The sequence below is a fragment of the Dufourea novaeangliae genome, unplaced genomic scaffold (genome assembly GCF_001272555.1).
Source record: "Dufourea novaeangliae isolate 0120121106 unplaced genomic scaffold, ASM127255v1 scaffold18, whole genome shotgun sequence".
Classification (NCBI taxonomy): Eukaryota; Metazoa; Arthropoda; class Insecta; order Hymenoptera; family Halictidae; genus Dufourea; species Dufourea novaeangliae.
This window is the reverse complement of record NW_015373888.1, coordinates 13286-157464: the sequence shown is the minus strand read 5'-3', so window position 1 is coordinate 157464 and position 144179 is coordinate 13286. Positions and strand designations below refer to the sequence as shown.

Genomic DNA, 144179 nt, shown 5'->3' with positions numbered 1-144179 from the left:
TTTTATGAAATCTTTCTACAGAAAAGGCTGTAAATTGCACCAAAATTGAAATGGCATGTTCAAATATTTCTTCATCGGTATGTGTGACAGCTGGTGCTAGATAGGCTTCGGATTCCTCGCAAATCTAATAAAATAAATTAATTTAAATAGTATGATTGAGTTTATATATTAGTATTGTATTATAATTTAATGTTTCTCTATAAGAAAAATTCACACATATCTCTATAGTATTTCCTCAGACTTTTTGGTGCTAACAAATTCAGGGAAGATATTTACAGTTCTACTTCCAAATGATTCATTCTGTCTACATATATGTGGGTTTATATGTAAGTTACTTACAGTATGCAATCTTTCATATGTAATATTAACTCCAAGATCATTACAGATTTCCTGTAGCCTAACTTTCAAATCAGTTATTTCACCATCTTTTTCGTCATCATCACCTAAATCACATAATTCTTTAACTTCTTCTAATGTTTCTTGAACAGAATTTAATTCAGTAGTATTCAAGCCAATTAAATGCTGTTGTATTTTAATATTACTCTGCTTTGACAACATTTCGAGTGCTTCTAAGTGAACAAGACCTTGATAATCATCAAATAGGCTTTCAAAATGTACTTTCCTCATTTTTTGTTTTTCTTCAATAGTTTTTTCAACAGTTTCTGCTTTGTCTTTAGCTTCTCTAAGAACTTGTGACAAGATTGGCTTATCCGCTTCAATCTTAAAAATAGCTCTTTTCTTCTTTAAACCAGGATCACCTTCCTGTAATACTTCCATTGTTTTCTTACCAATAGCTTCTAATGTATCTAATCCACCAGTCATAACTTTACTTCCAGTCGACTCAACTAATTTTGTTATTGAAGAGACACCTGACATAAGGTTTCCAAATCCAAAAGAATATTCCTCAACTTGTATAATAATTATAGAATTTTATTAATGTATTGATTATATATTATAGTATGTATTATTATACATGTAACTGTTTTGTATATTTGAGTGAAATAACTAATTAGTGATTCATTGTTCATAAAACATTAAATAATGATAAACAATGAAAATTTCATAAAACAAATATTTTACCACTGGATGCAGAATCATCTTTGTCACTTGTTTCATCAGATTTAGGTTCCTCAGTTGCAGCAATAGATTCTTCTAAAAGTGTAAGTCCATGCGATACGTGACTAGTTAATGTAGAAACTCCAGCAGTTGCTGTAGTGAGTAGTGAACTTACACCCCAGTTACCCCAACCCCATCCTTTAAAAGAATTTTGGTTCTCTTCTCCTGCTAATGACAATCTTTTTAGTATCGGCTGTAATTTTTCTTCAGTTAATTCTTCAGGTAACTCAATTTCATTTCCAAGACCCTCCCAACCTTCAGGTTTAAATACTTCTTTAAACTTTTTTTCTGATTTCATTTCTTCTGGCATTTCTTGTTCGGATAACTCGTGTCTTTTCAATGATTTTGTAGATACAACTTGTTCTTCTTCTGTTAATGTACTTCCTTTATTAACATCTGCTGTCATATTATTTGTATTAAGTGTAATATTATTACTTTCTGCAATATTATAATGCGTATTATGCTTACCACAAGTGCTTCCACTATCACTTTCTTTCACTTTCAAAGTGATAGTATTTGCATCTGATCCTGCACATCCTTCTGTTTGTAGATTGGAAAATGTAACCTCATTGTCAGTTCTTTCCGCATTAATTATCACTTGTTCATCTCTTTCATTATTACACACATTGTTAATACTGTCATCTTCCTTCTTCTTAAGCGTATCTTTATCAGGTCTCTTTTCATGTTTTATTGCATCCATGTCCGCGTAACATTTTTCTGTTCTTTTGTTATAAACTGTATTCGCATATGAAATTCGAGGTACATATTCCGTATCATCGTCAGATTCCGAATCTATTGTTGTTGGTGACCACACTTGTGACTGAATATTTCTTTTCGTAGATATATTATACTCTTCGTCAGCACTTTCAAAGTCATCGCTCTCAGATGTTGCCATGTTAATTTCGCGTGAACAGTAAAATTTGTATTTTGAAATTAAAAATAGCTGGCGACAACATACAGTTCCAATACAACCATCAAATTATATTGCAGTTATATCACAATCTCTCGTAAAAGAGTTATGCACTGATACAACCTTTAGTGAACACTTGTTCATACGTATCAAATTCTACGTCACATACTGTATGTATGCACAATGAGGTGTATACATATGTGACGTTCGTTCACATACCTTTCTGGACAGATATTTTAGATACTTCATAAACTATGTAAATGTCGTGAATTCGAGAGTGGATTGCGCATGCGAAAAGAAAAATTAAGCAAAATTTAAGCATTGTACTTTTTTAGTTGGTTTAAATTTCATACGGAAGTTATAAATATGTTTCACTATTTGTTCAATGTTTGCAAAAAATTATAAAAATACTAAATAAAAGCATATTTTCACTAATTATGTGAAGGAAATAATTACAACTTTAGTATGAAAAACTGACGGAATTTTTTTATCATAACATATATGTCATCCGTATTGAATAGACATAATTGAAAATAATTCAATATAAAATCAAATTTTGATTGTGCATAATTATGAATCAGTTAGATCGAAAGATAATACATAATTAACCGTTTCATTCTCGTATGTATTTATATGACTACGTATTTAAAATTACGAACGACATCGTTATTGTCATTTGATATATCGTGTCGTATAATTGTTAAAACACAATTCCTATTAATCTTATGTAGATTATTCCAGTGTGTATCTTGATGCTATTGATGCATATTTAGGAACTCTCGGTCAAGGAATGGTCTATTTATCATCTGTCATTTGTTTTCGTTACGGATCAGCGATGAGTTATTGTAAATACAGTAAGAAGTTGCAAAATTATAACTGTCAAATGGATTTACCGATCAAAGGTAGGAAACAAAATTTTTATTATATGTAATAACTTCTCAACGTAAATTATTCTACATGGTGGCATTAAAGAAATACGCAACCATATGTTAACAGTGAGAAGTAAAGGCAGTTACACAATACAAAATTGAATACTGCTTTTTACTTTTAAATGAGTAATTAAAGGTCCATGAACATAGACAAAATCATAAAATAATATAATAAGCATCAATATTCTATATGCACTAATAAGAGTAATAGAATATTATCCAGAATGTATAAAAGAAGGAAAAAATATGCATAACATTTTTTGGACAATAAAATTCGAAAGGTGCAATGTGAAATTGTTATAGAGTACACATAATGTCTTAGGTAAAGAAAAGAAATTATTTTCTAAAATTCCATTTAAAAGCCTGAACATTTATGTAACTAGATAAAGTAAATGGACACATATCTTTCATGTTGGTTTTTTTAACGAAATGTTTAGAATAAATCATATTCCATTTATGAACCAATATTTTATCTATATATTGCGGTTTATACATAAAATTCAATGGAATCCAAATTTTATGTAATTACATGGAGATCTTATTATTCCCCGATGTCGCCAAATGGATACGAATGAGAAAAGTTATTTAACGCTTTCCAAATGTCACGAGTGCTTTCACAAATCACTTATTTGACCAAGTAATATGCACAAAAATGTGAAAAGATATTTCTTCTTTTGCAGTTGTTAAATAATATGGGAATCGATGGGGATAAGATACAGAAGGAATTTCACAATTCAAATTCGGCAGCGGACAATTATCAAAGACGGAAAGAAAAGAGGAAGCAACACACGCAGTCATACTAGAGATTCGTATTCGTATGATACATTCCCGAAGGGGCACCGACGGATTACCATCAGTTTATCTATTCGTCCCGGATGTTCAACGGTCTCGAGTGCACCTGCGTTTGGAAGTTGTACGGTGGCGCCGTCAGTGCAACGTAACGGAAAATATGCGAAACCATCGAAAGAGCATCGCGTTCGTTTGTTCCCGTCGCTGTTCGTACACAGCGGTCAGAGACACGAGAGCTATTGCCGTGCGGAGGGGGCGATTCGTGAGAAAGAGGAAGGAGGGTACGAAGCTGAGAGGGGATTACGTTCGGTTCTCATCGCTGTACGCGTTGAGGCGAAGAGGAAGAGAGAGTGAGCGAGAAGCATTGCCAAGCGCACACGGTATGAACGTCCAGTGGCATGTTTCAAACACTCAAAATGCTTGTAGTTGGCGCGAGGTTGTAGTATCGTCGAAACGAGAGAGTAGCCTGTCCGTATTCTTGGCACCGACGGACTTGACATAGTGTGCAGTTTTTCAGTCAATACGGTCTACGGGGGGAACGAAGCAAAAGTGGCTTGTGGTAACCGTAACAGTGTTCTATTGTGCAAGTAAAAGCGGAGTGAAATAGTGTGCGGCGGGAACGCGAGGTAAATTCTGACATTTCTCGAAAGAAACGTCGCCGCGCTCGTTCGCGGGTGCCTGTTGCACAACCGATGGGAATTTTAGTGCGAGAAGGAAAAGGGAGCACGGTGAAATGTGTTCGACGGTACCGGCATTAGCGTGCACTTCTTAAAGCGGGTCGCAGACGGAGATATGCATTCCTCTTGCGAGAAACGACGATGTGATTCGCAGACAGACTGGAACATTCTTTCGATATCTCTTTTTGAAAAGTGTTCAATGAGATGCGACACCGGACCGTATTCACGAGTGTTGTTGCCTGTGTATGCCGGCACGGTGCTGTAAGTATTTTTTAAAACGGTATTATACCATCTATTAAATGGTGTGGAATGAACAATAAATATGTAAAAGTAGTCGATGCTGAGGAATGGTGGTAGAAACAAGTCATCGAACGTGTGATATAAAATCAAGGTCTTGAGAAACGGGAGGCAAGAATGTAAATGGAAGTGAACCAAAAGTGACACGGCAGTAGGGGTGAAAGTGTATTTCATATCGAATTCGGTTCTTTTTTTTTTAATTGTGGTGTACGGAAAGTAACGTAAAGGCTATGTTATTTGCATAATATTTTTCGTAATTGCAACAGTGATCAGTGCTAGATCAAGAAGAAAGTGTTACGATAATGTAACGGCCATCGATACGCGCTCTCGTACAAATGTGGGACCACGGTACAGTCTCAAGGCAAGATACCAACAGTGGACTTTTCTTCAACGGCCAGCTATGTTAACGGTGGAATTCCGCTCGAGAGGAATCTGAAGGCGGGGACTCTGACGTCACTCCGCTCATGATAATGAGGTATTCATGATGGCGGAGTAGCGCGCGCTCGCGCGCGTGTGTGTATGCTGTGTGTGAGACAGAAAGATAGAGAGAGAGAGAGAGAGAGAGAGAGAGAGATTTTATACGGTGAGGGACAAAATTATTCGTACAGCAAGAATGTCGGAATAAAAGTAGCTGTCTTCTATATTATGAATCATATTCAGACATGTGTACTTGTATATCATACACGTATATAAATATTTGTAATGACTAACATACGATACTATATCTTGGAATGCAGTTAAATAATACTGAAAACCCCCTTTTATCTCGAAATTCTTACTATACGAATTATTTCAGTTCTTCGCTGTACACGTACATACATAATACATACGTTGTATATATGTAATGAATAATATATATTATTTATTACGTACACTGCATGCGTATATCATATAATATGTACGTATGCCGCGTGTACGTGTATGGGTGTAATCAGTGACGTGAAATACATCCCTTCTATTTCCATTCCACTGTACACGTCAATGTGTATTGCTATTGCGTTCCTTCTCTTTCACCACTCGACCATCCTCTTTATCTCTCCCGGGACGTCTGTCTTTCTCTCTCTTCTATCAATACAGTGTGTATGCGGCACGAGTAACGTGTGTGCTCGTGCGCACAGATGTGTGCCCCGTTGACTGCTCGGTGATAGAAAATTTTGGATGGATTTAGAGCGCAGTGAAATATGCCAAGGAGACGGAATGGGGAGATACCGCTTCCGGACGGGTGGGACGTCGCGCAAGACTTCGATGGAAAAGTGTACTTCATCGATCACAATACAAGAAAAACAACGTGGATCGATCCAAGAGACAGGTATGCCACTTTAATACACGCTACCTACCGTGGTGTTTTGTTGTGCATGCGTGCACGTGCTTACCCTGAGGACTGTGCTAGCCAATGCGCGTTTTACACCGACTGACACTATCGGCCATTTAAAATATCATAGCATTTCGCGGATTAACGCGGCGGTTACCGCGATAAAATCCGTGCTGTTGGTCGACAAGGAACGTAGAAGTCGGAACGCGAAATATTTCTGACGTTACATTACCCTCGTGTGAGCGCCCCTTTAGCTCCTCGAGTGTGTATACCTACTACGTGTATGCGTATATTCATACACCGAGGACTCGCCGCGCCCGCATTCCAGTCGCCAGGGCCGCTGCGCTGTCGGTGAAAAACTCGAGATATCTGGTGATCAGGGTCGCGCGTAAACAGAATTATTATTTGTTTTAAATCTTTACTCATGCATCTTAAAAATATAGTTTTTTTTCTGTTCACGCCTTACCTAATAACGTACTACAATGAAAAAATAAATAGAATATCAAACGTCAATTGATCACTTCCTTAGAAAACCTTTCTTTTATTTCATTGATACTAAGGTGTCTAATTGATATTAAACTAACAATCTCTTTTACACATATACCATCTACAAATCTAATATATTACGATTTTAAAATTATGCATTAACGCGTGAACAAATGTACGCGTTATTATGTATTAAAAGACTGGTAGAAATTTTGGTACAGCTAGGAATTTAATTGTTAAAAAATGCAAACATTTTTAAACTAGGTACGATTGAAATTATCAAATATTTCAGCGATAAAATCTGCAGATACCGTTGAATCATCGTAATCTCGAATCAGGAGACGAAATGTAAAAGTTGCTTGCATGTTCACCGGTCCACGTGTCCATATTGTCTAGATTAGCGTCTACGTATTGGTAGTAGAGACCGTAATGTAAGTGAACCATCTTACGGGGCTAACCGGCGTACCGTAATACCGTCATACATACATGCAACCGACCGGTACCTAAAAATAGACTGTTAGAAGGGTGTTTTCGATTTTGATATCGCGTCAAGATGTATCGTTCCGTATGTTCTCCATTTCTTTTTTGCTTTTGCCATATATATTATAAACATTGGTTAGATACTTCGAAATGTAATTTTATGCTTATAAATTACATAGTAATTTTTTGCAATATATTAAATAAATTAAATATATTAAATAGATTTCTTTTGAACTTTTGTCATTCTGTCCATCCATGACAAAATGGAGACTTGTGAGGCAAGAAACATTGATTGAATTATCAGAGGGATAAATGAAGGTCACATTATGTTTCAGATTTGACTATAAATGAAGTAGGAGACTTGAGAAAAGTAACTTTGAGTACTGCTACCATTTAAATACCATTGTAATCATTTTGAACGTTTAAGGACAAATAGTGAAGGGGATTAATATGTATTCCGTTGAAACTTTCATGTACTTTAGGTGTCAGACACGTGATTGACATGCGCTCCGTTTTTATTTAAATTATTCCTCCAGTGATGCAGACACAAATTACTTCATCTGTATTTCCTTCTTTTTGTTTCTGTACAAATTTCACAAACGAGTAAGTTATTATCTGAAAATTGAAAAACTTAATTTTTTTTTGTGTTACTATCAGGGCTCTTTCATATATTAGGGAATGCAAGTAAAATATTCGAGCGGTACTCCTTTCAAACAGTTTTACTACTGCAGTTGTACGCATTGCAATGCATGGCATCTGCTCGCCATCTGTATTTAAGAAAACTCTCTCTCTTCAATCCTGCTTCATTTTTTTCTCGCTTTTTTCGTTTCGACAAATATCCAGTACATTTCTAGCTTTATATGTATAGGGTGTCCAGACTTTTTCTATCAAACGGTGACCACCGTATTGTCGAAGTGAAAGTGAAAAAAATATTATTTTCCCTTAACACATTTTTTTGGACTAATTTCGAAAGACTAGAGGTACATAGAAATTTTTAGAGTTCATTAAACTATCTAGGAATAAAATAAATGTTCATTATCAGTCTTTTTCTACTTTATTTCAATTCACTTGTAATCAAACACATGGATACTCAAACTCTTTATTTTCTATTGCACGAGAACGTCAGACCCCTACTGTTTTACTTATTAATACTATAAACTGAATTATAGAATTGAAATCGATCCGTTAACCAAAGAAGACGAGTCAGGTCGTCGTTCATATTTCACCGTATCTTCTGAGGAGTCCTTGTTTTTTTTCCGTTTACTTATTTAATAGTTACTACATGGAACTGTATAGTACTATCATTATCAGTAAAAATTCGTATAAACATGCTTGTTACGATAGCGGTCACAATCTATAGCGTGTCAGAATTGAGAAAACATCGTGGGCCAATAAAAGAACGGAAATTTCTTATTACAACCACTCGCACATCTTTATTCGATAAACAAGACTTTTAACTTTTCAGGTCTCGTTCCCGAACGAGACAATAAAAGTGTATCGGAGTCGTCGTTTCATCTTTATTTTAAAATAAAATCGTGTAAAACTTCTTGAGTTTGAAAACTGCAAAGGGTTAATTGTGATAAAATATTATGGGTCAAAATTAATTCCGTTCAGTCGATAAAAACTATGAAACTCCGTATGCGTCTTATGGGTACGGCTTTTTCTCCTTGAAGTGTTAAGCAAGGTCCACACGCGCGTACGTAATCTCGTGGCGTAACTTTATCGTGAAGAAAAAAGAACTGAACATCAGAATGTTCGCAACGCGTCTGTGTGTTCTAACTTGTGTCAATTGGTATTTTTGTCGTCATATCGAAACAACGTGACGCAGAACTCGAGCAAAGAATTGTATTTGTTCCGTTCGTTTGTTGTGATCATACGAAGTACGCAATGTTTAATTTGTGAGAAAAAAAGCTTCAAAAATTAGGCACTCAACGCTACGCGGAGACATGAATTCGGAATTGATAACGCACGTTTTTTCAGTTAAAGAAACAGAAATAAAAAATTACGTTTGTGATCCGATAGGATGAATTATAAAGAAATTATTCTGTTTGACCTTTTCACTTCAAGTGCACACAGGTCGTGGAATGTCGATCTAGGTTAGCGTATACGATATTAAAACCGTCAGTTTAAAATACTTCTGGATGTGCGACACATGAAGGTATTCGTCAGATATTCTTTTAAATTTATGTACCTATATTAGAAATTGGAAAATATTGTTTTGCACTTTACATGTATATGTGCGTCTTTACACTCTGTTATAACCGTTTAATCGTCTTGTAGGGTGCTATGGCTTCTTAATATTTCATAAAAACTGTATTACCCCATAGGCTAGGGACTATACATTAGTGGATCGGATGGAACCTTCTCACGAGCTGTAGTTTGAGAATCTTTTACTTTCTTTAACAGTATCTGAATTCTGTGATTAATGGATACATAAAAAATTTTTTCGCAAATTCACAGTTCTAGACTCGACTTTTTTTCGTCAATAAGTACTCATTTTTTATGAAGATATTTTATATTTAACTTTTATCATTTCAAAAGCTAGGGTAGCGAAGGAGGTTAAGTGCTAGGTTTTTAAACTACTGTATCGATGGTTCGAATCCTGGAAAATTAATTTTTTTTCTTTAAATATACGTTTCTTTTTTTCAATTTTGTATGGTTTGTTAAATTTTTGTCTTTTTCTATATCTTTTTAAGTTATTTATTATATTTACACATAAAATACATATAAATACTATTAGATTGCATTGAAATTGTTGCTTCAATGCGATTTTCAGGTTAGAGAATGCTATAACATCAAGCGTAATACTAAAACTGTAACGAAACTGTAGAGCCTTCTGACCGTGAGATAGAAAAACGCACTCGATGGGTAGGTCTATTCTATACTTCGTCTGTGTTTGCAGTTTGTTACACGTATCATCCATCCACTCCCCGCATTCTTCGCGAGTGGTTATGTTAAAGCTGCGTACGGCATGCCACTCGACTTGCTTCCTCGCTATGTATATAATAAAACAAATTCGAGGTAAATCCACCAGTCGATGTGAATCTTTAGATACTGCTAGGCAATCGTGGCATCTATAGGTATACAAAATTTCGTATTACTGTCGCATTGTATTTTATTGCAATATGCAGGAAATTTTTAGAAAGAAAAAAAGAAACGTGGATGAAAAAGTCGTTGACGAACTGAGGAATGAATTCGTTATAATTATGTTGGTCATAAATTATTTCGGTCGCAGTATGGCAACAGATCACTTCAAGGTACGATATTCGAGTCAGTTGAAGAGACTCTTAACCTTTTCATTACGAGAGGTTCAAATCTATCCTATGTACTCATTATAGTGAATCGCGAAAGAACAGCGACTACACTGTTAAAATGTTATGTATTATAGCCTAGAAGCAACATTCTTTTGGTTATTCTTATTCATAGTAAAAATTGTTTGTTCTTTTCTTATACTGCTTTAATGAATTATCTGTTTTGAATTCTCAACAATGGCGGCATGTCTGTCGTCACGTGATTGACCTCTTATTGGTCCATTCTGTGACGAACAGGACCGTATCTATTTACAATCAGTACGAAGCGTCTTTTCTCCATTTTTCCAAATAAAACGACATAGCCAAATGCACTTGTACCTTCGAATGTCTTCTTTCGTTTCTCGTTAATAGTACAATAATTAAAATGTTTAAAAGGCCGACTTTAATTGCGAAATGAATAGGTTATCCTTTTGCAGAGAACACGCAAATGTCGCGTTGTCCCTGAAAGTCACGTGATTTTCGTTGCGGCAGTGTCCTGTCTTTACGTTGAACAGTCAGTACGGTCACCACTTTTCCTACTAGAACGGGCGTCGAATTTTGAATATTTATAGTGGCTATGGGAATATTATTTGTAGTGACTTTTCGCAAAGTGATTGTATAAGACAAAACACCTCTATACCTATACTTTTCTACAAAGTATCTCAAGATACATCAGATGGCTACTAACGGTAAGCAGATTCGTTTGCTTACTGTGTGAAACAAACGATCAATTATTCCAGTGTTGTCATAGTGAACGATAATTATAATAATAATAGGTATACTCTGTCACGCTGAAAGGTTTATACTTGTGATTAAAATTGCCATACAAGCGTAGTATTTTTTAGTCAGCTGCGTCGTAGTTAAAGGTTAGTTAACCTTCATGCGTCAATACCTTGTGCCAATTTTGGCACACTTTTTCCTAAGAAATGATGTTATTCTGCCATGTGTAGGTAACTGTAGATTAATTTTGTTACTACTGTCAATTTGTTACCGAGAGATAAATTAAGTTGGGAAAATGGGGGACGGAAGAGAGGTTAAGTTGGCACTCGCTCCGACTTAAAATCTATGTTTTATATTATTCGTGTTTGTAACTGAAACGACGAAAAATAAGTACAAAACGAACAATTGTACCGAGTAGATCGTAGCGAGACACCTTTTAGCACGACCAAAATCCGACTCGTCGTTGATTGACCCGAGGGATACTCGTGTCGAGCGAGACATACATACACGAGCGGCAGGTGTCCACGCGCGGGGCAGTTTCGCGGTTGCGTGCTCTGTCGCAATTTTACGCGCGGTGTGGACTCACCTTTATAATACATACCGCGTGACCGGCTACGTCCATTCTTTCAACTCGGTCGACGATCCTCTCTCGCGTTATCTGTCGAAAGTAAACATTCCGAGTCACGGGTCTCGAGTGACCCGACCGTTCTCAGGAGAGGGTTAATTAAGCATTTACGAGTTTATATTTGTACGGAACGTGTGTAAAGTGTTTAAGACCTAACCTAGAGAGAATTAACATATCTACTGTGTAGGTATATAATTTTTTTCGTAAGAATATTAATAATTGTGATTAATAGATTGAAGATTAATTTCAACGTAAAACACGTAGCTGACTAGATACATTGGGAATTTTCAGTCTCTCTTCCGTGTAAATATATCTTTCCGCGAAACTTCTTTTACGAGGACACAATTTCACAGAATCGGATAGTGGTTCTTTTGAATCGATCCGAACCTGAAAATAGCATCCAAGATTACCTGGGAAGTCCAAGTCTATTGATTTGGAAGCGATTTCTCTGTATTCTGAAACGACAGTAACGAATCATGTATACCATCATTTTTGTTTCCTTAAGAATAATCAGGTTGACAATATTTGTCAGTATAAAAAGCATTCTATTTAAGAAATGAAAATGTTTTTTAGATAAACTGTTGCAACTTAAAAATGTCAATATATGGCACTAATGTTAAAATAATCCATGTAATAACTTTACTTGCTATAGAAGTTGTAATTATGAAACTAAATATTTCATAAAAATTACTGTATCTCAAAAGTATTGGTTAATGGCGCGAATTTTAAAGTAGAGTTATGAAAGATACTGATATTTCTATGTGACTTTCAGGAAATGAAAATGAAGTAGAAATTTATTTTTTCTGTTAAGGGGTTTAGCCCTTTCGATGTTTATGTCGAGTATACTTGTCATTAAACAAAAAAAGTTACATTTGCAATTTACATAAAATAAAAAAACATATTCGTAATTTGAACACATTTTAGAATACTGTAGGACAAAAAAAGAAGATAATCACTTTAAAAAAAAGAATATGCAGCAGTATATGTACGAGGGCTGTTTAATAAGACAGTGACTTTTTGTTGACAATGGATGGCATTCAAGCCGCAAGAGTAATTTTGTCATTTTGTTAGAATTTATTTCAATATTATAGCAAATGCATTTACTCTGTTTTTGTCAAGTAAACTCGTCATAGCTTCAAAATAATTAAGCACATAAGTGCACGTTTTCAAGATGAAATAAAACACTTAAAGGGTTGAGGAAGAAACCACCCTTTCTGTCCGAAGCGTCCTTTTTACACATTCGCTTGTAACTTGTGAACTTCGAAAAATATCGCAAAAGAAGTTTAGATAAATTTTATATCAGTTTGAATTGTCCATGTATAAATAAAAAGAAATTGTTAACAAAATTATTTTCAAAAAACAATTTCGAAAGAATTTGAATTAAGATAAAGGGGGTTGTTTATTTCAAGTCAGACCTTTGTTCTAATCGTCTTTTTTCTATAAAAGATGTTTCACACTATTAATGGTTAAGATGTTTGAAAAATAAAATGAAAATCATAAATCTTCTTATGTCTCGCACACTCGCGAATGCTGTGAATGTATAAAATCCGTAGTGTTCAGCGTCCAATGGTGTTAAATTATTGCCGTATAGGACACTCGTATTACATTTCATACGAGCGAGAATAATAACAATGGAGACTCGGAACGGGCGTGATACATATTGCGTGTATAGTACGCGCGCGCGATCAAACCCCGTGGCACGAATTACGAGGCATGGGTGATCCCAAACTTGGAAATTCGATGCATTCCTAGGCCGTGACACAGCCCCGTACAGAGAACGAAGGCAAACAGAGATTCCTGCGAGCCGAGCGCCATATTTTTATTCTCGGAACTTCAATCACCAGACGTGGCGAGATCTGTGGTTGTTCGGAATCTATATTTGCCGGCGATAGTTTCTATATACATTCTAGATTACGTAAAAAAACTAGGAATTGTACATAAATTTTGGTTTATTTTATTATAGGTTTTAGTCACTTTCGTTAATCCTCTGTTACGACGTTTAGCTTTGTCGCAATATATTTAGTTAAACGCATAAAATCTGTAGCCTAGCAATTACAAATTACTCTGTTTCCAATAAAATATCATCGCTGTAGGATTTACAAATAATTACGATTGTTTCTGCAGCTGATTTTCCTTTTGTAGAGCAAGAAAAGATGGACACATCCGAGGCTCCATCTTCAGATAAATGAAACATTTATTTTAATAACCAAGAACTCTGCACATTCATACCTACATAATTTTTATTAACGAAAAAATTCTATGACACAATTGAACTGACTTATGCACCGATCTAATGTTACGATTACTAGTAACCTATTTTTCATTTTCTGAACAAAATCGTAGAATTTGTAATTGTATTTTTAGCTTAACAAAGTGTATAACAGAGAAACAGCATATCTTTGCTTAACTTTGTTCGCTTATAAATTAGTCTGTAGAAATGTGAGTCTGCATAAATTCGAAGTCTATCGGTAAATCAATGAATCTCCATTATCTGCTCGATTTAGGAACGTTGTCGAGGCGGTATTATTAGCTCGTAGGATATATAGCCGCAACTTTGTTCTCTGTTTGGTGTGATATTATTGACAATTTTGAAAATTGAGTGCGTGATTTAACGACGGTGGAAAGTATGTAAAGGTTGACGATAACGATACAGCGAGGCAGTAAACCCAGCGGGGTCATAAACAGAAGCAAGTTTGAGGTTCGGTTCGAGGCGATTGACAAAGCCCGGCAGTAAAGAACTGTTACCCCGTCCACATTGTTATTTCACTTTAATATGTTACGATCAAACAAATATTACATGGTATAATCGGGCGAGAAATAGATATATCAACGGGTTCCATGCTGGACCCCTTTTACGCGAACTTTCCATTCACGCCACGTGTACCGAAAACGTGTTACACGTTGCGCAGCTTGATAAATGTGACATAATTATTCGTCTTTCAATTGGAAATTTCTGTATTACAAAAGTGGACATTCAAAGCATAAAATTGCACAGAAGAAAACGAAACAATTAAGTTTTTCGTAAAATTAAACAAATTGAACAATACCAAATATGGTATGTATAATAAAACAAAACACATCGAAGAAACTGTAGCTTATTATAAAACAAATCAAATGTACATTAAATGAAGGGGGTAGCAGTAACATCACAATGTTTTCAATCGTTGATGCGACTACGCCACATAATAGTCCAGAATCAAAAAGTATAGTAGCTCGTATGGTCAACAACAAATTTCTTCTATTCTCTAAAACACTCACATTAATTGATTATTAACCATGGAAAATTTGTACCGTACATTATTGTTCTCTTCGGACACTTTCGTATCATCGATCTCACTCAAAAATCGAAAAAAATAGTTCTAGAGTTAACAAGTGGTAACGTTTTTGAAGAGGATTCCTGGATTTCATAAAAATTTGTTCATTTATCCAATTCCAGTTACGTAAAATTTATAAGTTCCAAAACAAGTAAACGAATGAATACGTAAGTGAATAATGGGAAAACCTTGAAATGTGACTTGAAGCCAGAATGCAATATGAATCAGCTTGACAAGTATATGAAGTATTATTATATACGGTGATTTTCAGTCCTGTCAACCTCGAATAGTAGTGTTACAGCCCGGCCAGGTAAAAGTACGCGAAAACGTGAGCGATATCGGCGACGTGCACGAGTTCAGTAATGCCCATGTAATGCCCTTGGGTCAAAGCCAGGTAGTCGAAGAGGGACACCTACGCGATATGTGTGCCCACGCATAGGCGCTTGTTTGCTCTCGTAGTCGACGTTACATTCAGGGCCGTGTGTGTGTGTGTCTCATTTAGTAGTCGCGAAACAAATAATCGCACACACCTGCCTTCTACTAATCGCCCTTTCGCGGGATTGAATGATTTCCTTTTTTTTTTTCTGTGGACGCTCGTAAAATACTCGCCAGTGAATAACTATAATAACACGGTGAGATATGGAAATTATTACACTTATCGTAAGTGTATACAAGGTGGACTACAAAACAGTTTAGATTATTTTACTGCTAGCTGTTCGACCGAAAATTGTTTTGCATGCTTAAAGAGTTACATACCTTTGAGCTGTTAAATAAGAGGGAAAATAAAAAATTTTGTATATGCAGAATTATTGTTTATTAAGAATTCAACATGTACATCTTATTGTATGTTATTTGCTTAGTAATTATAACCCGTTTCATCAAAACACCATCTGCGGTACCAGATATACATATCTTTGTCAGCTTTTATCTGAAACAGAGAAAATGGAACATTACACGTATACAGGGTCCGGTCGAATAATATGCAGAAGCGGGCACCACGTGATTGCTTATGAAAAAATAAGAAAAAAATGTAGAATAAAATTTTGTCATTCTCGGCTGAGTTTTCGAAGTGTATTTGTCACATAGTAGTAAGTAGAAACGGAATATAATGACCCGACGTCCTGGCAAAGTCTTATTCAATTGCGCGCGAATCCAGCAGATATTCAAAGTCGATTTTCTCTAAAACTGAGCCGAGAATGATAAAATCTTATTCTACTTATAAATTTTTTCTATATTGGTTTATTGATCGAAGATCACAAAAATTTGGTTTTCTTATATATACAATTGCAATGGAAATTATTTCATATAACTGTGATAAAAGTAAAACAGTTATCAAATGACAACGAATAAAGAAATGGCATTAGACGGTTTCAAGATGTTAAAATGTTCTTATCAATCATTAATATGTTATGTAATATACACGAAACTATAATCAAATATTTATTTGGTAATTTTTAAGTAATTCGGAAATGAAAGGGTTAATGTTGAATAATTGTGCATTCCTAACATAATTTGAATTCTTCGTCCGCAGTTACTTTTGCATACATCTAAGAACAAATATTTTGGTATGTAATTACATGCCATTTAATGATTACAGTAGCTACAAAGCAGGATTCTTTAGTTGTTAATAGTTTCTATTTCGTAAAGTATCGTGTTTTCAATTACCTTATCCTACGTTTTGTATACGGAGAATGACAGAAGGAATCAATTTCTGTGAAAAGATCGTAGTATTCCATTTAAAAAAAAGTGCAATTGCAGTTTGCAAGTGCACCGATGCAGACGTGAAAAAAATAATACAGTCGAATGATAGAGCTTGTTAAACAATGCAAAAGTTTCCTCTACAATTTTTTTTAAACTTCATTTGAAATAGAGCTACATATAGCTCGGTCCAGTTACTAGGATCACCTTGTATATTTTCATATATGTATAAAAATTATTAGAACAAAAAATCAATTTCATTGTATCTGCGGTTTTTTCAAAATTTCCGTATAAAAATGTACAGTCTGTTCATGTTACACTCATCTGTAGATTACACACGGTTGATTGTAATTAGTAAAAATGAATAATACTTTAAAATGTTATCTCATCGTACAAAATTAGCTCTTTTTAGTTTCACTCGTTGATTCTTAATAATTTATTCATTTGTTCGCGTGATCTGAAATTATTTGTATCTCTTATGACACTATCATCAACCACAAACAGAGAGACAGAGAAAAAATGTACGTTCAGAAAAGAGAGACGACAGTTTTCACGTCGGCATCCGAAGAATGTTAAACAATATGTGCTAGAGTGTACGTTTTCAATTTCTGCAATCTCGGCTCGTTGGTATGCCGGCGCACGAAAACTGTGTTCGGTCTTTCTTGAAATATTTTCTCCTTTTTTTTCTGTTCACGGAAGACCGTGTTGTATAATACAGCGTCGGGAATTCTCTTGATCCGTTCGGGATAATGATATTTTATTGCCGTACGCTTCAGAACGAATGAATGAACGAACGGACGACGGAGTGAATGATATTCAATGAAATATATCGGTATAATTGACGTAATGGATCCATCGCGTGACCAACAACACACGCTCGTCCACCTTTATCTGACTTTCTTTTGTTTTAAAATTCTCAGCGTAACAAGAGGAATACGTCAGTTATTTTTTCATGAATGGAGAAAAGTGTGTGTGGGAATGAAAAGTTGTTTAATGGAGTCTTTAAAATTCTCGCGTTGGCGTGAAGCATAAAATTCCTTCTGTACAAGGTTGTCCAGTTACACCTTTCTTTTAATCATAATTAGATTAAAAAAAAATAGTAGAAAAAAAGGTGATTGGTTTGGAGATATTTATTTTGCTGTGAAAAAATTTGTTTCTGTAAACGTAACAGTACATTCGCCACACATATGTTTTTGTTTAAGTACACGAAAAATGTTCTTAGAGTTCAGCCTACGATTAGTGTTGTTGTATCTAATCGTAGTCGAAGGGTTGCAAGGCCATAGCAAAGGCACTACAGTCATATTTAACGTGTTTATCGCATGAAACATTACATAAAGAATTACTCAATACTGGAGGGGGTGGGTCACTAGGGCCACCATGGATTTTTTGGAAATTCAGATTTCTAAAGGTACTCAAAATATTTCAAACAACACTGAGATCTATAGTGAACATTTTATTGAGTACTTTTCCATATTATCCATCTTTTAACTCTGACACGTTGTCTTGCAATATAAATTCCGCATCGTTACTATTTACGTGGTCTGTCATTTTCATATGTGATTTCATCATCAGAATCTAATAGTTAACTGCTCTTCAGATGATTTTATTAGTTTATATTGTCCTACGTAACATCTACTAAGTTAGGTATGTAGTCCTAAGTGATCACTTGAAATTGAAAATTGAAAAGAAAATGTAATTATAAAATTAAAGCTAATCATGCTCAAATCAATTTGCCTTTTAGGAATCATTAACAATTTCTAATATATAAAAATGATGATGATGAGTACTGTGCTTAACTTGTTTATGCCTTAGTGATTCAAGTTTTGTGTGTAAAAAAAATAAAATAAGTTCGATTTAAACCGTTTCTTATATTAAAATGCCTTATGATAAAAAACCAGGACAGCACAAAGAAATGAACAAAACCACGTTTTCTCGAATATTTTAAAATACAGATTAGAACAATTGTTATAAGGATGGCAGAATAAACCCCCTTAAAAGTCCATTCAATCTTGGCGTGACTCATAGTCACATCGAAATTTGCGCGCGCGTGTGTGTTCGATTTGTCCCTTGGCTGACTCTCCTAATCAAGACCTAACCTGGACTCCCTTCCCCTTTTCCTTCCTCGTTTCTCCACCTCCTCCTCCCCCGTGCTTTTTCTCCTGGGCCCCTTCACTCTCCTGTCCGCGTTATATGCCTCCGTCATGATGTGCGTTCTTGACCCTCCTTCTTCTGCTTCCACCTTGGTATTGTAGGACTACAGCGTGTGGTAAGGCCAAGGGCACGTTAACCCTTGCGTCTTCCTACGTCTGGGTCATCGGCGACCCGTCGACGAATATATCACGGTCACCGATGAACTGTTTGCACGATGACGAATCGTCTTGGTTGTGTGTCCTCTGTGAGATTTTTTATGGGTCACGATCCACCCAGCCATTGACTTTTTAGATTAGAATTCGTGAATCTCACGTGCGGTAGAAAGGGGAAAAAAGGAATCAAATGGGTTTCGATCGTTTTGAGAAATTGGTGGTTTGTTAGATTGCTCTCTTCTTTTATTTCGATGAGTATGATACCAACAAGTATTGGATTGACTAAAACATTCCCGCGCTTTTTAAGCCGACCGCGATATATGTCCTAGTTGGTGTAAACGGTTTTCTACCCTTGATTTCGATACTTGGAGAAAATTTCGTTCTGTAACGAGGATTATTATCGATTAATCCCTTGGGTACATTTGACGATTGAGATTTATCATGCACTTGTTTTGCCTAAATGCAAGATGACGAGTCTAACTCGTCATTCGAGTTGAGACAATATTTAACAGGTACATTTTTGTCCATTTCGAAGTAGTTTGAATCAGTTGCAACAGAAAAAATATTAAATTAAATCTGTTCGATATGCAAAATTATTTTAGAATAAAGAACTATCCAAAAGGTTAAACATAGTTCACTTGGTCGTTGTGAATATCTCCAGTGACCGGCCAGAGCTTGCACCGAAAAATCCCCGGAACGAAATTTCACGAGCCACTCTTCTGGCAGCACGCGTTTCTCGGTGGCATTCCTATCTGTACACCTTGCCCAACTTTTTTACGGGGTTGCGCCACGTTTTTTCCCTTTTACTTGAAATAAAACAGCAAAATCTGCTGAAAATGTTCTCTTTGGATGTTCATCCTTAACCTTCATTCGGATAGAGGACTCTCTGAGGTCCTTTTATTATTTCGTAATGGACAATATAATGATATACATAAAAATAATTCAAAATTGCATGTTACTATTTTATTAAATAAAGAACCTGAATTAAAAGAAGCAAAATATTTTTAAAATTATTAATAACAGATTATTATAATAATTTCTCTTTCTGTTCAAATGTTTCGATTTGAAAATAAGGAAAACTTGGTGAAACTAGAAAGAATTGCATAAAGCAATTAAGGGAACTAGGGGATTGATATTCTTCTTTATACAGTATGTTCGTTGGTATTCGCATTCTTCTGCGCCGGCCACCGATTCCGTTTCACTTTCACCACGATAAACTTTAGTTAGCTGTTGGCCTCCAGAGGTCAGGTTATTTTGTATGCAAGATACAGTTCCAATTGTTATGCATACGCGTGTATGTTTCTGTATGACATAAAAATATGATCGAATTAGGTCGAATAAATTTTTTTGATTATTCGTACTATCATTATTACAGTTAATACTATTATTATTTGGAATATTAAATGCGTCTTATAGTTGGAGACAAATATTATAAAGTATTTGTAGTATTAGTATTGTACATTGCATTAAATTGATATTTATGTGTGACCAATTTCTTTAAATCTTTTAATAAATAGTAGAAGCTTATTCGATTTTTCGTACAGTTCATTAAGACTTCTTACGTGACATTGCATGCGATGTTAGACGTATCATTTTTTTTAGCAAAATTCCATGCAAATCTCTATTTTACACACGTTTTTTGTACGACTCATAGTTGAAGAGAAAATTCATTTATATAAAATTACCCTTATGTTTAATTTAATTTTTAAGTAAAACGATTGAATTACCTTTTATTAAACAAATTTCTATAAATCTGTGGCGACCATTTTAAAATGATTATTTTATTTTTCATCTTACAGGTTTACGAAACCTCAAACGTTCGCAGACTGCATCGGGAACGAGCTTCCACTTGGATGGGAGGAAGCTTATGACAAGCATGTGGGTGCATACTACATTAATCATGTCAATCGTGCGTATCATTTTCTTTTTTTACTTGCTACTATAAGTCGTAACTGTACACGCGGGAAAAATCTTAATCTTCATGTCCCTCTTGTTCTCTGTTAATAATATTCCGCCATTTAACCCTTCGAGTCTGCTTTGTCCACTTCCTTATAGCTTATTCAGTTGGTATTTACTCGAGGCAATATGAAAATCATATTTTACGCCTATATTTTCATCTTTATTCCGCGATTTTTATTAACTGTCCCTTGTACGATAACTAGATCGCGGATTTTATGCATTTATCGTAAATAGTGCAAACCACGGTACAGTAAAAATGTTCGTGAAAATTAATGTAAGTGTTCCTTAAACAAACCTTTAACACAGGAAACAGATCTCTGACATAATTTTAATTCAGTGGATAGAGCTATGAAAATTTAAATTGGCATAAAAATCGGAGGTCTAGTAAACTTTAAAACAAGAAATATATATGGGCAACAGCATAGTGAGTGAATATAGAATGAGTCCGTAGACAATCGTATGTATAAACCATCAGTTTAATTAGTTTAACTAGTCTACCTGTTAAGTAACAATCCACCGAGTAATGTCGATTTCAAATGTTGCGTAAAAACGCAGCTTCACGAGAAACATGTCACTAGGTCGAAAATATCGTATTAGAAGATATTTTCCTTCTGTGAAATGAAGGTTGATAATTTTCGACTTGTAACACTTTTCACGTGCGGTTGTGCGATCGATTCAGTACTACAAAGGTTTCCCATATAATCTGAGTTCCAAACGCAGAAAATATCATTTCCTCTCGATCGATTGTTTCAGAGACGACGCAGCTCGAAGATCCAAGACAAGAATGGCGCGCCATTCAAGAGGCCATGCTCCGAGAGTATCTGCAGACCGCACAGGACGTACTCGAGGTAAGTTTTTTTGAACACTTTTCACTTATATTCCTTATTTTTATAGAGAAACGTTAGTAGTGAATTCGGTTTCTGCCTATAAACAACCGAAGATAACCTCGCGACGTTGAGAAATATACGCGCCAAAATATTTCGAATCGGTTCGCTGTGGCACAGATGGCGCCACTTTCGAACCACGTGATTCTCATTTGAATCAAGTCTCGCTTTCCTAAGTGTTACTTAGGAAGTCGTTGAAGTGATTGTAATTGACACTACAAATATCGACAGGATAATCGATTATCGGTGTTCTGTTTTTCAACCACGTTATTTTATTTGTACCAAGAATCTGTTTTTCTGAACATTAAATCGTGCACAAATATTCGACATGTAGGTAGGAACTTGTTAGATGTCAGGAAACGCCGAGGAATTAGTTAGCTGTAATTCTCTTGGGTGATTTTTACAAACGAATCTCAACATTTTCACTGGCAATCAAGCGAAACAAAGAGAATAATATTTTGTTTCTTATGGTATTAGTTGCACGTATATTAATGTTTCTCGTCGAATGAACCCGTCGGTCGGGATTGGAACCAGTCACGCCGAGGGACTGATGAATTTTCGAGTGGGGAACGATGGGAACTTTCGACAGGAAGCTATTTCGTGAGAAGCGATGTTACTTCCGGCCACTCGGCGCGCTCCCTCGCATACACTCGTCTTCATCTTTGTCGCCGGAACGGCGATTAACACCGTGTTAACTACGGTCGAATCAAACTCAATTGGTGGTTCAAGGCCGCGTCTCTGATCGTGAATCACGCCAGACACACACGACTCTCGGTGCCATTACCCTCGGTGAACGGGGAATTTGTTGGCCGGTTTTATGCAAAGGGAAATAAAATTATCGGACGTAATCTAATCTTTTCACACTTTACTTTTTAGTAAATTACATTTTTTCAAAGTACTTCGTTTCAGACATCTTAAAAAAATCAAATGTGGGATAGATGGATGGGAAATTGGTCGATTTAATGGGATCGTATTCGATTGAAAAATCTTCGTTTTAAAATCATTTATTACGCAACAACTAAATATATTTTTGAATGTAATAATTAACGTCCTTGAATTTTCATTGATTTCAATCGCTAGCTCACGGTCGTGAGAAATCATAGAATTCCATTTAATGAAATTTTAACGACTTCTGTGCCACTTAAAAAAGGGATTTTTTATGAGTATTCTGGTATTATACTCGAGACCATAGGATACTGTTCGTTTGTTACTATGAAGTTTCAGACAGTCTTCGCGATTCTATTCTTACTGCCATTTCCTATCTTCAAACAGCTAGATGATTTTCATCCTTCCAGCTTTCAACAGTGATATTATATTTATCATAATATTGTTCATAGTTCTAACGTTATATTAATCAAACAACCACGTCACTTTATCAACGCAATTTCGATTGGTTTCATTTATAGATCTTTCATGACAGAGGCGAAATTGCGCGCTTAAATGTTTACGATACAAAGGGATTGTTATTAGAAAAAACCTTTTAACATTCAACATTAAAAACTATTGGATCATGTAATAGAGACCCTGGGAAGTATCTCTGAATTTTCTGGGCATAAAAGATCCAGGAGGGAGGGAATCTGAAGCAGTAAAAATAACGGGGGTCATGGAGGGTTAATAGTTTAAATCTTTAAAATTCTCGAATATTTACACCTAATATTTCACAGAAATCATTAAGAGCCTATATATTATCGCCCTAGAAAACCCCGTTACAATCGAAGTCAGGACTGTTGAGGTTCTTCTCTTGTCAGTGGTGTACATCTTGTTCCCGAAAGCTCGAGGCTCTTTTACCGAGGGAATCATGAATTTCTCGAATCGAGATGTTACCTGCACGATCAAAAAGAAGAGAGTCAATAGCCAGTCGTGGGATAAAATTAAAAAGAAAAACCATTTACGAGGATAATGTTTCTAACGAACCTCAGTGGACCGATGATCACGGACGGAAGTCGATGGTCCAGGCTGCTCGCGCGCACGGAAGAATGTAGGAAAGTAGGGGGAGGTGGGAGAATGTCGATGTACGGTATATTTATTTCGGTCGAAATAGCACCGGCGTGATGTCATCGGCGATTTTCGAGATTGGCTCGTTACTCGATTCTAGTTTTGAAATTGTCCGGGGAAAGAGAGAGAGAGAGAGATAGACTCATCGACGACGACAGCTGCCGCGGGAACGGCGCGCAACGGCGTGTGTATTCCGCGGGGGCGGGCCCCAAGTAATTGCCTCGCAGACTAAACAACCGTACGGTTTTATACGCGTTTTTAAGAAAGCTCCGCGATATTTCTATTTTTTCTCGTTTTCTTTCAATCGAGGGCCACACGCAATACGCGCCTGAAATTCAGGCAACAGCTTATGGTAACCGCACGGTAATATGGAACATCCGATTTTAAAAGTTTTCTGAAAATAGAAAAATTGGGGTTTTTATTTTAATGAAAAACACTAGAAAATTAATACACGATTGGTAAACTATCCGGTGACTTACGTTATTACTAATCATTCGTGGAAATTTCGACTGAAAGAGAACACATAGTGTTTTAGAAAAATATTTTTATTTAGATCGAAAGCTACGTTATAAGTAGACCGTGGACGTTTATGCAAATTTACAATTTCGGGTACTAATACCCTAAAAATTAACATGAAGTAGAATTTCGAATTCTGTACCAGATTCTTTACTACGTTAGTAGTAAGACATAGATAGCGTTAAATTTCATTAACATTTTTATTTTATTACATTTTCCAAGTTAAGAGATGCTATAAATGCATAAACATCCACAGTCGAGTTATGTGTATGTATGCTAGCCAGACTTGCAAATAATGAACAATCTGTGACAGTAATTATTCAGCATTGACGGCAACGTGCCGATTTCTGAGAATCGCGAATTCAAGGTTGTAATTTTTACAATAGGTTAGCAATCTACAGTTAATAGATAGTCGTATGTACAATAAATAATTAAATGTGTAAAAGTTTAAATTTGTTGAAGTTATGGTAGAAAAAATGAAAAAAAAAAAAAAAAAACTTGTCAGAATCGGCAATTCGAAGAAAATGGTACCTAAAATGGAACACTTAGGGAATTCATACAGGTAACTCTAAAAACACTATCTTTTTATAACCGTTTAATTTTGTTCCCATTATATTATAGGGGACACAGAGACGAATTCAACCGGTACAAAATATGACACTTTTATTCATGGAATACTAAATTTACAACAGTGAACGAGGAAAACGTACGATAGCTCGGCGAATCGGTAGAAACGTAGCGCACGCTTCGACTCTGTGCTTCTTTTCGTTCTACGCTGCTTCCACCGCTGTAAATTTAATATTAAGTGAATGAAACTGTCATATTTCGTGCTGGTAGACTTTGTCTCGATGTTCCCAACAATATAATAGAACGAAATTGTCCGGTTCCGTTTAAAAAAACTCAAGGTGACCATGCATTCATTATGAACAAACATGTATTCTCGAAATGTTTGTGATCGTTATACGTTCTCCACTTAAGACAAATGAGTTTTAGTTAATAACTTCTACAACCGACTAAAAAATGGTAGATACTTTGGCTTTTCCAGCGGTACGCACTGTTGCTTTCTTGAAAACGTTATAACCTTTATCACTTCATAGAATTCAGGCGTAACCGTTTCAGATAGGGCACATTTTTGAAATCTTATACTTTAAGAAAATGCAATAAAACAAAATGAATCTGTTTGATCCCTCCAAATAGGGGGGGAGGGGATACACCCTTTAATTCATTGTCGAAGAGACACATGGGGGCTGCCTCGAGATAGCTCGCCGCAAGGAAACGCGTGTGTTAGCTTCTTTCCTTGGAAGTTTCACGCGTAGGTTACATTACAAACAGGAGGAAGAGGAGGATGGATGGGGGGAAGGGGTACATGCACGCGCGGCTCGCAAGCGCACAGCACTGGCTCGGCCCGGGGCTTGCATTCCGATGCAAATGCACTCTCCTCGCCCCTGAGGCCCCTCGCCACTCTGTGTCCTCCACTGGGCCCCCTCCCCCTCCCCCACCTTGTATCCCCCTCCCGGGGCCCCCGTTCCGTATCGAGTAATGGATAATTCGTAACCAATCGCGCGCCTCATCATTGCTCCGCGCGCTGATACAAGAATCATGAAAACACGCATTGGCCCAGAATCGAAATTTTCGTAGCTCGTACGTTTGTTTGACTCCGACGATGAAAAATTTACATTAAACTGAGCTAACTGGGGGATGTATCGCGAAGCGATACATGCTGATTTTTTTGTAACCTTCGCTCGGTTGTTTCTGGGACCAATCTGAGAATTATGTCGTACTTGGTTGGTGCTAACTTGTAGATTTTGACCCCTTCGATGTTTATGTCGAGTATACTCGTCATAGCTTAAAAGTAATTAAGTACACAATGCACGTTTTCAAAGTGAAATAATACACTTAAAGGGTTAAGGGAAAAACCACCATTTTTGTCCGAAGCGTTCTTTTTTGCTTATTCGCTTGTAACTTGTGAACTATAAAAGATATCGAAAAAAAGTTTACATAAATTTTTTATCGTTTTTAGTTGTCCAAGCATAGATAAGAAAAAATTTGTAACAAAGTTCTTAACAACAAAATGTCGAAAAAAACTATTTTTTTATTATTTAGAATAAACAAATGTCCTACCGATGTAGGTCCGGTAATTAACCTTGGAGAAGGATATATTAAGATAAAGGGGGGTTTGTTTCAAATCAGACTTTTGTACTAGTCTTTTTTTTTTTAATGAAAGTTTTTTCACAGCTCTAAGTTAATGTAAAGTGTCTGTATATCATCTTTGGCACCAGAACTACCAATTAATTTATACCTATTTCTACCAGAGTTGCGAAAGTGATAGATCCACGAAAAAAATGGGTATTAGTGAATCCAAAAATGTATTCATTTAGATAATGAATAATGAATACTAATATTGGGTGAAATCTATACTGAGTTCAGATTAAAACGATGCCGCAACACTGATTTTAATAACCTTTTTACATGTGAATTCGGCTGGATGTTAATTAATGTCTGAGCAAAGGGGAGTTTTTTGATATTATCCTTTGATCGTTAAAATGAAATACTTCTTATAATTACAAGAGGAGGACAATCAGATTTTTTCGACGGCTCGCTGTGTTCTCACACATTGAAAATAATTTGTCTTCCCCTCATTTTATAATGTTCCATTCTTCACGTATATTCTCGAAACAGGCACGTAAATGGAAATTTTTGTTTTACGCGGTAAACCTTTGACAGATTTTCGATGAATTTTGACGAGCTCTTCTCTACGATTGTTTTCTTGTATCGTTGACAATCCGACCAACGAGCGGGGACGACGAAGCTATGACGTAACGTTGAGGAATTTCGAAAGTTTAGAAAGGAATTCGCGAAGACGAAGATTAACCTTCGTACGAAAGGTTTGTTTTAACGTTGAACGGTTATATAATCGATTTCTTAATTCGTGATTCTATGAAAATCATGACATTGTGTCGTTTATGCGTATGAACTGAGACGTGAGATCATTTTAATGCCAGGAATTTTTTATTTATTATTATGTAAAAACGTTATATGTATAGCCCATTAATTGTTGGGATTGCAAGAGAAATACATTTTTCAAAAACTCCAGTATACTGAAGACTTAAAAGCTAAAGAATTTAAAGTGATTGCTTTAGGCTTGTGTTCATGAATTAATGTACGGTACAGGGTGTTCCACCTAAGACCAAACACCAAAAAATCTTATTTATTTTTAATGGCATGAAAAACATTTTAAATACAATTTGAACGGTTTAGAAGAGGAATATTATACGTGAAACATTTTTTTTTTTTCGAATTTTTTTAAGTCGCCGGTATTTTTTTTTGCCAAGCAACATGTGTATTTCTTTTTATTGCGTCACGTAGCACGTGTTGAGGTGCATTGAACTATGTCTAACTTATGAACTTGGGGCGAACTTGAACATTGAAAAAATAATGAAATTTTGAAATAATTTTAGGATAGTATGTGAATTTAATTTGTCTTGTATGTTAGATTTATAAAAATCCATAAATAAATGGCTGAACATACAATTACATGTATTTATATCATGTGTGAATACTTAAAAACTGAACAGAACGCAACCTTTAATAAAAATCGATTAGAATGTTTATTTTGTTTCTTCCTTAATGAAAGAATTACCGAGTGTGCAAAATTTGTCGTACACTCTTTTATTCTTGGAAACGAATCAGTGGTATTCGAACGTTCATAAATATCCGCAATCTGATTACAACATCACGCGGAGACGTTATTCTCATAATTTCTGCTAGATTATAAAATCTTGAAAGTGAAATCAAATTTTTCAAATTCTTCTTTTCATTTGAAGAGTTTTAATATTGCATCAACTGCATATACATACATAGTTATACGTATTACGTTTGTATTACGATTTTTAAGGTAATTAGATTTTAGGGTAAATGCTTGTGTCGTATAAATTCTCGTTGCGGTTTCGACAAGGTCCACTTTTAGTTTTGATGAAACTTGCTAAAATCGTTTCAAATATTCCCAAGTGAACAATAATTTCCAGCTGTGCCAAAAAATCATTTACATATGTTCATGTGGGAGAATTTTAGACAACTTAAAAGTATCTATTAAAATTAACATTATTTTTCTTAAAAATGAAGATATTTTCACGTATTTAAAAAATGCATTATTCCTATCCAGTGAACGTATGGTCCACTATGTAAGCTTAGTTTGTAAAAATAAAGTGTCATTTCATCCGTTTAAATTACATTAACAATGGGAAGCTGATATGTTGACTCAAGGTATTTTTCGCAAAACCCACAAAGCCAGTATATTGGCTCTAAGGTACTAAAAGACTTAACATATAGAAACAAAATTTTCAAATTTTATTTCGTCTGATGAGACGTACTTTACTGTTTTGATTAAAAAATAATTCTTCTCCCACCCTCATTGTTTGTCAGCGCGTAGTCGCGTTGTCTTCCTCTGTCTATCTAGAATCTTCCTCCTCCCCCCACCCCCGTTTTTTTCTCGCTTCCTCTCGCTCCGTTCTCTCTCTCTCTCTCTCTCTCTCTCTCTCTCTCTCTCTCTCTCTCTCGTCTCTACGATGCTTCACGGCTCTCTACGAGGCACCGAGACGCGAGTGGAATTTTAATTGCCATTTATTTTTGCCCGCTCGGGCCTCGTACCGCTCGTCGACTCAGGCGGACAGATACAAAACCGATTATGACACCGCCGGAGGAAGTTGCAGATCCTGATGCTTTAAATCATAAGTTACGTACCCGGGCGCCATTCCGAGCCTTTTGCGGAAATCCAGCCGGGGGATTTTTCGCATTCTCAGGCAAAGTTCAGAGAGAAATCGCGATTTACCGATCGGAACGCCGCCCAGGATCGATCGACTCTGTTTTATTGTAAATCTCTCGATTTTAACATTTTTTTTTATTACTACCTACCCTCGGGTATTTTCTCTAAAATTTTTAATTTAAGTAGCTTGTTTTTCTTGTTTTTTTTTTACTTTTGTTTCACGAAGTCGAGGAGTTTGATCTGCGGGAATCTAAATGTATCGAACTAACGATTTTCTTGTATATTATTAATATTGGTTGGTGGGAAACGAAATTGATCGTTTAAACGTCTTAAGATTATTATTTACGTCATGATTACGAATTTCGGTAGAATTTCTTAAGATTCTTCGTTGGAGCGTCGAAGGTTAGGATTTGAAGGTTAGGTCGAGGATTCCGTGGAGTTAAACGGGAATCGTAGTAAATCTGCGAACTGTAGGTACTCTATAACGCCTCGGACATGAATGTCGGATTTAATGATATACGAAGTGTATATAAACTTTAAACTTCGAAAGGATGACGTCCGGATAGGTGCAGAGTAAATGATGAACGCTTTGGGCAGTTTCTGGACGGTTGCCGCCGTATTGGCCGGGTATTAAACTCCCGCTGGTGGGGTTGAAGTCATTTCCATGATGACACAAACGAATAATATCGTGAAAAAGCAGAAATGTTATCTTCTTTTTAATAGTTTTGTGAAAATGTTATTCGGATGTCACGGTTATTTGGACCTCGCCCCCTGACAATCGTTCACGTTTTCGGTTCTATCACTGACCAGTCCTAATCACTCTTGACTACGGTCACACCGCGAAAATGAAACAAGAAACATCGTGTCTCTGCAAACATCTCTGCAAATAGAAACTCGGTTCGCCGTTAATTTAAAACGTACCGACAGGTGTAATGTCGGTCCCGTCCAAAACGCAGCTGGCTCCTAGCAATGGAAATTCGAGTCATCGAGTCGATCTAGAAAAATGTTTTAAACACTGAAATACGTGCACTTTATCGTCTATGACTGTTAGGACACCCTGCTATACCCGAAGAAAATGTCGAATTTCATAACAAAGTACATTAGTTTGCACTATGCATTTTTTTATTTTGTTTGATCGTCTTTAGACAATGTTTACTTCGGTAATTTTTAAAGAGTTCTTTTTGAGTTCGTTGTCACGTGTCCCTGAGCGTTCCAATACTTATTAATGGGAGTGTACACTATCGTTCGTGTAATTACTAAAATATGATGTTTGAATTATATATTTTAGGCCACTTTTGTTACTAGCATATCCGTTGTCCATCGAGATTTAACATTCCCTATACAGTATTTATTTCAGGCTTTCAGCGATTCTATAATGGTTCGTAACATTTATGTTATATTTGATAAATGTCCTAATATTTCTGAAATAGGAGTGTATATACAATAAGTATGTAAATCCACTGTTTTATCCCTGATAATTACAATGTAGTTTAAGCCAAATATATCAGCTATTGTGCTTCATAAAAGCGATGGCAGCATGGCACATAGAGGATTCCTCCTCAGGCATCGAATGTCGGGACATTTTTAATTTTTACCCATCTGTCGCAACCTGTAATCTTTCATTATGGGTTCATAAAACATCTAAAAAAAATAATAACAAATTCTACAAAATCTTTGAAAATATACCCACATACGAGCGAGTCATTCACATACTAAAATGATTAATCCTACTTTTCGTATTTTTTCAAATTTTTGTGCCAAAGCATTGGTTAGCGAAGTTAACGCACTTCGGCGAATAAACAATTCCAATAAATCAAAACGAAGCCCTCGCATATTTATACGCTGGATGCGCTGCGTCACTGCTCGAGCATGCTGTACTCGCGAGTCAATACAATTTTACCGTAGTTTTATTTTTTTTAAACATCGTCGTTAATTCTTAGGGCGGAGTAACGTTTTCTTAATAACAATTTTCGCGATAGGGGTACTCCGATATCGAGGTTACCCGGGGAGACACATCTCTCGGGGGTCCGTATACTATATCCCACTAAAATCAACTGTGACGATCGCGTTACGAGATTGCACGGTTACGATGTCCCCCGTGTGCCATTCGATGTAGCGTGGGCCGGGACTTTAGGACGACGATATCTTGGCAAACGGGCAGGCAGCAGACAAGCGAGCGAAGCAAAGCAGGCAAGCTTGCCACGAGAGATTGGAATGTCTCCCGTCCGTTCGAACCTTCTTCCCCCTCCTCTCGGACCCTCCTTCTCCATCGTGCCGGTCGTGGCTGAGCTGTGTATGTGTGTGTGCGTGCACGCCTGTGTTCCCCACTCTGTCTCTGTCTCTCTTTTGGCCGTCTCCCTTCACCCGGCGCTCAGGCCCTCTCGCTCTTACCGCCTGGGTCTTTTCTGGGCCCAAGATAGCGGCGGCCTCTGAAGAAAGAGGAAGTCGATGCGTGGCGCTGTAGCAAGAATGATGCAGCTAGAGAAAGACGAGGAGTACGTATATCGCTAGTGATGAGGGAGGAGAGGGGGGATTACTCGAAAATTCTTTGCCCTTTCCGAAGTAATACACGTTCGCGCGATACTCATATTAGCACCGTTTCCGAATCTTTTCTCTTCGAACGATTTTATTCTCGAGGCAACATTTTCGGTAATGATGTGTTATTATACTTGCCTGTCTCGATGGTAACGTGGATATGTTGTAGGATTTATCTGGATGTTTTTTGAATGGTTTTGTTTAGGGTCAGATTAAGTCGGAGCTCTGTGCGCATGGGGGTTAACAGGATTTAAGATTAAGAGTGACCGTTAGGTTGCACAGACTTTGCGGATAGGTCATCCGAGTCGTTTTTGGTTGTCGTTTTTTGTATGCTTGTGGAATAAGATTTTGGTGGATATACATTGTTTGATTTATTGGGTTACCAGTAGGTAATTCGTCGTTTCTTAATCCTTATACTGTGATTATATAATAGATAATTTACAGAAACGTATTGATTTGTAGTTGCCCTGCTAATGTATAAAAAATAATGATATAAAATTGATTAGATTTTGAAGAGTTAAAGTATTCTTTTCGGATCAGATTGTGGACCGTATGGGTTATATTGTAAATGTCGTTCCGATATTTTGGTTAGATAAAAATGGCAGATGATGTTGTGAACGAATCATGAATATTACTTTGGTAACGTAGACTTTTAATTCTCCCAGTAATGTGTACTGAATTTTTCGAACATAGTGGATTACTGATTGGTACATGTAATATTAACCTGTACAAATGGACGTTAGGTGGAGAAAGATATGTTTGTATTCTTGTAAATTCATTTTTTAAAACGTATTGTCTTTTAAAGACCCAGATAGAATATTTTATGAAAGGTAATATGTTAGTAAATAAATGACAATACTAATAATACGTTTAATAATAATTACTCAACAGTCACTTTTCTTACGGTTACTGTTGTTCAGTTATGCTTAAAAATTCAGACCTGAAATAAATGCTCGAACAGATAGATTTCTTTTACATTATTCGTGCGCTTTCTTAAGCGAAGAAAAAGCTTACGATAAAGGAAGTAACGATAACCTTAAAATATATAATCAGTTCAAACCGCGGGCACATGCGTAGGAATCAGTTCAGAACCAATTGAAATATTCAATGACAAAATACGAACGGTAGTTTTCTATTTATTAATTCCGTGGGGACGCTTACATACCATATACTTATCATTAAAATACCGGTAATATCGGATAATCGAAAGACCGAAATTGTATTATCAAGGATAGAATGTTAAGAGTACGCGCGAGGGTATTGATCTCATCTCGGAGGCACACACAGACTCTTGTCCCAAGTCTGAATGCATCTTGAAGAAAAGATGCCAGTTCCACCAGAGGCTCTCCTGCCCCCTGTCCTTCTCGGGCCCCGGGGCTCCGGGATCTTTCGTCCTCGGCTGATTCTTTCATTCCGTTTTTCTCTTCCTCTGTCCTTCTATCGTTTCTTTTTTCTCTTCTCGCGCCATGCGACCCTTTTGGCGTAGTGGCTACCGGTGTTACGCTCGTAGGGCCCCCAGGCGATCCTCCGCGACGGATCCACGAAGAGCTACGAGGACTCCCGAGGGTGTACGATCGTATGTACGAGCGGATGTGCTACTGTCCTTCGATACTCTCTGTCGGGATGATGCCCCGCGGTGCTGTGAATCGACTACGCGCCGTGTCCCGATCTCTCGCGAGCGAGCCAGCAACCGAGACGAGCAATAAATATCTTTTCCCGAAAGAATTCGTAACATACTTTTATTGGTTGATCTACCGATCGACTACGAGGCCGTGTTTAATCGAATTCGAAAAAATTTGGTACGGAAACTCTTGAACTTAAAATCGGTAGAACCGGAATTATGAGACTTCTCGCCCGGTATGTCTCTCACGGACACGTTAGAGCTTCCATCTAGGTTAGTACGTATAACTACTCGGGATAATGTAAGGTTGTACAAGATGGCATTACTGTTCCGATTAATTCTAATGGAATCGTGGATTTATCGTATGTAATCGCTCTTCCGTTTTACACCTCAATTATTTGCTTTGTATATTCATTACACAATCCCCTTGTGAAACTTCTTCAGGTTTTCTTTTCCTGTTCGTTTATTATGCTTATTGTTTCAAATGTTTCATCTACGCACTAAACTCCGTGATACATTCAATAATCATAATTAGTCCCTTATTCGAACATTTTATCATACTGGGATTCGCATTTATTAATTTAATATAATTTTACAAACAAAGAATAAATGATTTTAGTTCAGCTTTGTTTTTCCTTACTTCTATTAATAATATTCTCATTTTTTCTTCACAATACGAATTACTGTTCACGAAAATCATCTTTATGATATCAATCCATACACTAATTTTCACCACCTCGCAGATATAATAGTAGAAATTATCCATACTTTGCGATTACACTATTTAGGAACAGCCATAACTGAACATCTTCGGAATGCTAATTATTTCTTTCCCAAAATTCGTTTCTCTGCATACTCAACATGTCCCAATGACGTTCTGCTCTCCAATCTACCATTCAGTCTAAATACTCCTCGTCATTAGAATTCTGTTTCCAATTACTATAAAAACTTCCCTAGTTGTTATTACATTTTTCCCCGAAATCGAGTTTTAAGATATTGTGTACACTATATAAATGCACGAAATCTGTAGTCTGCTCGTGGTTATTGTTACACACAAACATTGAAAAGGATTTGCCTTGAAAATACCGCGAAGGAAAATAGAGAGTGCCGGCAAGGAGCCACGGACCGGCCCCTCACGGCGTTGTTGCTCGCCATTTGCCAGCGTAGCTTTTCACATTCCTACGGCTCTCTTCCAGGGGCAAACAATGTTAACGACCACGCGAAGGGATCGGGATTCCATCTCTACCGGGCGATACATAAATAGGCCGACGCTTTTACCCGGCGACCAGATGTATACATACCCGTGTTATTATTCTCTTTTGTAACAGACTATTTTTAGGCAGCCCGGTGGAATTTCATGTCTCGATCTTCTTTTTTTTTCTCCGTTCACCCATGTTGACCTTACTCATATTTTCTTTGTCGTTTGTTTATTAGAACGCGATTATCGTGTCGCGTTGAACATCGCGCGCGTGTGCAAACATAGATTTTCATGGCTCGTTCGCAGAAACGGAAATTCGAACAGAAACTTCTTCATCAACACTGCAAAAGCTTCTGACCTCTCTGCGATCAGGATTAAATGGAATCGTTAAAACAACGAATGATTCAATTATTCTTATAAAATGTCGTGAATTTGGTTCAGTTTTGTTTCCATTGATACAGATTAGGCGTACCAGAAAGTGATATGCTATTTTTTTGTAGTTGAATTCGACATGTTTTCCCGCTTTTTTTCGCGTGTCAAAATGGCTTGAGGTGTCGGAGAACAGGGACGAATGTTACTAAAGAGCTTCGATTTTTTGAGAAATAAACGTTAAACTTGATGAAACACAGTGGATTACTTATTGGAAATGCTTAATATATAGAAAATATATACTACTAATGAAATAAGAAAGAATAGAAAATCTAAATTGGTACACATCGTTTTCAACCCTGCCGTCATTCCGACGAAACTTCGGATCCTAACGTTAAGGGTTCGATCAGGCGTCGAATAAAGTAACAACCCTATTAAATTTTAAACAAAATTTGTACTATTACTGGATATTAGTCACTTTTTAAACGTATGATGGACATTAAAGGATGAGCAGAATATACCTCAAAAAACGTTCGAGTGACTGGGACCCTAGCAGTCTCTCGTATTTATAGGCAGACGCTAAATATTTTAGCATATCGAGTTCGTTAATTGCATCGTCATAAAATACTTTTGTTTATTAACCTGTGTTTAAGTTGAAGGTTGTCGTTGCGAACACTTGCTTTAGAAATGGAGTTGTACCCATCGAACGTATCTATACATATACTTGCACAATAACCTCTCTGTAAGCACGTTTGTCCTTTCGTGTTTGAGGCTGATCCAATTAACCGATCGATGTGTTAGTTTTTTCGAATGATGCGTTTACGTTTCTGTCACTGATAGTTGCATGGTTGATACCTTCTTTTTTTTCTCAAGTTTAATCTACAACGTTTCGCAAAGCTTATAGCACTCGAACGTGAAGCTTAGCAAGCATAATATCGATTGTGAAGGAAGCATTAGAGCGAATCGATAATTGCATTTGTAATACATTACGCAGCTGATAATGGTTATTCTTGAATGAACAATAGAGGATCTTTGTAAATCTTCTAATGCGAGTTTGTGCGACGCGCCTGTTTTATACGCGCTTTACAAATATTTGTTCAGTGCTCCTTTATGACACAAAAAAATAATTTATGTTACAATACGTGATCTTTAAGGAGTACATATATTTAGTTCTTAATATAATTGAAGAAAATGAAAATGGGAAATAAATATTAATTTATTCTCTTTTTATAATTTTCCAGTTTATGTTAAACACTTGAAGCCTTGTTTCTTAAAAAAAAAAAAAATCACGGAATATGTATAATATATACATTCGCTTGCTTTTTACAATTTTACCGATCAGTTAACAAATGAAAGAACAAGACCAGACATTTGTATGTTGTAGGTAGTTAAATATGTAGATTATCAATATTTTTTCTTTCGATATCCATAAAGTTCCTTGTTTCATGGTATTCTACGGATTCTACTTACAACATTCCTCATTCCCTCATTCTCTTTTAAATATTTTTAATACCCAATTATGAAAGTAAATATTCTGTACCGAAGAGAACCTTGGAAATCTAGCGTGGCCCCCGGCCAAATCGCTTTCGAAACCGAATTGCCGATGGCAAACGTGTTAAAAACCGATCGAAAATTCCCCACATCGTTCTCTCACATCGTGTGCACACCGTACCCAAATAAAATCCACTAAGTCCAATCTCAACGGAAGACAAAAAAACCCACAATATTTCCTTTAAAAGAAAAAAAACCAACACGAGCGCGAAATTAAACGTCAACGTCCATTTCTTCCATCTATCCGGCCAGCAGTAATCATCGAATAGTAAACACCGTTATTCTACAATCATCCCATTAATACCGAGTTAATAACCAGTACGGAGCGCGTTAAGATAATAGATAACGGCGGGGGGGGGGGGGGGGGGGGGTCGACGTGAACATTTTTTAAATACCATCGTCATTACTCAGTCCCCGATAACTGCAGCAACGAATTATCGCCGACTGCTTTCGTTTCCCTGAACCACCGATAAGCCCCCCGAGACACACACGCTTTCGCGTGTATTAAATGCGCAAGAGGATCCACCACACACATTTTTTTTCTCTCCTACCTCCCTCCTCGCTGTATGTACAATTGAACTCTTCGTGGTCCCTCGTCGTTTGGGGTTTTCGACGGCCAGAGGAGGAGGAGGAATCGTGGTGGACTCTCGCGATCGCACGAAAGTTAAGAGCTTTTGCTTCAGTCCCGCGGGACACCTTCACTCGCAACGGGGCATCGAGTTATCGGTATGTACACCGCGATAATGGCATCGCATTCCATTCATATCAGCATCGCTCGCTCGCCACCGCAACCTGCCTTCACCCCCCTCCCCCTTCTCTCTCACCACACGCGTTCCGAACGTTCGAGGCCCGTTCTGTCGGGTTTTCATCGGACCCTCGAGCTCTGATCGCGACACGCACACACGCACGCTCGCTTGCCCACTCGACCGATATGAACGCACCTTTACGCCTCCGATTCCTCTCGTGGTACATTCCTCGTGCACGATTTTTGGAAAACGGCTTTGCACACGCGTGGATACGTCGTTGGTCTGGTCGAGTCACTGATCTCTCTGACAAGGGAATTCTGATTGTTAAAACATACGATTTTATGTTATCACTACACTGCGGATTTTATGCATTTATAGCCTATAGGGCTATGTGAAATATGATAAAAGACAAAACTTTCATCGGATCCAACGAGATTTCTATTTTATTCTGGGCCCTATACGATGCTTAAGAGGAAAAATGAATTTATACATTTGCTCCAAAATGTTATTTTGCATAAAAATCCGCAGTCCAGTTATTACTAATCATTCGTAAAATTTACAACTGGAAGAGAATATGTAATATTTTAGAAAAATACTATTCTTATTGAGGTAGAAGTCTACGTTCAGTATTTATGATAGTTAGACGTCAAAATAATGGAAGAAAACCACACATAATCTTTAAGGGGTGTTTGATAACCGGAAAATCGTCAAAAATTTGATACCTTACAGAAGTGTAGATAATATGATCCCAATAAGGTAGCAATTTTGTTTTCCACTAATGAAACAAGTTTATGGGTCGAAACACTCTACACTCGATGGAGTTGTAAATTTTCAGATTATCGTGAAGGATATCGAAGAAAATTGAATGTAAATTTTTATGGCTGTAAGTGGCTAGAATTATTCGTAATATTTGAAAGAAAAATCTATTTCTGGGCTCTCTAAATCGAAATGCACCTACACTCCGCGCTAGTTTTGCAACTTTTACACGCAATACAAGTTGTGAGAGGAAGTTTGTTAGGTACGTACATACTGGAAAAATGCAAAATATACCGTAACTTTCCCCACGAAGAATTCTTATATCGTAAATCCGATAAGGAAATGGTGATCTTGTGTGTGTGAGAACCTTCTCTCCCCATCGTTCCTTTTTTCTTTCACGGACGCGCGTGTACCTGTGAGCCCTCGAGTCTAGTTCATTGAATTATTTCACCTGTGTGATTTATTCCACATTGATCACAAAACCGTGGATACTTATGCAAATATTAATTTTTATGGACTGAATTTGTAGAAACTGCAGTCAAACAGGAATTTTTTCGGTCTATTCCGATTTCAATCAGATTGAAAATAACATGGAAACTTCTTATTATATTGAATTCTGGACAATCGCACCTATATACTTATGGACAAATTTTATATATTTAATTAATCTTCAAATTGGAATTAACAATTATGATTTATTTGAGTGAAATCCTTGATTGATATACCTCACAGAAAAACTAGATTGATTCATGCTTCAGAGATTACAGCCTGTAATGAAATCTCAGAAACATTCGACAAAGTATTGATTTATTGCAACGTAATAAATGCATAAAATAACGAAGTCGAGAGATTATCGAGATTATTACATAAACGATTTTGGTCATCTGGTCTTTATGTAATATATATAGTAACAATCAATAATTTGTAACAAATCCGTACGAATTACTAATCCGTCAGTGTATTTTACGCTTGTTCCGAATCATCCTGTATGTATCAACATACTATTTTATATCTTATATCTCTGTATCGTAAACTGGCGCGAAACACTTTTCATACCAGACTTATCAACGAGTCACTTTTAATCGCGGAAAATCGAAACATTTAAATTGCAGTATTGATCGTCTATCGGCGCGTTAATCGTACGACATACGGACATTGAATCGAACCAACACCGTTTTCATGTTTCAATTTGAAGGTACGGAAAATTAAAAAAAAATCGAAGCAAATAAGCATTTCGTTAAATACGATAAAATGCGTTGATTTATTTGTATTTCGTGCACTCGGGTATGCACTCTGAACGCATCAAAATTCGTATTCGAAGTCCAATCGCTCTCGTGAGAAGTTGATTTCGCAATGATAACCAGTTTATCAACGGAGAGTAAATACTTGATAGATATAAAATAAACCGTTTAATTGATTATTTCACGAACGGAACAATTGATTTTTCGTAATACAACAATGGATGGCACATGGGATCCGAGTGAATGGCAGGAAGAGATGGTTTCTTGTAAACTACTTTCAATTGGAAGTATGTATTCAGATTAAGAGATTGCTTTGTTACAATCTAATATTATCTACTTATTGTATATAGTCTGATGTCGTAGAACTAAAAGGAGCACTGAGTCGAAATCTTTCCACTTTCCATTGTTGAAAATTCAGTTTTGTGCGAATAGAGGTGTCACATTTCGCGCTGGCTGAATTCATCTTGATTTCCCCTACAATACAATAGACAAAACTCATATGGTTATAAGAAATTTTAATGCTTTCAGCATTTTCTTTATAAATTCCCCAGATGTTCCATATTAGATACCATTTTTTTGAATCGCTGACTATGACTTCTTTTTACCATAAGTTCAAAAGATTTGAACTTTTACACATTTAACTATTTTGCACAGTTACTCTATATTTCCCTTTACTACATTTTACAAGAAAATATTACATTCATTTCCCCTGGGTGAACAGCTACACAAAAATTACAATTTGTAAATTAACACGATACAGTTAATAGGTATATCCGAAAGTATGATGTATAAACCAAAGATGAGCAAATTCATTATCTATAATAGATGAAAAGTTTCGAATAACGAATAAAAGTTAAAAAAACTACTTTGTCATTTTTAAATTGCATTTTTTATAATAAAATAATGCTTCTTCTTGAATTAGTCGACATTTGGCAAACAATTATTTAATCTCATTAACTGTTTAAAGCTCAGAATTATGCCCTAAGATACAAGCAGCTTTTCACTATGTATTTCTCGAACAAAATTGTGCCCAATTCTGGTCTAAACTTTCTTCTGAAAGTGCTGTGTAGTTGTACCCACCAATACTGTGGAAAAGAGACTGCCCGAGTATGAATGGTGGTCGGCCATTTATTTTCCATCAGGCTAATACTAGCGTAGAAAGAATAGATGATTATGTACGAGACAGCAAGAAGGAGGAAATTAACAGAAAGAGTGGCATGACCGAAGGATTGCAACGGGTCACGTGTGTGTGTGTGTGTAAGCCCATGTATTCCCTTGCGTTATACCCGTCTGCTGCTGTGGATTCTCCTCTTTTCTCTCCTACGTTCTCTCTTCCTCCGGAGAGCCACGTGCGCCTCGAGAAATTCTTCTTTTATATCCTTCGGCTTTGTTCAGCAGCAGCTGTCCGACCGGAGAAATACTTTTCTTGATCGTCAGCCTGGTTACTGCCCATCTCTTTTCTTAGAACAAGATCTACACACACACATGTACGTGCATACCATAATATTAAGTGAGTGCAAAAGTTTTGATGAATTTTGCTCTAAAACGAGTACATTTATAATAATTATAATTTAATAATAATTTAATTAATATTAATCTACTCTTTAATTTGATATGGAATACATAATGATTCTTTTAAAACATACATAGTTTCATTGGAATTTTTTATTCTGATAAATACGATACTTCACTGTGATTTACGTTGTTACGAAACTTTCGTAAAAGTTACTATTTCATGAAAACCCTGTGTAACTTGGAGAAATAATATTTGTATTGACCTTTTGGTACAAATATTTGAAACCATTACACTTTGTAAGAGCTGCAGTTCAAAAAATAATTGAAACAATTAAGGAGCACTACCAGGGCAAACGTTAACATTATGCGCACGACATATAACTATCTAAGAGTTTTGTATTTTGAGATCGTAATTTTTACGACACTTTCGTAATTTAGGGTTAAACGAGTGTCAAAGTTTCGATGCATGTCTCTGTTTTAAAACAGAATATTTTACCAGTGAATCCAAATAATTGATTTTTTAAACGAATGTATATTTAATTTTAGCGAATACTGGGAAAGGATTATTAAGAAAAGAAATTGCTTAAGAAGTTGCTTCATTATAGTGTGCTAAAGAAAAACGCCAGAAATTTTCGTGAGACCTAATAAATTATGTTAATCTCTTCCTCAAACCTGTATCTCGACAAAAAACAAAGTGGGAGTCGAAACAATACGAATAACGACGAAACAACGTGTTCCTGACATAAACGAATGACATGTTTCACACCTCTAATCGATAATATCGTATGCAGTAACGAACAGTTTCGAAATAAGCAAGACTATTCGTTATTGGATTAGAAATTTTATTTATTTATAGGTAGATGCAACTGAACATAATAAAAACTTCCATAAACGTTTATTCTTTTTTTCGGTTACTTGGCGCAATTATTTCATTAAGATAACAAGTTTTGGATTAAAGTCCAATTTTCACAGATTAATGTAATAGAAAATACAAATTCGCACGCACTTCCGCAATTTGCTTATCGTTCAATCTTCACACACGTGTATAGGTAGTACTGGAATGAATTGAATTAGTTACTACGGCACTATTCTTCTACCTCGATATTAAACATGCACAGACTGTATTCGTACAGTACCCAACAAGGATTTAAGTATTGGATCATTATAAAAGTCTCGACACGATCTTCTTAAAGTTTCGTAAACAACGAATTATTATACAAAATTATTTATGCATCCAATCGTGCCATGTGGCTCCCTAATCTTCAATGAATCTCCCACACCGTACTTATTATTATTAATTTCAGTTTTAATTTACTTTAAAAAGAGAAACAAACTCATCAAGACTTCTGCATTGATCCAATATTTTACTCCGATTCCATTCTATCCACTTCGATATTGAATAGCAACCCTACAAAATTCGTACTGTAACCCCAAATAATGAGTTTCGAATAACGAATGAAAGATAAGAAAAGAGAGTACTTCCCCATTTTCAATCCATATAATGTTGTTTTAACGTACAATTTTTTTTTAGAAACACCTGAACTGCCAATGCATCCTACAAAGTATCGGAACCTTTCTGCACCAACCCAATATAAAAGAAATTTATTTCCCCAGAGTGGTTTCAATGAAATCATCCAGCAGAATGAACGTATCATTGAATCGTTTTGACTGCTTTGCTAGTTCTAGCGTTAAAGCTCAGCAGAAAGCTCTTAGATCTGCCACTTTTTGGCTATATATCATTCGAATGAAAATTGTGCCCAACTTTGCTACAAACCCTACCGAAAGATAATCAATTTCATCAAAAGCAACAAAACCTTACTTGATCCACATTTATATGTATACAAGATATACCTACTCAATTATCCGAATCTGTATAAGCACCCGCGACATAGTCCACCTGAAACAAAAGTTGATACAAAAAATTTCAGAAAATTCTCTACTCGTTCTCTGTACTAGAACTGCAAGTATTCGGATATTCGAACAATTCGAATGTTACGAAATGTTCGAATAATTCGAATAGTACGGAGTATTCGAATAACAGAAAATTTCTGACGAAGACTCACAATCAGATTTAACGTTTGAACAACAAATAATTGTAACAGCAAATGGGAAAAGAATTTCACGACAAAGTGTGAAAAAATATATTATGTTCAGATTCCTATTCAGTACAGTCGAAAACACGATCACTTCGAATATCAAATTCGAATTCTACTGCTATTCGAGTATTCGAATTATTCGAATATTCGTAACAGTCCTACTCTGGGGGGGGGGGGGGGGGTGAACATTCCTGAACAGATCTATGCACGTACCGTGGGTCTCTCTGACACTGGGCTCTCCGTAGAGATATTTACCCCTCTTTTCGGTTTGTCCGCGGTGGTATGAACGCCGCCGCGGCATAGTGGTTGGCGCGCACTATAAAAGGGGCCCCCTTCGCTTCGAGCGGAGCACCGCGGACCGGCGAGCACAGCGTTCAGATAAATATGCGGGAGGGGCCGGAATTCCTCACTCGGCTGCATTCCAATCCCTCCTCCTCCTTCTCCTCCCCCCCTCTTCCACCTTCTCTTCCCCATCCTCCACCACCTCCACCGCCTCCTCCTTCCCATCCTCCATCTCCTTCTCTTCCACCATTACCACTACCATCACCGTCATCGTTATTTGCAGGCTTTTCTCTCCTTCCTTCCACCACTACCACTATCCGTCGACCTTACCACCGTCGCTGTTGCTACTGTTACTACTGTTACATTGTATGTTTATGTATATATATATATATATCCACAGCGAAAATCTTTTTTCCGCCGGTTTCGGGGAACATTTTCCCCGATTGTTCGTTTTGCGACGCGAGTAAATTATCACCGTCGACTGACCTCCACGTTGAGTTCTGAAAAGTTGAATTATTCCAGTGGGTAGGATTTCGGAAATACTGATGGTGATGGGTGCGACCATTGCTCGACACTGTTACCACTGTTACATTGTTACTCGTTAACAGATTCTTTCGTCGGTTTGGACTAGTTCCTCGATAGGTGTGACCCTACGAAACTAAGATCGACTAGTAGTACAATAGGTGTGAAAAGTTTGCTTAAAGAATCATATTCCAGTGCATAAAATTTCTGAAATAATCCTGATAGTTCGTGCTACTACCCTGACCTGACACGGTCACTATTATTACATTATACTCGTTACCATATCTTTTCGCTGGTTTAGACCAATTCCCTGATTGTCGTGCGACGTGATGAATCTACCACCATCGGCTAGCTATGTGCACTCCCTGATTCTAACAAAACTTCTGTATAGAATTAATTGCTTTAGACTGCAGTCATTTCTGAAATAATCATGATAGTATCATGTTTGACATCGGTTCAACCCTTTGGCTAGGAAGGGTGGCTCCCTGGTCACCTGCTGAATATTAATCGGAATGGGCACGGGACTATATGGGTCTACATGGATCTACACGGGTCTATATGTGTCTATGAAAGTCTGTACTAATGATACATGAAATAGAGTTTATGTATATATAAGTACATCGATCACAACAACAGAATCTGCAAGCACCTCCAACTAAAGGGTAACAGACCTAACGCGAGAATGACGCCCATCAAAGTATCTATTCAGCAACTGCAACTAAAAGATGACACGTAGAACTCCTATGTCAGTTGACTCCTATTTCAAATCTCATGGTGACAACGCCGTAATTAATATATAACCTCGTATAATCTATTCTAAATGCTCGATCATTCTCTACCCCACCTCGGTCAAGACGTTCACTGTGGTCTAGTGTAAGGGGGTGGTGTGGTAGCCAAAGCGGAAGAGGTTTCGGGATGTGTTCCTGAAATGAAAAGAATACACGACCGAGAATCCCTCTCGAAGGAGAGAGAGAAAGGAATGATAGATACATAGGGAGATCCACCGAGTATAGGGCGGAGGTAAGAGAAGCTTCTCCCGTGGATGAGAGAAGTAGAAGGAGGGAGGAAGGAGGAGGAGAAGGAGGAGAATGTGGAAAAATAAGACCCTCTTTCCGCAAGGCGAGCGAACCGGCTCGTACTCGATAGCATCTGTGGAGCCTCCGACAATAATAGTGTGGACCGAGAAATATGCGCGCGGCCCGGGACTCAAGACCCGTGAATCCTTCGGCGGTTTTGGGGTTGGCGAGGCAGTACGACGCGCATGGTGGGGTTTGGGGGGGGGGGATATAGGCGGTGAGGGGGTGGAGAAATTCTCCTGGTGCATACCGATGAAATCGATCCGATACTTTTAATTCCCTGAGAAAATGTGATATTAACCCTTAGCCTGCGAACCACTCGGAAACAGAACCCTCGTTGTGCGCGATGCCACGATGTTCTTTGTTAATAATTTAAAGTACATACAGTTGTTCGTATAAATTCGATAGAATGTAACAATTGCAGTTATCACAGAGGAAGTATACAATGGATGCAATGCAATATAATTTCTTTTTACAACGAATGAAGAATGCCTAATAGCGTTGTTCGCAGGTCAAAGGGTTAAAGGGTTGAACCGGTGTTAACAAAGTGAAAAGAAGAGCGTAATTTTTGAGAATCATTCCAGCGAAATTCCTTTAACCGAATCTTTTTTGAAACTTTGTTTATTTATTCCAACACTATTAACCTATTAATTGGCATTTTTGTATTAATTGAAACGTATAATTTTACACTTGGCGTGTCCTGAAACCCAAATCAGCGAAAAGAAAATCGTCGTAAGTGGCGTGCATGATGACAGCCTAGTCTGATCATGTTAAATAGAAATAAAAAAAAAAATATTTCGATAAATACGCTTGCAGTTGGAGGATGAACCTAACGTTAAAATTCTGGAATGAAAGTTGCAAGTGTACCTCTGTTAACAAAACACTAATATGTTCATTATTATCCTGACTTAGATGAATGATTATCCTGTCGGTGTAATGATGCCCCATAAATAAATTAAATGCTATAAAATTTCCCAGTTAAACTACAGTTCAGTTTTCCGTTTTTACACATTTTAGATAGCGTAACCAAATCACACTGTGTGTACTCAACCCTATATTTTAACTTGCATTTTAAAAAAAAAGAAAAAAATTCTACACTTACATCGCATAGTGCATACTTATGAAATGTGTGTGTGTGAAAACCAGTGTATGTTCACATCTATTCCTCCAGTAAAAATCATGTCCTACTATTTACACAGTGTTATCTGCAATTGACTGATTCGAAACTAGATTGTATACTAAAGGCTTATATACCCGTATCCAAATAACTAAAATAAAAACCATAAATAATAATAAAGACACCAGATGTAAAACGTGTTACGAATTTTCCGAAGACCCAAATACCTTTCCTGCAACCCCCCAAAAACCAGCGCGTATTCGTCGTTGCCCGATCGGTAATACGCGGGCAACGAGGAAGAATTAGCGCCTATCGTGACCGCCACGGGCATTTTGCAAGAGAGGGGACATACATATATGTATATATGTATATATATATATATATATACACATACATATATACATATACATACATACACATTCATACACCAAGGCCCATCTCGGGCCCTGCTCTTAGATGATCAGAGACACGGCTGATGGGCCCAGTAGTGGTCCCAGAAATTCCATCCCCTCTTCCTCCCTCCTCTCGACCCCCTGCTCTGCCCCTCCCCTCCCTCTCTGGCTCCCCTTTGGTCCCTTACCGGACCCGGGCTGTGCGCCAACGACAGGATCGTGCGCTCGCCCCGCGGCACCCTGCATTTCATGCCTGCATGCCACGACATTCCGCAACGTTGAAAGTGGGAGGGAGGGAGGTAGGGGGTGGGGGGGCGTGCGTGCCCCCGGGGGTTGCCTGGATGACGAATATGACGGTGGAATTCGAGAAGCGGTTTCATCCACATTTTAACGTTCGCCGTGTATGTACCTTCAGCGCCGCCTCCGCCTCGTTGCTTTCCATTATTAACGAGACTGGCTGGGTTGTACCACGTCGGGTATTTGAGAATTTCGGAATTTTTTTGTTCTTTTTGCGGTTGGTGTGTACCAACGAGAGTAATGACTTTCTGGTGTATTTTACAGTTGGTACCGGCGGTTTTATTTGTAGTTTATCTATGGACAATTGACAAAACTCAAGCTGGTAGAGAGTTATGGGAGAAATAGGGGGAATTTATGATCGATGGGGTTTTTTTGGAGGGGATCTTTGGTTGTCGTTTTTTTTTTTGTGTACTTTTGTGGTGGTGGTTATAAAACGTGGTGTAAGCCAGGGAGACTAAAATGGAGTTTTTCTTTTATTTTATATGTGTTACGTTGATTTATATTTCCATATTATGGAAGAATTTTTCAAAGGAACGATACAGATAGCTTACTCACCATCACTTTCTTAATTATCGGCACATTTCATAGTTCGCGTAAACAGAGGTAAATCGATTTTTTTGAGCATTGTTAACTGGGATTAATAGACGGCTTAAAGGCGCCTGAAACCTAAAGTAGCTGTAAAATGGACGTCTGCAAGACATCATGTGCTATCTGGGTATGGTACTGATGCCTATCTGTTTGGTACGTTTTTTGAAAATGTTTCATGTAGGGGATACACATTGTATCAAATGAAATATTGGAAGTATACTAGTCCCAAACTGAACGATGCTAACGATCTGTTGGGCAGAATTCAAGAAATGAGTGAGACCTCCTTAATACTCATTTTCGAAAACTAAATCGAAGATGTGTTGTACCAAATAAAATGTTGGAAATGGAGTATTCTGTGATGACAGATGCTAAAATGAACAATGGTAGCGCATGTCTTGATGATAATAAATCCTCTACACTTTTTTCTTGTTATACCCTGTTTAATTTTTGAGAAGTTGATATCGTTGAAAATTATTACGAAGAATGTTTGTCGTGACGCAATGAAGAACAGTGGACGAAAAGACAACACAATGTGGGACACTTACAGTGAGAGATGAAAGAGTATGTACATTTTATGTATTATACAGAGGTATTAATAGGGTAATTACCACTTCTTTTGGTATATTTGTTATTATTCGTCTGACACCCATAGAAGTTTACATTGTTGTAAATTTCTACAAAAAATCCTTTTTCCATTTATTATAATCAATAGTTTCATTCAAATTTGTTATAAACAGATAAAATCCGTGATTTGGTTACAAGTATTATTTCCTAAAGACTAGATTTTGTGACATAGATTCTATTGACACTAAATCTACTGAACCCATCACAAAGGCAAGAATTACTACATATAGTAAACGACGAAAAAAGAAAATTTGTACAAAAACAATTTAATCTTCTATAAAATCAATATATACCAGTATTTCTTTTAATTTCAAAGTCCACACTTCTATACGAATAGGTACTTTCGTGCCCCGCATATACATAATCTATCACAGCGAACTCGTCAAGTCTCCCAAAAACCATTCAGCAGAACCACCCCAGCAAAACCGACTTTTCATCCTGCAACCATCACTAATAGCCATAAAACAGAAAAGAAAAACAGAACTATTCGATCTGGATCAACAAAACCACGATTAAAGCGATAAAGAATAGATCGTGCTTGACACATATTCTGCTGGGAAAATCGTGAATGTTAACGATGGGTACCTAGACAAGGAAAGAGGAGCATCGATAGGGCTGCGCGAGAGCACAGAAAATATTCGTCGCGAGCCAGTTGAGCGAGCGAGTTTATGGGCTCGCGCGCGCGTACTTTCCAATAATATCAACGAGATTCACTAGGAATGAATACTATTCGAGACGCATAGGAGGCGTGGGGGAGGAGGGGGGGGAGTGGAATGCTAGGGAAGGAATGAGAGAGAGTGGGGGAGTAGGATAGTCGAAGGGAAGAGCCCCACGAGATGCTAGGTGAAATAGGGATGGAGGGGAGGGTGAGTGGGGGGCACAAGGGTTCCATTGCGACGGTACTGCGAGAGAGGCACCCGGGATGAGACCCGCCTTTTTACACCGGGGGCCTAAGAAAGATCCACTCGGGGCCACCGTGGATCGAAGCGAGACGGAAACGGAGAAAGAAGACTATGGAAGGGGCGAGGAGGACAGGCGGAACGCGCGAGCCCGCCGTATATACACGAAGATCGGTCCCGCGCGCGCGTGAAAAGGACAGAACGATCGCGAAGAATCAAAAGGACGACGGGTGGAAGAAGGATCGACGGTGTGGTTGTGGCGCGCGGTGTAAAAGGGAGAAGGATGTTGAAAACACGATGGTGTGCGGTATAGAGGGAAGGGGGAGGAAGGATGACGGTAGAAGCAGGACGGAAGGACAGGCGGAAAGAAGAGAATAAGAGAGAGAGAGAGAAAGAGAGCGAGGATCGGAGGGGGATCAGCGGGTGGGGTGGTGCAAGAAACCGAAGGAAGAGAAGGCAAAAAGAGGAAAAAAGGTGGGATCCCTTAAAAATTGAGACCCACGAAGGTGGGGATTGGAATTTCGGGCCCCGTAAACCGGCCAGTCTCGAGGAGGCCTTCTCGCGAAGATGAGGTGAAGAGAAGAGAGGATACACACCGCGAATGGGATAGAGAGACAGAAAGAGAGGAAATAAAGAGGATAGAAACGGGGGTTGAAGCAGAGAGAAACAGCCAGGAAGAGGAGAAAAGAAAAAGGGGGCGATATCTCGTGGTTGTCGACCAGGACGAAGAAGACGAGGAGTAGGCAGACGGCGGACCGGGACCACGACGACGACGACCACGACGACGACGACGGTCACGACGACGAGGACGAGGACGAGGACGAAGACGAAGACGAGGACGAGGACGACCGCCACCACCAAGAAGAAGAAGAAGAAGAGGAGGAAAGAGCGCGTCGTCAGGCGGTGCGGCCGGCCGTGTTTAGTTTGACTTGTGTACCCGGCATGGACCGTCAGTATACCCTCTGCGTACTCGTACCGGCGCACCAATACCGCACTTACGTTGACAATTACCATCAGCACGCGCACCACCACCACCATCATCACCATCACCACCAACAACGATTCGAGCAGCAACGTCATCAGTACAACCACCATCAGCAGCTACATCGTGCCGTCGAGCATCATCACCATCACCAGCAGCACCCTTATCATCACCAGGAGCAAATATACGAGAACGTTGTCTCGCAGTACCGGATGAGAATGTGCTATCAGAACGACTACGAGAACGACGAGCAGATACAGAGGTTCTACTGGGAGCAGTGCTACAGACGGAACGACACAGACGCCACCGCGTACTATTACTGTGAATATGTAAGGGCCCTCGAGGATTTTGCTGCTATGTGCCTTAACAGTACCGGATAGATGAATTCGGACTGAGAGTTTGTTCATTTTTTGTTTGTGGTTATGGTGATATAGTTAACCAGAAGTTCTGACCTACTAAGTGTTTTCACTATTGGTCCACGCGTTTGAGGTTTTCGTTAAAGTTCACACGGAGATACGTATTATAAAATATAAAATAGGTTTTGTGTATATCGGAAAGTTCGTAGCATTTTGGACACATCAGGGTCTTCATTTATCTTTTTACTGGACGAAGGAAATGTCGTTTGATTCGGTGAATAGGTATTTCTTTCCAGGCGTGAATTGAACGTTTTGGCTGTACAAGTTACGCGTTGTTTGTTTTTCTGGTTTCTGTGAAGAAATACCGACGAAACATGTGAACAGTCAGGAAGTACATTTTCATTTCATTCTGTCGAATTTGAGAAAAAAATACATTACCTCGACTGATAAGACTTCATAGCATCTATCCAATTAATTAGACGTTAACTCTATTCCTTTAGATCGCTAGAGTATTCTGTATCTAGAAAAAACTTGGAAATGAAAATCCGTCTAGAAACATATCAAGTTTTTTTTAACCAACAGGTACAACGAAGTTAATTGAAAAATGGAAAGAGATTGTAAAAAAACGTAGTAAACAAGAATATGAAATAGGTCGTAATATTGACCTTAAAAATGGCGCCAACTTTCCGAACAGCCCAATATTTAGCTGGACAAAAGTATTCCGACCTGTTTCCGTTTACAAATATAAATTGCAATTCAAGCCGTGTGTTTCGTGAAAACATCATATTATATCTTTATTTTATCTGTTCCGTTAGTATGAGGGAAAAATTTGCTAAAAAAAAAAACAATTTATTCAACGAGGTTTCGTTTAGAAAATATGTATCGGAAGTGTGGTCGACCAAAGAAAAGAGCAGTCAGCCTAGCAGGTGTTGATTACTTGATCTATTAGGTGTACCAGAAAATAATGTCTTTTTCATTTTACGAAACTAACTTCATGTAAGATTAATTGAAGGTTTTTACACACTAATACAACCCTGAGCAAGGGTTATCGAAAACGATTGAGATTATTCGAGTGAATTAATGTCTTTATGTATATTCGCAAACTATGCAGTGAAATTTATTACGGAAAAACGACATGTTTGATCGGTGCCCCTAATAATATCAATGGTATCTCGAATTTAAATAATTCTGTTCGAAAACATTTGTCTGGTACTGGTGTAATATATCGCCCAATCGATATGTACCCGAATGGTCGGTGTTCAAGTGAAGTTTTTGAAAACAGTGAAGTGTACTGGAGGTTCACAGTGATTCTCTCTCTTCGTATCATAATTGATTCCGTAATCCACATTTCTTGAATCTCTCGATGTCTCGAATTTGTTTACGATGGGAATAGCTTCGTGGAATCCACCGTGGGTTAAAGAAAAAAGTTTTGTACGCCGAAGCCGGCGACCGGGTCAATTGTGACCTGTGAAAGAATCTCACAGACAAAGTGAGTTGTCGTTTAAAACAGTTTGATGACTGTGTTTATCGACGGGTCACCGGTGACCCGACCATAAGAACTTTCAAAGAGTCAAATATACACTTTGGTGTTTCTGAGTAGGGATTGGTTTGACATGAACACGATTCGAAAGAACCACACGTGACCCGATTGGAAATCGGTTGCCTCCACAGTGGATCATAAAGTGCTCGCTCACATATACATGTATACTTACGCTTTTTGAAATAATTTTATAGATTGCGTTACGAGCATTTCTATTACATTTAGTCATACGAATTCTCCATAGATAGTCAGGTTTCGATAACTAAGTGTTTTTCTTCTTTGTCGAATATTTTTCACACTACAGGATGATTGACAACCGCTGTAAGAAACATTAGTTACACAGAAGAGAAAATGTGACATTCGAAGGATAAGTGTTACAAAATCATGACGTCTACTTCCAACTTTTTTTGTCATTTTTTTCTTACTGTTGCCCTAGTGAAGGTTACAAGCTTTAATTCGACGTATCTATGAACGACTTCTAGAACCGCAGGATGAGTTAGCTTCCGATCTAAAGACCGATGGATTTCGGAGAAATTCATTGACAAAATTAGAAATTAGAATTTAATGTTTTAATTACGTATAGGTTGTTTTCCATACTTACTGTGGAGACAATTTGACAAAAAATTTTATACAATTATATGTAATTTTTATATATTTATTTTTTATGGGTACACCGTTTAAATGAGTTTTATATTTATGTTACAGGCAAAGAAGGAAATCTATGACGTGAAGCAACAAAGGCTATGTTTGGCCCAGGATGAGTACAATCACCTGAACAACGCTTTGACGACGCTCGGCGCGTCGCGTACAAGTTGTGAGTTCGCCATGATATTAATATTTATTTCATTTTTTGTATTAGATATATACTTCATAGTTCGCAATTCATATCTCGTATTTCGAATCGTACTATCACGAAATGATTATTAGACTGCGGATGTTTATGCAATCGTAGTTTGCTATAACTTCAGAAGCTATAGATTCAAAAGTCATAGACTCAGAAGTATTTTTGATGCAAAGGTTGTCGTTTCAGCTCAAAAGACCAAGTTTCTTAATCGGTAAACTTTTAACATTGTACAAATGCATAAAACACAGTCAACCAAGAATACTAATAAAAATCATTGATGGTCTATATTTTACTTTTAACTTAACCCTTTCAGACCTGATGGTCATATTTGTGTACATAAAGTTTCTTACAATTTCGGTGTTGCAGATTCATATTTTTCTTATAAATTGGAATTTATTTATGTTCCGAATGTTTTTAGCAGGTCTAGTGAAATCAGAATTGAATAACAAATCTTTTGTTTAAACAAACTATCATCTAAACAGTCGACTGAGTTCGAATGTAATTAATAAACCCCGTCATTGAGGAAATAGTTTACCCTTCAATTTTTATTTTTGTAAAATTCCTCATGAAAGTGAAAATCTGTATGAACATCCGCAGTCTAGTCACGAGAGTTCAAACTTTGAATGCATATTTTGCTTCATAATACTATATGCAAAATTAACGCCCATTTTTTCCATTGATTATCATTCATGATATTGAATAGTAGCAGTGTACACCCATTACTAGAAATAGTTCCCTTAATTTTCAGTACTTTTTTCCCGAAATTTTGGCTGGTAGAATTTACTTTACCTCTCGATTAATTAAAATAAAACCATAACACCAATTTAACATCGCGGTACTATGGCCTTTGCGTACACCAAGTCGTCGTATGATGAGGTCCAGACGAAAGACTTAAATTCATTAAATTTCCTCTTCCCGAAGGGGGTATCAAGTGTTTTTGTTAGGAGATCGAGCACGATCTCGAAACGAGACGCGATAAAGTCGGTATGGAAACAGCAGCAAAACGGTTTATGTTTTGTTCACAGTGTGCTCCAGTTCAAGTTCACTGAGTACCAAGTATGATCCCGATCTTCTGAAATCCGATGTCGCGCTCGCGAGGAGTCGAGTTTCTCGGCTGAAACGGGAGCTTGAGCAGATCCGAGCTGAAATGAATTGTACGCAGCGGGGAGTGGATACTCTCGCGAGGTATAGTATATCGTTTACCTTTCCACCCGAAATTCCTGAAATCCGAAGAGAGAATTTATTCGTGTTGCGCCGTAAAGCTCGAACGGCAGGGGGGGGGGGCGATTAAATTCTCAACGTTACGATCGATACGATACAGTAAAACCCTGGATTACACGAGCTGGCCTGGCAACATGGTATTTGGAAACATCGAATTCCTCGAATAATCGGGGTATAATGTACCGATGCAAGGATAACTGGCTACTAATTATTATTCGTATGCAGTATTAAACAAAGATCTTGTTCCATTACCTAGTTATCGATTTAGTGACTGAATATTCTTTTTTAACACCTTTGATGGTCGCTGTCTCAAATCCATGACTTTATTCGTTTCGTGAATATAGGGTATTATAAACTTTTCAAAAGAGTCAGGGTATTGCTAATGTGGGCAGGGTTCTGTAGCACCCGTCAAACAGAAGTCTAAACTGATATCTTTTCTGTACAGAATACCAAGATTATTAAAACTTAATTACATTTGTATAAAATGAAATTTGGGAGATAATACATTACAGAAATCTTCTAATTATTTTAAGCGGTGTATCTTCAAAAATTGTCGGAGACAATTGACGACGAATAGAACGATGAATTTTGATCGACTTGCTAATTGAATTAAGTAGAAAGACAGTTAATTGCAATATATTTAAAAATATAAGGGAAATGTATAAACAGTGGAGATCCCTGGATTTCTGGGTGACCAGTCAAACGTCTAGATAACTACAATATAGTTACGGCCGTGTCAAGGGTAGTTCCAATTAAGGCATGTAAATTATATTACGAACTGTTACGAATTTTAAATCTTAAAATCTTGAGTATTGGACACGTACCCATTTCATTGATCATATGTTGACTATGTTGCCTACCCAGGCCATTGCACCCTTTCCTTCCTGAACGACACTGTACAAACTATTCCCAAATAATCGAGGTTCTACCGTATCGAAAGAATTACCAACGATTATCTTGAAATTAAAACCCCGATCGTTTTCTTAATCTTGCAGCGTTGAGCAAAAGTTGAGTGGCCACCACGGCGGTTGCTACAACATTACGGAGGCCCAGGCGATCATGACGGAGCTTCGTAACATCCAGAAGTCATTAAGCTCGGGTGAGAAGGAGAAGGCTGAGCTGATGCAGTCTTTAGCACAACTAAAGGACGAGCTGACGAGACTGCAGCTCTGCGAGGGCAGCCCGGAGGCGAGCACCCTGAGTCTTCCCCAGGAGAAGCTGAGCACCGCGTCCCAGACTGATCTGTCCGGCGAGCTGGTGCCGATCGGCACCCGCCTGGCCGAGATGGCGCGTATGAGGCTGCAGTACGACGAGGCGAGAAAAAGGATACAGCATATACAGCAACAATTGGCGGATCTCGAGGAGAAAGTGACGCCTGGCCAGACCGAGAGCGACAAGGACAAATTGTTGTTGTTCCAGGAGAAAGAACAGTTACTCCGTGAACTGAGAAGCATAACGCCCCGTACACGGACCCAACAGGACATGAAGAAGATCCAGAGCGAGATCCGCCGGCTGGAGCAGGATCTGAACAACGCGCTGGAACTGTCAAACAAAACGATCACCGATCGCGTACGGTTGCACGAAGAGAAGCAGCTGTTGCTGCAACAGCTCAGGGACGCTCTCCGCTCGATGGCGATGCTCGAGGGTCAGTTGAAGACGCTCAGCGCGAGCACGCTCTCGGTGAGCAGTAGTTCCAGCCTGGGAAGCTTGAGCACGACCAGCAGCAAGGGCTCGCTGAGTTCCGGGCTGAGTTTCACGGATATTTATGGCGGACCACAGTGCTTGGGCCCTGTCAATTTGCAGCAAGAACGGCCGGTCGATATGGTCGATCTGCACAGACGGGTCGAGAGACTGTTGAGAGGCTCGGAACAGAACAATCTGGTCAGCACCCCGTCACCTGGAAGGTCCCAGCCTAGCCTGTCGCCTAGATCCAGCCTTTCCAGCGTCAGCCCACCGGTCTCGCCGCTCTACGAGAACGCCCCGATGGGGCCGCCGCCTGCGTACGAGCACGTGGAGATGCAAAGGCGACAACATCAAAGGATCACCGTTTCCTCTGGCGTGAATCTCGACGGTACCCAGCTGGAAGATCGACTGGCGGAGCTCAGGCTCAGTCAGCAGCAACCGCCGACCCAGGAACTGTCGTGCAGTGGTGGTGGTGGTTCCCAGGATCGTCTGAAGTTAGTCGGCGGACCACATCCGCCTGTCGAGCTCCAGTCAGGAAACATGTCCCAAGGCAGCGGCCTCGGTAGGCCTGTGCCCGCTGTACAGCATCAGATGTCCATGCAGGAACCACCGCCTCTGTCGCCTATCAGCGAGACCTCACCGCCCACCGGAATACGCTCGAGAGCAAGCAGTTCCGGGACGAACACCAGGTCCGTTTCTGCTGCTGTTTCCGACGAAAGCGTCGCCGGTGACTCGGGTGTCTTCGAGGCCTCTAACAGAAGAAGACTCTCCGGGGTGATCGGAGACGTCGACTCGTTGGCGCTGGGGGAAATGAGCCTGGAGACGGCGCAGGTGCAAATCAAGCTCAGGTGTGTGTACGTGTGTGTGTGCTGTTTCACAGTTCATGGATTTTTTTCAGGCTCTAAAGACAGAAACGTGTACAGTCCCAGGCATAAGTGTTGGGACCTCTGTTGCGTCTGAATACAAAGTAGTGATGTTTCAGAAAAATGATATATTTTGGAATACATTCATTAACCTCTGGTATTGATACGTATACGTAATCTAATGAGTTTTAGTAGTCCTTGATAATCCTTTTTTTTTATACACTTAATATTTATAAATGCAAGTGTAATCACTAGAATACAGATGATTGTGCAAATTCGTGTTTTTGTGGACCAGTTCTACGAAAAGCAGAATTAGAGAGCAATTTCTCTTTTCCATTGAATGTTGAACAAAGATATATTAAACATTGCGGACGTTTTTAACTTAGTGTATTTTGTATATGAACATTCACTATAGTTGCATAGAGTCCATGGTTTAATAATTATCAAATTGTGTTACATGTCTCCCCCCTACCTTTATCTCTTTACAAATAAATATTTTATACTAGAATAATTCATTTGTTTAGGTATTCTGTAAGCGATGGCCTACTTCATGTGGGTATCGAGCGTGCGAGGAACCTAGCTGCCCTCTTTATTCCTAACAACGCGCAAGTGTGAGTATTCATTTGAGTTGTAATTTATTAATACTATTCAAGGCCTCACTGGTGTATAATAAAAGACACTTATGCTCATTTTAACACGTTAGAAGGTCTTTTTTTTGTGTTATGTCGTGAAGGCCTCTACTTTTTATTTAATTACCATTGATCCGAGATTCGAAATAGAAGATTCGACATGAATATTTGTTTTGTACTTTCAAAATTTCGCATGTTTCAAACTTACTCATTTAAAATTGCTTTGGTAATTTAACAAATTTTTTTATTCAAAGTCCAACGTATATCCTGATAAAAAAAGAATTTTTATATTGGAAGTAGTTTTGAAAAGAACATTTAGAAAATATTAAGTCTCCTGTCTATTTGTGTTTAGGTACATAAAGGCTGCTTTACTTCCGATGCAACCACCAGTTAACCATATATGCTGTACGAAACCTGTAGTGGATTTACACAAGCCAACCTTCGGTGAAACGTTCCCGATTGCTGTACCACTTAACAAATTGTACACAAAGACACTACAAGTTAACGTTTGGTGTACAGGCAATGAGTCTGAGGAGTGCTTGGTATGTACCTTTTCTTTCCTGCATTCCGTTTTCTTATGTATGTGATTGTGAATTACTGGTTTCATTATAGTAGATTGAGTCATAAATAATTTCTACCAGCTAATAGCGGCAATTAATTGTACAATAATTAAAGAATGGTAATAAAAAAAAACGATGGTAAGAACTGTTATAAATTATTGGAATCAACCACAAAAATGCAAGTACTTATCATTCATTTATGAATGTGCAGTTATTCAGTTTATAGTCTATGATTCGTTACTGTCACTTCTTGTATCGATGTTTGCCATTTATTTCTATCGTAGTTATCTGCCTAGGTTTGCGCATGTAATGATATTTCTTATGGCAACATTCTTTTATTCCAGGGATCTGCCCAAGTATCCCTTGCAGACTTTAGTCCAGAATCGCCAAGCGTGAAATGGTACAACATACTGTCCTTCCGCTTCATGCAGCCACCAGACAGTCCTAGTACGAGCACCAGCAACAGCAACAGCATCTCTACTAGCGTAGGCAGACAAGCTAAACACGATAAACAAGAATCAGATTTATCCGTCTACCGTGGGGGACAGAACACTAAAGAGGAAAGCAGTGACGAGAGTACGATAATCAGCTCTCAAACGTCCACCTTGACGAGAAATCAAGGATGTGACGAACTGCAGACAGCTATTTCCTTGAAACTAGAAGAACTGGCCAACTGCTTGGGAAGTCCTGAAGAAGAGGATGAAAACGCTGGCAGCGAAAGCGGCAGTGAGGACAGTGACGAGGACGGGATCATTGTGGAATTTATGATGGAGGACAATGTTTTGGAAGACGTCTTGGAGCACGAGGTGACTATTAATTCTATTTAAAATAATTTTTAACATCAAAGGTATCCCACATTTCATTTAAATTGATTCGGTAATTGTAATTATTATGTTATAATGCACGTTACTCGATTATGTTAGTTGTTAATTGTTATTTGATTTATCGCACGATTGAAATAACATATTGTAAATACAATTAACAGGAGGATGAAGAATTGAACGAGGAGGCAAAGCAAACACAGGACAAGGAGACCAATACTGAGTGTATTTTTATACCGGAGCAGGGAAAACAGAGGAAACTTTCGGCAGCCGGCGTTACTCCCAACACTATGTACGACGATAAAAATTCCATCGTGATTAAAAGAAGTCAAACCTTTTCTCCGAGTGCCGCAGTCAGCAAGAATCATTACATCTGTCGGGTAAGAACCATTTCCGACCACGATATACTACTGGAAGTGTTCATTACGACATGCAATATTTTGTAATTCAATCATCTAACTCCAAGGAACTTGAGTAATTTAATTCGGTTAAGTGTGTTGAATTAACGTCCAATAAGAATAGGTTTCTATCATGTTTTATGAAATAATAAAAAAAAAACTAGAACAATGTGGATAAGATCAAGGAAACTATCTAAACTAATTAACTATAGAAAAACAATCAATAAAAGAAACCACTTGCAATGAAACTGTACAGCCTTGTATCTAAACAAAAAATTGGCTACAAGTCCCTTTATCAATCAAGTAATTAAGAAAATTGTATTGACTACCCAATAAGCGTAATAATAGTCTACGTGTATTACCTATGTATTCTACAATTAATAAATATTTTTTTCCCACAGCTCAATAGAAGCGACAGCGACAGTAGCATGCCGCTCTACCGTAGGGGTGGACCATTCCAACGAAATTCGGTTGAAAGACGGTCCCTACGATGGCGACGTCCTTCGTCCGCGCTCAGCTGCAAAACTGTCTCAAAGAAGTGCACCAATTTGCCGCCCACCGCCAGAACATCGCTGGATCTCGAATTGGATCTTCAAGCACAGCATGCTAGACTGAGCAACCTTCAAGATGAGATCACCAGATTGCGAGAACTGAAGCAGAGGCTGGAACAGGCACGAGAGAAGGGAGACACCGACTTTGCAACCTGGTTGCTGGAGGATCATAAGTTCCAGAGCCTCATGGCGCAAGCCGAAAGCGGGAAAAACGGAAAAAGCGCCGAAGATAAAAGGGTGGAGAAAATGTTAAAAAGAACCTCGAAAGAGATCTACAAATTAAGAAAAACGAAGGCTGGCAAGGGAAAACCCGACATTATTTCCTTCAAGTACGTATAATTAGAACATAAAAATCATAATTCATACTCCGATTAAGTTGAAGACAAGAAATTAGAGGAAATTCAGCTTTAATTATTATTTCCGTTAGTTTTGATATTAGAGATGAAAACTCAACCGGAATAGTTTCATTTATACAAGGACAGATGTGTCGCGACATTTACAAATATATATTAGAACATGATGAAGTCATTTTAACAGCAAGACCGTTTAACATTCTTTCAATATCATAGCTTCAAGTATTACATAAACACGTAAATAATGTGTACAATGCATGTATGAAGTATCCGGTAGATTATATCACGTTTCTTAGTAGAATACACTTACGACTCGGGGTAATATTTCATTCAACCTCATTCTGTATACATATGACCATATCTTTATCTCTTTGTAATTGGTATTTATTCGTGCAATTAATTAGAAGCTTGAGTAATAGTACAAAAATGTAGTTCTTTTACTATGCTGTGCATTTTGAAGCAAATAATAGAAAATTTACAAGATCTATTCCGAATAAAGTGAAATAACCATTCAGAGCTAACTACAAGACCAGCATCTACTTCTATAATTATTGTTTGAAGTCGCGAAACTGGCTTATACGTTACAATTTTCGCTGGTAATCGGGAATATTTAAAAAAATAGTCTGACATGTGACATGTTAAAGAACAGATGTAATATATTTGACGTGTACATATTTGTAAATAGTTAATGTTGCACAGGTGTACAATTATAAATAAATACTGTTTTGTATTACGTTTAATAAAATAATAACTATGTCGTGCAGAATCAGATACTTTCGTACATGTTTTTTGGGCACATTTTATACAAGCGATATATAAGGAAGTTAGCAGTATAGTATGTATACATATATATAGAAGTTTGTGAACAATCGTTAAATATTGATATCAATTATTTGTTTCAGGGAGAAAATGGCTTTCTTCACGCGCGTTAGTCTAAATGTTCCTGTGCTTCCACCCGAAGATTCATCCTGCGAGAACGCATTGTTACCGTCTCTGTCGGCCGGCCAGCACAAGAGATACGCCTCGGAACCAGTTACCAGTGAATCTGTGGTCGCTAAAGTTAATGCTCAATGTTTTACGAATATGGCCGCACGGTCGAACAGTGTTCCTAGCGGGAACGCGTCGTCGTCTGCTACGAGAGGCGACAGCGCCGCGGCGGCGAATAACGCGGCGGCGGGGATCGTTCCGAGCACGGTCGAGGAGAGTTCGGCGAACAGTACAAATAAATCCGTGAACGCGAAGGGTCGACCGGTCGCGGGGAAGCTGCAGTGCGCGGAGAACGGTCAGGTCGAGAGCCTGAAGTCGTCCGAGGAGACGGACAGCGAAGAGCCGAGAAGGTACGAGTACGTAGTCGACAGAGTTCTCGGAGTGGAAGTGTAACGTGTTCGCGCGTCTTAGGCCATCTTTCTTATTTGAATTATCGTGAATGGACAAACAAACAAACAAAGAAAAACGAATTGATTTAAATTATTCAAACGATTAAACGTGTGTACCGGCTTACTCGCTGATCGCGACTAGTACGATGAACTATATATATATATATATTTTATTAGAAACCGCTGCCGATGTTGTTATTGTTATTGGTTATCGAGGCGATAACACCGATACCCGTAAAAGGAAGTCTAGGCATATTTCAGACAATAGCGAAAATGCGTGAATCAAGCGCGCTGTACATACGAAAACGTAAATTATTTAAATGAGATCTATGCGAAAATTATTTAATTAATCGATTCCGTCGGGTTCCTCTCCGCGTCCGAGATTAATCTTTGGTGTGTCGCTTTGCTCGTTTCCTTATGGCGTCATAGAACACACTACCCTACCGAGCAGCTGGACTGCGACTTAAAAAGTATAACAGGAGAGAAAAAGAAGAGAGAAAGAGTAAAGGAACCAGAGAAAGGCCTGTGTGTAGCCCTGGTAGGCTGAATCGTGTGCCTTGATTCCATTACTGCCATTTCACGAAGCGTGTATGCATTCAATTTCGAGAATGCCTATGTACGTTTCTTTTTTCCAGATACTGACAAGTATGACCAGTAAACTGCGGATTTCCTCGCGCTTGTGGCAAACATGAATCGTGTACTACAAAATATTTTGAGACGAAAAAATTTAGCAAGAATTGATACCGTTCTTGCTTTACTTTTTATTTTAAATAAATCCCTTTGGTGGGTAAAATAAACTTTTTCTGATTCTCGTATTCGTAAAGTGAACAATGAAAATGGGACTTAGCATAAACATTCACTGTCAAATGCTTGGTTAATAATAGACTGCGTGAACGGATACCGGAATTGGAAAGGAATTTATAGATTTTAATACGAATTTTGTTGGATCTCAAACAAAAGGAAGACCTCGTTAAATTTTATAAACCATTTTACTGCACTGAGTTTTAGACCATCGTGTGTGATATAAACGCATAAAATCCGCAGTTTAGTAAAGTAATTTTATTGCGCAGTACCGTGATGAGTTCAACTGTTCTGCCTTCATTAGTAAAAGCGTGCGACTGCGTGTTTTAACATCCCTGTACCGTACGTAATGCGACACTAACACACATCTACACAAACACATGTGTTTGCACTAGAGAGCTATCGCTAGCCGGATAATTCGAGATTATTTTCTTCAGAGCTGAGCGACATTCAGGTATCTGTGAAAGGAAACCAAGAATATCGTGTGTCGAATACGCTACCATATATATTTTGTAATATCAATCATTCCATATGTTTATTATTCGTTTTGATAAACATATGGCTTTATCTATTAGAACAAAAATTAATCAAACAAAAGGTACGAACATACAGCGAAGAATAAAAGTATTTGCACATTCGGGTTTTTTATATTTAATATATTAACAATACATGATAAAAACATATTGTTTAAAAACTTCCTACAATGGCAGATAAAGTAATATAGAGACTCTTATGAAATATCCAAGATTTTGTAAAATTATTTCAGAAAATTAAGAGTGTGTTGATACTTTTCTTTCACCCACTGTAGATATAATGAAACGTAAAAAATGTCAAGTAGTCTCGTATTGAATATTACTCCATATAAAACGTTGGCTTTCGATACTATGAATGTTCTTTAGCTTTTTAGATGATACTTTTCAGTATCCTATCTCGAATTATGTTGAGTATCAACAGTCCCGGTTCGCATTATTTCCCTTTTTTAAATTTAAAACACATTGGAATTACTTATTGAACGAAGAATTAGTGTACTTATTGGAAATAGCGATTAAAGCGACAATCTTAAACGTGCGTGTTTGTTGGAACTGCAAATATATATATTTTTATATATATTGAAAACACTGTTAATAGTGCTGATAACTACCGTTTGTCGCAAGTTGGACAAAGAAACTCGAGATGAAATTTATATTGTGGAAGAATGTTCGTACACGAAAGACACCTGTGCTTTGTTCTGAAATGATAATCTGATAGTAATGAATAAGTCAAAGTTGTTAGGTTTTTCCGCAGTGTGAAAGAAATTTTAAACGAACGTTACATTGTTAATGCCATATGATGCAGAATTTAACTTTTAAATGTTCTGAATGTAATTTGGGTGCGCAACGTCGAGGAACCTGGTAGGGATTGGGTTTTTGGGGGAGTAGTAAGATCTTTGAGACAGTGAAAATGTAAATAATTTTGTATATATATACATATATATATATATGCGTCGACAATCATGTTCACGCGTTTACGTAGTATAAATATAGACATAAATACATAAATATATAGATATATTTATATATTTATAGATATATTTATATATTTATATATAGATACCAATTATATAATTATTATCTAAATAGGTGTGCGTGTACGTACGTCCGTCCGTTCGCGCGCGCGCGCTCGCGTTCCGCGTCTGTGTGTGTGTGTAGGCAAAGGAATTACGCGGACGAATTCGCATGGTCCCTGGAAATAACAATACCTTTACGATAAAACAAAAAAGAAAAGAAAAGCGGGGGTACAGCTCGTGCAACGTTTTTATACTTCTGAATAAATAGGGGGTGTCACACCGTCAACGTGCAGTACCTATTATGCGCATCTATTTAATTAACGCGTTACGTTAATGAATTATTGTTAGTACCAGTGTAGCTTGGTCTTACTGTGTTGAATCAAATGTAAACGACGACGATGTGTTAAACGGCGGACAATGATAAATATTGACAATAAAACGATAATAGCACTGCTAATAAATGGCATACGGTTGATGTCGAACTATGAACGACGATAGTGGCGATCAATGAACGCGATAAAAGATTGAAATATGAACCATGGTACTGATATCACTAAGAATAATAATAACGGTAATAATAAGCTCGCAACGACATATACACATTACATGAACACGTACATCCTCCGAGAAACAGCCGCAGTATGACTTGCAAGTTAATGATAATGATTAAATGGTAATGATTCGTATGATAATGATTAAAAGAAAAAAATACAGTATATTCTTGCCATATTATTTTGTATCGTGAGTTTGTTTATCCAATTATTATTATTATTCATATGTCCTTCGGATTCCTCAACCTTTAATACTTACTTAGTCAAATACTATTTGGTATATACAGAGTACAGTATGGATTAGTCAGTAAAGAACTATATTACGTAAATTCCGCACGGGCGAGACACCGCAGGCTATAATGTAAATCCTCATAACGAGTAATTTCGTAGGCACAAAAAATTAAATTTCAAGCGTTTCTCATCATATAAACGTTTTTCTGATGGAAATGAAACCAACACGATATATAAATCGAATAATAAAAAAATCCATCTCGCACTTTTGTAGCAATTACAGGTCTTGGCCACTTAGTGTTATTTCCGCAACCAGCGGTAGAGGGGAAATCGACTTCTGCTTCATCCATCCCACGCGTTCATCAGCAGTTGTATCCATTTGCCTGCCTGGCATCCGAAGAATAACTTACCATGAGGTAAGGGCGATTGGTTACCGGGTGTATCTTCAAAATAACCGATTAGCTACTGCTTGCACTTGCAGAGAACCAAACGTAAAGATGTGCCACTTGTTTCTAATAGAGGTAAGTCAATATCTTACACAGACTTTCTGGGAGGTCAAAAAATCGATTTTTTTTTTTAATTTGATAATAAGCAGTATTCGGAGTCAGAGTCTATAATTAAACGAATTCTTCGAGTGCTGTAAGTGGGCAAAAAAATGTTGACAAAATTGGGTTCGAAGACGGATCGCGACGCTAAAACACTCCTAAGGAAGACGGTTATGACGCAAAAGTTATGGTTACAAATGATAAGAAATATATTTTCAATAATCATGCAGGGGGAATATTTATCCGAGCGGTTTGAGGCATAATAAGAAACAAGCCGTGACGTTTGAACTAATAAAAGATTTTAGAAAATTTTGTATACTTTTATTACTAAGGATAACACGTACTTTAGCCAAAGTCTTTTTTGAAATTTGTCCTACAGCCGGATTGGCTGCATCATCTAGGTTAAAGATAAAAGTGCGAAAAAGTGCACAACATTGATAGGGTTGTATAACTTTTTCTATTCGGTATTTTAAAATTCTCTTTGGCTCAAATGCACATCTAGTTTCGTACTAAATGCTCTAAAAGTTTGAAGTTAATAGCTACTGTAGATTTTCAGAAAAAGTAACATAAAGTAGGCATATTTTCCAAAAAATGCTCAATCCCCTTAAAATCTTTAAAGTTACATTTTCTAACAGTTAGTAAAGCATTAACAACTGAAATTCGGCGTTTTGTTGAAACACATTATGCCGTACATTTTGCGTTAAATTTCATTGATTGGTAATGGTCTACTTTACGATTTGTAAATATGCGTGTTTCGTGCACGTCCAACAGGCGTTAAGATGATTGAGCTGTGAGGTAAACATATGGTATGGTAGGGGTTACTTCGCAATTTCCTGAACCGGTCAGAACACGTGAACTCGAGTGTATAACTTTGCTGGTCATCTTTGCAAAAACGTTAGAGATACGATTTTTTTCCAGTATTTCCTCTATGAGTATAGGGCTTCACCTACTGACACTTGACGAGTTTATGAGCAGAAAAGAGTAGATTTCCAGATAGCACACTATGACGCCTTGAAGACGGCTTAAAGGCGCCTTAGACCTAAAATAGCTATAAAATGGGCATCTTTATGGTGTCATGTGCTATCTGGGTTGTGATGAACTACCTATAGTTAAAACCATCTTATGGTTCCGATTGTGAATAGAGAAAAAGCTTCAAAAAATCTTTAAACATTGTGAAGCTAAACCATTAGTAGTTTCGTAGGATCTAAATATAAAGGTTAATCGTGATTAGTACGTGATCGAAGACGATCGTGCTTATGACCGATCGGTACCCCTCCCCCACTCGCGCCGATGAGTCTACTGCGCAACCGGCACGGCTAGATTTGTCGGGTTGTAGACTTGTAGTAGGATCGTTGACAGCCGTTACCCTCTCCTTAGTCGAGAGCGGAGCGCGGCGGGCGCAATGCTGCTTTGCGGTGTTTTATGTTCTGTGTTGTCGGTTCCGTTCGGTGCAATCGTGCAAATAGTGATTTTTCTTCTACAGAATTCGAACGTCTCGAGAGTACACGCCTTCCTGCCACCGGGAGCTGGTCAGTTTTACTTTTCATTACTTTCATAACAATAATAACATTCAAAGTTGAACGTTATGTTCTTTTGGGCTGGAAAGATAAATAATGGGAACTCAGTTGCTAGATACAAGTATAAAGTTATACAATTTAATTTACTGAATAGGTGTCATTCAATTGTGATCGTAGATATTATATTTCTTTCGTGTTATTTAACTGAAATGTGAAATAATTCACCAACTCCAATTGGCGGCATTCGCACAATGGTGTGTCACGTGTTAGACATCCAGGTATAGGTTGTTTTGTATTATACTCGGATCACGTTGCGAAATTATAAATTTATTTGAACGCAACAAGTTTCAATCACTGCTGTGAGTCTTTTGTCATCATTTTGAACGATCGATAAGCTTTCAACGTTCGAATGTGTAGTTTAGTTTGCGTAATATCTGTCAAGCATCATAAAGCACAGAGTTGCGTTTGAAAAATATGAAAACTGATTTCCAAATATTTCAATGTAATTGAATTTTCAAATCAAATTATGCGATCGAATTACGGGATAATCGGTCTTTATCCCTACGTTCAACTTCATAACCTGTCATCGTAGTGTGCAACCGTTGCGAGTGCATGTATGTGTGCATCGATTCTTGTTCGTATACATGTACATACATATACTTTTACGAGGGGAACTATTTTCTTTTAATGTGTCTCTCGATCCAAACACTACTCTTTTCACGGGTTAGAATTTTTGGTGGCTGTGGCGTTAGAGATTAGTAAAATTCTACTCGAATCTCTGTCGCTCAGAAAGCTTGGGAATACAGGCACGTCTACAAGAAAGCTTAAATAATTCAACGATAGCTGCAGGTGTGCGTCGACGAATCGATATTATTATCGGCGGCACGCTTCTGACGTGCACCTACGCCTACACACCTATCACGTTGTACGTAAGCACAATACTATTCTCTAATTTTCGAGCAATATTATACCGGCTCAAGTCACGCTATCTTCAGAAAACTTTCAAGATTTCGGAAACAGTTTTCGACGTTGGGTTAGAGATCCTGGTTATCGACGAAATCCTGAAAAGCAAACTGTTAGGAACGGAATGGTAAACATGAGGAAAATTGGTATAACCTATATGAATGTACATAAAATGTGATTTTATTAATAACAATAGTGTCTATATTATAGTGTGATTCACGTATGGTGAAGACATAATCACGAGGACATCTCGATTTTTTTTTAAATGTTACCTAAAGAATGTATAAGAAAGGAAGAACATACATCTCTTATTTTACGTAAATGATACGTTCTATAGATGTTTTACGCATCAGAGAACTGTGTAAATCGGAACTTCAGTGCAGCATATTTTGCGTAACGGTTTTTACAGCTGATTCTACATTTCGAAATCAATAGAGATTTGAAGTAAAGAACGTATTGTGATATTGATTGTTATATCACGAGTTCGGTTATTTTACGGCTTATTAATGTGTGTTGGTCACGTGTTTAATACACACATACGGACAACAATTTTTCATAAGCTTCAAAATTGGTAACATACTAGTTTAACTGATGTATTAACACCAGAACTCGAACTCGATGGTGTAAGACCCACCCGTCTCAGATATTAACCAAACATAGAGCATCACTTCTTCGACTAGAGATATAAGCGAGTACATGTCTAAAAATGTTTAATCTTTCTTTTTTTTTTAACTTTTAGCGGATACTAGGGCTTTTTTTTATGTACGTCATGTTGCATTGTGTTTCCCTCCCTAAAAAAGCGCTCGTCCCAGTCGTACAGACTTCCTATGTATGTAAATGTAAACAATACCTAATTGGTTATTTAAAGACTGAGTTTAGTAACGTCCCTCCGTGTTCTATGGTAACCTTCGCATCCTCCGAAAATTCGATATGCAAATACCGACACACACAAACGAGTGAGACAGATGAAAACAAAGGTCGGCTTCCCCTCGACCGATGGTTGCAGAAATGACCCTGACTGGCCAAAACTCGTAAATTCCCGGATTGTACGTACAGTCAACACGAAACAAGTAAATTGTAGTTTTTTTTTTCACTCGCGATAATAAAATAATAACGTTGTCTACGTAGAATTTTCTGTAAGAAACATATACCGTATTGATATAATCGAAATTCAATAACAGAGGCAAATTTACTTACGGTATTTAGGAAGTTTTGCAGCTGCGTGTATGTATTTGAAGAAATTATAGGGAAGCCATGTAACGGAATGGAGGATCAATCACTACTAATTTACCTTATTTTCTCCATAGGAACTCAGTTTCCTATCGATTTAACACTGCCATCACGAGCGAACACTAACCAAGATGCATATCGGAAGTTTTACGTTTACTTAAGTTCACGAAATGTTTGTATAGTATCAATTCACCGTTTACCCACTCTGAGAACAAAGAATACGTAAGATTAAATAAACGCCAGTTAATCTTTTATCGTTTTATACCAATCGATCGATGTCCTTATTGGGTATTTTACTAAAAAAAAAACTTGTTCGAAACTTTGCATTCGAGTCTGTCAGCGATGCGCACGCAGCATTTTTACACGAAACGAAATTACAACCAGCAGGTATTAACCCCTTGCAATATTGACGTTTCTGATAATTGCAAAGAGAACCGATGACTGGGTACACTTGGATCCGTAGTATTTTCACTACTTTCAACCTCTTGAGGGCTACTGGCACGTATGTGTACGTTTAGTTTTTCTTACATTCAAGCATCATTCCAAAATTGTGATTAAATACTCACTAGGAAATTCCCCAACAAAACAGGGTACTCTACTAATTGATTGCTGTTAATATTTATGCATATATTTTAATTAAATACAGTTGAAAAATAAAAAAATATTTCTTTTGGTTTTAAGAAATTCGTCCCTAGAGAGGTTAAAAACTGAATTTTTATTATTGGGACAACTGTTAGGGAGGATAATTCTGTCAATAGAATAATTCTACTCTAGCTGTCTCTAATTGGGTCTGAACAGACTCACTTACTGTTTGGTGAAGATTGACAGCCGATTCCGATAATAAATAATTACTCGTTCGAAATCGACGCGGTGGAATACACAAATTCAATTCTGAATTGTCAGATGCGTCAGAGACGTGATTAACATTAGAAAGACTAATTATAAAATTGCAGACGACAGAGTGTACGAAACCTGTGCAATACATCCGGACCGGAACTGTAAACCGACCGTGAAATCAGGTCGACCTAACGAAACAAAGCGTCAGAAGTGTCGAGCATACACACGGGATAAAATGGATCGATGTTCGAAAAGTGAAATTCATAATAAACTAAGAATTTCGTCCAAGATTTTGTTCTTCTGGATTTGCGATTTCTGTGATATAACGCTGTTACGCATTGTTTATGCTTAATGTGTTAAGAGCGTTTTGCAGAAAGCTGCACAGAAGTACAAACCATCGAGTTCAATGACTTCAGCGTATACATAGTCGATACTGATCGAAGTTTCGTAGGTAGGCGTAATTGACAGATGCTTAAATTGCACATCGTCTATCGCTCTTAATTTATTAGCAATTTATTGCATACACACTTTATTGATACAGAAAGTATGATGTAGCAAAATGATAATAGTTGAAGCGATTTTCTAAGAATTACTGTTAAATTCAAAACGTGTTGCTTTAAACAATTCAAATTTTTTGTTTTATTTCGGTGAAAAACGGATAGAATTTTCGTTTATATAAAATCTATGATTTTCCTCGTTTTAACTGCGAACGATGCTAGACGGAAGAGCCTAAATATTGTGCAGTTGTGCAACGCGGTTCTAAGTCAGATGTTCTTTCTTATTGGAGAAATTCTCCAGAATAGAGACTTAAAGTATACTTGCCATAAATTCTATCGAGTTAGTATTGTTTATGGTTGCATTTTTAAGTGTCTCTTATTGCTAATTGAAACCTTTAGTTATAAATAAATTGTTTTTAAATTTAGTACACGACAATAGCTGCTGTTGTTGTTATTTGAATTAATCGGATTTTATCGTGCTACAAGTTTAACGATTAATATAATATTTACATGTTGTTTATTTTGTACAGCCCTTGGCCATTGAATTAGGACCACTCACAATTTTCCGCATTTTACATTATTGTAATAAAATTGAAGGGTCTAGACATAATTTAATAACAAACTTTACTAACTACTAAAGTACACACATACTTTTAAAATTTTTCATTTCTTTTACGCTCACCTACAGGAAAAGAAAGTTTTCTCAGCGAGCGTTTGGAAACAGTTTCCGGTTACAATTCTAAGAACTGGATATTTGGAATGCAACAGACGACAAACGTTAAATACAGAAAATGTAATAATACGAAGTAGAAAATAAACATGGTTGCATTATACTTGATATTGATACTATAGCATAAACATCCACTCGGTTCGCAACCGCTCGTCACCCACTGTATGGCTCTCACAATAAATACTCAATAGTAATAAATAATAAGATGTCAAAAGAAAATATAAATTATTAATATGTATATGTGTCATATTTTAACAGTTAATACAATTTGTAATTAAACATCGTCCAGGTCTTTCGATTTTATTGAAAACACGAAAGATGTTGAAAATTGTATCATAAGTGATCCTAATTCAATGGCCAGGGGCTGTAATATCCAATGCACTTTTCTATCAAATTTTACAGTTTTACTTCGACCGGTTTATTAATATAAATAGTTGGTTACTTATCGGTAGACATAATGAATATCTTGGACTTTAGAGGACGAAATCATTGTGATCGAGCATCTGCCAGGACGTCGAGTTCATCTGCAGGACTTCTTCTGGACCGACGCGGAGGACGCACCGCCATGGGTGGATTCGAATCAGCCCTTTCACGAAACCAAAACGGTTCATCATACGGTGACAGTTTACTTGCCCGCCGACGAAAAGGACGACGATGACTCAAAGTCACCCAATCGGCCTGATTCTTACGATCCAAAATGCACCACCTGCATCGAACCCACACCGAGATTGAACGACGACGAGGATCAAAATATCGGTGTTTTGATAGGAGAAGATCCTGGACCAAGGTTTCTATCTTTCAATTCGCGTCAATAATCGGTGACAGTTGAATTTCATAATCCTCGAACATGCGTGAGTAACACAGTGACGTGGTAGGTTGACGCTGGGTCACTTTTGACCCGTGGCAGAATTTTTGTAATACGTACTTTAGGAACTACTTTTTATACCACTAATAAGGGGGATTAGGTTGGTTGTCAGAATCCGATATTTTTTGTAACTTTACAGATGAGTAAGGGGCACTGAGTAATTGTAAGTGTGTTGCTCTGAGTTTCAGTAAACAGAATTTCGGGACGTCAGAGCCAGAGTGTATTAAGTCACACTTTTCAAACTTTAGAGGAGAGCAAATGAAAAAAATCAGGTTCTGACGCCAACCTAACACCCCTTTGTAAATACGATCCAATAATCCTTACGATATCTCTACATTCTTTACATTCAAAAGTGTATTTTTATTTTCTCTTTTTAATATCGATATTTCCCATTGATTACTTTGGTATCGAATTGTTCGAATATCATCAATATATATCGGTTCGATCACTATGGGTCGTCGAAGGGTCGTCGTAAGGTCGTCGACGAAATTATGATTCGTTCTAGTAAAAAATATTACATTCTAATAAGAAACGATAACATCTATATTCTCGAAGAAAATGCAGATAAAGATATTCTGAGTTACGAATTTTTGACAAGATTTTTTTTAGATAGTAAAATTCAAGAAAAGTACTGAAATTTCGTGGCGAAAGTTATGTGGTACACCCTGTGTGTTGCACTTAGGTTTCTAGTAGAATCATAATCTTGCCGGTTGCATTAAGAATTATGACACGCCCTACATACATTGCTATGTACATTGTGTTTCTAGGTACTGGCTATTAACAGTTCTTCGTGCCGGTGAAGCTATACCGCCCAAGATCGAGTTAAAACTGGCACGTTTGTATCGAACTGCCTTCACGAGGCAACAGCAACGTCATCTCGGACTTTTACAGTCGAATCGACGATTTCAGAGAGCCGCGGATGAGCAAACACTCGTTTCTAACAAGGTAAATTTATTAAAAATAATCCAAATCAGAGCAAAGAGAACAAATGATATCAGTTCTATCTTTTCTTTTTATTTATTGTTAGTTCACTGAAAGGAACTGTCATAATACGCCAATGACGCACTTTACTACTGAAACCTAAAATTCTTTTTATTATTCATAATTTTGTTCTACAAAAATGCTCAATAACTAACAAAATTAAGCCCTACTTACAACGTAATTAAGAACATTTTCAACCCCTCGAAGCGGGATACCGAGATCTCGCTCCATTATTCATAGTATCTAAAATATATTTTAGTTCATTACTAAATTAACTTTTTGATCAAATTTCTTTAATGCATAGGGTATATTAATTGCGTGTATTACATGCATTTCTCAACACTAGAAGTACCGACGATAAACGCATATTTGCTTCGAGCGGAGGATAAACGTGAAAAACTTTTGAAAATTTAGAAATTGACTAATTTCTTCACATTCGTATCGTAATAAAAGGTGCAAAAGTAATTTTGACTTGCTTGGTAGTTCTAGTGTTAAACATACAATTTCATGTATTTCACATATGTCTTCCAGCGTATTTACCATAGCTACGCATGAAGTATAAAGACGGGTCAGAAGTGACCCAGCATCGATTGTGTTAAAATAATGAACAATTTATGTTTATCTTGTACGGCATGTTATTTACTATCGCTACGCTTGAAGTACAAAGACGGGTCAAAAGTGACCCAGCATCGATTGTGTTAAAATAGTGAATAATTTATGTTTATCTTGTACGGCACGTGACTTACAGATTTCCGCAAGAAGTCGTCCACTAGCGAGAAAACAGATATCGAATGACATTGATGGGGAGAGTGCGGACAGGCGTTCAGAATTGCGCTTATTCAATAATACGGCCGAGGGGACTGTTCAAGTTAGAATGCAAAATACAAGCGTAACCGAAAACGGTGCTACGAGGTTGATTTATTCTGTTCACCTAGGTGGAAAACCTGTGCCGGCTGAAACAGCTGCCAGAGACATGGCTCTCTTGTCGTCGCAAGAAGTTGCATTAGAACTTGGCGCTCCAGTCCTTATTCAAAGCGAGCGTGAGTTTTCATAAATTATTACACGCAGGGAACACCATCGCGTACACTACCACTCGAAAGGTTAAAATCATGTTCGTTACTTTTAAAAGAGCGTAAAATAATATACAGGATGTCTTCACTATTCATGCAGTTAAGTAATCTCAAAACTTTGAGCAGTAAGGTACAGCGAAGAGTGTTGCAAAATTATGCGTTGAGGAAATCTATAAAGGAGTCTATAGCTGTGATTTAATTTCTTAAAATCATTTTCAAACATTATTTCGACAATTTACAGAAAAATTATTCTATACATTTGTTTGCATATAGCCTATTTGAAGGAGTCTCGACCGTTGGCGCTTTCAAGAAAGAGAGATGCATGGCTTCTGATCGGTGCAGCAAGCGCCGGTTTCATTCTTTTAGCTTTTATGATCGCTGGATTAGTCTTCACAGCGAAAAGAAAAAGGTCACAAAGCTCGGTAGCCGCGCCACCGAATCGGAGCATTCTTAAGAAAAAACAGGATCACGTGACAACGCCTGGTGGTCGCGATAATGCTGCTTTTTCAGAAATGGAAATTAAGGTAACATTTACGCAAGCAATGTAAAGTTCGTGTCGCCAAGGCATTTTTAATAACGCGATGTTATTTTATTTCATATGTAATAAAAATAGTGTATAACATTTTCAAATTCAATCATTTAATTGATACTAATTAGTCATAATACATTTCCAATTTGGACTTCTTATGTGAAGTGATTGTAAAAAGTTTACGAGAAAAAGATTTAGATAATCTGTAATAGCTCTTTTCGTGTTCCATAATTCTTATTGTTCGTTATAGACTGAAGGTAGTAGCCAAAGTCCGATTCCTGGGAGTCTGCCAAGGACTCCGGTTACTCCCGAATCTACGGATAGTTTCGATTTAGGAATGCAGAAAGTTTCTAGCGATAACGAAGAGGAGCTGAAAAGAAAGGCACGAGAGCCAAGTCTTTTAGAACATCCTTCAAAAAAGACAAGGTACAAAAGTTCATTTGAATCGTTTGTTGATACATCTTAACATGTATTATGTACTCAGCGTCGACTTCAAAATGATTAGTGATTTAACAGTATTCCCTCAAAAATCGCCAAAAACTCAATAAGAGGTTTATCTAGAATTTGAAAGATTAAAATTATTTCTGATTAAGTAAGGAATCTTTTTTATTATAGAGAATTTCTCGTACATCTACAGAAATAGATTCGAGAAATTATCGAAGTTCAACTCTTTTATGTGAATAAATGTAATTATTTATTTATAGACTGACACACGGAAGAATATCGCGAACAAATGCGGTTGATGTGCCCAGAACGTCGGATTCAATGGACGTGGTAGTTGACCACTTAGAAGCACTAGAATCTCTGGAAACCAGTTACACGAAGCAAGGGGAAGAAGATGAAGAAGAAGAAGAAGAACAAGAAGAAGCTGCTACTTCACCTCATTCTTATCTGTCTATGCCAACCTGTAAACAGTTTCCCAATATGAAAAGTGTTGAACCTCTTTCAAGGGTTTTGGAACCAGTTATGGTGTGTAGCAGTCTGTTTGTTTTTACCAAATACAATTTTTATGTCTATTATTATTTGTAACAGACTATACTACATTTGTAAATAAATATCTCTTCTACAGATCAGACATTTGGATATAGATTCTCCTGAACTGGAGAGACGAGACAGTAATGACATTGATCCCTACAGAGGTAGCAAAGTCAATGATAAATTTTTTGCACGAACTTCAAGCGCTATGAAAGATCCTGGAGTGGTTGGCCCTATAGTTTGGAATCTTCGCAGACACACACTGTGTACAGAGGGTATAATATTTTTTATTGCTTTTGTATACATATGGCGAGGGCAAAGATTGATTAGGGATTAAAAAGATGATGTTATTTAATCAAAAACGCTTTGCTGCTTCGACGTTTACCAAAGACTTCGAAATTTTTTACGCAATATATCAATGGATGCATTGATTACTCGAATGAAAAAACTGTATTACATTGTCTTCAGGTAATGGGACATCGGGATCCGATGAAATAACATCAGCTGGCCCTGTTGGGCGAGCCAAAAGGAGGTTGCATGAACTGCTGGAGGATTCTTTCAGTCTTTTCGGGAGTAGAGAACAGAATTCGGAAATGCAAGTCTGTGCGACACGTCCAAATTCTGCAGTATTCACACCGGATGTACTACCAGGTTTTTCGAAAGCTAGAGGAAAATCTGCCTACATTAGGTATGTACAGTTTTGTGTAATTCTTAAATTATTATTAGACTACTGCTGTTTACATAAATTTACATTTTTACTTATTTTAAATAGAAATTAATTTATAATGTCATAACTCAATAGACGTTAATTTCCTCCAATTTCGGTTTGATTAGGTCTACACGAACTGAATGCTTTACTAAACCTCATTAATGTTATCCTTGTATTTTGATTTGCACATCCAGAATAGTAATATATGCAAAAAATTGTTGTTCTTATTACATTCACAATTTTACCCTTAACTGTGTTAGTCCTGTGTCTTCGCCAACAATGGAAATGAAGATGCAACGTCCGATACCATTACCTCGAAAAGATATCGAAGAAAATTTTACAGAAAATGGACAAACAGAATCAGTTCGATCTCATAGTGGTTGGAGTTCTAGACCATTGAGTGCTGGTCCATTTCACAGACCAAATGTACCAGATATAGATACAAGGCGTATACTTTCACACTGTCAGCTTCCACCAGAAGATCCTGCAGTTCCATTAATTGCATCAATTAAAAAGGAACTCGAAAAGTTTTCTTCGTAATAAGTATTATGGAAGAATGCAATGAAAAAGAGACTAAAACTATTGACATTACTAAATAGTACATATCAACAGAATGAATCAAAGATGTATTTTGAAACAGCATTTATAACCGTATTTATAATAACGTGTAAATAATCTAAGAAAAAACTTTTATATGGACAGTATCATACTTGATGCAATACATTTTTACTGAACTCATTCTCTGCAAATATCCACTCATAGTTGAAAAATACAACTTCCTATGTATTTGTGACATTATAACTATGACATTTAAACAATTTATAATGGAATATACATAGGGAATTATAAATATTAAATAGCAAATCTTAACGCGTTATTGATAAAACACAATTTTGTTTGTGTACTATATCAACATTTCTAACAGAATTACAGATCCTCTTATGTTTTCTGTACATTATTTAGAAATTTCTAAAAAAGCTGAAACTTGCTTTTCCATAATGACACATACTACTTTATATAGATATAGTGGATATGAAACTGTCAGGCAGCAATGTGTTAATGATACTTTAAAAATTCTGTTTGTTTTACAATGGCAATGATAAATTATAATGATTTAAACAGTAAGATTAATCAAACAGATGCAATCAACAATCATATTACATTTATGATATTTTATGTATTTATTCAACACATATATTGAATACCTCACTCTCATTGTACATATCATAATTCAATATGACTGAATAATTTATAGGAATGCATTAGGTTTATCTTTTTTTCACAAGTTATTTTATGAACTAATAGAATATAATAGTAAATAATAAAAACAATAAAATATTTGTAAAAATAGTTTTACTATAGCGCATACCATTTGTTTTACTAATTTTGCTGAAATAGATACATGTTAGAAATAATTTGGTAAAAACTGGAAGAATTATATTAAATATATATTTTTTTTAAGTATAAGTATTTTGTTTTAAAAATTTTAGTTTACAGTTAGTATATTAAGCTGTTGTATTTTTACCATGTTGTGTTTGACTGAATGTCAATAAAAATTGTATTATAAGTTTATCTATGGATTTATTGTTGTAAAGGATTCGGCAACTATTTTTCTTTATCGTAATAATATTGAACATTCATTAGACAAAATATAAAGACATAAAAGAATTATATTATATGTAATTTATAAAGTGAATTCATACAAAGTAATTGTATTCATTCACTAATTATATTACATACATGTATTAACATAAATTTAGAAGTAATCAAACTAAATTATGGACTTTGGGTTTACTAATTTTATACTTGTATGAGTCACTTTTATTAATAGACAGAAAATATACAGAAATTTTCAGGCACTAACATATTTTATGATAGTGCACCCACCTAATAGTTTATTGCACAACAATTTTAAGCTATTTTTAATACTTCAACAAATCGATGAAAATTACAAAAATCTTTGTACGTGTGTTCGTACTGCAACTTGAAATTAGGGTACTTTTCAGTAAAAAATTTTATGTACTCTGGATGACTTGCATCAACTTCTAAGAATAAACGTCCTCCAGGCTTTAAAGCTGCAGCAGCATATTTTAATAAAGGCTTAATAACTTTTAAACCATCATCTCCTCCATTAATTGCTCTTAAATCTTCATAACTAGAAGATAAAACAAAATATTTTGTAATATTTAAGTAAATATACAATAAATATTTAGGTACTTAAAAATCATCTGCATGCATCTTCTGATGCAAATTTATAAATACAGAATAATTGCATTACATTTTAATTTCAGGTTCTAATGCAGGTATCTGATGAGTACATATATATGGAGGATTGCTAACTATAAAATCAAAAGTCTTTGAATTTAAATCAAGGTTCTCAGATCCACTTAATATGTCTGAAAGTTGAACTGTTCCATTGTCTGTAACAGTTGCATGTACAATATGAACCTGGTTTTTTAAGTCTAGTGCATCTCGATTTTCCATACATAATTCACAAGCTTGTCGGTTTGTGTCTATTGCTACACAATTTACCTAATAAGGAATACCATTACAATCTACTTTCATGAAGAAATATATGTATACACACACACAGTCTACAAATAATCAGGTTCATAGATATTTACAGTTTTATTAGCATGTGCTATTGCAAGAGATATTGCTCCAGAACCACATCCAACTTCTAGAACCTCCTGTCTACTGTTTTGTGAAGCACCTATCCTCTTTAATACAAAATCGACTAGTATCTCAGTTTCTGGTCGAGGGATAAAAATTGGTGGGACTAATTTTAATGTAATATCTCGAAAGTCCCATTCCCCAATTATGTACTGAACTGGCATTCTGTAAAAATCTGACCTTTTTAAACACCCATAAAGTACAGGTGAAATGTAATAATTCTATGTTAGCCATTTTTACCTAGACAACCTGCATTCGCACAATGTCTCCAATTTATTACATTGATCTAAGGTAAGTTCCTCATGTTTTGCAAATGTAAGATTTACAGGCTGAAAACAAATATTTCTGAAATTTTTAATTCAACTATAATATCTTCCTTGAAAATAAATTGCAGAAGCATCCTTTAATGCAAAAAGATAAAGAATGGTGTTATTATAAAATAGTTTAACACACTTTTTCACATAAAATAGTTTAATTTGATATTTTTATTTATACTATTCAAGTCTACATTCCAGTTCCAATATAAATGTGCCAATAATTCTCAAAATGGTGTTTTTATTTTCGGTAAAATAATGAAAGATTGTAAAGAATGAAGAATATAATTTAATTATATGGATAATTGCCAATTAATATTTACCAGCTACCGCCACACTTTCATTTAGCAATTGAGTACCTTTTTAATACCTAAAACATGTGCGACGATGTATTCGATCGATTCGACGGGTTCTGGAACACCTTCGTTTTCAAACCGCTGGCTCCATTGTTTGATAATTTCACCAACATTGGAGCATTGTGCATTTACTGTATACAGACGTCGCGTCGGTCGGCAAAACGTGATACTTTTAGTACGATATAAACGTGCTTCAATATTCACTATGCCGGCGAAAGTACGTGCACTCAAGATACTTCGAGTTAACATTGTGGTAACATTCATAAAAAGTAATTCGTTGTCAATGTTGAAATGAATTTGTAATCAAAGTTCATCGTACGAGACGGCACGATGTGTTATCAAAGCATTTCTCCGTTAGAGTCCATTGCCATTACTTCCTTACTCTGAAAATTCTATTACGTGCTGCCAACTGTGAGAAGGTACGTTTGATTAGATTCATTCGCAGTAAGATGTCGACCAAGGAGGGAAAAATGAAGTTGCAAAAATAATTAGATATTTCGTAAGACCCATAAACAACTAAATAAATATTTTATCTGAATTTATATATACTTTATTTCATACAATTATATCTATTTAGAATATTTCAGTGCAATACCACATAAACGTATTCAGACATTATTAACGAATAACTGAATTTTCCAGCACGACAATGACCTTTAAATACACTTCTAGCATTGCGAAAAGTTGTAAAAGGAATTTCTATACTGAAATGGCCGTTTTAAAATGTGCAGCTTTATATAACCATTAATTCTATCAATCAAACGACATTTCAATGACTTCAGAATTATGTTATCATATGTTTTTTTATAATTTGTCAAAGTGTAAAAATTTAGAACTTTTGTCACATACATACAATCGCGTATTAAGTATGAGAACTTATAGTATGAGAGATAATATTTATCAGACCGATAATTAATGTTAAATATTTTTTTACTTGAAATCAAAAAGATTTGAATCGAAAACGTGTTGTATGTTCAGTTTGATAACATATGATCGATTGGAGGCGCATGCGCGGTAACGCGTAGCGGAAAGAAGGGTGCGGGCCTACCAGGCCAGATTCAGTTTAGGACGCCAGCAGCCGCCACCGGTTCTACTTGTAAGTTGCGACGAGTCGTCTGCCATGACAGTTATCGGTGTCACGCGAGTGCGACGTTGAATTTTTATCTATTATTGACTGTATTTTTCCGATAAGAGAAACGACTCGATGGGCTAGGCTGCAGTACGGCATCGAAGACTCGTCCATGATCGCTTCACGAATAAACGATGGCATTACCGTTCTGTTTAACACAGTGTGCTGCGATACACAAATCGCACGCGTTCTAAACACGCGTTTTCATTCTGGTGAATGGCGGGTGGCGGTTGTGGTGACGGTTCTGTGACGTGTGTCTCGTGTTGTGTTGCCTGTCAGTTTTCTCGTGTATTGGAAATAGCACCACTCGTCTGTCGTACGCATCATCGGCGGTGACGTCCACTCAGGGTTTATTCGAACGTGATGTAAGGAATCAACTTTCCGCACTGTTACGACGTGCAAGACCTTTTCTGACAAGGAAAGGTTCCAAGGTGTTATTCTGCTAGTTTGGTGACCTTTTTCGCAGGAATAGAATTTCGAATACTTAAAATAACGATACTAGTTTCAGAGACAGATAGTAAACGGTTTAAAAGGTGTTCAACATTTCAGTGTGCAATTTCCTTATCTTCCGTAGTATAAGTATGTATTTGTGACAGATGAGCGGGTGGTGAAGGTAATAAGATGTCTGCCTACCATTAAGGTGATTGTTTTGCGTCCGTGTTCAAATCCCGTTAAGGTTATTTTACACCATACTTAATTTTTTTCGATGTTACATTATTTTTTCACTACTTGTGTATGGTACGTAATTTATGTGTATACGGAGATATTAAATGTGAAATTTTTGTAGAATACTAATTGCATTTAATTTAACAATATTAATGTAGACCGTAATACAGGCTTGAGTATTTGTCGTAATCGATATTTACCTGTGACAAAGGCTACGTACTGCTTTCCACGGTATAGAAATGGAGAGTATTCAAACAAATCGTCAATAAGTGCCATGCGTGAATCAAACTGTATTCCCGAAACATTTAACGTAAATACAATTTATCCGTATACGGTAATAAAAGAAAAAATCGAATACCGAACAAATTTAATCTCTACACTACTCGCTCATTTGTTATTTGCATTACACTACGGACGATAAAGGTCATTTAAAATCTGAACCCTGACATATCTATTAAACTATTGACCATCTGCCCCTGAAATTGATGTCATTGGCTTAAGTATTCGAGACTTTATCACCGTGCAGAAGTTCATTAAACGATCAGCTTAATAGCTCGGGGCCTCCCCTTATGGCGATTGCATGACAGTTGTTTACAAGCAGTACTTTTCAGTCGATCGAAACAGCGGGAGTGTAAGGTGTGGTGGAAAGTAACGTACAGATTCTCCGCGCTCTTTCGCTCCTGCTTTTCTTTCCCCACTCCCTGTTCCTCGCCTCTTCTTTAACGTTCTAGACACGCGGATTTCTATGTCCTTTCCGCCTTCTCCAGGCGACATACCGATCCGACGACCGACACAAAAGTTCGACAAAGATAAAATTTCGCGCAGGATAGTATCTGTCCTCTTAATTTCCTTCGGTGAAATAAAGTAAGGAAAACAACAACGAGTTAGACCTAGTCTACAGATAAATTCCGTTAAATTCGTTTACTTTTATGAGTACCTGCATCGGTTATTGTACGATACTGTGTCACATTCCCTGCTTTTAAATCTGGTGGTAACTGTTATGTCATTCTATAAGTAACATCTTTGATTTAGCATATCAAAGAGATGACACTTTATTTACAAGAGAAGTCCAAAATTGACGAAGAGGTGAAACATAACGTTAGAAAGGAATGATTGGTATATCAGTGAATGAAAGTAACGTTTAACCTCAAATTTAACCTTAACCCTGCAATGCTACCGGGGGTGAATCCGCATCCAGACCTAATATAGGTACATGTATGTATTGTCAGTATACGGAAAATATGAATAACATTCTAGGATTAATTTCGACATTATTTATGGTATGATTCGATAGTAGGATGTTACGGGGATAATTCGTGGAAAATTCCGTGTAAATAGACGTGCTGGGGTCGAATGCCGGAAACGATCGGCCATGAAAAAACATTTTTCTCGGGCCAGGTTCACGCCCCTTTACGTGTTATACAGGGTGTGTCCAAGCTAATGTAACTACCCAAAATATTTCGGTTATTTTCACTGATACATGAAAAACTTGTTAAAAGAAATAATGTAAAATTTATGTGATCGAATATTACGTTTGACACAATTAGATCACGATTATGTATTTACAATTTTAAAGTCGGTATTGTTTTTCTTTTGAATGGAACCAGAAAGTTTTTATCATGCCATGTTATAATGGACCGCGTAACGTAGTAATTCTGTAATGTGTTAACTTTTACGAAACACACATAGACATCTCTATATACGGGACGTGTAACGTGTCAATATCGACCGAAAGAGAATTACACCGACAGATACTTGTGTTTAAAGGTGGAGAAATGTCGATGGCATATTGTTTATGGAAAGGACTTTTAGTATAATTGGACAAATAATATCGGACAGAAAATCAAGAATTTGTTCTTTTAAATAAAAACCAGTCTCTTTTCTTAAATTATATACTTTAAATATTTATAATTTTACATTTCTTATCAATATAATATTAACAATTATGATTTCCCATCGTTCTTTAATATTTGCTTAAAGATACACAAAATCAATCAAAAATTTGCATTTTTAAGAGCTTCAAATATTTCTGAAACATATTTTGTAGAATTTGAATTAACGGAAATAATCGATGATTATCGATACTTGGGTATCAAACTATCGGTGACTATTGATACATAGTTACAACTCATCGATGTTTCTCCATAGACATAGAATTCTATAATTTCTATATCTATGACCGGGATTCATAGTCACTACTTATTCTTAAGCAAATACTTAAGTCCCCAGTTATGAATGTATACGTATGGACTAAACATTTATAACTGGGGACTTAACTGTTTGAGGCACACGATTTTAAAGACAATAAAAACCCTAGTTGCACAGAATTTTTTTTTAATGTAAAAAAATTATATAAAAATAAAATATTAAACTGTATGACTATGAGTAACTTCAACTTTTCGAGGTGGGTTAAAATATATCCCACCATGCATAAAAAGCTAAGCAAAAGGTGGGACAGTTTTTAACCCACCTAACCCTAAAGAGTTAAGCATTTGCTTAAGAATAAGCAGCGACTATAAATCCCGCCCTATGTGTTTCTCCAGCTCACTGGTGTTTGCTTCGTAAAATAACGGAGCATCAAAGGCGACGTATCGTTGTTTGCCCGGAATCCATTCATGACAGGGAGTTTCCTGTTACCGATCCGTGCGTTACCTCGCCGGTTCGTACGTAAGTCGCGGCGCGAAACGGTGCATGCTCGTTGCTCCCCTCCCCACCCATCTCCCCCTTCCTTCTCCCATGTTTCTGCCACCGTCAGCCCTACATAGAGATGGTTTTTGTCGGTTGTTTAGTGCGTCACGGAATGCGGTGTTATCCACACGGTCGGTTCGATGGACACTGTCACGTTATGCGCCCGGGGTCGACTGATACACGGGGCTGCGCGTAAAAGTGCGCGGTTTCCGGCGAGCAATTTACCGAGAGGAGATATCCAGCGTTATCTCTTTCTCACGCGTGGCTCGGGATCCGTATCGTTGCACGGAAGATGTTTAACTTTATGAAGAAGGCCACGGAGAAGGACGACAAGGAGAAGAGGAAGCGCGAGAAGAAAGAACGGAAAGATGTCAAGAAACGCGACCGGAGTAGTATGTCCGCGGAAGAGTTACTGCGCTTGGATGAAGTACGTACTTATTTTGATTTTTCTTAGTTTCTTTTATTTTCTTTGTACGGCGTTTAGCGGTTAGGAACACGCTTTCGGTTTTTTAGGTTCGCTCCGGTGTTGCGTGGAACAGTTGCAATGTGTTTCTGTGAGATTTACTTCTTATGCATTATGGATCACGTCTTTTTTTTTTTTGGTTATGTGTAACGATCACGAGAAAGGTGTACTAAGTGTAACGCTGAATTATTTTCTGAAACCTCTGAGGCGTTTAAGTTTGTAAGTTGCGGTGAACGACGCGTTTTAACAACGAAAGCGTGCCGCGATTGGCAACCTTTTTGCCTACCAAAACACTAGCTCTTTTACCGCTGGTTGGAGCTCTCGTGTAACAGCCTTGTTGTTTGAAGATTTATGTTTCGCTCACTATACGAATTTCCATTGTTTTCGTACGATTCCTTTAATTTGATGTTTTTGTGTAGAGTGTATTTAATTAATCGTACACTTATAATTATAGAAACAGACATAACCTTAGGGCGTACTTGTCACAGAAAGCATTGAAAACATTTCAACGTAAATGTGAATTCAGTACGGTAACACGTGCATCTATATCCATTGGTCTATCTGGTCGAATCTATTTGTCCATTAACTTTCCACAAAGTATCATTAAAATTCGGCGCGTAACACGTCGTACGGCCCCTTCGTTCGTCGTGCGTTGGCAATCGATTGAGTGGATCTCTGAGGAACAAACTGTACAACAGGCCTGTCTGTGGAAAGGGCCCATTACGTTACCGCTTGTGCATAGTGATTTAACCCTTAGAGTACGGTGACCGGGTTCATTTGGACTCGAATATTAAGAAACTGAATCTATCTTATCGATTTGTAAATATAATTTATGCTAGGAATTGTTCGTATTTAATCGTATAACAAATGCATGTGTTTTCTAATGATCGTGTTCGAAAGTATGTTTAAAAATAAGGATGCATAGGGTTTCAAACGGACCCAGACACCACCGTGTCTACGAACATTAAAAACGTCCGTACCCTGAGGGTTAAGGATCGCTCACTATCAAAGATAGTGACGGAGAACTAATGCTATGTGAGAACCAAGAAAAATCATAGAACGCAAAATTAGCTTTGTGGTCCCCATGGGAAATGGGGAAAAAAGATTTGAGGAAGCTGAGCTGTTCATTAACACTAGAACTATCAAACCCGTCAAAATGACGGATTACAGATTTATTGTTTTACCATTATTGAAATTATAGATAATGGTGCTTTTGCTAGATTGTCTTATATACTCTGTATATTATTGTATTATACAATTTAATTTAGTATACACTTAATACTGGTAGTTCTCTAGTGTTAATGCCCCTCCCCCTCTCCAGACAAGTCTGATCTACAGTACCCTAAAAAAAAATTGAATCAAGCTTTAGGAGATGTTTGGAAAAATTTATTTTTCCATAAAACTGCATTCGTTTATTATTTCTTATAAATATCAGTTTTCAATGCTTGGACTGCCGATAAGTGAAGGGGCTGAGAACGTTTACGCAATTGCAGTTTTGTACACGATAGATAGTTGAAATATTCATTCTATATATAAATGATGAGCTTCATGTAGTGATGGTAACGTGTTAGAATGAAATAGTCTTTCTTTGTGATGTGCAAATGTATTATTCTATTCTTTAATGTTTCGTATTGAAAGTGACAGAATAAGTTTTAAGAAGATAGATGTTTAATGTAAAACGAATCCAGTAGATACAGTGGACAATAGGACACTCCGTAATCAAACTCCTATTATTGGAGTAGTCTGTTATTTGAACTTCTGTCAACTGTATACATATCAGGAATCATATTTTTCCGAACTTCTTATATTTCATAAAAAGAAAAATTCACCGTTGGTATAAACTCAAGAAGTTTTCAATAGATCAATTACAACTCAGCAACAGTTGGTTATTAAAAGCAATTCTTGTAATAAGTTTTTAGAAGATACATTGTTTTTTTCTGTACTGAACTTCGTTTTTACGGGAATAATGGAATTCTCTTAATATTTTACCTATCAACCACAAGTATTGGCCATTATGGGTCGCTCAGAATCTTGGAACGTTTTTAAGGATAACACTGATGTCTGTAGTTTTCAATTAGTGTACTATTTCTATTTACGATTTTTTAAAAATAATTTCTTCCTATTTCTCTTATCTTCATTACATCACTTACATAAAATATCGGTAAAAGAACTCAGCATGATTTTAGATCATTTTTTGAATATTATTGTGTTCATTGTAATATTATCATCGGCATAAAAGTAATTAAAAATGCATTTACATTAGAAGTCAGAAAATTAAATCTGTAGATTATCGACAGAACTATGAAGCTACATTATAGATTCAGAATCGTGGTATACCTTGGCTACGAAAAGTATTCGCAGTTGTACTTACATTCACGAAATAAATAAATTCTCGCGATTCATGAATTATATGTAATGGTTGGTGTTGTTTTACTGTGAGATACGTAGAGATTCTAGTAGAATCTATAACGTTGGCCCTACTTTTGATCACTTGTCGGGCTTCGTCAGGCGACGAAAGTACAGCACATACAGGTCGATTCTTGCCACTAATTTTCTTTCCGGGTCTCTAAGTGCGGAAGTTCTCATAATTAGTTCGAGCAGTTATAGAAGTAAGTTCAGAACGGTTGAAAACTATGGTGAAAAGAGGTAGGAAAGTTTCTTTTTTCGCCGAGAGTCGCATCCATTGCTCTATGCAGGAAAGTGACTGTTTTGAAGAATACTATATTTACAAGCCTATGGAGCTCAAGAAATTTTCACAACTTTGGTATCCTGAAAATTTCGATTTTTTTTAAACTCCGTAAGTTTGTAGGGGATCTCAATAAAAGTATCGTGTAATTTTTCGTTTTTGCTGATATTCGGCTCTTCAAGTTGAACCCACCCCTCAAAGGTTAATATGTATTTTTCTATTTTCCTGTATATCTTGAAAACTATAGCAGATTTAAAAAAAACTGTTGCAATGAAAATTTAATGACTTTCTGTACTGTATAAAAGTGTGCAATAAAGTTGTTAACAATTTTTTTTCTGTAAATAAATTAATAAGGAAACAAATTTTTAACAATTCCATTACGCAATTTTACAGAGCATAAGAAGCTATTAAATTTTCACTGCAACCATTTTTTGGTATTTACAACAGCTTGGAAGATATACAGGAAAATAGGAAAACATGTTAATGTTTAAGGGGTGGTTTCACCCTGAAGAAGCGAACATCAGTAAAAACGAAAAATTGTTCGATGCTTCTATTGAGGTCTCCTACATTCCAGCAGAGTTTTAAAAAAATAGGAACTTTCGGGGTACCGAAGTTCCTTTGTTAGTTTATAAATAAACTATAAATAAATTGATTGTTTGCATTTATAGCATACTCGATTGTTAATGATTCAGTACAGTGATAAGGTTAATTAAGTTCAATTTAGAATTTCGTTTTGTCTTGAATTTGGAGCCTGATGGAACCCTTAGTGGGGCGAAGAGAATATCTATCGGATCATAGTTTTTGTAACCTGATCCATAACAGCTTAGATTTGTATAAACGTCCGCAGCCTAGTTATAATTTTTCAATAATTTATATTTAATTTCCTTTACCATGATTTTCTTTAGGATATACACAGTATGTCTGGAAAATAACGGGACTGACACCATAACACCTCATACACCGATCGTATATGTAAAAATCCTTAATTTTATTCAAAGCATGTTCCTGCGACATCGATACAGTGTTGTGCATGGTCCAACAATAGTTGGGCATACTTCTAAAGGTCTGAATTTTAGAAAAATCTTTCGAAATGTCTTTGTGAATTTTTTTATAGCCATTTGCATAGATTGAACGTAACGAGTAACTTTTGTTAGAATATTTTAATCGTTGAAAATAAAAAAATTTTTGCACGATAGTCGATCAAGCGAATGGGTCAGATGGTCGATTAGTGTCGTCTGTTTGTAAAGAAGTTACGTGCAAACGCAACACAATGAACATTGTGATTTGAAAGGAATCATTTTTCCTGTTATCAATATTCAACCACTTATTCGGACGATACTTTGGTTCTGAATATGCAAATACTAGTCACTGTTCATTATACTTACTTGTTCAGGACGAAGTTTTAAAGAAAAATGTCCGTGGAATCTTGAGAATAGATGATTGTTATCTTTTAGGTCGGTTCAAATGTTTATCATCCACAGATTTTACATCTTTCAATCTTTCAAATCCTGAAAACCTCGCACAATTTATGAACGAGATAAATAATCGTTTCTATAAACTTTTATTTCAAGATTTTATAGATTTACATTGTGGATTTACGAGTATAGCACCAGAATTAATTATGGGTTCCTTGTTCCATTGAATTTTCGTAACGAGCTAGATTAAAATTTTATTACTTCGATTATACAATTCACATTCCCCGTTCTAGAATATCCTGTTTTATTTACTTGTTTCGTGTTGTTTCTTACAGATTTATTTGCGATTAATTATACACATGTACACGTAGATCGATTAAGGATGTGTCGGAGGTACAATCTTGACAAAAAGTAAAATATAAAAAGTAAAATATATTAGAATTATTAGTTTCAGCTATTCTGTACTGAAAATCTCAGAGATTCTTTTCGATTATGTTCTGATGAAGGTTAAAGGTCAGGATGACGATCTTCAGATATTTTTTTTATTCGATCATAGCTTTTCACTATGTATTATTCGAATAAAATTGTGACCTACTCTGTTAACTAATAATTCGGCAACAACAGAGCGGATAAAGTTTTATTTCGAGTCTGTACTCTTGTCGTATGAAAACACGTTTCTCTCTATCAGCGAACAAGTTGCGTCGGATGGCCCGTGGCACACCGCGATAAAAAAAATCCAGGATCATCCGCCCTAGTATGTGATGTCTCATGCGATTATATCTACAGTCACTCACGAAAGTCTTCGTACACTCTATAAAGAAGGTCACTTTTGTGAGATGCATAATTCGTGTTTTTCTCTTATTTATTAAAATATTTCTATAGGTCAGCGGGAAGCGAAGAAAAAAATGAAATAACAGCAACTGTGTAAATTACAACCATTTTTCGAATATGAGGGGTACAATTTAGAGAAATTGGCTGCCAAGTGATACGCAAGTCAAAGAAGGTTGGAAACCGCTGTTATAGATTAATACATTTTGTCGTGAAATAGTTAAATATTACCTGGTATCTTAATAAATAAAAATGATATTACACGAAGTTGTTGTTTATAAAGTTTATATCAGAGTTGGGCACAATTTTATTCGAATAATACATAATGAAAAGCTGCAGTATCTAAGCTGCTTTTGAGCTGTAAACAATTAATGAGATTAAGTAATTGCTTGCCAAATGTCGACTCGTTCATGAATAAGTATTACTTTATTATGAAAATTGGATTTCCACGTTTAAACGATTAAAAATGACGAAGTACTTTTTTTTGATCATTTATTCGTTATTTGAAACTCTTTGCATCTAGATAATAAATTTACTCATCTCTGGTTTATATTAATAAAAATGACCACTTTGAGGTCTACGAAGTTTGCCCCGAGTGACTGTATATTACACGAGGCATGAGCACGAGCCAGTCTGAGTTTGACATATTGGCTCGAAACTTTCTGTGTACTAATCCCAGACCTTATTGTAAGAAACGGCAGGAAATAGACGATTAGAATGGGGTGTCTGCTAGCAACGGATCTTGAGATCTGGTCGAATAGAAAGCGAGGGTGGTCGAACTACGGAAGACAACAGGGGATGTGAGATTGGCCCTGGAACCGATGCAGCACATTTAGTACCACACTAAAATGTGTTGAAATTCCGAATACGTTTCACCTAAATTTTACTTTAAATAATAAATGCTATTTTGTTTGCTTAATGACGAGTATACTCAACATAAACATCAAAAGGGTTACGCGTCTCACTTTGTATATCATTTGGAACCCTGTATACTGTCATCTTACAAACCCCGTTAAAATCGGAACTGACAGTTCGGGTCCATCCCTTGTATAGGGAACACATTCGGGTCATTCCTCGTTAAATCGGACACTTTTTGGAGTAACATTTCGGATTTTACTGACACTTTGATATGTTATAGTTTTTAGTGATATATAAACGTACCTCGAAGGATTTTTGAACATTTTTTAAATTGTTTATTTTCGAGCTGTGCGAAATATATTATGTCAATGATTTTGAATAAATCATAACTGTTGAACTAAAAAACTAATCAAAATGAGCTTTAAGGGTGCTTACAGTGGAGACATAACAGTACCTAACCAAAATTATTTCAGGTAGAAGAGAATATTGTTTAACCATTTATTTTGTAATTGTTTCATAGAAATGTAATTTTACAATAGTAGGAATTAATTGAAAAAATTGAAACAAATTTAGGATATAGTCCTATGTTTTTGCCCTCTTCATTGAAAAATTTTCAAAAGTAAGGACACTCCAAAATTGGCCATATGAAAATTAATCGAAGTTTGTCCTTATTTTTGCAAATTTTTCCATAAAGAGGACATATAGGACTATATCCTCAACTTTTTTTTTCAAATTTTTCAATTGGTTCCTACTAGTGCAACATTGCATTTCTTTAAAACCATTACAAAATAAATGGTTAAACAATATTTTTTTATAACTGAAATAATTTTTAATAGATACTCTTATGTCTCCGCTGTAACCACTCACAAAGCTTATTTTGCTCGGATTGTTGGTTCGACAGTTACGATGTATTGAAAAAACGTTGACACTGTATTTCAAACATCTGTAAAATCGACTATTTTAAAAATTTTCCAAAGTCCTTCGAGATATGTTTATAATATATATCTTTATTATATTTATATTATATATCTTTATTATACTATATCTTTAGTGAAAGACTACAACATATCCAAGTGTCAACAAAATCCGAAATGTTACTCCAAAAAGTGTCTCATTTCGCGTGGAATGACCTATAAGGAACACATTCCTGTGAAACTAAATAGCTTCGAAACACACACAAAACTTCAAAACAGATCAGTCCCGGTTGTTCGCCAGGCATACTGTGTATCGTGTAATTTAGATATTATTTCTTATGGTTCCAGGTGCGTAGGTCATTGAAACTTCCCGGTCGTCGAAAGGAGAAAGAGAAGCTACCGAGTGGCATCACCGCGGACTATAGCGCGTCGTTTTTCGCGTATCTAGATCGGGACATCCTAGAAAATTCGCAGAACACGTCGAATTCAGGCCAGGGACCGCGTCCCAATAACAATTCGACGAACCGAACGCCGGACGGTTTGATACAGAGCGATTCGTCGGAGACCTCGTTGACGTCGTTGACCATCAATTCGTCGAACGTTCAACTGGGCAAGAATCTGCCCCCGTTGCCGCCGAAACCGCCGAAAAGGGGCATTCTGAAAGGACCACGTCTGGGCATCACCGGTGGCGCCACGACGCCCGTTTCGGACGAGAACGCTTTAGCAAATGGCGACGAGATTAATTACCAGGAGCCGAATAATTTATTAGCGAGGAACACGTTGCAGAACGAAGTGATCGCTTATCAGAACGTGCCCACGCATTTACCGGGATTGGGAACGGTTTTGGGCAAAGAGGAGACCTGCAGCGAGGAGGAGACGTTAATTTGTCAGAGCACCTGGCAAATTTCACCGCAACGATCCGTTCAACATAGTCAACAACAACAGCAACAGCAGTACCATCACCATTATCATCATAGTCACCATAGTCAGGGCGATACGAAACTACTGCAGGTTGGTCGATGCGCATCTTGAGGTGCGTATCCACTTGTTGCGTATCTGCGTTGTGTATCATCGTTGTGTATCAATGTGGACGGGAAGGCGTTGCATCGTTGTGTGTGAAAATGTTACCGATCGGTCATTTATCGGTTTTTTGTAGTCACATCAAAGTATGTCGCGATATAGTAGACTCGTGTTAAAGTAGCGGTGCGGGGCTCTCGAGGCGGGGTTTTCTTGAAAACGCTACTTCAACGTGAGCCAATGGGCACGTAGGATCTCGTGGCAGTTCGGTCGATCCACCAGTTGGATCAGAACTGTGGTTACTGATGGTGACTAATAGTGGGGTACGCGCACGTCTGAGCTGGGGCGTTCCTACCGCTACTTTAACGCGAGTGTACTGTATTCATTTGTACAGCTTTGGGGTGGGGAGCCTTCTACAAGCCACAGTAGCCATGTGCTGTGTGCAACTCACGCACGCACACGCGCATTCATCCTTGAATGTGAATAAAAAAAAATAAATATTTAAGTGAAACTACACTCCTTGTTATTAGTTATATTGTAACCATTGCAGTTTAGTTTTATTAGATATCATTGCAGATATATTTGTCATACTATTTTCTGGACATAGTTATCCTGCCATTCTAGTTTATTTTCCTTCGAAAAATATTCGACCAGTTCCTCTGCCTTGTATTTAGCAATCTAGATTTTATTCTGCGTGCAATTCTTCTCAAGGGAAGTAGTCACTATATATATATCTCTATTTTTATATATTTGTGACACCTACTGACTTCCTTTTTTTTGTCTTCAGCATATAATGTATAAAAATGTGAAGGCCACTGCTAACTCAAGAGGTGAACTCATTGTAGTCACAGGAGGAGCTCATACTCTATTTTTCGTGACAGGTCGTATCCTCTGTTTTTGTACGGATACGCATGCAACGATGATACGTAACGGTGATACGATACGATGGTACGCAACGGTGGTATCATACAATGATACGATATGAAGATTCGTAACAAATGGATACGCCCCTTTCGTGTTTTGCTTCAAGTTTGTAGACGAAAGTTTTACAACCTTGAATGAGTCTAGTGGCTCCTGTGTCACTTTTTGTTATTATTATTTGCTAAACAATGCTTTTTATCCGAAACACCATTCCGTAGAGTTTCAGATCGCTACCCCTCGTTTAAGGGTAATATGGGGGCAAAAGTCCTAAATTTTATCATTTTTTTCTCGGTTATTACTTAAGATATTTAAATAGAAGAGAAACGAAATAATAGCTAAATATTAGCTCTAATTAAAACTTTTTTTGAGAATTGTGCATCTAGTAGAGTAGAAAAGAAATAATTTATTTTTGGGGGTGGCTTTTGCAAACAACCCTCTTGAGTGACACTCACCAAGAAAGTCAAGAATAATACTCTATTATTTAATTATTATCTGTAGAAGCTTTACGATAGTCGGGTTGGTGGAACATAGTTAAAAATAAAATAAAACGAATGATGAAAAAAGATAGTTTCTCTTTTCGGTTAAAATTAATGCAGCTTGAGGAGACAATTTCTCAGACGAAACTCACGTCACAAGTACTCGTTGCATTTATTCTCTTTCCAAGCAGCTTTCTTTTTTGTAAAACTTATCGACATTTTGACAAAAATTATCAATACCTAAAAAATATGGCGTAGATGAAGGGGCTACTACCACTGGGTCTCGGGAATTACTGAAATATATGACAAATTAACATTAGATTTAACATTTATTTCAGTACTTGAAAGAAATTTATCCAAATGGTACGTGGCCTTTCTCATACGCCACTTCTTCCCTTAGCGGAAGCCGAGTTTGTAAGTCAAGGTACCTTCACCCTACCCAAACCTATGATCCCCTAATTGCTCTCAGCATTTTTTCCCCACAAGTCATTAAGAAATGTCCATTACGAAACTACTCCCCATTGGCTTATTCGCCTTATATTTTCTGTCCAAACTAAATTTCTTCGATCTCTCCTAGGTTGTAACCAGTGCTAGTCCTTCGGCGGATTCCTTAACGGACACAACGAATTCGAGTTTCGCGACGCCTCCGTTCAGTCTGTCGCCGGTCGGCGAATCGCAGGGTTTCTCGAGGTGGCGATCGACGGTGTCGTTCGAGGAACAGGGCGTCGAGCTGCAATTACCGGAGATCGTTCCGTTGGAGTTGCCCGAACCGAGGGAATTGACTATTCATAGGCAACCACCGCCTCGGAACGATTTTGGATTTTCGTTGCGTCGCGCGGTGATCGTCGAGCGGGCCGCGGGGGGCGGCACGCAGATGAGATCGGTGATCTTCGCCGAACCTGGCTCGCTGGTACAGCACAACAATGACACCGGCCTGTTGCCTGGCGATCGTTTGATCGAGGTCAACGGGATCAACGTGGACGATAAGTCGCGGGAGGAAATTATCGATCTCATCAAGCGTTCGGCCAACAGTGTCACCGTGAAGGTATATCTTAAAAAATATTTTTGATTATCGCGAAGGGTGCAAGTGGATACTCAGTTCGAATAGGGCAGGGGAGACCGGGGTTGAAAGTAACAATTTTTAGTTTTCCTGAAATAAGAACGTCTATATTTTAGCTAGAGATTTAATGTTAATTTATACGGATCGGTTGGAGATACAAGATTAGTTTTATCGCAATGAAATGTTTTTAAATTAATTGTTAGAAATACTGTGACTGTGAAAATCGACAGAGTCGGATAGTTACTTTTTGCGCCACCTTGGGGTTAAAAATAACAACGCTGGGGTAAAGTTGTACTGCAAATTAGATTAAGCAGAATCGTGCAGAATGAAAGACATGAAATAATTAAAACTACCTAATAATTACTACGAATCAATATAACATTACAGTTTTTTCTTTAATTGTCTCAACACAACATTATTTCTCAATCAATAGGTACTCAACATAACATAATCTTCTTACATCTTTCTGTTCTATTTGTAACAATCCTGAATGCCATACCGTCTATATAAGACTAGAAGAAACTATTGTATACTCACAGATATAACACTAAAATCGTCGTTAACACAAAAATCGTCTGAGTTAGGAACATAATATTATCAAAGAAATAGTTTTATACATTAAATATGAAGGATTAATTAATTAATAATTAAAATTTGCGAATAATCCCAGTGTCCCTATGTCACCTCGACAATTAAAATAATTTTTACATACTTTAACAATTTACTTTGTACAGTAGATATAACTCGAATATCAAACTTACGGCTCTTTCTTTAATATGATTTCGCCATTACTTCCTACTCACGTAATCACATTTTCGAAGCTGAAATTGCACTTTCATTTTTCAAAATTAATTTTTAAATACCAGGTACATCTATGTAAGTACATGTATTTCGTTGTTTTTATATACATCAGAGTTCCACCATAATAATACAATTTTTTAGTAAAAAAATTGGGACATTTACCCTATATATTAAATCAGTTTTTCTTGGATAATACCATTTATTATAAGACACCTTGTGTATCTTTGTACTACCGGGAATTATCGCAAGAGGGTTCTTGTCGCTTTTCAGTGGAAGCGGGTGAATGGTGGCGGTTGAAAGTTAGTTGCAGAACAAACGTAATTGGTGTTTCCTGAGCAAATGTCGGGTGGTTTGTTGCCACTAGTGCACCGAATATAGCGCGATCATGACTCATGATCCCTAATGAAACTGTACTCGGACCCCGAGAGACTGTCGCGTTAAAATAACTTCCTATCAAAGTGTCTAACCCGTGATCCCCTATTGCTTGTGAGAATTGATCATGATTCACGGCGACGTTACATCCCCAGGCTTAGAATCTTTTTGTTCCGTAAGAAACTGTTGATCATTGTTATTTCGACTTGTTATAAATTTGCATTTTTTTTTTCCTTTTGCTTTCCCATCGATCGTGTACCATAGCATTAGAAGATTTGAATCTTTTCGTTCTGTAAAAAATTGTTAATAACAAACTGATGATTTTAACAACTTTTTATAAATTTATATATTCTCCTTTTGCATTCTCGTCGATGGTATGTCTTAATATTAGACGAACCTTAGACCTTAACATTAAATGAACCTTAAAATCCTTTCGTTCTGTTAACAACTGTTGATAACTGTCCTTTTGACGATTTTTCATAAATTTACATTTCATTCCTTTTGCATTCCCATCGTGTATCTTAAAATTAGAATTTTTGAATCCTTTCGTTCTGTAAATAACACTTTAACAAATCGTTGATTTTTACGACTTTCTATAAATTTGCATGTTCTCCTTTTGCATTCTCGTCGATCGTATACGTTAACATTAGAATAATCGGAATCTGTGCCCACTCGATGTACCTAGAAGAACGGTTTGGGATCTTTTGACCCACATGCATCTTTTATAACCGATACACCTTCAAATAGTTTCTTTTGTCTTCGTAGACAAAATAACTGTAATAATTTAGAATCTGTCGTGATGTACGTGCATTTGAAGATTTTAGAACCTAGAAAGTAAAAGTAATAAATCAACACAGTAGAAAAGGATAGAAATGTTTAACAAATCTTAATAGGTCACTTTGCCCCGATCGGTTCCTCTAGCATCAAGGGGTTGTTCTGGTTCAGTTGGTTGAAACAAGACGATTCTTTATTATGAGCACTATATAAGAAATCTTTGTACTTCTTGATATGCTTATTTCATGCCAGTCTTTCGTCTTTTCCCGTTGTTTTACCCTCCTTCGAGGCATTGAAATATCGGCGCCCAGTGCTATTTGTACTACTTATCGCGGTTTCCTGGGATAAAAAGTATTGTATTCCATTTTTAGTCGATCTTCATACTTTGATTAATGGTTGAAATATACAATCACTTTCCTTAAAAGAATCGGATAATTTTCCAGTTTTCAGCTTCGTCATGTTTAATGTAATTGTCATGATATCACTGTGCAACATCTCCAGTCTGTTTATTAAAATAATATTGGATATTTTTTTAACAGTAATAGTCTAGTAATATCAATTTGAACCGATTTGGAAGGGTGAATATTATTTAGCTCGGTTTCCGCGTAATAAAGTATAAGTTGTATAAATAAATGTATAAGTTTTATATATCATATTTTAACTTTTTTTTTTGTAAACGATGTTTCCTTTCTTTATTCTTTCTAACAGTTGTTCGATACTTTCTTTCTCACAGGTGCAACCGGTTGCGGAATTGTCAGAGTTATCAAGACGAGGCGATAGTGACGGACAACAGGTTGAGCTTGCTGCTGCGAATATTCGTAGCGGCACGCTTCGACGATCAGGCAGCTTGCGGTTTCAGGATAGTATGGTGAGTATTATACTCGCAATTTTATTTCTAAAAAGTCATTATAAGTTTATTATTATTTCTGAAAGACCCAATCGGTATCCTCATCAGTCGAATTTTCATCACTTTCATTTAATCTTAAGGATTTCTAAAAATAACCTTGCGATTTTCAGAATTTGCACAATAATTATTACAAACAGTACTAGTAAACACTAGTGAGGCGTTTTGTCAACCAGGGCGTGTTACCTATTTAGTTTTTACCCTACTCTAACGCTCGCATGCAGGACTAATGGCGACTGTCTTACCGTTGAACACATTTCGAGATTATACAATGGAATTAAACGAACATTTACCATGGAAATAGTATTCCTTGCAATAAGAAACGGTTGATACTGTATAAAACCGCAAAATTACACGGTTACAGCCGTGAGAAACGCGAATCGGTGAATAAGAATGGTTTTAACCTATCATCTGGCCACGTGATGTTACTGATGTAAACAAGTCGACGGTCTCTATTGGTCCGTTTAGAGCTGTATCATACGTATTCTCGAACGTCGAACGTTTTTTTTTTTTTTACATTGTCATCACGAACTTCCCCGTTATATGACCTTCCGGACTCATTACGGATGCACGGTAGTGCGATACTATTATATCGGGAACGTTATGTAGTGGGATTAACCGGTAACGCCTGAACTCGATGCATTTCGTTCTGAGGTAATCGCATTCAAATGTTGGTTTAATTGTTGTCACACAACCAGGCACGGTCGGAGGAGCACTTGGCGCAAGAACAGGCATGGCTGAATTACGAGAAGGTTTGGTTGCTGCACCGTGGCGGTTTCACGCTTGGGACCAAGTACGGCTCGGCGGATCCGGACACGGGAAAGCTGAAGATTCGCCTGGCCACTTCCGGCGAGGAGCTTCTGGTCGACGAGGAGGATGTCGAAAAAGTATTAATAGACACGCTAGTAATACCTTGTTATCCCAGCGTGCGGATTTTATGCACTTGTATAATTAGAAAATATGTAAAATACGACGAACTAAAATTCACAATGAAATTTAATAACGTTTTTATGTTATTTACAATATGATTAATCTACTGATAAGGGATGTTACATTTTCGTTTAATTTCTGTTTTTCGAAGTTACTGTGTATGATAACTTGAATTTAGATCGGCGTCTGAAATTTAGTTATTGCAAAATTATTTTTAAGATTCAGATTTCTGTACTTCTACAATTAATTCTTGAACCTCGATTTGGACAGTTGGTTGCATTAAAAATGTAAATTAAAATCGCACAAATCTATGTTTTTTTAAAAAAAAGTAGGGTATACATAAATACATAATGTAAATTGAAAATTTAATTTTTTTAAGTAAACAGTCAGAGAATGTACAGATGTTTTATTCCTTTAATTTATAGGGATAAAGTATTTCTCTTTCTCGATGGCAGCAGTTTATTCGGGTATTTTTGATCGTAAACTTGGTTAAACTAAAACAGAGCAGCGCAAAATAAAATTTGTCGCATTTTTTTAATCGTATTGAACCGGAAAAAAGGTATAATTCTAATATTGTGCGAACCGAGGGTGGGATGTAATTGAAAATCCAATGAAGAAAATGATAGTGAAATTGGATTAAAATTGTATCGCGAATCTGTAACATAAGTGCGTGAATATGTAGGTTAAATCAACGTGATTATGTATTTCTTTTACAGGCCAATCCTCCACAGTTCGACAAGGCCGAAGAGCTCTCTCGTTTACGGTTTCTTAATGAGTCTTCTGTTCTTCATACATTAAGGCAACGTTATGCTAGCAACTTAATACACACTTATGCTGGCGATAGTATGATCATAATCAATCCGGTGGCCCCGTTAGCAATTTATTCAGAAAAGGTAAATTCATATTATTTTCATTCACCTGAGTGTAGAATTTATTTTTTCATTTTTCTACATTTGTGTAATATTTTACATAATATTAGAATAGATTATATTGTAGAATAGTAAAAAATATTTTACCAGCAAGTTATTACATCATTAACATTATTAATTATTAATGTTTTAAAACAAATTTCTATAACTTTCGGAATCTGCAGTATTCACTGAAAGAAATATAAAATATTTAATCGATAGGCATGATTTACCAGATACTTATGAATGTTTTGACATTATTTTGCAACTGGAATTAATGATTTTCCCCCGTTAAGGTGGCGCTTATGTTCAGAGGATGCAAGAGCGAAGATATGCCCCCGCATGTTTACGCGATGGCGCAAGCAGCCTACAGAGGAATGTTAGCAACTCGAAGAGATCATTCCTTAGTTTTTCTTGGCCGTAGCGGATCAGGCAAAACTACAAACTTTAAGCATGCTCTGCATTACCTCGTATTGGCTGCAGGCACAGTTAATAAGGTAAATCAAAGTTTTATGCGCCGAGTATACAGAGAATATAGTATATTCTTGAATTCATTTCATATGTTAATGCTGGCAATACACGCAAAATTATAACTCACCTTAATTATTGTATTTTTAAAGATCCTGACTATCGAGAAACTCAATGCCGTCTTCACTGTCCTAGAAGCATTTGGAAATAGTAGAACGTACATGAACTCAAATGCAACGCGTTTTACGCAACTGTTTAGTTTAGACTTCGACCAGTCAGGTCTAATTGCATCCGCTTCGTTGCAGGTAAAGTAACAGATTTATCTATGTTATATTTACTTATTTATGTTATATTACACTTCATATCGTCATAGGAAATCCAATATATCAAAAAATGTGAAATTATTTAGTTTTTTACGATGTGTTCTTATTTTTTACCACACTTGTGACAGAAGTACCTTCATAAATGACTCAGCATGCCGAATAATTTTTGAATAGTACTTATCGCCGTAATATTTATCCTGCTTTTTTTTCTGTTCACAAGGTGTTACTTTTGGAGAAGTCAAGGATAGGTAAAAGGGTGAACGGAGATCCAACCTTTCATGCGTTATACCGGTTGCTGGCCGGCGCAGAGGGTGCATTGAGAAAGGAATTGCATCTTACTAATTTAGTCGCGGAGAATAATCCGTTCATCACGCCCCTGCAGAAGCACGAGGACAAACAACGGGCCATGGTTGAATTCAACCGAATCGTAGCCGCGTTCCGAACGCTTGGTATCTCGGAAACCGACGAGAAAGTTATCTGGTTGGTGCTCACCGGTATATATCACCTGAGTTGCGCGGGTGCTGTCAAAGTCGGCACCAGTTCTCAAAGTCGCTGGCAGTTCGCGAGAGTAGAGTGCGCAGAGAAAGCAGCCACGTTGCTGGGCACTTCGGTCGAGGATCTGAGCAGAGTGGTGTTCTCCTGTAACGGGGGTGGTGGCACCCCGAACACACCGAGGCCTACATTACGGACACCAAGTCCTACAGAGCAGAGCAAGGACATAACTGGTCTGGACGCTCTCGAAGGACTTCTTATTGGACTTTATTCCGAGGTGTTCCATTGCGTCGCGGCTCTCATTAATAGGTGAGGTTATATTCAATGTAGTCACCGCATATAAACCGGTTCTAGTGAATTGCATAGGTGAAATTTGTTTCATCTATATTTTATTCTTCGTAATTTATTAGTGTAAGCGGTAAGAGCGCGGCAGCCATCATTGTTTGGATTATATGAATTAGGAGAAGAAGAATCGCTGACGGCCCTGGTAGCTCAGTTGGTCATAGCAGTCGCCCGGAAGCGAAAGACCTGGGTTCGACTCCCGGTCCGGTAGCTGATTGGCCGATTCCTTTCTCTCCTTCATTAGCAACATACAAAACCGGGCAAATAATAATTGTTGTTCTCTGTATATTCGCAGATCCATATCATCCTCGGTACACACGGTTGCATCTTTATTGCTGTGCGATTCGCCCGGTTTTCAGAATCCCGCTACCTGCGGACGACAAACTGGAGCATGTTTCGAAGACCTTTGCCATAATTACTTACAGGAACGCTTGCAATTGTTGTTCCATCATACAACGTTGGTGGCGCCGAGGGACAGGTGCCTAGTTTTATAAAGTAAAATTACTTAACATTTTCGCGACCAATAATTCTAAGGTACATATCAAATAATTGAAGAGAAATATTAGTTGTTTAAAAAACAACAACATTGTCACAACTATAGTCATGTAGATCGTATGTTATTGGCCGTAAAAGTGTTCAATTACAGCACAGTTACGTTGGTGAATATTCGTAATTGATGTACTTGAAATTTAGGTACATCCAAGAAGGAATTGATGTAGATTGTGAAGATGGCTGTGACGAAAGTGGTATCGGCTCGCCCCAAGCGTTGGTTTCACTGATGGATCGTGGAAATTCACAAGGTGCAACAATGCTGCGAACTAGTCAAAATGACCTTAGTGGAAGTAGACAAATGGAACGAAAGGGACTTTTGTGGCTATTAGACGAAGAGGCAGTGTGTCCAGGAGGTAGCGACGAGACATTTTTAGATCGGCTGTTTTCTCATTACGGAGATCGAGGTAACTAAGCATCTATAATGCCGCTTTTTGAATCTGAAAGACACTAAAATTACATTCATTTTTTCGATCATTTTTCTTTTATTAGATCACCAAATACTGTTAAGAAAAGCACCCGGTAACAATCAGTTCATTTTACAACACTTATTGGGTACTAATCCTGTACTATATACGGCGACTGGTTGGCTTAAAGCGACGCGAGAAAATCCGGTTACTAAAAGTGCTATTACAATTCTTCAAGAAAGTACAAGGTATCTTTGGATTTTCTATATACACTATTAGTAATTTATGTTCCACGATGTCTGTCTGTGGAAAACATCGTCGCTTCAATAGCTAATGTTGTCTTCCGTTTTAATATCAGAGAAGATGTAAACACGCTGTTTGCAAGCGCGCGGGGAGCTGGTGTCTCTGGTACTCTGTGTAGTTCGATGCCTGGATTAGAAGGTTCGCAGTCTTTAAGAAGAGCTTCGAGCATTAGACGAACATTTACTGCTGTGAAGAGAAAAAACGTTTGCTTGCAAGTGAAATTCACCGTAGTACGTATACAAATTAAAAAATACTTTAATATATAATTACAGTGTACAATTAAGCTTATACATAACTGAAACTTAATTGATCTTTACACACATAATATACAGGGTGTTGCGTAAGTCACTGCAATTAAGGAAGATTAGAATAAATTCACCTAAACAGAATTTCAGTTATATGAATTACGACATACCCTGTAACCCGAGTTAATATGTTATTGAAATATATGTTCTCATCATTTCCTGATCGTCTTATTCGTCGTATAACTAATTGTATACTTTTTCTCGTATTACATTCAATGTTTTTATGCAGAACAAAAATAAAATATACAATATAATATTTGTAGGACGGACTGGTTGAAACTCTGAGGAGAACTCGGGTTAAATTCATCCATTGCATACTACCGCAACACAATTCCGGTTGTACCGATAATAAGAGTTTACTGTCTGTAAAATCAAATCAGAATGAAGACAGCGTCATCAATGTGCCTCTTCTACGTTCACAGGTAAATATTTTGCATTTTAATTGCATGATTATTCTGTCAATTAATTAATCTGCGCCTAGGTCGTTTACAACCTATTCATTGTCACTTGTAAACTTTGAACTCTTCGTGTAATATATTAAAACTACATTTCTTTTTATACAGATGCGTGGAAGTCAAATAATCGAAGCTATTCGGCTGCATAAAGTCGGATTTCCTAAACACATGGCTTTAGGCGAATTTAGAAGACGATTCGGCTTATTGTCGACCGACTGTAACGCACGACCTGGTAGTCCCGTAGGCGATGAACGCCGTATGGTCGAAGATATGCTGTTGACTGTGGACATTGATCCAGCTTCGTATCGTGTTGGACAAAGTCAGGTAAGTCAATTTGTATAATTTCGGTTTTTCAGTAAAATTGAATTTCGTCTTAAAGAAATGGAAATTCCTACAAACTCTTGTTATACTTGAAATATAAGTTCACCTTAGTATCCCTTCTATATACTAAGGGCTGTACTACTATATACCCACTGAAACATTATACAGTTCTGCATTATAATTAACCGCGCCTTGTGCTTAATAATTATGACAAAAGTGACATAAATCGTTTCTCGATATTTAAATAGAATCTTATTGCTGTGACGTCATAGTTGGTAAGATTCCCTTAACATTTCCACAAGATGGATTATTTGGTACCCCTCACCATAGTAATGGCTAGGATCATTATTATCAATGTAACAGTTGAGGAAAGTTTTTTTTAGACCAGAAGCTTCAGACTCGACGGCGTCAATTACTGATAATACAGTACACGTGTGTATGACGCTGGTAATAAATGAGATCGTTGTTTTTCGTAGCTTCTCTCTCAGAAGGCGAGATTATATTTGCTCGGCAGTACATTTGCGTGGATAGGTCTGTTTTAAACTGTTCTCCCTATATGTGTCCACAAAACATATAATTTGGAACGTATACGCGGTGGTAGGTAAGCTGCAGAATGCTAAACGACTTTCTCTACGAAATATTTCAGTGACATCGCTTTCAGTAACAAGTGGCATCCTGTATTATACATATATATTATTTATATTTCCAAAATATAAAAAAGAACCACTCGCTTTAATTTTTTTTTTTAATGGAGTCGTAGCATTTGCTTTCTCCTGTTCTTGCAAATGTATCAAATCAAATCCAACAATATTGACAATGTAATTTTTCTCAATATAGTACGATTACAACACCGTTAGGTAGTAACATATCGCAAAAATCAGAATATGTTCTGAAGGTAATCGTAAACAGCTGACGAACAATACGTTAATGAAATGCTGACACTTAAAAAGAAAAACTGAAAGTGACTTCGTTTTTTCATACAAAGAATATTTTGAGGATTTAATCACAGTAATCTATTGGCAGCTGAAAGCTAATTAACCCTTTGCGGACGATCGACGCATATTTGCGTCCAGTGTAAACTATAAATGTATATATGTATATACTGTAACTATGTATGTATTTGTTACTCTACAGAGCGATCAACTTTGGACCGTTCCCTCCACAAAGGGTTAAACAAGTGGTTAAAAAAAAATCATGGATGTCCTTAAGGTACACATTATACAGAGTGCTTCAGAACGAGTTTTAAACACTTATTCTGAGACTAAAATCTCTCGTACAAGCATAAATATTGTGTCCACCATTTCACTTAGTTGCAATCTTTGAAAATTCTACTATGTATTGTAATGATAACATTACTTAATTCGATACAAAATGATTCGTTTGTTTATATTTTGATGTTGCATTAAATGTGGAACAGACATTAACGAAGCAACCAATCAGGCACACAATACTATATTATTATTCGTTAATATAAATGTACTATATACTAATATAACTGTCTCAGCAGAATCTATAGAATGTAACTACACTAATGCCGAGAATTTCTATTCGTGCAATCTTTTCTCCAGAATGATTTCCCAAACGACCCATCAAAGTCCGCTACACTCGGCCTGAACCCGAAGGGGAAGGGTTAATAACGCAACGTTAATCCAGAAGTGCGAGACACGTACAGCCGTTTGACCGTGAAAGTATGATACAAACTGGCGGAGTATCTCTCGCAAGAGGATCGACACAACGCGCGGGCTCGTGACTTTCTCGTGGCCTAGATAGAAATCGTTGCACTCCACGACGGAGTCTCTCCGTGTTCGCAGAATTCTCTGTACCCCCAAGGCCTTTTCGTCGTCGCGAAAGTGTTTCACCTTGCACGCGCTCCTTTCCTCTTTTTGCCAGAGATGTATCTCTCCGCGGTTCACTTCGGGGGTACCGGGGTCCAATTTGTTTGACACCGCCTTTCAAACGACAGTTTTGGGTTAATTTTTTCGGCTAGAACCGATAGTATTGATCCAGCATCATTGCTAATCATTAAATGCACAGTACATTTAAACAAAATCTCGAATGGTGAATTCTAATTGGTAGCAGAACGTTGCTTACCATTGATAGAATTGATCGACTTTCCATACATTTTCTCGTGAGCATATACAGGGTGATTTATAAATGCACATCAATAACTTCAGGGGATAAAGCTACACACTAATATAAGTAAAAAATGTCATATGAAGATATGTCCTATATAGCCCTTCGTTTTTCTGTTACGAATGATTAAAGAAAATATTCTAAGAGCACCATCTTGACTCATTAGACTTTTAATTTTGGGGCCATTTAAAAAATATTGTGTATCCAACGCTTGTGAATAATGTACAGAATTTGCAAGAAAGGATACAAAATGGATTTGGGGCTATTCGAAGAATACCTGGCATTTTCGTAACGTGTGTTAAGGCACGAAGCGGGCACGTCTCAAACATTTTCTTTAATTATCCATAAGTCGACAACTAAGGTATACAGGACGTATGTTTATATGACGTCTTTTACTTATATTAAATTGATGAATCACCCTGTATAGTGGAATTCCGTTGTATAAGTACAGTAGGAATGCGGGAAGAATAATCTACAAATGATATAACGACAACTGCTTGCGTATACAGTACGTACAATTGAACCGTATACACGTTTATTACAGTAAATCATCGATGAATGCTCGAAGGCTCCTCGGCACTGACAAGCAGAAGTCTCCAGGTGTAACGCTGACTTTTTAATGAGGTTTAGCACAGTGATAGAGCTTGGAATTCTCAAGCCAATATTTGTTCCAGTCTCATAGGACCATTAGTTTATGAAATATTTAATGTTTAGTGTCGAGGAGCCTTCGAACAGGTATCGATATTTTACTGTATTTCTCTAACTATTGAAAATGCGAACAAATGTTTCGTATAAAAGTTGTTTGATTTCATGGAGCAAACTTAATAGAATATTGGAATTTTTCGTTTTATTGATATTGATGGAGATTTTAATAACAATGTAATATTTTTAAATGAAACTATATGTTTTTATTATCGCCATGATATTAAGCGTTTCAAGACGAATTCAATCACATATGTATTTCGAAGTTCTGTTCGAACAACTTCTCGGATTATTGTATCAATATTGTTGGCAATTTCTTGTCTCGCGGATCGTACACGTTATGGGGAAAAGACGCTAACCGAATTTGACATTTAGAGAAATTATTGTTCAAACGGAACTTTCAAACATATCGTTGATGTCGTCTTGGAATGCTTAATAACATGACACCAATAATAATACATATATAGTTCTATTGAAAAACATTACATTGTTATTAAAATCTCTGTAAATAACAATTAAAAGAAAAATTTTAATATTCTATCAAGTTTGCTCCATGAAATCGAACAACTTTCATATGAAACATTTTTTTCTACATTTTCCATAATTAGAGAAATAATATCGAGTATACACTTACATACTGTATACGTATTCACAGCTAACATCAAAAATTTTTGGGTAATGTGAATACAGTTATAATATTACGCGTAGATATGTTCTGCAATTATCACACCAAAGAAACATTTTTTATGATGCTTGCCAAATTCGTTCAGTATCCGCTAAAAGTTTGATATAAAAAATTGTAGGTTTATCTATAAAAAACTGAAGGTGACCTTAAAAATTGTGGGAAAAAAGGGTAGACACCAAATTTAGTATAATTATTTTAAAAGCTCTCTTTAAATCATGTTATGTTACATAGTCAGCAAAATTTTCGATCGAACAGCTAACAGTGAAAGAATCTGATCACGTTTCGTGGTCCGCCCTGTATGCCGAAATAACGAACGAACTCCAAATTACACGATATTATTTATTAGTGTAGTGTCTTCACAGTCTTCAGATATTATTATATATCTGAGTGTAGCAATTATTTATTATGTATGTTTTATTAGTGTAGCTGGAAAATTTCAAATTTAGCAACGAAAGAGTCATTCGAATCACAAACGAATTAAATAGAAGAAACAAATTTCCGTTTTCGTTCGATGCTCTCGCGAATCTGTCTATAGAAATGTAAATTTACACAAGCATATTCGTGGTTTAATTGTAGGTAATACATGGCGAGGTGAATAAACAACAGGGATTACATACGTAAATGTGAAAAATATCCCGCGATTTCATAACGCGGTCACAGCTATTTTCTGTGATGTTATCTCCCGTCTTTCCTTCTACACCAGTTCCTTTCTCCCGTTCGTCAGTAGGCCAGCGGACATTCCCGGGGAACAGCTTTCCAATACGTTCCTCGTGTGGCTACCAATTTCTCGATTGCAGTTTTGCCATCCTTCGCGAACTTGGCCACGCGCGTTCCACAGAATTACACGACTCCTTTTGTAAAAAGGTCATCAGATCGTTACCGGCTGATCGGTCGTCACAGGAACGATGCTGTGATTTGAATGGAGTAGAACCTTTAAAGTATTCGAATAATTCTGTTATTCGAATATTTGAATTATTCGAACAATCTGGTATCTAAGCGTTGTATTATTTAAAATGTTATTTTGTCCAAATTGTGTATTATTCGGAGGTTCTCTAATCCAATTGTGTTATTATCCAATAACTCTAGTATCCGAACGTTTTATTATTTGATTATTATAGAATAATTCGAATATTCTACTATTCGAACATTTCCTTGTCCGAAAGTTCGATTATTCGAATGTTATCCTGATATCCGAATAGGTATTCGAATTGTCTAATATTTGAACATTTTGTTATCCGAATATTTTACCATCCAAACACTCTAGTATCTGAACGTTTTATTATCCGAATATTTTACCATCCAAACACTCTAGTATCTGAACGTTTTATTATTTGAATATTCTACTATTTACACACTCTAGTATCTTAAAGTTCTATTATTCGAATATTAAATTACCCAGATACCTGAATATCTAAATTCTGAATTATCTAGGATGTTCTATCGTTCATATGTTTTACTATCCAAGCACTCTGATATCCGCTGGTTTACTTATTCGAGTATTCTACAATGGAAACACTCTAGTATTCCAATGTTCTATTGTTCTTCTATTTAAAAACTCTAGTATCCCAACGTTCTCTTATTTCAATGTTCTACTGTCCAGGCGTTCTGGAATCTGAACGTTTAACTATCCGTACACTATTTTCCTTCGTATAATTAAAGGTGTTATACATGTCTCATTTCCTTTACCATCGAAACAAATAATAGTTACACTGTGAATATTTACACAAATTCATGTTTTCAGTGACTATTATGTAAGGAATAAACTTAAACGATTTGTTATACTTTCTACAAAACACTGATTTTATTTATATTATGAAGTCCGTAACTTTAGATTGGTCGTAAAATCTCGGTTTCACTCGATCGAGCATAACGGTGATGAAATTGATATTTCAGCTGGGATTTAATTTGAGTTCGGAATTCTCGTTTATTGGTTGACGTTTAAATGTTGTTTTTTGTTTCGTCTGATGTAACGGCGCCGGTCATCGGTGACCACCGTGGCAGTGAACACGTTAAACGTCTTACAACTTAAGATCCATCAGATATCGTATAACTATGAAAGGTAGCTATTTTATAGTTGGCAGATGGAGCTCAGCCGAGCGCGAACGTAGAAAACAAAAGCGAACGCGTACTTACACCGAGAGAAAACGAGGTACAATGCCATCGAATTATTGCTTTTAAGAATCCCAGTATATTTTAATCCTTTCGAGACGAGTTTTTTCTTATCGATAAGCTCAATAATATAATAGCACGGGCCATTATACACTCAAATATGAAGAAAAAAGCATGGTTAAGCTTAGTTTCGAGAATGGAATAGGGTGCTGGTCTCTGTATTAATGAGCCCGTCCCTATCAGTGAGTTTTTATATTTAACTCTTTACGTGTTTTATTTCATTTTGAAACTTCGAAAAATTCAAAAATTTTATTGTAAAAAAAATGTCGCTGCCTTATAAAATAGCCTTCGTATATATACTGCTGCATATTTCTTTTTTTTCCAAGTGATTTTTTTTCTTTTATGTTTTCGTTTTTTTTTTTCCGAAAATATTTATAATGTGTTAAAATTACGAATATGTTTTTCGGTTTACCTAAATTTTACTTTAAATGGCAAATGCAAATTTTGTTTGCTTAACGACGAGTGAAAAATTGAAAATGAAAAATTGAATAAAAATGAATTTTGTTTAAAAATGAAGTTCAACTACTAATGTATGTGTTACAAACAGAAATATTGTATTTTTAAACAGTTAAAGTATAGGTGGTGAATAATTTTTCACGATCGCACGTTATGATTTTCAGGAATCTACCCAAACACATAGCTTATCAGAAACGTTATGGAACACGTGCTTAACAGAAGTGAGAAAATTGACAATTATCATGATCTGCATTTATAGAAAGTGTTAATCATATCATAAAGCCGTTTAATTCAATGGAAAAATAGCAAAACGGGCACGTTTAAAACGTTTTCTTATCTTTTAAAGTGAATTCACTAATACCGCGAGATTTTAATGCGTGTCCGCATTAGTCTGCTCGCTCACTACCCTGTGATTGGCAAAACGAACTTTGTTTTCTTATGCTTAAGTTATAACAAAATTCATATTTGAATCTTTTATTTCTTTTTTTGTATTGAAACGATCGTATTGAAATTACATAAAAATACCTATCTTGGAGAAAGAAATCTTTCTGAAGAATTTAGAGTATAGAAAACACAGTCACTGCGTGAACACTATTTAGGACAGGCACATTAATCTGTTAAAAGCACTTCTAAAGATACGCTAACTGGAACAAAACCACGTATTTTCATTTTAATTACAAAAATTATGAAAAATTTGCATTTTTAAGTGGAAAGAATGCCTTAACCCCCTAAGAGCTCACTAAACTTTTTGTAAAAAACGTATCAAAATAGAACACCTCTCTTTGTTTCATTATTTTATTACATAAATGATTATAAAATCGCATCAAAAACTATTTTTCAGAAAAAAAAATTATTTATTTTTATTTTTTTTTTAATATTCACCAATACCTAAGAAGATATCTGAATAGTACAAAAGAGAATGGTCATATTTTTCTCAGATGTAGTATTACAGACGTGGACCTTGAGGTGTTAATAAAAAAAAAAGTTTAAAAAGACCCAGTACCATTTTTGAGCAAACGAAATTAAAATAGGACAATCTATTAATTAATTTATTAATGAACAAGTCGGTTTAATGGCACATTAATAGGGGTCAGTATCCTATGCTGTGTCTACACGCGAAGAAAAGGTTGTTGCAACATCAAACAGAGGCTGTAACCGTGAAAGAAGGTCGTATCCGACGTGTATGTTTACATGAACTTTTTTTTCTCTTTACTTTTATGTGTCGAACCCGCCAGTGTGTAATACTTCCCGCATATTAGGAAACACCCTGCACATTCACAGTACGTGTCATTCACCCGGGACTGCGATTAACGAGTGGACTGCGGAAGTTTATGCAAATGCATATTTTAGAGAAACGGATTGAAAAGAAAAAATGGGACATTCATAGAAATATGTTTCATTATTAGAGGATTTAAAAAATATATTTTTTTATTTTGCATATTGCATATATATCTTGCATATTCTGCATATATTCTTCATATTTTTATATTTCTTGCATATAGACAATTCGTTCGCAAATTAGCTCGAGTAATTGTCAGAACTTGCTCAATCTCATCAATTTAGACAGTGAATATGCAGAGTACATGCAGTATTTCTGTTTACAACTTTTTAATAAAGCATTTAAAAGCCTACGTTTATATGACATTTTTGTCTTATTTTTTGCTTGTTGAATATGCTAGTAAAGTTTGACGGGACAAAACTGGGACACACTGTATATGCGTCCATACCACTCAAAAAATAAAAAACAGAAACGGTTTGATTTATTCGATCTAGAATGTATCACACGATGTTCTTTTTCAAAAAGCAAAAGAAAATATACTTTCTCCACCAGTGGGAAATCTCCTACGCGCTCGATCGAATAATTGCGTCAAGGTCGATCAAGGTCAATAAAGGAAAAGAAGAAGAAACAAATAACAGTTATACGCGGAATTGTTTCGTAATGGCGTCTTTATTATAATTTGTTATTCAGGAAAGAGCGAAATAGCTAGGCAATGAGGAATTGCTGTTTCTCACCACGGCCAATTACACTTGGCTCTCTTGCGAGAGATTCGAAACCGTTTGAACTTTTGTGTTTAATTAGAATACCGATCGGTTTAGCATGCAACGATTGTGCGCGCCGTTACGCTTTGCCTACTGGTGTATTTTACTTCGTTTTCTCGAGGGAAGAAAAAAAAAAAGACAAATTTTCCGTATTTAAGTCACACTCCTGGCGGCAAGAAGACCGTCTCCGAATCCAGTTCCTCGTTTATACTTGCGAATTCATCCGGGCAGACTTTCTATTGGCAACAGGTTTGAGAACCGTTTAAGGTTGCCTCTCTCGGACACGAGTGAAATTGCTACGCGGCTGAAAAGTTTCCTGCTTCGACGCTGCACGACGGCGGAGTCGAGTAAAATGTATACATGGCAGAGACCCAAAATAAGTTATTTTGAAAAACAAATTGTTGAGGAAAGAATCATTAAGTAAAAGTTCATTTAAATGAAAGGCAGTCAAAGTGAAATCTTAAAGAAATTTGTCGAACAAAAAGATAATTAAGTAGAAACTGTTCTGATTATAAATAACAATTATGAATGATGATATGTGTACTTATGGTGATGGTGGTTTTCATTAATGGTAACCATTAATTTTGTAATATTGGGTCACGATCCTTCGGTTCAGACCTGTCTTCCAGCGATGCACCTTGCACGATTTTCTGTCCCTTTAAACGTCGTTTGTGTAGGCTCGCACACACATCGTTATACCATGTCTGAGCCACGCGGCTAGACGTAAACTAAAATAGCATGAAATATAGATTTTAAGTGTATGAAAAGAATTCATAGGATCTTTTAATTTGCAAAACGCAATAAATAGCGGGTTTATTAAACTGTAATACTATTTATGCATTATTATTATTATTATTATTAACATAATGAAATCACTAGTACAGGATTTTAAGTTCTGTCCAATTTTTATTTTTCTATTGTATATCAGTATCTGAAGCTGTGAATTTGCACTTATACTACCTGTTTCAGTTGAAAAATGCAGTGAAATCCTAATTAATAAAAAGGCATTAGGTAAAGGTTAATAGTATCTATACAGTATTCTTTATATGACAAATAAATAAAATTTTTAAAAATGCAAATAAGAGGGCTAGAAATTAATTTCTATGTCATTTTTACAGTTAAAAATCCATCGTTTGTTTCGTCGTCTGTTCATTAGACAATACTGTCTGGATATTCGGACGTTCCGTTAATCGACGTTCCGGATACCTATCTGTTCCGTTAATCGATCGTTCCGTTAATCACTGTTCTTTGATAAACGAGGCTCCAACGTATGGCAGAACGTACGGATTATTTGAAGTAATCTGAACGTCGTTTAACCCATTGACCCATCGAACAAGATACAATCTGATAAATAGACTACGGATATTTATGATAATACAGAGGTTTATTGTCTAATTTAGAAAAACTGGAATCAAACGAAAATTTAATAACTCCCCTGAAAGTTCTATTAGGTTGCAAATAAGATAAAAATCTCATAGAATTGTATCAAACATTTTACTGTGTTTTAAACGATCCATTAAATCTTTCCATAAAAATTCCACAGGAATAAATATTTTCTTAAACGAAACGCATAAGTTCCAACAGAATTTTTTTACAAACCAAAGATAACTGTTTATTTGGATTCCTGGATTAAGCATTAAATCTGTCGTTTCTTAACCAGTAGAGGGCATATAGGTTGCGAATTTGTACCACAAAAAATTTCAACTATGTTGAGTGTGTACAGGTATTTAAGGAAGGTGTACGGATTTCGGTCCAATACGTTTAATAATGTCTATCCCCTACACTGTCAGGTAGTAAGGGTCCCCGAGGGTCATTTACACTTTAGTCTTCGAATGTGCGACATCGAAAGTGTGCGTATGTGCGAATTCGAACCTGTGTGCCTGTACGGTTGCTGACTTGGTGTGTCTCGAAAATTTAAGAAAAGTGTTTTTGGCAGCTCAGCAGCTTCATTGCGCATAAAAGTAACTAATTTTGCACATAAATAATTATTTATTTATATTTTATTTTCTTGCAAACTTGTTTTAAACGAATATCGCGATAATCATAGAGCAGGACTACGTATACAATACACGCATCAAATAGAATAAAAAATAAGGTTTTTACTCGTTGGTTCAAATAATATTCTTGATTAGAACATTCCGTACACATAAATTATTGATTTTCCCTTCTATCTGGCTTTACAAACATCCAAATTCCAAAGTACCTTAAAAAGTATTAATTTATATTTTATTTAACTGAAACAATTTTTTTACTATAGTACATCATTTTAATTGTAAAATTCAGGAACATTTGGTTAATGTCATTGTGTTGCAGAAATATGGCACAAACATTAAGAAAATTTGTTTTTTCTTTCAAAAATTTTACTTTCTTCAGTTAACATTTATGAAAAAAAAAAAACATTTAACATATGGTTGGCCGTATTAAAAGTATTAAATTGCTCTTTTCTCAAAGCAACGTTTTTGTAGATACGTCACAATTAATCTTAGCATGGGGAAAGTATGTTCATTGTCATCGAACGACTTTTTCTTTCTTCGATAAATACAATGACTAAAGATATTCGACAATCTGAAAACGGCACGAACATTTCGGACGACCTAATAAAAAAATAACACAGACCCATTCGGCAGAATTTGAATTTTGGCAAATATGATTGGAACAATAAGATCGATATTTTCCACCCAGCATAAATAATTATAGGTCTGAATTACCTAGTGGTTTCCTCGATAGGATGGAATAATTAGTATTACTATTAACTCAAGTACCTACGTACTGTTTATTTTTCATTTCTTTTATTCTTATCATTGTTATGTCTCACCGCACAGTTCCATTTGATTATTTCTTATATCTATGTGCCCTAACGTTTTCAATCGTATATTATAAAATAGAGTTTTTTTACCTGCAGAAATCAAATAAAATTAATTAAATCAAATTAAAGTTAAACAGGTTGTTTGTTCCTGGAATATTATCTACAGCCCCGTGTCTATTAATTCGCGCACGGAACAGTGATGAAGCGGCGGCACATAAAACATTTTATTTACGCGCAGGAAGAAAAGAGATGAAAAGGGGGAAGAGAGAGTGTGGTGTATAGGCACGTCGATTTCTCGATTAACCTGCGTAAGAACCACAGAGAGAGAGAGAGAGAGAGAGAGAGAGAGAGAGAGAGAGAGAGAGAGAGAGAGAGAGAAAGAGAGAACGAAAAGTTTATAGCCTGTGGTACCTGTTACCTTCGGTAACGGTAAATACGGATCGGCCCCGCGAGAGTAAAGTAGCGGACCAATACGTGTACACGCGCAAGTGCTTTTTCGATGATCCTCTACCGGGTTAATTCATATACCTCCCACCTCCGATCGAAACAATTTATTTTTATGGACGAGCACACCACGGAACGATTTCTTTGATCGTCCCTAAAACACAAAAGACCACCGCGTGCGCGCTCGCGCGCGTACGCTCGTTCGATTAACGTGTCTCCTCGATCGTGTTCGTACGTAACTGGCCGAATCGTTTTATTTTAACGATAGAAAGTGGTCTCAACGGGATTTCTTAACTTGCCGATGCGTTGAGATGAAACTTTTTTCTTTTCTTTTTTTTTTTTTTCTCGGTTAGTGGCAGGTTACATTGCGACAAGCAGGTGTCTGTGGCGTATACACTTGTGTTGGGAAGTATTGGAACGGTTATCGAATGTGAAAGAAACTTTGAAGAACCATTAGAAGAATTATTCATGGGATTTAGTGTTATATGTTGCCTAGAGGATATTGAAGTTCAGTAGTTAATATATGTACATAGCGTTGATATGAAGTTGTATTACAATACTGCTCGTAAGTACAGTAGAGCCTCCTGTATCCGAACACCTATTATTCGAATATATTCTATTATACGAACGTTCTAGTATCGGAACTTTTTTATATTTGAATCTTTTACTATCCGAAAGTTCTTGTATTCGAACCTTCTACTATCCGAAGCTTCTAATATTCGAATGTTCTGTTATCCGAACAGAGTGTCGACTACAACAGATGCTTTTCCTGTTGTCCTGTATTCGATTGAAACAAATTCTGACCAGAATTAATTAGTACGAATTCAACAGTGTATGGATAGCCAAATTATAGAATACATAAATATTTAAAGAAACTATCAATTTTCTTGATCTCTAGTTAAATGAATGAAGTTTAGATATCGGGAAAGTGATTGTTCTAGTAACCGAAGAGTTCCTTTATCCGAATACTTGTCTCCTTGTTAGACTTCGGATACGAGAGGCTTTGTTGTATTAAGAAAATTCTATATTTTTCGGCCGCGTTTATATACTTCGTAATAGCATACGCGTTATCAATGGAATTTTAATACAGTAATGTCTCGATGAGTGCGATGTACTCTGGTCCACTTCGGAGCATTCGTGGCAAGGCGGAAAGGTTTTCAGCCCTTCATAAATTTGTTTTTTACCCGAAGCCAAGACTCTGCTTAGCTTTTGTTTACTCCATTTTGATTGGTTAGGGGGACTCCCCCCAAGTTTCTGCTATTCTTAAATTTAATTTCTAGATAAAATTAAAAATTGTAATTTCTTATATATAGAATATACAATGGTTTACAAACTCAGTACCAAATTTAACACATATTTGCAAAAATATAACATTTCATACATCAAGCCACAAATACAAATTATTACATTGCTATTCAGTTTTTCTGCTCCAGCATAATTTCAAAAACCCCCCCGAAATTTCTTACAAACCCCGAGAAAACAGTTCGGCCCGTTCATTAATAATGTCAATTATTAATCTTTCGCTTCATTCTCTTTCTTCGCCGACGAGAACTTTTTCTTCTTTCTCCGTTACTTCTCCGTTCTAACTGCTTTTCCTCTTTCCTCCCACCCTCCCTCTTCCCTCTCCACTATCTGTTTCTCGCTCTCAACGTGTCTCTCTCTCCCTCCCTCCCTCATTCTCTTTCTCCCCCTGACTCTTTCTCTCTCTCTCTCTCTCTCTCTCTCTCTCTCTCTCTCCTTTTCTCCGGCCACCATAAAACGTACGTCCACTTTTACGCAGCTTTTACGGTACTTAGTCGTGGATCGTTCTTCGTCCAAGAGGAAGGCTCTTTCCGAGACGCGGTGCGGCAGTCCGTCTTCTCGAGCTCGTGCGTGTTAAACTTCATTGAAAGAACTTTCGTCCGCGACACGACGCGATAATAGAAACGCCTTAGTACACTATATCCACGGGAAACTATCGATCTATAGACAAACCATACGCGAAAAATCGTGGAAACATGTCGATACGAAAGACCATCGAGATCCAAAACGATAAACAGCCCATTCTCGATTGAACGCAAAGTGCATCGAGAGATTTCCGTGAAACAAAACGCAGAACATCATTATTATCTTAAAGTGTATTTAGGATACGTGTCGAAACAATCGACGGGGAATCGAATCTAACCTTTTTGAAGTAATGTCATTCGACGCCCAGTGAACAGGTAAAACCGTTTTCGGAGAACGATAAATCGCACCTGTGCGGGCCCGCGGATCGAACCACGGAAGAAGAATCGTCCTGTTGATATAATGAAAGTGTGCCACTTTCACGGTGCAGTGAGAGCCGATCGGTGTGTGAACGTGAAAAAGTTTGCAACGCGTCCCGATGAACGAAACCGCCGGTGCGTTATTAATTTCGTGGATGTCGCCGCTTTGTCCAGTTGAGCATACCCGACTCGACCGATGTCCACTCTGATCGTACTCCGAATTTGAACATGAACCATTAAACTGTGTGTCACGAACCTCATAAATCGTTCCTGTGCCCATTATACGAGACAGATCCATTAAGTAGAGATTTCATTCGATCTATCAAAACGAGAGTCTTCGTATTTGCCTCACGATGTTAGACAATATGACAAAATGGTCAACCACCACGGGTTCTCGATTGGTCAAAGCTCGAAGCAGCCCGAACGTGTCCAAGACCCCTCTATCGATCGCTAGGAAACCGGCAGATCAGGGTGGATCGACGTCGATTAAACCACGGGTCGTAAAATCACCGTCCACTGCGAAAACATCCAGCAAGATCGCCTCTAACGACCATGTCGTTGCTTCGTCTCGCGTCAGCACCGTGGATCACGCAAAGGCACGCGCATCCTCCTGCAGCAGACCTCGTCGATCAACGATCGACGGTCGACACGAACCAACGAAATGTTCATCGTCGTCCAATTCACGAAACGAAAAGAAACTTGCCCCGAAGACGGTGTGCACGTCTCCGTCCTGCATCATACTGGAGGACAGAACATTACTGAAGAAGAGGCTCTCCTATACACCTGTGAAGCTACCCAAGAAGTCCGACAATGTAAGGACGAAGATCGGTCTGGATCGCTCGGCCAGTCTCGGATGCGTTTCCGGAGATGCTAGAAATAATCCTGGAGGATCGTTCAAGATGACCGATTCGTTCTTTAGCGAGTCCAAAAAATCGTCGATCGTGGATCGAGAAAAGATGAGGGCCCAGGAGAGGAAGGATCCTCCGCAAAGGATGACGACGATGAACCGATCGACGAGCTTATGGAGCATCCGAGCCGTATCGAGGAACGATTGCAAGAGAATCACGGGAATGTCCTCGAGGCCGAGCAGGATTCCACTTTTGGCGCACAGGAATACGCGCGTGGGCCGATCTCTCGCCGATCTAACGCAGGTAGATCGGCTGACAGAGTCTGTGGTCCGTGCAGCGCCGTTGGACACCGTCGACGTTGATCTCGATCGTTCGATGGACGAACGTATATACGAAAATTGTCGCGAGGCTTTCGGTTCTGGTGGATCGACGGATACGACTTGTCAGCAGGTTCGTGGGACCGGTAGCAATCTCGAGGAACGGGTGGCGAGGTTGATGGCCCAATTGGACGACGATGACGAGGATGAGAACAATAACGACGAACGGATCGAGACTGTCATGATGGAATCGAAAGATACCGTGGACGCTGCTCCGCCTTGTAGAATCGTTTATGAGGCCCGGGAGCTCGATATCGAACGGAAGGATAAGTCGGATGGGAAGAGTGAAACGAAGTATCATGCCACCGTGATCAGGATCGATGACGATTCTAGTAGTAGTTTAAAATCATTGGAAAGAAAGGATCCAGTTGTGACCGTGAATTTTGGTACGATCAGAAGTGCTTCCAGCGCCAGGGACATTAGCAACCGGTTAGAGGATGACGGTGTCAAAAGAGCGAACAGCGTCGACGAATCGAAACAGAAGAAAGAAACATCGAATATCGAAAAGCTCCGAATGAATTGGGAGAAACAGGCAGGCGGGCAACCGGTCGTCGATCCTGAAAAGAAAAATGATTCTGGATGTGTTTCTACGTCCGTGAACACGGAACGATCGAACAGGCAGAAGGAGGCAGAGATCAGGCAGCTGGAGGCGAAGAACAAACACTCGGTCGGCAAAAGGGCGAAGGAGATCGAGCATTTGGTGAATTTTTTCAATTGCAAGAACGCCGAAACGACCAGAAAATCGAAGGATTCCGGTCATGTGATCGGTACGAAGAAGAACGTTAACGCGAAGAGTTCGAACGATTATAATGGTTATACCTCGGATGGGAATTGCTCGGAGGACAGCGGTCATATGAGCAACGAGAACGAGGCCGAGTGGAAGGAGACCGTGGAGAACGAGACTCCTCCGCCACGAGAGTACGGGAAGAAACGTTTTTTCGCGGAGCCGAAGCACGATAACGGGCCGTTTCGTTCCGCGATCATTGATCGACTGGAGCCCGAAAAGGAAACGGTTGTCGTTGTCGGGAACGGCGGCGCGTTGACTTCGAGCGGGGCGAGCAGCATCGATAGCTGCAAACTGGACGCCGCAGCGGCCGGCAAGCAACAACCTGTCGAATACATCGGTAAAGACCAGTGGAAAGCTAGCAGATCCTACAACGATGGACGACAGGTCCGTCGCGTAATCGTCGGTCTTGTATAATTTTATCACCTTGATTGTGGATTTTTATTGCGTTTATATAGGCGATTTATATATATATATATATATTGTTGCGTGGACGCGGCATGACTTTCGAATAAATAAGGGCAATATTAATAAAAAGGAAGAATTATTTATTTTGGAGAGGAGGAGTACTTATCTTAATACGTCTTTTCTATTCTACAGTCGTATCACGACTCTACTCTGTCTCTGTTTTGGCGTTGTTTTACATTATACAATACGTGCTACCTATCGGGTAACACGTAACAATATATATATTTTTAAGGAATGAATAATCTATATCTGTATTGAAGCACAATTTTTTTTACCAGATCTGGTCGGATTTAACACTGGAACTACCTAGCGTTTAATGCATGCTAAATTAAATTGTACATTATTTTAATATGTTTAATATATAATACAATGTTACGTAATATAGTATAATGTTAAATGTATGATAGATTGAAAGTCAACATAAATTTTAAGAGAAACATAGTTATGATTTTAATTATTGTAAGATGAGAAATTTGAAATCCGTCATTTTGAGGGATTTGGTGGTTCTAGTGTTAATATCCTTTTGGGAGAAATTCGCAGCTTGTTCTGAAAAATGATCTATTAATATGTAATCTACCTGATTCTGCCCGATTTAATATCTTTCTGGGAGGAATCAGTTGCTTGTGCTGGAAAAGGATCTTTTCAGGGGTATTAATCAGTAATCTATCAGATTTTGTCAGATTTAAGCCTGCTGTTTTCCTTACTTATTCTTCACGCTTTTGTATCCCTTTGAATGAAGTTATTACAAAGTTTGAAATGATTTGTTCTTAAGAAATGGAGAATTTAGACGAACTAGACGTGAAATTTAAATATCTTGGATAACTAAAAACAAATATTTAAAAATGTAATATTTGTCGAAATATAATCTTTATTGTTTTGGGTCATATGGACCCGAGGAGAACAGAAGGGTTAACATCTTTTTTGGAGGAATCAGATGCTTATGCTGAGAAAAATAATCCTTTCAGAGATATACTCATAATATAGTAATTCATTAGATTTTGTCAGATTTAATGATATCTGGGGGGATATCAACTGCCTATATACAAGAAAAAAGATATTTTTTTTTGGTTTATTAATAAGTAATCTTCTGTACTTTCTCAGACCTAAATATTCAAATATTTATATTTAAATTTAATTTAATTGTTATATTTACGTTTTTGAAGAAATCAACAGCACATGCTATAGAAAACGATTTTATTAGGTGTTCCAATCAATAGTACACTATTTTCTACCGACTTCGATATCTGTAACTAAGAAAATCAAAAACACACGATACTTTGAGCATTTCTGTATTTATACTTTATCATCTTACGTCGCTTTCTTATAAAGCAAAATGGCGGGACACATGTTGAGTTTAAAACTGTATTATCCTCTTATATTAAGAAAATAGTGGATCGTTGTATCTGTATAAGAAAATTTAAGGATATACCGTTCATGACATTATTCGATTTGTCGATATAAGATAGCCCGTTCGAAATGGCAGTTTGGTAGACTAAATCGGTACAAACACGCCGACCAGTCCAATAATTCAGTAAATATTATTTTCTTTAAAACAATGAAATATTCCATGAGATATTCAAATTGAGGATTCTTCGAATTTGAGTGCATGGTCTATCTGTAAGTTTATTAAAAAACATATATAGTTTCATTTCTAAAATGAATAAGTACCAGCATACTTTATAGGAGTATATAAGATTTCTATTTCTTCTAACTAAACACCTAATTATATACGTTTCCTGCAGTACATTATTTATTATTTATTTATAGCATAATAAACCAAGAATTTTCAAGATAAATTTTTGTTCCATTCTGGTTTTCCTCGATGGATAAAAATTATAAAGTTACGTTTAAACATTCGTAGCGTGATTATAATTGTAGTAGAATTAAGAGTATTCTGTTTCTTCTTTAAAATAATCAAGGAAATTTCTCGGCAAACGATTAATACCTCCTCATCTGCTTCGAACAGATATTTTTCAGATCGGGCACTCTGGAACGGCTCGAGGCGCAGAGAGACGAGAAGCTGACCGGCCACATTATTCTTTTACAAGCGAGATGCAGGGGTTATCTGGCACGTCGTAAACTCAACACGTTGAAAGTATGTCATGACATCTTCTTGATCTTGTAAAAGTGCACCTTCCTCGCTTGCGCATCTCCACTCTCCGCTTACTCTGAAAAAAGTTTCACACGCCGCTAACGCTTCTGCTGTTGCAAAATGCATGCGTGGTAAAATTATAACTTCCTCCACGATATAACACTGAAAAAGAGTAAGAAATTTCTGTCTTTATAAATTGACTTTCAAGAGGAGACTAGATTTTAAATACTTCAGTCTACCGATGATAGTTCTGACAACCAAAAAAAAAAAATTAAAATGAGAACTGTTTCGAGTGACAGGTGCTTTAGTAAATGTCCAATACTAACAAAGATTCTCGTTGGAAAAATTACTACTACTTTTGCATACAGTAATGATACGTCGGAGAACGATGATAAATTACCGTAAATCAAGATGAAATACATTTTGATAAAGGAAGTTCGTTCCTTGTGTGCAAATGACCTAATAAAATAAAATTTTGAATTCACAATACTTTCTGGGTACAGCTTAACGAGTCATTTGTTTCTTTTCAATGGAAACGTTTCGAAATTTGTATCTCTTCCATTGGAAACGATTAAAAATTTTTATCTTTTGCCATGGAAATGGTTTGAAACTTTTATTTTTCGAAGTGGAAACGGTTTAACATATTTACTTTTCGAAATGGAAACGGTTCAAAATATTTATTTTTCAAAATGGAAGCTGTTTGAAAGATTTAATTGTTTGCAAAAGAAAAAGTTTGACATTTTTGGTTTTTGCAGTGATTTCTTTTACGATCAGAAAGCTTTCGAATGTTCGGTAAACTGTGATACGACGCGACAGTACAATGATTGCGACACGATTCTTGAAGATGACACCTGAAGCGATGCAATAACATTCACTTTGCAACCAGCGGACTAAAATTCATTCGTATCTACTTTTAACGCCACAGCATATACTTTGTATATCGCAATACTAATTCAGTGTCGCTAACCAGCGTGCAAAAGTTTCATTCTAATTACTTTTGCGCAGCATGACGGATCTATCGACGATCGAGGTAGCGTAGAGACGACTCGTTATAACTCCCGAATGAATCTTTAACCCGTTAATCGAATTAATTCACCCTAATTTATGTTCAATCGACCTTTGTTTGTTCATTTGCTGTCATTTTCATGTATAAGTCTTCAAAATTATTAACCAATTAGTTTATTCACATTATTTACATCCATACTTTACTTACATTAATTAAAATCTGTAAATTTCGAACATCTTATTATTAGATGTACTAATGAATAATCTTCTAGTTTTCAAAATTTGTTGGACATCTAACAAGCTTATTCCTCTTTGAAAATCACATCCCATATAGGGGCAGATACTCAAAATAATTTTTGGAAGGGATTTATTTAAAATTTGATCTATAAAAACCATCGACATTAACCAGAAGCTACATACCTGCGAGTAATGGAGCAACATAACTTTTATGCAATTCACGCGGCAACACTTCGAAAGCAATCAACTAAAAAACTTTCGAGTATCTGATCCTATATGGAAGGTGATTTGTAAAAAGGAAGAAGCCTATTCTTGTCTGAAAAGCTTTATTAAAATCAGCGATCCGAAGTTGGGGCCCACCACGTGTAAGAGAACTCGATCGAGGCCCGTCGAACCGAATCGATCATTTCTCGTGCAGTCTATGGTAATCCGACGATAAACACGATCGATTTCTTTTTCAGTTACAAGATCTTGCGGTCAGATGCATACAGAGAAACGTCAGAAAATGGATGTCCGTACGAGAATGGCCATGGTGGAGATTATACGTAAAGGTTGCGCCTTTGCTGAACGTTCATCGGACCGAGGATCAATTGAAGGCGAAGACGGTGAGAATTTTTAGAATAATTTTAACTTATTCGCGCGTGAACAGAAATTTTTAACGAAATCTAAAGGAAACAGACAAGATGAAAAATGCAGTGAAGAATTAATTGTTGTGCTTTTTGGTTTTGTGTTAGGAGGAACTCGAGATTCTGAAGGCGAAGGTGGAGAGGCTGGAACAAGAACGGAATCATTTGAAACATGACAACGACATATTGGAAACTAAGGTACGACGAGGAATTGTTTATTTCTACTCTTTTTCAGTGAATTTTTAGGAATCATCGAATAGAAAAGTGTCGAACTTATTTACGCGTTACTGTCTACTTCCAGTTTGATATTTAAAATATATCTATATATATAGGAATCTATAACCTGCATATAGAACTTATTTTATAACCGTGATCGTATTGTATTAATATGGTTTTTGCAGACGTGAACAGGAGAATATTAAGTTCTTTAAAATAGTTCATGCTGCAATCGTTAATATATATCTGGACAGTTAACTCGAATGTTAAAATCAGTTACAACAGTAATTCTTTTCATAAGATATCAATGATCATCACAACAACACGTTTTACTCGACGATGATACAACCTCTGGAAACAGTTTTGATATTCTATCTTCAAGATGGCAGTGGGAATAGTCTTGATCTCCAAAAGTATTATGTATATTGATGTAACAGTTTTTTTTTTGTGCGTCATTGATACTTCTTTAATATGAATTATTCAACGTTTGACGTGTATACATTTGTATACTGCGGTTGGACGAACTGCGAGAACACGCGCGATACTCCTTTTTCAAGATGGCGGACAGAACGACGATCGAAATATTTTCTTTGAGTTATAAGTTTCGAATATTTTGACTCCAAATAGCGTTCTACAACTTGATTACCCGACTTGGATCCCAACGATCATTTTCTCTTCTCCAAACTGAAATCGATGGTAAATGGAAGATGATCCGATAAAATTTCGAACATTCAGAATGTTCGGCTCTGTCCGCCATTTTGAAAAAGGAATGTATGAACTATTTCCAGAAGTTATATAATAACTGTAGGCATTTTATCTCTTTAGAGGGTAATTATTTAAAATGATTGATTAAACAAAAGTACCAAAATATCTTATGTGAAATGACTGCTTTTGTTTTATTTCGGAATTGTTGGAACAAATAAATTTTGTAAAATACAACGGCACGGTAGAACTTCGAAAGTCTGAGCACAATTTTGTGTTCGATTATATCCATTATAAGAACAGTTAGATGACTTTTATGACACAGACCGACAGAAAAAAGAATAAATTTTCATAATTAACTGTCTGAGCTGGTTCGGAAAGTTTATTGCTTTGGAGACACGTTTCAAATGGTAGGAAACGAAAATAGAAAGCTGATCTACCGTTATTATATCGGAAAGAATTATTAAGGTAATATGTCGAATAAAAGTAAAATATATTGTGGTTATATAATGTACTATACTATAATAGTGTATACATTAATGAGTCGTTTGTTATTAACCCGCTGACTGCATTTGTCTACTACATTGGACGCCTACTATATCACTTTAGTGACAATATTTGGAACAGTTCTTGACGATCGGCAGTATGAACCTTTTTTAAATGACATCCAATCATTAGAACAACGGTGTCACTGTGGCCACTAGTATCGTTATTTATCGTGAGCAAACACATTGTTTATAAAAAAAAAACAGAAAAATACGTCAAATAATCTTCAATGACTATTGTTTCTTGATCTCATAAAAAAAAAAAGGTTTGTACAAAATACCGAAAAGATGCAGTAAGCGGGTTAAGAAGATAGAAAAACACATTCTTCTTTTTTTTTATTCATATTTTCATCTTGGTCACAGCTTGTTCTAACAGATATCTATTTTCGTCATAAAACTCATCTAAATCTACTCACGATTAAATAACATTTTTTGAATAACCGAGCGTCGAATTAATCGACGTTACGATAAACAATATGTTCGCGTAGAATCGAAATTCTACGTATCGTTCAGTGGGTGCTGCTGATACAGTTTAATTTACCCGTACTCGGGGGACAGGGGAAAAATCTAAATGTCACAAATCTATTTTCATAGTCTGCGTGGATCAAATTTAGAAATTGGAGGAACGTCTGATAGAGCGCGGGTTGTTCCACTATTCACGATACGCGGATCGTTGCAATTAGGTTAGAACGCGGTACACGAACCGTGTTACGGAGGAACGTTCTTTTTTTTTTATCGCTTTATGAATCTGACCAACGAACCATCACGAACCGTCATATGCCGTTGCAGTCGGGACAGAAAGTTCTACTGACCGATATTTCTTCCTCTGTCGCCGAGTAAAATTGCTCGTAAACGGAATTCGACGTGCGATTGGCCCATATGAGACTGCAGTTTTGAATAAGTGAGCACGTAATGAAAGAATTTCTTTCACTCGTTGTTACCAAACATGTTACCATCGGCTTGTATACGTATGTTTCCCGACGACTAATTAAGTCGTTTATGCGTTTACGATAAACGGTGTTGTTCTTGGAGAACGCAAATACGTACTTCCATGTGAGCTTCTTATAGCTATATTTTCCCGACACAAATTGGTCTCTCAATGAATTACTAAAGTTTCCGATTAAATGAATATATATGGAAGAAAAATTCGGTGAATATGGTGGAGCGATTAGGTTTTAGGCGACACTCGTTTGCATAATTTCTGCAAAAATTTTATTAACGTTGATTACAATAATTTTCGATTTCTCGTGTTGAGAACAAAAAAATCAATTACATGTCTGGGATAGGTTGTCATTCCGTTGTAACTAATTATGAATTCTTCGATAACGCGGAAAGAATAAATAAATTTTTATTGTAGAAATGGATCAATCGATCGACTCTGGTGAACATTTGTTGAGGTACAGTCGATCAAAAATGAATTTGTACAGACACAGGCAAATATATTATAGTAGAATGCAAAATATAAAGAGGTATAAATGTAATATAAAGTATTTGAAAGTTCACTACAACCAAAGGTAGAGTAAAGTAATATAGCAATTTTTTAAACCTGATTTTTCTTAAAAAAAAGAAATGAGTTCAAGCTACATTCATTTACAAAGCTGATGTCTTCTTTTTACCATATTCGTAATATTAAAATCAAGGTATTGGAATATCCTCTATCATTACTGAATAAAAGTGCGGCTGTTTAACCGGATACGTGTAACAGGGTAATATGCAACACGGTTAAGTACATCGAAACAAGAAAAAGTGAACTTGTATCATAAACAAAAGAAAAAACGGCTCGTACACCTGTATCACAAACGAAAGAATTATCGAGAGAATATAATTTTGGACCAAAAGGAATTTTCTGAAATAAAAGTTTTTGTACAGTATTAAGAAATTATTTTATTTAAATTAAGATTCAGAGTATTGAAATGAAATTTGTTATTAGAAAATATATACAAAAAACTTACGAATTCCAATCTTCTAAAGACAAGCAGATTAAAAATAATAATTGTTGAAAGTGTTGTATAAGTAAAGGGTTTCGATACCTGTAATCATTTGTTTCTAAAATATCGATAAAAAATAGCGATGTATCGATAGGCAAATATCGGTATACAGACACCTCTTGATTATCGTCAGGCTTGCTCTACACGATTATTGTCCAGGCGTTATCTCCACCACTGGGAGGGGGGGCTGGAACCTGACAAGTGCACACTTTGTTACCCCTTCGCTTTTATTGTCGAGGCACAGACTTCGGGCAAAACAAATTTACGAGGGTCTAAAGCAGTTCTCCCTACCACATTATTGTCCCAGCGCGGGACAATAATTGAGAGAAGTTTGTATTCAGTTATCGTTAAATATCGCCCATCACTAACCAACACATCAAACATCTCTAGTCATATCTTTCGGGCCGGTCCACTTTCTTTCAAAGAGCTCTTCGAACCCTGTTTTTCTCCGTCCGTCCTCACGCCCGCCGAAACTTTTCCCGTGGACTTTACAGCGATTCGATCTGGCACGGAGCCAAAATTGTGGCTAGATCTCTCGTGTTCCCTAGTACTACTCCTCCTCGCCGTCCGGTTCTTCTGTCTTCTTCGCTCTCTCTGTTTTCACTTAGAATAACTCGAAGGTGACCGTCGTCCTCTTCACGAAACGTAGGCCGTCCCGAGGTATATCGGCTGACCCAGGAGTGGAGTCAGTTGCACCGGGACTCCCTCTCGATCCGGGCGTTGGTCGTGTTCGTGCCGGTTACGCAATTTAAAAAACAAACGGCCTCTTAACGAGCTCGATCCGCAATGACCAGATCGACGCGATCCGCACGATCAAAACGAGCCTGAGGAGTACGTGCGAACCGTGAACACGCCTCGACGATATTGTGCCAAACGGGTTGTCTTCCTCGAATACGAAACGAAAACACGATAACTCCGTGTCCCTGTAATAGAGTGTAACAATTAACATACACACACAGACACACCTTTCTTACCTGGTAGCGTGTATCAACGGGCTCTTGGATTTCAAATGATTGTCACTAAAAAAGGAAGCCTAACTCACCTGTAAATCAGCATAACAGAGGATATGGTTGATAGTGTGGTAATGTTTGGCAGTTTTCTACCGTGATCGATAGTGTTTACCAATAAGTCCATCGGCTAGTTGACCGTTGAACCTGAGAAATCGATCGAATAGCGCGTCGGTAAGGAAGGTGTTCATATTTTCCAGGTTAGGATCCACCGCTTAGCATTGACGCTCTTAACACTTTACTGACCGGTAGCTTATTTATTTTCATTTTCTAGACTGACACCTTTAAATTTCAGTGTTTATAGTTAATACTTTTCACGAATGTATTTCGTGATGATGATCGAACTGTTTGATAATAGTACGTTGGCTGTTGATCGTTTAACCCCTTGCCATATGATGTTTTTTACGACTCCGCTCTGAAGAATTACTTTATCGTTAATATTTTCCCAGATACAGACGGAATTCTATTTTTATAGCAAGTGTTACATTTATTCTAAATCGTACGTATTAATACCAGTGGAACAATATTTCACGTCGACTCAAAGAAACCGACTAATATACATATTCATTAAATTCAGTTTGAAATCGTTATCACGTGTCTGAGTCGATATTGTAAGGCAAGGGGTTAATCTACTAAACCTATTGAACAGCAACCGGTAGGTAATGCGTTAATATCGATTTAGCCGAAGCTATCACCTGATTCTATTCTAGCACCGAAGTCCATTCCCCCGGACGAGTGAACACAGTATCCGCTATGAGACACAAAATCGCAACGAACAACACAACTGTCCGTCCGGATGCATTTCCAAGTAACCCAGAGTGTATGTAACACCCCCGTCCATATCTCGAGGACACTTTCTATGCGCGTATACTCGTCACCGTATACGTTAACGTATCGCCGTCGTCTTTTCTGCACAGTATCGTCGAAGCGTCGATAGGTCGATATAAGTTATCGAACGATCGATCGGGCCGGGCAGGGTGGGGAGGAGGAACGATCACGAGAATGCCGTCTGTGCCGTGCACGTACACGAACGAAACTTGTCCGAGCCCCGAACAACGGCCAACGTCGAGGAATGTATTGCACGAGAGAATTGGCGAGACAATGGCCGCACATTTGTCGCGACCGATGGAAACCAGCAGTGTGCTAAAAAGGCCACCATTACCGCCATGCATAATAAAGAGACCGAACAGCAGACTATTGATGCTGGACTCGAGTTCGACGAGGAGCCCGTCACCATGCAGCCTGTCGTCGAATCTGTCCTATCGGTCCAGATCGTTGTCCATTCTATCGGGAAGGCCTAATTCGCGATTGGACAGCTTGACACATTTCTCGACACCGCCCAGACGGATCTATCCACTGGAGAACGTTGCTCCACACGCGATAGAGGATGCGATCGCCAAGGAGCAGGCACCTGTTGTCTTCGACGCTAGCCTGAACTTCGTGCTGGGCTGCGAGAAGCAACGGGTCAGGCAATCTTTCAGACCAACTGCCTCTCATCTCGAGCCAACCACTGCCTCCTCGTATTTGACCTCGAAGATCTCGCAGTTCCTGCAGCGTACCGATCACATAATGGACGAATGGCGAAGTCTAGGGCACAAGAACGAAGCCGAGAATGCTCTGAGCCTGCAATCCTCGCCGCGACGAATGGACAGGTCGAGGAGCGGAGTCGGTAGAAGCCAGAGCGCCACGAATATTATGATACGCGGCTTTCAGTACTACAGCAGGGCAGACAGCGTCGCAAAAAGCTCCTGCTCGCGGCGATCGTTGTCCCGCGCCTCGGAGGACAGAACGATTTCCGACAGTATCGGTCAAGAGGTACAGAAAATTGTTCCTTCGGTCCCACGGGTTTCCGTGAAATCTACTCTTTGATCATTTGACAGAAATTTCTATACTGCGATACGAGCGGTTGAGTTAGGGTCTTGGTCATTTCACGCGGAGTAACGTTCTGGATTTTGTTAAAACTTGGATATATTATAATCTTTAGTGGTATATACAGGGTGTGCTAAAAAGATAGGACAATCCGTAACATGCATATCTAGACCCCAGAGTAAAAAAAAAAATTATTTCTCACAGAACTCATTTTGATCAGTTTATTCAGTTGTAATTTATTTAAAAAAGGTTGACACTGTTCTTCAAACAGCTGTAAAATCAACAATTTTTCAGATTTTTAAAAATCCTTCGAGATACGTTTATATATCACTAAAAACTATAACATATCCAAGTCACAACGGATTCCCAAAGGTTATTCCAAAAAGTGACATTTATGTTGTAGAAACAATGGGGCGTGGAGGATACATTCGTTGGCTGGTTTTCAATGTCATCTGGGCGGTTTATTTTGAAGGTGGTGTAGTGCCCCTTTTCCTTGATTGATGGGTTGAAATTTATTTGCGATGTGCTTTGTAACCATTAGAAAACGTATTGTCGATATTTTTTTACGAAATTAAATTTCCACGACTTTTAAAATGAACGGTTTGTTTGATTTTTTGGAATGATACATAGTGTATTTCGTTTTAACGAACGAATTCAACTGTCTTTTATAATACGATATGACAACAGGCGAAGGTGGTATAATAGGATAGAAAATTTCGGCGAAAAAGGTTCTTTTACTGTTTCGGTTTGTTTCGTAAACCTCATAAGAGGCAGATATCCACAAGGTGTACTAATTAAGGATTAGATTGATCTTGTTTTATTCCGTTAGATTCTGCGCTTTATACATTTCTCTTTTAAGGGAAGCACCCAACTTGTTTTCCCAATAGTGTAACGAATCTTATTGTCCGTAAGATGTTATTATCCGTGAGATACTAGATACAAGTGCTCAATAGTTGTAGAAATATACGAGGTGTTTCACAGGCAGTACACCAAGCGAGGGCCAGATAACGTTACACACATCATGCTAAATCTATCAGAAATAATATTGAAATTTTTCAAAATTTTCATTTGTGAAAATCTACCTCAAGTTCTTCAGAAGAAATTTCAAGAATACGTCCACTAGAACAAGAAATCTTGAAGTCCATATAGTATTATTTTCATCAGGATCTAGATCACAATTTTTTTTCTCTAACTCTTCCCTCGTGGCTTCTTCCTGTAAGGGGTCACCGAATTTTGTGACAGACGTAAAGAACAACGAGGCGCTAAGATTATCAGCACTCGCAAGAAACTGGAAAGAGTACAGATTCGATACGACCAGGCGACCTGACAATATACTTTTATTTTTATTTTTTTCGCAAATGTACAATCTGCTCAATTACAGGGTGTTAAATAAATGTGGTGGGAGCAATCTGACCTGATGTGCCGGGTACTGTCCTTTGACAGTTCACCATTAGTCATTCGACCAGGTCCGTTGACCAATTTTTTTTTTTTGAATCTTCTTTCCATTATAGGTTGACTTGTTAGTTCTCTGATTAGAGGATTACCATGGTCTGTGTAAGTGCTGAATTGTTCTTGTCTGAAACGAAACTCTCTCTTTCAGTTAAGCGAAATGTCCGCTGAGTTCGCGGAGGAACATTCGACCTCGACGTTGGCCGCGGAGAGGATCAACGCGGAGACATCGGAACGTTTGCGGTTGGAGAAAGAGCTTCAGGATGTAACCGAAACGAACAAGAATCTTCAGCAGGCGACCGAGCGTCTGGAGATGGAACTTTTGTACGCAAGAGCCGCCGATTTGAACGGGATCGTGTCCGACGTCGAGGACGGCGAGGATGGCGGTGTTTACAAGCAAAGGTACGAGCACGCCGTTAGGGAGCTCGAGTTCACCAAAAGAAAGATGGCGCAGCAGCACGAGGATGACCTCGAGCAACTGGTAGGGCTCAAGAAACAATTGGAGAAAAAGGTACACTGGCTTTTGTCATTATCGGATCGATTCCTTTTAACCACTTGCGTTGGAAGAATGCGCTGTGCACCAGAGATTGGTAAATTCATTATCTAGATAAACAGTTTCGAATAACGAATAGAAGATGAAAAAATTATTTCGCCATTTTTAATTGATTCAAATGTGGAAACTCCGATTTTATAATAATATAACGATTGTTCTTGAATGAACAGACACTTGGCAAACAATTGTTTAATCTCATTAACTGTTTAAAACTCAAGATGACGATCTTATATACTTCTGATTTTCATTACGTATTCTTCGAATAAAGTTATGTCCAACTCTGATATGCACGTCGATTACCAACTGTCTCAAATGTGAGAAAAATGGTAAATTTTGTATTATTATAGGATCGAGAGTGTTCTTTTAAGTTTAGATTACAGACATAAAATATGAGACCCCATTTAAGTTTGATTAGATATCGGGGAATCGAAAGGGAAAAATTAAAAGTTTTTGTGCTACTATCATTCGTTTATATTTATAGGGTGAGTCACTTAACTACATACCACCTAAATTTACTCCTAAACTACTTGTTGTATAAAACAATGTTTCAAACAAATTCATCAGCCTTCCGGGGGTTAATTCAAATTTTTTAAAAACATACATTTCATACTTTAATAAACTTAAATCTTCAAAAAGTATTGTCAGAGATGTTTCCAAAATCCGTATTTATAATCCTTATAGACTGTGTAAGTAATGGAATAATTCGTAATAAAAATTGTCACAGACGTATCAGTTTTTCACGGAACAAGCATTAAAAAAATTTAGTTATAAAAGAAATGCTTTTCGAAACAGTGGACAAGTATCGAAACGAGTGTTCGAACAAATTAATTACTTAAACTTCATAGGTATTATCTTCTTTCACTGTTATATATATCTCGGGAAATGGACATAACGTCATTTTGTTACGAAAAATCGATGCTTTAACCCTTTGCCTTACAATATCGAGTCAGACACGTCATAACAATTTCAAAGTGAATTTAGTAAACATATATATTATTAGTTTTCTTTGGGTCGACGTGAAATACTGTTTCATTGGTATTAACATTTATGGTTTAGAATAAATCTAACATTTGACATAAGAATAGAATTCCTTTTGTGTCTGGGAAAATATTAACGATAAAGTAATTCTTGAGAGTTGAAGTCGTAAAAGAAATCGTATGGCAAAGGGTTAATTTGTCCTCGGCCGAGTTTTGCAAGTCAAGGGACGTTATAAATGCATAAAAATCCGCTGTTTAGTCATAACGGAAGAACACGAATGATATAAATAGCGTGTAACGTAATAACGTTTAATCTTTACAATACTGTAGTTAACGGATGCTTACGAAGAGGTCGAGGAACAACGTCAAGTTGTCGGACAATGGAAGCGGCGTGTACAAAAACTGAACGGTGAAATGCACGATGTGAGGCTTCTACTAGAAGAACAAACGGCTAGAAACAATCTTCTGGAGAAGAAACAACGCAAGTATGTGGCTTGTAACATTTGCAACTTCACTTTTTACGCCCCCCCATTTACATATCACGCTATTTCAGTCAGCACCGGTATTGATTGTTATTTATTATATTTATTTACGGTACGAATTTGTTATCACAATTATAGAGACATAATATATAGAATGGTAATGACTTCGAGTCGACTCTAAACCGTGTTAATAAAAAAAAAATGTATACAATGTATACTCGAATAAAAATAACTAAAGTCAAATGAAATCAACACACTCGTCGCGTAATATTCAATTTTGCTGTTTAAATTGCCATTCAGTTTGCGATCGTAGTTGCTCTGTGTTTCACTTTCAGTATTATCGAACGATCGTGCAATTATTTATGAAACGTACGGGGGAACAGGTATGTAAGGTCAAAGACATCGTGATTCCAATTGGCGCGTGACGTTCACGCTCTGTAAAGTAATCGGAAACGCCAAATGGCGTGACATGCAAGCGAACAAGTTAAAAGTAACATCGTACGCAAAGCATTTCTGCGATGACAAGTGATATTCTTCGAGCAGGGTGGTCTCTCATAACCCATTAAGGATCAATCAGTGAACTAATACGATTTTTTACAATATGTATAAGTTTTTTTTATTCTTCGCTAAATTACATACCCTAGGTAGAAAAAGAAATAGCGATGAAAATGTTATTAAACAAATTTCTGGATTCTTATTTTAATAAGTTAATTGACTCGATTTTATATATAACATTTATTTATTGGTATTTATTGGTACATTCACCCTACCAAACCGAAAATGTTTAATTTCTGAAAAAATTATTAGTATTAAAAATGTAATATTAGAATTATTCGCGAAGTTTCTATGGTATTGCGTTTCCGTTTTTACATGAAAACATGAGACGTTTATTTCTGTAGTAACGAGATCGCGTACGTTGAGCCGTTTCGAAGAATACCACGCGTGAAAACATCGGCCGCGATTTGTTAAAACACGTTACCGAATTTCCATGGTATTGGGCGAAGAACCTGCTCTATTCTCATTTCATCCGTCGGCAACAAGTGTTTCTGGCGACTCGCCAGGTCGCTAACGTTGCGCGTCCGACGACATCAACGTTTAGTCGAACGTTCGGTGGGTGCATAAACTCCGAATGATTGCTCCGAGAATAGATCGACGATCGGCCTGAAACTAGGAGCTCGTTACTAATTTCGAGGGTGAAAAAAAACGAGCTTGGTTCACGAACGAAAGAAAAAAAAACTAAAAAGAACAATCTCACAAATTTTTATGGCCTTCGTACTGTTTTATGTATAGATCCGATATATTCTAAAGCGCACCATTTCACAGTTAATCGCAATTATACCGTGAATGCTTAGGAGCAATTCATATTTTGATGGACTTTGATTTCTGAAAATGGAAAATTGAATAAAAATGTTTTATCTGTGTAAATAATTTTAAAGCCATGTGTCAAACTGTATTAAAGTTATTTATTATCATTTGTTATTAATTTATTATTTATTTATTGCTATTTATTGTCAGAATTATTTATTATTCATTTCCTGCCTTGAGTTTCACGTTGCATCTATGCCAGAAACGCATTGAATCCATAAGTTAATTGTTACATTGTCAATGTTTATACATTTATAGTACATGTCAATTTGAAAAAGGAAACCAACGGGAAATGAAGACTTGAATTATATTCAGTAAAATCGTTTATTTTAGCTGTATTCCATTGAAACCCAGGTCATTTCTATTAGAGTCATTCCATGAAAATTTGATTTTCCATAGGCATTGACGGTGTACTAGTTGTGATGCAGGGTGAGCTGTTAGGTACAGAATAATCTTAGTACGTTTAAGATTTCTAAAAAGAAAAAGCTGTCATAATACCAATCTGAGAGTAATAACAAACGATACTAGATATATATATTTTTTTAGTATGTTTTCTTTTCCCAATAATTCTGATGAACTCTCAGACCTCCCATTTTCTTCTCCGATAAATACTACTATAAATCGTATAATTTCAAATTTATTTAATTAGGTTTGATTCGGAAATGCAGAATTTGCTGAACGATATTCGACAAGAGAAAGCTCAACGAGAGAAACTGGCCAGAGAAAAAGAAATTGCGCTCGCTGAAAAGTTTACCATAGAGCAGAACTTAAGCGTGAGTAGATGTATACACATTTATCTATACTTTCTATTAATTCTTAAGTATTTTGTTTTTTGTTTTGAATTTTCACATCATCGAGCATTTATTCTGACATTCGTTGGCATTTTCGTGCAGGACGCGAGGCTGGAGATCGAGATAAAAGAGGAAAGACTGCGCACGCTCAGCCATGAATTGGAAGAGTTGACATTCGGCGGTAAAACGGAGGAAGAAGTGGCGCAGTTGAAGAAGGCGAAACACGAGCTAGAGAAGAGGGTGAAGGATCAGGAAGAGGAGCTCGATGATCTCGCCGGTCAGGTACAGCTTCTCGAGCAGGCGAAGTTACGGCTCGAGATGAACTTCGAACAGCAACGGAAAGAGATGCGCAAAGAGATGCAACAACGGGACGACGAACTGGAGGACATACGCGGCAACGTGCTGAAAAAGGTGAAGGCGTTGGAGTCGCAATTAGAAAATGAATACGAGGAGAGAACCATTCTTCTGCGGGAGAAACACGAACTGGAACGTCGAGTGGTGGCCATAGAAGATCAAGATCGAACAGATCGCGCTGCGGAAGCCGAAACTGTGTACAGGTATATCTATAATGATGCACAGACTGCGGACATTTACGCGAATATCCAAGTTTCGAAAGCCATTTTATTGAAATTTGAGTCACAACAAATTATTTCCTGCAATAAATGGAGAGTTTATTGAGTTAAACAGATTACCCATCGGCTGCTATTGAAAATAGATTCAGTAGATTCAACGATCAATAGCCAAGGAACTATTATTAAACAGATCAATCACAGTAGCAAATTATATTCATAAAAAATATCAAGAACTCTAATGGAATAACATAACACTTTCTTCTACGACCCAGATCTAAGGGTAAAATCGATGGAAAATTTTATATTACTTTTTGTCAAAAATGTTATGGTATTAATTATTATTATAACTATTGTATTCATTAATTGGTTCTTGCTTGTTGATCGTTGGATCTGAGAAACCTATTAAGTAGCCACCGGTCGGTAATGTGTTAATCGGCGTCAAATTGGCACACGTGACCCAGGAGAAGTGTATTACAAGATTATATTTCATTCATTGGTGTGTTAGGTTGAAGAGGGATCTGAAGAGGACGAAAGTGTTGCTCAGAGACGCTCAAACCATGCTTGAACGATCGAAGAGCGACTCAACAGGCAAAGCGGCTTTACGACAATTGAAGAATCAGATAGAAGATGCCGAGTGCGCTCGTGCGGCCGCGATTAAAGCGAAACAGGCGATCGAACAGGAATTGAATGAAACCCAAGCGTCGCTAGAAGAAGCACTACGGCAACGATCCGAGGCTGAGGATCGTGCTAACGTGGCCAATCGCGAGAGAACCGATTTGCTTTCCCAATTGGAAGAAAATGAAGAAGAGCTCGCAGAGGTGAGCGAATCTTATTTATTTTTTCATACGGTCTCACTCAGAATTCTTGGAATACTCTTAACAAACATTTTGAGTGGTTTGAGGGACATTAAAAAAATATCTTTTTCTTACAAAAAGTAAATGTTGAGTCCAGTTTTAAGATAAACTCACCTGTTTGGTAGATTAATAATGGAACCACTGCATTGCTTATAATGAATTAGAGCATTACATATGACTACGCTTTTAGGTCCAACGTATACTCTAAGACTTTCATTATCTTTATCATATAAACTACAACTGTCAGACTGAATAGTCAATTGTCAGCGGAACAGGGGCAATTGCAAGAGGCTCAGGTACAAATCGTCGCTCTGGAGACGGAGAAGAATTCATTGAAAGATCAACTTTCGGAATTAACGCAACGACTGGAGTCTGTCGAGCAGTTAGGCGATCCCACGGCGAATAGCCTAGCGACGAGACGCCTCGAGTTCCGCGCCAAAGAGCTTGAAAGTAAATTAGAGCTGGAACAAACGACAAGAGCACGCTTGGAAGTAAGTAATCGTTTCTTATATTTGACCATTTTTTTTATGTATTTACAGCATACACGACTGTTCAATATTGTACAAAAGTTGCTTTATGTGAAACACAATGGAATTTTTAACGGAGAAAATACATCTCTATTTATGTTCAATTTTTGCAAATTAGTTCAAAACAATTCATAAGAAAATTTTATTTGTGAGTTTAACAGCACTTCATTCAAAAGTATTCGATATTTGATTTTGACTTCTATAATATTTTCTGTATAAAATGACCTTCCTGCAACGCCGGACTAAGGGGAGTCTAGGGGGCCTGTAGCCCCGGGCCCCACATTCCAGTGAGGCCCCCTTCCGAACCTTCTATTTCGTCATGATTAAACGTTATTTCATTTTATTTAAAATAAATTTCAATTTTCGAAGATTTATGTATTCTGTTGTGCTGTATTACAACCCCGGCCCTCCGCTTTCAAAGCAAGGGGGCCCCCGAAAATCTGATAGCTCTGGGCCACAAAAAATCTTTATCCGGTCCTGCCCTCCTGATAAGGTTAGTTAATTTTATCAACTGTATATTTTATTGCAGACTCAAATAACAAGGTTAAAGGAGAACGTTGAAAAGTTGCAAATCGAGTCAGCATCGCTGAAGACGAAAGTACAAACTGCCCAAGAGAGTGCAAGACGATTGCAAAGATCGTTACGCGAGGCAAGGGAAGAAGCTGCTTCAGCGTTGACGCGCGAACAAGAATCGACACGAGCTCGTCGCGAATTGGAGAAATGTCTCGAGGCTGCGGAAGCGGAGACCAAAGTCGCCAAAGACGATCTACGACTAGCACTTCAAAGAATTGATGATCTACAAAGCGCGATTCAAGGCGACCTTGATTTGGACTGTAGCGAAGAGGCAACGACTGAAAACAGTGATAGGTAATATTTTAGTGAACATGTGTTATTGTTCACATTTAGCAAGATGGCTTAATTATAAGTCATTATATCTTCTAACCGATAGTATAATTTGTGTGTTTGATTACACGTAGATATTTCTTTCTGTTTAAAAAGTTATGTTTTTTTTTCTACATGTTTTAGTAATAACTTAACCCTCATCTGTCCCTCATTTTCTCAACTTAATTTGCCCCTCGGTGTCAAAATGATACAGCGGTACAAAATTAATATAACGAACGAATAAATAGTTAAATTTACAAATTCTTTCAAATAAAAGTCACAGAGCTTCAGCTAAATTTACCTCCAAATGACAGAATACCATCACTTCTTACGAGACAAAAGTATGAAATTGATACAAGGGGTCGATGAGGGTTAAAATGCACATAAAACTAATGAGACCCTGGTTAAAACGTTCTTTCCTTTTTTCAGTGATTGATCCGAACCATTGTCGGATTTCGGATCCGATGAGAGCAAGAATGAAAAGTCGACTGCTATACCTACTGTCGAAGAACTCCCCGATGAATCGTTGTTCTTTGATGCATCGAATATTGATTAGCGTGAACAGGAAACATGGTGCAAGGTAAAACATAAAAGATGAATGCTATGGAGGGTGATCAGGAGAGAAAGATCGATATTCTGGAAGGTGGTTATATTATTAGTCATTGAGATGAAAGAAAAGTTCATATGACTAATCACACCGACCAAGATCATACAGAGTAGATTTACAGCAAATTTGGAAAAATACAGTAGCTGATGCCAGTGCACTTCATCACTTGTACGTGACTGTCTTTTGTGATGTTGAAAGCATGTTAATGTTCCTTTATGTGGGCAGTAACATTTAGAATGTGTACCAATTCGTATAGGGTTTCTACTTGTCCCTTATAGATACATTCTAACCTGTATAATCGAAAATTTTAAAGGATAAAATGTCAAATGTTATTATTAACAAAAAGAACCAATTCTTTCTCTATGTACATTCTTCCCCGGTTAAGCGTATTACACTTAGAGGCATCCTATGTTCTGTTACAACAAACAGTAACTGTTTAATAATTAAACCTCTTAGAAGCCAAACTAATCAAATTCATTTCATACAGTTGATCAGCTCAGCCAATACGTGGCTCAGTTACTAGATTGAGGTTAGCTACATGTGCAAATAGAAAAAGAGAGCGAGAGAATGTATTGGTAAAAATTTTCTCAAAATATAACGGAAACTGCTGGAACTTTAGCGTTGCATGGGTAATAATTAGGAATTATTTTACGAGTATTTGATTGTCCGACGAAACATTCGCTCCTGTCCTATTGATGGAGACAAAGAGTAAGAGTAATGATGCATAGACTGCGAATTTTACGCATTTATAGCATAAGTCACCATGTAAAGTACAATAATTTAGGAACTTCTGTAATGTTTCATACATTTTTTATTTAATGTTTAACGTAATGAAACAATTAATGGAAGAAATGTATTACAATATAATATAATTATATTCTATACAAATGTGGATTTGTATAAACATATGCAGTCTAGTGATAAATGAGAGAGAATGTGAGCCGGATGATATGGTTGAGATAATACCATTATAAAGAAGTCGACAAAGCCTGATTAGAAGGGGCGAACAGTATACATTCGCTCACGCTTTTCTATCTATGCGTTAGACTGACCTCGATTGAAACTACCAAACATGTACTTAGATGGGGATGTCAAAGTAACACGCAACCGGGGACGTGTGTAATAGTTTTATACTATTAATTATACAGTAATGTGATTTTATATTACAGACACCATCGATCTAAGTCACCATTCAGAAATGTCTACACGTTCATATGAACTTTTTCATATTGATTAGACTGCGGATAAGCAATAACATCATAATTGCAACAAAATAATATTACCACAATTAACGATCATTACCTTAGTTTATTCTGAACTTAGTAAATCCGGTAACAGATGAAATACACTGTTTATACGTGTTGATTTTAATGAAATAATTTTGTTGAACATCAAGCGTTCGCTCAAACATCCGCAGTCTAATAATTAACAGTGCCGTCGCCTTACTAAATGTTGACTTTCGCCTTTGAATTACTCTGTACGCGTACACATGCTAGGTTAGGATAGACCGAATTAGTTTTCTGATTGTACCAGCGTCACATTCGCCGCAGCCGAACGATATCAAAACATTTATTTTCGCTATTCTTGCTAAATTGCGAAATATCTTTTATAAGACCCAACGGCGCAGTATCGCGCGGGGAATTTTTTTTTTAGACGAAGAGAAGAGCTAGGAGGGAGATCACATCGCGCTTTGTAATCGACGTTGCTCCGCGCGCGTGATGTTGCTGGCGGCTCTCGCTGTTGTCCAAAAAACCATTAACAAAAATATCTAGGTGCTAACTATGTAATCCCCGGTCAACGTGAACGTAAATGGCTTTTGTACTTTACTTTGTGACGCGCGGTCCGACGACACCCTGTCCGTAGAAAGTAGTTTTCGTCGACGTTTCTCGTTGCTCCAGTCTTCCAGAGGATTACGAACTTCTGGACAGGGTAGTATCGCGTCGTGACGCACGCGTGCTCACGTATAACAACCGCATCATAGCCTTTCAATTAACATTGTATACGTGCCGTTATGCGAAGAGCGTAAATGAAGACCGCGAGAGACTACAATACTTCTTTGTAAGCAGATGAAAAACGTGCTACATGATTTTTAACGTTTCGCTACTACGAGTCAACTGTGTTGGTTACTCTTTACAATTTGTATTATAAGATACGAGTCACAACTTCTTTGGTTTCTTATAAAGACGCTCGTGTAACTTATTGCTTTGTAAAATGCAGATACCTTATTTAATTAATTGGGCTCTTATCCTTTTCTTTTCCAAATCCTACGAAGAATGAAAATCCTTTCCTTCTTAATGCGTGGGTTTTCTTAAGGAGAATATGTATTATTAATAATATATGTATCATTAATAATATGCATACTTTTTGTTAGTGTATTGTGGATAAAATGTGTGCTACGAAAGAGACATGCGTAGGGATTGGAAGTTTATTTTGAAGACTTATTTCGAAGTTGTAATGAGGTAAGATGTGAACACTCTAAGGAGCCAATGTGGATAGCACAGGTAAGATATTTTACAAATATAAAAATTTATACAGTTAAAAAGCTTTAACAGAATTTTTGTTGCTATTTTTAGAAACATATACTGACACTTTTACTTCTAAACTTTTGTAGATGAAAACATTTATAGTTATTTATGTTGCGACCCAACGCAGGTAGGCGATGGTCGTAACGTTCGTCGCGTCTTGGGCCGCCGACACGGTTACCAAATCGTCATAAACAGGAATTCCTGGACAGCTGCACATCACGTGCAAAACATTCGCTGGACCGTTCCTTATATTTCGGCGCTGACTTCCAGGAATCCAAGTAACAATACACACACCAAATCCCACTTCTTCCAACTCATATTACCACCTCTTGAACCACCTACACGAACCAAAATTCTGAATTTTCCACCAATCACGAGTCGATCCATTTCAGCAAGCATCTATACATTCACTCATTCACCAGAACACATTCAACCGTCAAGAAGAACACATCAATCAGTCGGAACACAACCAGTACATACAACCGGCGAGCGAATTCGGCTTCCGCTAAGGGAAAAAGTGACGTAGGAGAAGGGCCTCCTACCATGCTCCTGCCTGTTGGTATTTGGAATTACTGATATTTATGCCAAATTAACATTCGATTTAACATTTATTTCAGTACCTGGAATAAATTTACCAAGTGCTAGGCGACTTTTCTTCTACGCCACTTTTTCCCCTGATGGAAGCCGAGTTTGCTCGTGGGTGTACATACACAAACATCACATTGTTAAGTTTATATCAAAGTCTAAGTGGGTTACTAAGTTATGTCAATCACCTAAAACATATATTATTAGAAACCATCACACCATCTTTCCAAGGAGTTCTGCGGTATTAATTTACCAAAGAACAGTAGCTAATCGCGAGTACGCCACATCAATTTACATATGTCTAAAAAAATAGATTTCTATTTTCGTCACTTCACAGAGTGAATCCAGTCTCTTCCGAAATAGAAATTAGATAACTCAAGTGTATTTTGAATTCACAAGAAGGCAAACACATTTTCTTTTTATTTTTTGAACTACCTACAAATTTTAAACCGTTTTAGAGGATATTCTTATAAGTTATAATACTTTTCGGGAGTGTTATACAGTCTTTAATAAAATTTTATGGAGCCATTTATTTTATTTTCGATCTAATCAAATCTACAATACAAAAAATTGCAACCTTTTGATTATATCGTTCTTAAAATTTAGTCGATAAAAATTGAATTTCGAATAAACATCTGCTGTCTAGTTACAATGAATACTACATTGCAATCTGAAGATTAATAGGTACTATGTTATTGGACATTGTATACTAAAGATTGATTTACAGCTGCAAACATTACGTAATCCATACCACGATAAAGCATCTGAGAGCCATAAACGTGTCGTGTTACATGGGAAGAAAATAAGTAGTATAAAAAAATTGCTTAGTATAATATAACCAAACTAGAATCATCCTTGTGTGTATAGTTTTCCTGACACAATTGTAATTGAATGTTGTATAATTATAAATGTGGACTGGACAGCAATTAATAATAATCGGATTATCGATAATTGAATGCATGTTTCTCGAGAAAAATCCCATTAGAATAAAGCTGATTAAACAGAATAAGGTGACGTAGTATACACAAGTACCAAGATTGAAAATTCAAGACTAGATTATTTATTGTCATTATCATTATGTCATAATAAATGAATGTTCTGCTTATGAGCCAATTTGAAGAACCTAGAATTGATCATTGGACCGTGGATGTTTATGCAAAATCAAATTTTTATAAGTTAATTTACGATAGCGAAAATTAAATGGTTCAATTGCTTTATTAAGGATCGTACTATGTTAAAATAGAACAAAAGTTTATTTGTTTTTTTTTTCTTATTGCGTATTTTATGCACAATCAAATTTTCAATAAGTGAAATAAAAACAGCAATTTATTCATTAAACGTAATTCATTTTGATAAATCTTTAATTATTCTTTGGTGGAAATATAGAATAGTAAATTATTTCAACTTAATTTCTTGCTTACTGAATATGTACAATTAAAATCGGACATTTTACCAATTAAGTTTGGCCCAGTCGTTTACGCGATAGAAGGTTAATATTAATAAATGAAATTTGTGTGTTATGTTAATTTACCGTACTGAAAATATTAATGGTAAAATTTATTGATTGCCGAGTAAATTTAATGTTATGCGTTGTGCTGATAATGCGAAAGTTAGACGCATTTGTTACACGTTGTAAGCTTTCCTTATCTTAACCACCCACAGAAAGATAAAGTTATGTTGCAGTATACCCGAGTATCAAAGATTCCTCAGTGAAAATCATTTTATTAACGCGACATACAACATAATTCGACATTTAAAAGTTGTAACGCTGCAAATTCTTTTTTCAAATCTTAATTTATTTCGTTCTTACAACACTTAACTAAATAAACACTCACGGACTTGTATAAATTAGAGACACGCTTTTAAAATATTCTTTTCTTTATTGTTAATTAGAGCTATTCCGTCGTACAGTTATAGTGCTTCATAGCAGTGGTTATTACTTTCGAACAAAACTCCAATTTAGCTATTCAATTTCCCGTAATAATGTACGGGTTTGTTCCTTGTCCGTTTTACTTCAATTGTGTGCCTTCTTAATCTTTTCGACACCCTTATATAATAGACGAAGGCTCCAACATTTGGTCGAGTCCACTACGTCACCGAGGTGAAGAACAATATCGTCATAAACTTATACCATTGGGTCATTCCCGCAACTTCGGCGCGGTCAAGCCAAACTTTGCACGTATTTTTAATTATTTTCAGGCATTTCTTTCCGAAGGAACTTTTTCCTCCACCACGAACCTCGGAAAATTCGGGAGATATCCCTACTCCTTCAGGGTTTAACCACAGACTAGATATAAGAATAGACCTGATTAAATCTTATGGGACTCGGTATCCCACGAAAATCACGCTGGTTTGAGCGCACCTCTGCATAAATGTTTCCGATGTCAGGAACTACGTTCGACACCGTGATAACGCACAGCACACACATTCCCGTGACTGCATATAGCGATACATACATTATTGCCCCAGTTTCGCTAGCAAGGAATGGAATTCTGAAATGGTACGGGGGCTTCTGATGCCCCCGAAGCATGGGACAGAAAATTACATTGCATGTTAGGTCTATTCTTATATCTCATCTGTGGTTTAATCAATAATAATTCGTTATTTAGGAAACGTTTTTGACAAAGCATATCGCCAACGAGGGCGAAGTGCGACGTCAGAGGCGCGCCCGGATTTTGTAAATATCAGACTCAAACCAGAACTCACCTGGTCAACACCACATACACGCACACAAATACACAATATTGTAAATACAGTTCATTAAGAAACAATCAAAGTGTGCTTTATTTTGGTTGCATTTCTAAGAATCGCGTGCGTGACCTAACAAGAGCAGAATGTCGATTATCTACAAAACAACTAAGCATTATTTTGAGAATAAAAGCTATTTTATATAGTTATTATAAATTTCTACAATTGTTTTTAGTTTATTATAAATTACTACAATTGTTTTTAGTTTATTATAAATTACTACAAATTGTTTTTTTTTCTTAAAGTGATACACTATTTATAACAATTATTCGATCTGTGGTAATAGTTATGTACATTATAGTACTCAGTTTCAAGATGGCGGCGAAGGGTAGTTATCGAAGTCTATGAATACTCAACATTATTATATCCAGACTGTCTTTCTGTCGTCTTCATTTTCAATTTGTATGAGAGAAAACTTCGAGAAATCAAATTAAGCGAATACGATGGGTAACTAAACTGTA

The 144179-nt window shown here is 37.0% G+C and overlaps 5 protein-coding genes across 5 annotated transcripts in view; 3 read left to right on the top strand and 2 right to left on the bottom strand.

Moving 5' to 3' along the window:
- The window catches only part of LOC107185278 (protein FAM114A2), a 2002-nt gene extending 363 nt beyond the window's left edge, over nt 1–1639 (bottom strand). Inside the window, exons 1-3 of the mRNA XM_015572940.1 lie at nt 1084–1639; nt 340–908; nt 1–124 (exon numbers count right to left, since the gene is read on the bottom strand). The exon at nt 1–124 is cut by the window's left edge and continues 194 nt beyond it. Of these exons, the coding sequence (XP_015428426.1) occupies nt 1–124; nt 340–908; nt 1084–1522 (1132 nt within the window). The 5' untranslated portion in view covers nt 1523–1639. The remainder of the gene's footprint in view (nt 125–339; nt 909–1083) is intronic.
- A 3231-nt stretch (nt 1640–4870) lies between these two features.
- Nucleotides 4871–60783, top strand: LOC107185554 (protein kibra). The gene is made up of 13 exons (XM_015573260.1): nt 4871–5193; nt 5887–6027; nt 20746–20855; nt 21659–21753; nt 52071–52179; nt 53235–53394; nt 54426–55961; nt 56501–56587; nt 56958–57147; nt 57510–57971; nt 58151–58366; nt 58786–59264; nt 60191–60783. The coding sequence occupies exons 2-13, from the start codon at nt 5900–5902 to the stop codon at nt 60666–60668; spliced, it is 4050 nt and encodes a 1349-aa protein (XP_015428746.1). The 5' UTR covers nt 4871–5193; nt 5887–5899; the 3' UTR covers nt 60669–60783.
- A 4949-nt stretch (nt 60784–65732) lies between these two features.
- LOC107185360 lies at nt 65733–75781 on the top strand. The gene is made up of 11 exons (XM_015573029.1): nt 65733–65867; nt 70590–70899; nt 71745–71922; nt 72707–72998; nt 73302–73552; nt 73808–73983; nt 74262–74371; nt 74414–74526; nt 74627–74807; nt 75001–75220; nt 75502–75781. The coding sequence occupies exons 1-11, from the start codon at nt 65741–65743 to the stop codon at nt 75779–75781; spliced, it is 2238 nt and encodes a 745-aa protein (XP_015428515.1). The 5' UTR covers nt 65733–65740.
- A 1367-nt stretch (nt 75782–77148) lies between these two features.
- Nucleotides 77149–78932, bottom strand: LOC107185342 (hemK methyltransferase family member 1). Its single transcript, XM_015573008.1, has 5 exons — nt 78588–78932; nt 78155–78243; nt 77866–78079; nt 77520–77773; nt 77149–77396 (listed from the first exon to the last, which is right to left on the bottom strand). Exons 1-5 carry the CDS (start codon nt 78846–78848, stop codon nt 77153–77155), a joined length of 1062 nt encoding a protein of 353 aa, XP_015428494.1. The 5' UTR covers nt 78849–78932; the 3' UTR covers nt 77149–77152.
- An 892-nt stretch (nt 78933–79824) lies between these two features.
- On the top strand, nt 79825–137857 carry LOC107185544 (unconventional myosin-XVIIIa). Its single transcript, XM_015573248.1, has 27 exons — nt 79825–80078; nt 83169–83494; nt 90580–91242; nt 93223–93690; nt 96386–96520; nt 97255–97443; nt 98203–98379; nt 98691–98891; nt 99015–99167; nt 99406–99986; nt 100315–100497; nt 100713–100975; nt 101061–101223; nt 101334–101508; nt 101847–102005; nt 102147–102362; nt 120481–120609; nt 122310–122453; nt 122583–122672; nt 130402–130761; nt 132111–132265; nt 134277–134400; nt 134521–134975; nt 135496–135825; nt 136080–136335; nt 136901–137238; nt 137683–137857. Exons 2-27 carry the CDS (start codon nt 83360–83362, stop codon nt 137687–137689), a joined length of 6249 nt encoding a protein of 2082 aa, XP_015428734.1. The 5' UTR covers nt 79825–80078; nt 83169–83359; the 3' UTR covers nt 137690–137857.
- The last annotated feature ends 6322 nt before the right edge of the window (nt 137858–144179 follow it).

Excerpts from the sequence above, each read along its gene's own strand:
- LOC107185554 (XM_015573260.1), top strand. The coding sequence starts at position 5,900 with ATGCCAAGGAGACGGAATGGGGAGATACCGCTTCCGGACGGGTGGGAC. Across the intron at positions 52,180-53,234 it reads CGGCGCGTCGCGTACAAGTT|TGTGCTCCAGTTCAAGTTCA; the intron begins GTGAGTTCGCCA and ends TTTTGTTCACAG. Across the intron at positions 53,395-54,425 it reads GGAGTGGATACTCTCGCGAG|CGTTGAGCAAAAGTTGAGTG; the intron begins GTATAGTATATC and ends TTAATCTTGCAG.
- LOC107185342 (XM_015573008.1), bottom strand. The coding sequence starts at position 78,848 with ATGAATGTTACCACAATGTTAACTCGAAGTATCTTGAGTGCACGTACT. Across the intron at positions 78,080-78,154 it reads TGCGAATGCAGGTTGTCTAG|AATGCCAGTTCAGTACATAA; the intron begins GTAAAAATGGCT and ends AGATTTTTACAG. Across the intron at positions 77,397-77,519 it reads TTAGAACCTGAAATTAAAAT|TTATGAAGATTTAAGAGCAA; the intron begins GTAATGCAATTA and ends TTTATCTTCTAG.
- LOC107185360 (XM_015573029.1), top strand. The coding sequence starts at position 65,741 with ATGCTGCTTTGCGGTGTTTTATGTTCTGTGTTGTCGGTTCCGTTCGGT. Across the intron at positions 74,372-74,413 it reads ACTAGAATCTCTGGAAACCA|AACAAGAAGAAGCTGCTACT; the intron begins GTTACACGAAGC and ends AAGAAGAAGAAG. Across the intron at positions 74,808-75,000 it reads ACACACACTGTGTACAGAGG|GTAATGGGACATCGGGATCC; the intron begins GTATAATATTTT and ends CATTGTCTTCAG.
- LOC107185544 (XM_015573248.1), top strand. The coding sequence starts at position 83,360 with ATGTTTAACTTTATGAAGAAGGCCACGGAGAAGGACGACAAGGAGAAG. Across the intron at positions 93,691-96,385 it reads CCAACAGTGTCACCGTGAAG|GTGCAACCGGTTGCGGAATT; the intron begins GTATATCTTAAA and ends TCTTTCTCACAG. Across the intron at positions 134,401-134,520 it reads CCATAGAGCAGAACTTAAGC|GACGCGAGGCTGGAGATCGA; the intron begins GTGAGTAGATGT and ends ATTTTCGTGCAG.